Source organism: Typha angustifolia, chromosome 8 (assembly GCF_048772165.1).
Source record: "Typha angustifolia cultivar Huaian chromosome 8, ASM4877216v1, whole genome shotgun sequence".
NCBI lineage: Eukaryota > Viridiplantae > Streptophyta > Magnoliopsida > Poales > Typhaceae > Typha > Typha angustifolia.
Window position 1 is genome coordinate 7,691,215 of NC_133246.1, and position 144,179 is coordinate 7,835,393.

The 144,179-nt window shown below is 35.6% G+C and overlaps 3 protein-coding genes across 5 annotated transcripts; 2 read left to right on the forward strand and 1 right to left on the reverse strand.

The window, feature by feature from the left end:
• Window positions 1-10,567: 10,567 nt before the first annotated feature.
• LOC140764878 (chloroplastic group IIB intron splicing facilitator CRS2, chloroplastic-like) lies at window positions 10,568-31,388 on the reverse strand. 2 transcript variants are annotated; one of them, XM_073103701.1, is made up of 8 exons: window positions 31,034-31,388; window positions 30,881-30,965; window positions 30,709-30,776; window positions 30,341-30,391; window positions 30,160-30,233; window positions 16,354-16,412; window positions 16,193-16,269; window positions 10,568-11,292 (listed from the first exon to the last, which is right to left on the reverse strand). In XM_073103701.1, exons 1-8 carry the CDS (start codon window positions 31,253-31,255, stop codon window positions 11,176-11,178), a joined length of 753 nt encoding a protein of 250 aa, XP_072959802.1. In that variant the 5' UTR covers window positions 31,256-31,388; the 3' UTR covers window positions 10,568-11,175. The 2 variants fall into 2 exon arrangements, with proteins under 2 accessions (XP_072959802.1, XP_072959803.1); XM_073103702.1 differs by lacking the exons at window positions 10,568-11,292; window positions 16,193-16,269; window positions 16,354-16,412 and adding an exon at window positions 18,232-19,889.
• Window positions 31,389-47,771: 16,383 nt separating this feature from the next.
• Window positions 47,772-95,582, forward strand: LOC140765381 (plastidic glucose transporter 4). 2 transcript variants are annotated; one of them, XM_073104440.1, is made up of 14 exons: window positions 47,772-47,931; window positions 48,057-48,371; window positions 64,372-64,483; window positions 64,587-64,654; window positions 65,248-65,380; window positions 65,454-65,553; window positions 65,646-65,758; window positions 77,343-77,436; window positions 77,510-77,663; window positions 86,017-86,163; window positions 86,275-86,348; window positions 93,487-93,575; window positions 93,672-93,786; window positions 94,786-95,582. In XM_073104440.1, exons 2-14 carry the CDS (start codon window positions 48,122-48,124, stop codon window positions 94,966-94,968), a joined length of 1,632 nt encoding a protein of 543 aa, XP_072960541.1. In that variant the 5' UTR covers window positions 47,772-47,931; window positions 48,057-48,121; the 3' UTR covers window positions 94,969-95,582. The 2 variants fall into 2 exon arrangements, with proteins under 2 accessions (XP_072960541.1, XP_072960540.1); XM_073104439.1 differs by having other exon boundaries at window positions 47,773-47,931; window positions 48,113-48,371.
• Window positions 95,583-137,148: 41,566 nt separating this feature from the next.
• On the forward strand, window positions 137,149-139,703 carry LOC140766243 (protein SAR DEFICIENT 1-like). The gene is made up of 8 exons (XM_073105730.1): window positions 137,149-137,348; window positions 137,430-137,505; window positions 137,595-137,647; window positions 137,749-138,242; window positions 138,445-138,605; window positions 138,694-138,888; window positions 138,975-139,071; window positions 139,158-139,703. Exons 1-8 carry the CDS (start codon window positions 137,260-137,262, stop codon window positions 139,328-139,330), a joined length of 1,338 nt encoding a protein of 445 aa, XP_072961831.1. The 5' UTR covers window positions 137,149-137,259; the 3' UTR covers window positions 139,331-139,703.
• Window positions 139,704-144,179: the final 4,476 nt, after the last annotated feature.

Sequence of the window (144,179 nt, forward strand, 5' to 3'; positions counted from 1 at the left end):
CACTATCTTTAGATCTTTTACAAAGAAAGTGCTTAAGCTTTTGTATAGAGGTAAAGAAAACATAGCTACCAAGATTCCTAAATATCTTCTTTGGGTATTTAGGAAGCTAGAGATAAAATCAAAGATCCTAAATATCTTCTCTAGATATATAGGGGGTTAGAGATAAGATCAATGTTCCTAAATATCTTCTCCAACTAGATAAGAACACAAGTGAGGCTTTTGTTTTTTCCAAATCCCATAAAAGTGGCTACCACTTATTTGTTTAACAATATAACAGTGGATAAGTATTAGTCTTGCATATTTACTATAGTGTCTCTCGAGTCTAGCTTTGCTATGACGTTGCTTAGACCTTTGAACACCCATGACGCTTCAATTTTGATCAAAATTTTGATGGGGCATGATGACATGCTGCCTCCCCCACTTTCTTGCCAAGACTTATCCTTTGCCATGTGGTCCACTACCCTACACACATAACTGGTTGGTTAGCTAGCATGCTTGCAAGATTAGGGCAGTGCCCCTCTCCTCCCCCTTATCACCACCCTCTCCTTCTCCTCTCTCAACATCTCTCACTCACCTTTCCTCCCACTAAGCCCCTCTTGCTCTCTCTTTCCTCAAGTTGATGTCACCATTGCTAGTGAAGCTGCCTCTGCTGTCGAGTCCCTAGTAAGTCATTCTTTCTACTTTTCATTTATTTGGAGCTACTTAGGCATTGGGTGTGTGATTTGGGGTTGTCCGTCTCTATTAATGTGCTTACCTAGGAGGTGGGCTTCAGCTTGGGCCTCCCCCTTCCTTTCTCCCTATTGGTTGGCCGACAATGAGGGGTCACCCATGAGTTTTTCTCCTTCTCAGTTGCTATGGTGCACATGAGATAGAGAAAGGGGATGAAGTTAGTTGAAACAAGCCTATTAGGGTTGGTTGAGCTCGACCATATTCGGGCTGAGCTAGTTGAGGCAAAACCTGACTGGGCTGGGATAGGTGGGCTTGCCTAGCTAAGCCCGAGCCCATGTGTACTAGACTAGGCTAGCTTGGCCAAGAATGAGCCTACTTTTGGTTAGACTTGAGCCACTCAGAGAGTTGTTCACATATGACATGATAGTTTTAGCATTTGTAGTTGCGCACGATGATTTAACATGATGGTTGATTTTATTATTTTTATCATGATTTTTGTGTATCTATGTGCTCATGATTTGTGTTTATTGTGATATATAATATCATGTCACTAGCACATGTGCACTATCATAAAGGGTGTGAGATCTTCGTCTCGATAGTATCTACACTTGAGGTCCTAACCTATGGATCCCAGAAAATGAAGCATGTCATTCGCTAGGCTCAGACGGATGATTATACTGTTGCTTCATGAGAGTCAAACATCTTTAGGATATTAAAGTTAGAGATTGAAATGTAGGGTGTTTGTAGACCTAGTAGTACTCATTGACATATGGTGAGAGTATCCTTGAGCGATAGCTCATAACTTTATGCATTATAAAATGATGTTGAGATGGCGATTATGGCAAATTCAGAGATATAGGTCGATGATAAAGGTCCCTAATTTGCCAAGGTGGATGATCAATTAGCCATTCGTCAAGTGAGGGGCAGACAATTCCACCTTCCCTTAAGGGTGTTTATGCTAGACAAGCACGGGTGATGATCGATGGGCCTAGTATCAGGAATGATGAGCAACCGTGGTAGTGAGCAAAATGAGTTAATATGCATCTAATTGGGTCGTTCATGGTAATACTTTTGGGTGCATGACTTATTCCTATTATGATATTTAGTTATTTAGATATTCATGCAATTTTCATGATGAATATCCTATAGCCACTCATAGTGCTATTTGTTGAGCGTTAAACTCATTCATATTTGGCATATTTTGCAGATTGATTACCATTGTAATGGGAGCTTTGTAGTAGTTCATCTAGTAGGGCGTTACGCCTACTTTTACTTTTTTATGGTGTAATATTTTGTAAGAAGTTATGTTCTTTTTCCCTTGTTATATTTTACTTTTAGTATTTACTTTTATATTTTGGGACTCTATTTACTTTTGTATTATATATGGACTTATTATGGCTTGTGAGCCCCTTTTAATATCCATTATTTTGGTCTTATCTAGTGTGATGTGATTTGACCAGACTGAGTCATCTCGTGCATGAATACGACTTGTGATTCTATTTCTCGTCTTAATTTCTTAGTTTTATTAATAAATAAGGTTTTTTAGCTGGTGCGTTCACACGCGAGGAAAGGGCGTTCGAACGCGTCATGCCAACACGATGCTCGTTCGAACACCTATATTGTGTTCACACATACAGAGACATTATTTTGGCCATTTGAACACCACGTGAGGCCATTCAAACATTAGCGGGTAGAATGCTTGTATTAGGTCTAGTTTTTTCAGTTGTTTGGTGGATAGGTTAGCCTCTAAATATGGGGAAAGCATCCTCATTAGGATTTTATCGAATAAATCATTGAGTTATAACCTATCTCCTCCCCTCTAATCTGGAGCTTCTCCCTCCTCGCCCAAACCCTAGTTGCCTGCCACCTCGACGCCGGTTATCCTTAGCCTCCTTCGACTATCAGACCCGCCCTCCTTCTTAGGATACCGATCATCTTCTCCTCTCTTTTCCTTCACCCTGCTGCACCTTGTGCAAACCTTACCCAAAATCCATGTCCACCCATCCCACTATTATCACCACCACCCATCACCAACCACCACTATAATTTCGTCGTATTTTGCACTAGCTATAGTTCAAACTGCGCTGCACATAAATATAAAAGAAATGTAGATTAGCTTCGAATCTAACCCATCTAGTTTTGTAATTTTTGACTATGAGAAAATATCTGGCAAATATTTTCCTTCTACTATGTAGATTGCCTTCTTGCACCCGAGCTTGATTAGGTAGCCGAGACTGGGTCATAATAAATGGTATTAGAGCCACCGTTCCTCGGACACCATAACCATGGCCACAACCATGTCTACAAGAATCCAAAAGGAGACTTCTCAAACCGTGGAAACCACGAAAGATTTGGAGGCAAGAACGCTGCTGAGGTCAACCTTGCCATCACGATCGATTTCTCCAGCGATGCCAAATCCTCAACCCAATGTGAGGGACATGGCACCCATGTTTGTAATCATGCAAAACGCATTGCTGGACATCCATAGTAGCTTTGCAGCCCTAACCCAAAGACACCAAGAAAAATAAATGGCGAGATCACCTTTGATGGACGGTTTCATTCTGAGGCCTAATAACGGGGCTGATCGAGATAATCGTGAAGGTACCGCTATCCCTATTCGTCCAGCGGCTCCTCCACCACCATGATGCTGTATATGAGAACGAATGTGAGGGCTATGTGGGTGGCCAACCTAGAAGCCCTTTGTTGCCCATGCCCAATGAAAGGCAAACCGAACTGCCACCGACGATTCCCCCGCAATTGAGCACCGATACTTCCTCGCCACAAGGAGGATGCCGTATGGGCTGACTATGAGGAACTAGTGACCCCTCGATACCATCCTAGGGTTGCTAGACTGGATCCAAGAGAAAGGAAGCTCAACTGATATGAAGAAGAAGAAGAAGAAGAAGAAGAAGGCATACGTGTGGGGATAGTTCACATCAACTTTCCACCATTCAATAGAGGCGATCCACTCAACTGGGTCTATCGAGCGGAGCAATTCTTCAAGTACCAGTGAATACCTAATGCACAAAATATGTTGTTAGCATACTTCCACCTTGAAGACACTACCATTCGGTGGTACGAAGCCACCCCTAGCCTCCTTCGACTATCAAACCCTCCCTCCTCCTTGGTATAGCAACCATCTTCTCCCCTTCTTCCTTCACCCTGCTACACCTTGTGCAAACCTTACCCAAAATCTATGTCCACCCCATCCCCACCATTGTCGCCACCACCCATCTCCACCACCACCACCATAACTCCGTTGTAGTTTTCCCTGGCTACAGTCCAAATCCGCAAATGGCATAATATAAAAAACGTAGATCGAGAAGTTCTAGATCTAAACCATCTGGTTTCACAATTTTTTTTGGCTATGGGAGAATATCTAGCAAATATTTGTCTCCAACTACGTTGACTGCCTTCCTGCACCCAAGCTTGGTTGGGTAGCCAAGATCGAGTCATAATATAGTGTTGATTGTATTTTGATAGCCCTCCTGGTTTCCATGTGAACCTAATAGGAGGGCAACCTCATGTTGGAGAGACGCATGGTAGGTTGAGCACATAAACTATTTTATTAATTCCCCTTGTGACTTATTTATCAAGTAATACTTTCTAGCTCTATTATGGGCCAAAAGCAAAGCTACCTTAGATCTGTACTACAAAAGGTATGTACCTAGGCTTTGCGAGCGTGACAGTGGTTAGGGTTTGACTAGAAGCAAGGTGCACCAAGGTTCGACGAGTGCGCACCGAGGCAACTTGAGACTAGGGTTTGTCATAGATGGATTAGGAGCAATGTGCACCGGCTGCAGCGGGTGCACACCAACGTGGGGGTGATGTTAGGAATGGTGGCTGATAGTTGGAGGGTGGATAGGTGGGTAGATGGCCAATGGCAGCTTTGATGGGTCGATACAATTAGAGCAAATAAAAAAATCATGCAAGGGGAAAGGATGACTAGGGCTTAGAGGAAAAAGAGGGAAGAGCCAAAGATAAGAGAGATAGGGAGAAGACTAGTCTAACTCAATTTATCGTTTCATACCCTACGGATGGGTTTTTGAACCAAAAGGTCTACTACGGAATAATTTTTTTAAGATCTGAATTTATTACAGAAAATAGTCCGTGCAACCATAAAAAAATATTCGTCAAATATTCTCCTATTGTCAAAAAATTACAAAACCAAGTGGGTTAGATTCGTAACTTTCTGATCTACAACTTTCTTATTTATGCCCTTCACAGATTCGAACTGTAACTGGGACGAAAACATAGAATAACGTGGGTGATGGTGGTGATGACGGGTGGAGTGGATGTTAGAGTTATGGATAGGTATGGAGATAAAGGTGGATAGTGATGTGATTAAGGGATATTGATGAAGGGAACGAATTGGTCAAGATCCTAACGAAGAGTGGTGGCTTGACAGTCGAGGGAGATTAGAAGTTAGGAGAACCCTTACCAATGGTAGAGATAGAAGGATAGTGAAGAGGGAGGAGGGAGATTAGGATAGATAGATGATAGAAAGGCAAGAAATCAATATTCCAATAGCATAATGAAGTTGGCTTCCATCCACATATTTATAGAGGCTAGCCAACAAGTCCTGAAATAATAAGTAACCATAATTCTAGAGGATTCCCGCCGATCGTGTTTGAACGCGCCCGATCGCGCTCGAATGCACAAAAGATGTTCTCTGTATGTGCGAACGCGATATAGGTGTTCGAACTCGCCCGACCGCATTCAAATGCACTTTCGCGTTCTCTGTATTTGCGAACCTGATGCAAGCGTTCGCAAGGGCGTTCGAATGCAACCCCTCCTGCGTTCAAACGCGACCTATAGAAATTTTATTTTAATAAAAATAAACAACTAATGCAATAAAAAAATATCATAACTAAGTGTATCACTTACTTGATTGCACTTGATAACTATTTGTTGGCGATAACAATCTGATTCCAAAAATCCGATCAAAATAAATAAAAAAAAAAAACTTACAGATTTCAGAATATAAATTCTGAATAGTCGAGTCTAGTGTTGGACACTATCTCCTTAAGACCAATTCGCCCTCCACCGATTGCTTCTGGAACAGTGGACGTCGGTCTCCCAGGATACAACGACTGCCTTGCACTGGAAAGGAAGCAGCTTTCTAATGCCTTGATTAGACCTGAACCGTGCTGTACTCTCTCTCGACAGTAGACTCAACTTTAAGAAGGAATAAACTCTCTGATGTTATATTTAATTATGCAGACTGACAGCCTATTTATAGAGGTAAACAGGCTCGACGAAAAGATGCAAAATCACCGAATGGAATTGATTAACTGTTTATCGAAGGGACACACCACTTCGATCCCGAATCAAATCAGACTGAACCAATAAAATTGGACTTTGACCCGTGCGTGCGAACCGAACCGAGCCGAGCCGAGCGGCGCGCGTGTGTGTGTGTTAGGTTGCATAGTAACCTTTACCCACAAAATAGGTACCCCTTTTGGGGCCCAAAGCCCATAGGAAGTTTGTTGCTTATATACCATACTAACATTTCTCAAATATCCAATATGGTACTAAACTTACTTTCCTTTATTTCCCATTGCCATGATACCCACTTTAGAGCCAATTATCATTCACTTCTCTTCATGAATTTGATTAAGTGAATATATGACAATAAAGTATACTTTGAGCTAAATTGATTCCACCATTAAACCATTATTAATAATGTGTGGGCCCCACTTAATACTTAGCTCAAAATTAATAAAATATTCATGTCAAAATCATGAAATTACCAACACTATTTATAGAGACTAACCTAACTAGACTAGACCGAAGGAGCCGACTCAACTATGACCCAACTAAAACAAACCATAAATCAATTGAATCATACATGGACTCAAATTTTATTAAATAAGTAAATAACTTAATCAAATATAATAAGCAAAGAACTCAACTCAATCTACTCAACTAACTCAATCTGTCTGCTAGCTCAAGCTAACTCAATGTTGGATTCTAACTTAGCTTGTATCATAACAAACTCACTCATAATGAACCACATTCCATTTCTTTGAGTACTTAAGGAGAAAACTTAAAAGAGAAAACAAATATAATACATATATAGAGCAAATGAATGCAGAGGACATGAATCCTTTCCTCTAAACCTTTCCTCTAAACTGATCAAAACCATTTATTTTCTATCTCATAAAGAGTAGGACATGAAGCATTGTGTAAGTTAGATCTAGGGATGACTCCACTTACCCTTTCTTCTTAGGCCTCTTTCTGGGTAGTCTAGGTTGTCTTCTTCCTATCTTCTCAATGAAGTAATTAATGGTCTTTTCCTTCGTCAATGAGAGCTTAAATGTATTCATTTTCTCACACTTCTAGGTCGCCATTCTTCTAGTCATTCTTGTCATCTCCTCATTATTCCTCATCACAGCCGTTTCGTTGGTTTCAGCTTTTATGTCCTCCACCCACGTTGAGATTTAGAAACTATCATCATCCTTAGAGTTATTACTCCAAGGACATTGATGAAGAGTACTACAATGAGGTGGAGGAGAGTTATCTATAATCTCAAATCTACATCCATTTGTTGTAACCTAACACCATATTGATTTAGCTATTAGGTTTTTAATTATATACATCGAGTTTCCTTATCCAAATTGCTATGGTAATTTGATGTTTGTCATTTATCATAATTTTGTTAGTTTTTAGGGCTGTAAAAATAATCAAGCTAGACTAGTGCTAGACACAATCCTAATTTACTTTAGGAATAATATCAATTTTAGAATATATATTTCTTTTTGTTATTTTCAAAATGATGTCTTTATTTTGGGAATAACTATTATTATATTCACTTGTATTCTAAAATAAAAATATAATAATTACTTTTGATATAATATAAAATGATAAAAGAAAAGGGGGATTTGTTTTTTATAAAATTACCATGAATACCCTTTGATTTGATATAAAATAAGTTGATGGGATAGATATTAAGGTTAAATTAGTAATTTGGTTAGTGTTTGGTATAAGATTTAATTTTAATGAATAACGTTTGTATTCTATAATAGAGTTATTGTGATATTTAGCTGTTATCTTAGAACAAAGAGTTATATTCTAGGATAAGAAAAAAGTAAATCCTGAAATAAATGGGGGCTTAATACACCAACATTTTATATAGTAAATGGCAAATGGAATAGTGAAATGGTTGAATTGCTCATGTTGTATAAATATTTCCAAGCTCATGTCCCAGCAGCATCAATTTAATAAGGACACAATTAAGTTATTACTTCTCTAAAAAAATATTCTATATAGTAAATATAGTACAATGCAACAACCTTCGTTCGAAATTGTCTGACAATATTGTACCTTGAGCTGATACATATGGGAATCTTTTAATCACATCTATCAGAGTTATTAGGTTTATATATTGTTTATTTATCTTATTTTATGGTATCCTTGTATAAATAGGGGTCACCCCCTTCTTTCATCATCAATCAAATACATAATATTTTTCACCCAACTCCTCTTCTCTCTTCACCCTCAACCCAATCTAGGAAAAATCTACTATCATGTCATAGTACTGGAGCTTCCCAATCTCTAGGGACATTTTAAGTTGGATCTCTCATTCTCTAATGGTCTCTCTCCATCTCAGTCTTCAATTGTTTTTTTTTCTTTCACCATCATTGAGCTCGAGAGCTGCCCCCTCACTCCTCAAGTTCACCATCGCTATAGCAGCCATTGCCGCAACAACCGTAGCTTCCACTACCACTACAGATGCAGCAGCAACAGCAGCCAGCCACAGCTGTGTGCATTTCGGCCTCCTCGAGCTCGGTCATCCCAATCTTCTTCCTCTTTCTCAACACGAGTTCCTTGCATGTGTAGCAGCAATAGCCGCAACTACAGCCACCGCAGCAGCAGCAACAACACAGTCACCGATCTCCACATTCTTCTTCATTCAGCAACAACAATGTAGTAGTCCTTTATAGGCTGTTGTTCTTGATCATTCCGCCATAGTCTCGTCTCTTCAATCTCAATAATAGTAGCATTGTTTTCGGCTAGTGCCCACCAATATTCGATGAAAGTTCCTTGTCTCCATGGCTCTCTTTTTCTGTAGTTCTTCAATTCTGCACCTACAGCATCAATTTTCAGCTACTGCCCACCAAGTGTTTGACAAAAGTTCATTGCATTCACAGCTTTCTTTTTGTCGCACTGTTAAAGTTTTGCTCTCCAGGTGTTCGACAAAAGGCTTGAGTGGGCTTAAGTAGAAAATCTTGAATCGCTCTCACAATGTTTGATAGATTGCCGTCCCTTCCAATGCATCTTATATTTCAAACGGTCGAGAGAGTGTATCATTAGTCAGTTTTCTACTAGTCACTAAGCGAGATTGGATCACATGAGTCTCTTCCATTGAGACAGTCTTTTGCGGGGTACGACTTCCCGGGCACATCAACAACATCTTTGCAAGGTGTGCTCCCCCCTCACACTATCATCCAGACCACCACTATGGCCTCTACTGAGTCTGACACACCCAAGACTATTCACTTAGAGGTCCTATCTCTAGAGTATGATGAGTGGGCCCTGCATGACATGGATGTTTGCATTTACCTCATCTTGTAGGTTAATCGATCGTCTCAACCTTAGCTCTAGACCTTGTCTTCTATTCATGCCATTTGGGCCCATTCTGGTCGTCAATTCTTTCAATCAAGTCTAATGCGTCGCTTTTGGCTCTGCTTTGATGCTTAGGAGGTCAAACAGGGTCAGCTCTCCATCTAGGAGTTTTATGCCCACATGACTGGCATATGGCGTGAGCTTATGTCAATAGAGCCTACTTTTTGCCCCTCTGACTCAATGTCTGCTCAATGCCACTGTGATGAGGATCACCTGATGGATTTCCTAAATACTATTCGTTTAGAATTTGAAGATCTAACTTATCATCTATTGCATCACTCCATTCTCCCGAGCCTAGACAGAAGTGCCATAGCTAAACTACAAGCTGAGGAGCTTAGGCAGCGTCTGTTGCCCCTTCAACAGGTCACCTCTACACCGCCTTCTATTGTCATAAAGAGTGTGTTTGGTGTTGTTCCTGCTCCTATACCAATCACACCTAATATTCCTACTGTTGCTCACGTTACTCATGTGCCTAGATGAGATCATCACTCATCACATCCTATGTTCACTCATTGCGGTTGTCTTGGTCATCTTGTCGCTTATTACTTTATCCTGAGCTTGTTCCCTATTCTAGCAAAGGGGATTAAGCAAGAATAAGAATTGTCACTTGGCTTCCTCGACCGCTACACCAAGCACTAGTCCATCTAATCACTCCAGCAATGTGCACAGCTCCAACAGATTCAGCAACTTATTCATGGAGCTCTCAACTTCACTAGTGCCTCTGCTTCTACTTCTGTTGTCTCTAGTATGACTAAACCCTAGATTTTATATACCAAGCTGGCATCATTTTGCTCCATCGCCTCAGCACGGAGAAGTAGATTGTCGAGTTCTTCATAAAATCACTTCTCCTTCCTTGCTTTGAGCATTTAGTTAACAAAGTCTCAGTTTATGATCCACCTTAAATTTGATAGGGTGTATTAAAGTTATTAGATTATTTATTTATCCTATTTCATAGTGACTTTGTATAAATAGGAGTCAGCCCCCTCTTTCATCATCAATCAAATACATAACATTTTTCACCAAACAATACTCTTCTTCTCTCTTCACCTCAACCCAATCTAGGGTAAACCTACTATCATTTCAACATCATTTAATAACATCCTTATGCGAATCTTGGGTTGTATTTTGTTCTATCAAGGCAGATATTCATCATTCTTAGCTTTGTAAATTTTATCGTGTGAAATACTACTGGTATAATTGCAATTTTCTCAACAAGAAAAAAAAAGAAAAAAAGTTAGCTAGATGTCCTACAAGTAAACCGTTAACAATTAAAAGTAACTTCAATGACAAAATTAATCAAATCTTAGAATATAGAAGCATTTAAATTATCAAAGTTACAAAATATGACGATTTTTGATCGAGACTAGATTGTAGCTATCATGTAGAGGAAACATATCTTGCAGCCTTCGATATTTTGGCACATGTTCTTCCTCTCTGTTGAGAATATTAGACATAAACAATGACCACAAGCATTTATTTCACTCATAGGATGTCATACACCATCAAGATAACCAGAATACCTTCTTTTTCTTGAACTTTGGCTTCCACTCTTAATCCTCATAATTAGTTGAAGAGATCCTTTTACATAATAACTTCTTTAAGACCTCCATCTGTTCCATTCACGTAAATAATTCCCATGTTCCACTTTGGTTGAGCACGGCAAAACCTTTTATTTGTCACTTGTCAATCAAGTTAGTTTCCATCAGTATCAAGATGTATGAGCATACCTCTTACCTTACTACAAAGATAATACCAACTTGATGGAAAGTTGACATCCTGAGATCTGCAAATTACTAGATCTGCAGCACTCAACAGGCCACACAGATGGTACATTTCTGGCTTTTACTGCCAAGAACAATTCCAAGTGATTCAACAATCTCACACTTTGTGATACTTGTACTTCTGCACCAAGTTGAACCTATCAACACTTTTATTGAAGCCCTTGAGCACAAGAGTCCTTACAGCCTCCACCCCTTGCTTTAGAGCAGTGTCTATCTGGTGGCAACCAAAAGAAAAAAGTATGTTAAGTACACAGCATCACCAAATCATAGTATTTCCAAGTTGAAAAGCTGTAGTGGATGGGAGATTAAGGAGCAATCCAGGGCATGGGAACCTAAGGTCTAAGAGTCATTGACTAAATAGTGATACTCAATATCTAAGGAAAAGTCATCTTCAATTACCAACTGGCAAATGCCTTCCATTATAGGCAAAACAAATACAAAACTTTAGCCAGGTAAACTAAGGAAGTTGCCAGGCTTCTTTTTAGAACAATTTTTAATGCAGATTAGCATACACTATTCTGATGTGCCACAAATGTTAGTTTTTAAATGTGGTTCTAAACACGTTTGTCAACTTGTCTTGGTTTTGGTTTCAACAGTAAATGTATTTCAAAATAAAGCCATATATTATTTTGGTTATCAGTATGCAATCCCCACTGCCAGATATTCCAAAGGTTAAGATTAAATGGTGAAATTCGTACTAGAACATTTTGTCAACTACTTAAGCCAAAGAAGACAAAGGGCTAAATGCCAAGATTGCTGATTGATGATTATCATGAAAATGCAGACTAACAAAAAGAAATTAGAATCCCTATCTTCCTCATCTATAAAAAAAGGGAGAGGTGATTTCAGCCCATGATAGAGGTCACGAGTTCGATTTACCCATAAACGTTAGGGGCAAGAATGGGCGTGCCAACCGGTACTTGTCATAATGATAAAGTATTGACACCTCGCATGGGTTGTGCCAGTGGCACATCCTAGTGCCAGGGCATGCCAACCCGTACAAATCAACACAAGGTTTTTCATTTTTTTTTTGTATTTTGCTTTACACTTCAAAAACTAATTTGGAGTTTACAAATGATAGATCTTGCTCAAATCTACTAGATCTATTATTTATAAGAGTGTTTTTACACAGATTTAGCATTTTGGTGCTAAATCTATAAAAAAAAACACTCTTTAAATGTAGGAATCAAAGAGTAAATTTGATTTCCCCTAAAATTTCCCAAATCTATAAAAAAAAACACTCTTTCAATGTAGGAATCAAAGAGTAAATTTGATTTCCCCTAAAATTTCCCAAATTTTTTAAAAAAAAACTCAAAATCATAATGTCAGATTCATTCAAATTGGGTCAAACTTGGCATTAACTCTATATGAGTTGATTTGAACTCAAATTTCATAATTCTTAGCTGAAATTTTAGTATGATTATATTTACCCCAAATTGTAAAAATCTAAAATTAATACATTAAATTCATTCAAATTATGCTAAAATTGATATAGGAACATGTTAGATGCTTAAAGTAGCTACGTACAATTAGGCATTGGTTTTAATATTGAACTATTGTTTATTGTGGGAAAAAATACGTGTATAGTTATCTATTTAGGAAGTTTTGTAATAATTTGTATACCTAGAATTAGGTTAATTTTGTTACCTTTAGAATTAGACTAATTCAGTTAGTTCCTTTTTTGTTAGAGCAACCCATAAATCATGGGATTAGTTGTCCTGCATTCCTTGTTTAAAGCAAGGGCTATTGTGTGTATATAGCTAACTTTGTATATAATATTTCATAATGAAGGAAATGCTACTGTAGAATTATTCCTTGAAATCTGTCATTTATTAATGAATGTTTTCAATCATATTTTGTGATAAACAATATTTCTACTTAACTATTACTATATTTTTCAATAAAATATGCCATTTACAAAATTAATCTAAAAATAAAATACTCTAATGCAGGCTTTAATACATATTAAACCAAAACTAAGGATTGTCGTGTCGAAGATATCAAAAATATCTCTAAATATCCTAAAAAATTACAATATGGTAGTCCTTGGCAATGGCAAGTAAGTTTACTAGTAGCACGGCTGCAGGGGAGTTCTAGATGGGTTAGAAAAAAGAAAAAGGAAAGGAAACAGAGAAGAGGAAAAAAAACAAAAATGTTGCTTTGGTTCTAAATCAGGCCAAAACCATGTCAAGGTACTATAGCCAATACTCCTACAGTACTGAAGTCTACAAAAAAAAATAAAGAAAGAATAGAAGAGGAAGAAAGAGAAAAAATGGGTTTAGGCATTATAGTCAAGATAGGAAAGAAAAGGAAAGGAAAAAAAAAGAAAAATTTGCATTTAACATCCTATATTTTTTATGTATTTTGCAGTTTATATCCTACATTTTCAATATTTACATATCACACCATTATGTTTTACCAAATATTTGCAGAACACACCCTAGTTAGATTAACACTAATTTAATCTAACACCATCTAGGAAATCAAAATAAATGAAATATTTCATCTAGTTCAAACCATTTGACTACTAAAATGCCTAAAATGCCCTTCCTTTTCTTCTTCTTGGACATGATGGTATTCTCCTTTGGCTAAAATCTCAAAGCTAGAAGATGAAGAAAATTGGGGCACTCTCAACCCTTCTCCTCCACCCTGTCTTCTCATGTTATTTATTAGAACATTTCATCTCATTGGAAATTCTTAAGAACTATATTTTAGCTTTTTAAATTTTGAATTAATATAACACTCATATGTCAATTCCTAGTCTTAGGTTCCATTTGTTTGGCACTTTATTGATTAATGATTATTGTGTTCTAGGTAACACAAGGTTGTACAAGAGATGAGTTTAGGTTTAGGTTAGGTAAGGCATTTTGGTAATGTCCTCAGTTTAATTACTTAACCTAAAGAGTTTGTTAAGTTTAATCAATGGATCTAACGACAGGGTGTGTTCTCTAAATATTTGGTAAAATCTAAGGTGTGATTTGAATATATTTAATATAGGGTGTAAAGTGCAAATATGTGTAAAGGTACGGTATTAAATGAACATGTATCAAAGAAAGAATAATCAGAGGAAGAAATAGAGGAAAAGAGAGGAAAGACGAAGATATGGGAAAGAAGGGAAAAGAAAAGGAAACTAACCCCGCCTTAGAATTTATGCAAATAGAGTACAGAAACCACATATTACTTGGGATAAATTGTGATTAAGCAATTTAAGGCAAGTTTCCTACTTCCTATTTCCATAAGTATTTTATAAGTTAGAAATAAGATAGAATTGTTCAAAATAAGATTTTTACTGAAGGAAATGTTATTATTTTATTTTATCTTTTCCAAATTTCTGAGATAAGAATTTTTATTATAATGATAATTAATATGCTACAAAGAAATGAAGTATTAATAAATTCATTATTGAGATTCTTTCATATTATTGTGAAGTTAGGAATATCAAGATCCTTGTTTACTATATCCTATTTTCAGACAATAAAACAGAAATATTATGATTCTTCCATATTACGAGATACTTAAGAAATAAAATATTGAGAACTTATTTAAAGATTTTTCCATATTTCTAACAAATTAGAAATATTGTGATTAGATAGAATTTCATGTTTTAGAAAAATAGTTATTTATTACATTCTCAGCAAATAAAATGTGAGAGGATAGTCATGAGATAAGGATGCTCTTTTATAAGATTGAAATATTTATTTTAGAAAATATTAGCATCTTGATATTACTTATAAATCATTCACACATGAATCTTCAGTGAGATTTAGAATTTTGATGTTAGAGAGTTTATTGTACATGAAATTTCAATATGTTTCTCTATGTAATAATAACAATACTAGTGAAAGTAAGATTTGGAACTAATGTAATCTTACTTAGATCAGCTACTTGGAGAAATGCATTGAATTTTGACTAGTAGAACAATGTGGTCGTAGATCAATGTACCCATTATAAAAACAATCATGGATCCCAAAATCAGCCGACTCGGGTTGGGATTAGAATTGATTTTGGTCTAGGATTGGTCGTATCAACCGAATCGGCCGAAACTCGGCCGTATCGATCGAAATCAGCAATATTGGCATAAACTAATTTTTTTAAGATGTAGGTCTAATCTAAATATATCTAACCTAGGAGACATTAGTAATCAATGTCATTAACTGTCTTCTTTTTATATTTTCAGTTTTTACCTTTTATGTTTCACACACTCTCCTCTCAGTCTCACACTTCACCGAGCTTATTTAGCGACCGATCCGGTGTCCCCCCTCTGGCTAGTCTACACTTTAGTAAACTCGGATGAGTTTTTTTTTTAATTTCTCTTCTCTTTTTCTCACTCACTTTTTAACTTCTATTTTTTTACTGTTATGGAACAACAGTAAAGAGAGATCTATTCATTGTTATTCTGCTGTAGTAATTTATGAGTATAAAAATCTGTCAAATTCAAGTCGAAATTTATTATAGTTTTGAGTGGATTTTTTATTTAGTTTTTAGACTTCATATGTGACTAATATTTATTTTCTTATTTTTCTATTTTTTTATAAATTTTTAGAAATTTATTGTATTTTAAATAATATTTAGAATTTTACATAATAAAAAATGGCCCGATCAAATACTGGCGACCGATACATATTGTTTTTTCTTAACGGCTGATCCCTATCCTAATATCGAGTTTCGGAACTTTGAAAACAATATGCATATTTGACAAGTTTTCAACGTATTACTTTTGACATCAATTCTCTTGCATTGATTTATTCAATTATGAGAGTTATAATTCTAACTAGCATGCATAGGATTTTGAACAATAGTAAGAATTAAAAAAAAAAAACCTATTTATTATATTTAAGATTCACTTAGAGCACTGAGAGCAATCAACTTAAGAACATTAAAGTAAAACCAAACTGTATAACACAGTGGACATCGTTTTTGCCCACCTATAGTTTAGATCAGGTAAGCCACAGATTTTCATATCATGATTCTTGCAAAATAATTAATTGGCATATAATTAGAAAATGTAGCATCCTTTCTTACCGTCATACTTACAAACTCCACTTTTCAGTCTTAACGGATCTTCTAGAGGGAAATAACTCGTAGTCAAAAAGAAAATAAAAACAAATCAATACCTGCCCATGTTCCTCTGAACTGAATTTCTGCAGAAGAAAAGCTCTCATGTCCATTGTTCCAGGCGGATTGCCAATGCCTAATAGATTTGAACAGTCAAAAAAATTGAAGAACTATGAAATGACATTGAGAAGTAATAGAATAAGAGATAATGATAAACCACCTATGCATAGGCGAGGAAAGTCACGGGAACCATCCAAATGCTCAATGACGCTCTTTACTCTGAAATAGATAACTAACCTTAATCAAGAGACATTCTTTATGGATCCTTAAAAATGATACCTCCACAACACATGTTAGAAATATGACAATGAAGCAAAACAGCAAAACTATAGGAAAAAAAATTTTCACTTAATAGCATGAATTTACTATGCTGATAGGCAGCATTGCACATGTCAATTAAGTGAGAACATGTTGATTAGAACCATATAATGAGTAATCTTAACACGTGTTGATTGGCACATCACTACTTGATCTAGATAGACTCATTACTATGGATGGTTGTGTCGGTCATTGTGCCATGTGGAGCATTTTTTTTTTATTTTTCATATTTTCATCAATCATTATCAAATCAACTAATCAATTGATTATTTAGAAGGTTTAGATAAAATTAATGATGATGAGATTAAGATAATGATGATGATGGTGATGATGATGGTGATGGTGATGGTAATGGTGATGGTGATGGTGATGGTGATAATGATGAGACTCAGTCTAGTGGCAGTAATGATGAAAATAAGACATGCGTTCCTATTACACAACCTTCTCAAAAAGATATTATTTATATAAAATACTTGAATTTATAGGTAGCAGGACATTAGGATAAGTGCACTCACAGAATGATATGAGTTCATCATCATTTTCATCATATCAATCACACCTACCAGAGCAAAAATACCTTTATTATATATGCTTATGATGTGTTAGTACCTATCTCGGTGCCGATCAATTTCATGTATGTTTAATATCCATATCATATCATAGAAAAATTACAAAATTACTATTTGTATGAAGACTATATGAGACATTACAACGAGCAACACTATTAGTAGATGAATTTTAAAAAATATCAACTATATTTAATGTAACGTCCCTGTGTTATTCTTGTGCTGATAAATGAAGTCTTTAATCCTCCTCGTTATTCTACATTCAACTAGATATTACTTTTAATTATTGAACTATTATCAATTAATATTATATGTTTTATTTTATTATGGAGTATTCAATTATATTATGGAGTGTTCAATCATTAATATTAATTTTAATGAATATATTCAATTATATTATTGTTAAATAATATTTATATTTAACTGTTGCTTTATGTTTAATAACATAGATCATTTACAAAAATAATCTAAAGATAAATCACTATAATGTAAAATTTAATACATATATTTAAACTAAAAACTAAAGATTAACATACCGAATACCTAAAAAATCTCTAAATATCCTAAAATCTTTATTAAAAATATTATATATGCATGTAAGTAGCACACAAGGGTCAAATAAAGAGACAAGGGGAAAAAATAAAAATAGAAAAAGGAAAGTTGCATACTCGAAGTTGTTGGAGTTGATGGAGCTGGATCTTTGTCGAAGAAGTTCGTGGAATGTCGATAGAGGCCGAATTTGCACTCTTAGGAGAGAGAGAGAAGAGATGCTTTTCTCTTTGAACTGTTGGGCTCAAGGACATCAATTATTTGATATCCCCAGGTCGGATACGAGTTAGGTCTCTCATGGTTCCAACGTGATTAACTTTGAAAGAACCATATCAAACAGTTTCGACCAAAATTATCGAAATTGACCAAATACAAATCATATATCAATCGATCCAATCGATACCACACTAAAATCGATCATTAGACTAGTTTCGTGTCCAAATCCGTCTCATGATCGACTGAAACTAGGATCCTTGGTCATGTCTTCCTTCAGAGCCCAAGTTTTAAATCCCAACTATTACTTTATCATAGAGTCTACAATTGAAAATGATTAGGGTTGATGTCACTATTGAAATTACTCCTTCCATCCTAATGTCACTTTTCAGTCTTCGAACTATGGGTGACAACGAGTCGAATTAAATCCGACCCGATCTGATTCTGCATCCGAGTTCTACTAGATATGGGTTGAGATTTTTCTATCCACCTTAATATCTGAATTCATATTTGTATCTGGATATAGTCTATGTAGATATGGGTTGAAGAATAATATCAAATCAATATCCGCATATTATTTAGTTTTAAACATTACGAAAACAGTGATACAAAAGGCTTTTGAATATTTTTATATGAATCTTCAATCTAGTTTTCGCATATATTTATTGATTGTATATAGATTTTAGTAATTATATCACAAATTCTTATACATTTAGAAAATGTATACCGGATACCCAATTCGTATCTATGGTTATACTTAATAGATATGGTAATTAAGTTCACTATCCATATCCCAAGAAATATATGGATAAGGATACGATTTTACCACTATCCAATCCATATTCAGTCCAATTTCACCCCCTACTCCCAACCAATTAGCATAAGTTTTTGACTTCTTTTTCCCTCTATTTCCTTATCTATACTATTTGTTGTCACTGATCATTGATGATCAGAGATCATGGCACTCTCCCTCCCTACTTCAAGCTATTGCCTTGCAAATCAAGTACTCAAAATGAATGAGAAGACCTCGAGCCAACTTGATTTTCCACTATACCAAACACAAGCTAGGTTGCCTAGAAAGCTTGAATTCACTCTTCTATTGTGTCAAAACCATGGTTAGTAGAGTCAGCTTATCCCGACTGGACAAGATTTGCCGATCCCGATCAGGATCGAGATCAGTGGGTTTAGGTCAATCAAGCCAGATCCATGATAGATCTAACCCAGATCCAACTCGAGGACATCACTTATTGCTCCTCACTCTCTTTTTGTCTCTTTCTTCTCACTCTCATTCTCTTTCACTTTTTTTTTCTCTTTTTCTCTTTTTACCATATATCCATTGTTTTTCTAACGGAGAAATTTAGCTCTGGCAAACTTCGGTATGTAATGTAATTTTTTTATTTTATTTCGTTATTTCTCTCAGTTTTTTTATTTCTTCCACTCTCTCTCTTTTTCTTCTTCTTCTTCTACGTACCATAGTTTTCTTTCTTTTCTTTTTATTTTCTTCCACTTCTCTCTCTAATCTCTTCTTCTTTTCATTGTCAATAGATTTTTAATTTTTTTCTTTTCTTCTTTTGGTTGTCTTTCTCTCCTTCACTTACTGCTTTTTTTCGTTCTTTTTTTCGTTCTCTTTGCAAATTCTTTCTTTTCACTATTTATTGACACCTGACAACAACTTTTTCAAATTTTTTTTTTCTTCTATACTCTCTCTCTACTCTCGTTCTTTTTTTACCGACAACAATTTTTTATTTTTTTCTTTTTGATTTCTTTTTTTTCTTTTCCTTTTCACTGACAACAGCCTTTTCTTTTCTTTTTTCTTCCACTCTCTCTAGTCTCCCCTTTTCTCTCTCTCTAATCTCTCATTTTTCACTAGCACCAAACTTTTATTTATTTTTTTATCTATTGTCATTTTTTCTCTCTTTTCTTGTTCTTCGTTTTTTTTTCTTTTTTTTTCTTTTCGTTTTCTTTCGACACTATCTCTTCTTCTTTAGTGCACAACATGACAACAGGTTTTTCTCTTCTTTTTTGTTTTCTTCCGTTCTCTCTTTCTTCACTGCACAGCAGAAAATTATTTTATTATTTAATTTTCTGAAATATATTTTTAATTTGATCTCTATTTAGATGTTTACATTAAAATTACTACGCAATATTGTATCCTCTTAACTAAAACAAAAGGCGTGTCAAATACAACTGATGTGGAAAGAAAATTAGTGGTGGTGTTAGTCGTCTGAAAAAATATTTAGCTAGAAGATAAGAAAATGTAGTAGCTAACACTCAAAGTAAATTTAAAAGTCAAAATACAAATGTTCGCTTATCTAATAGGCAAATAAAAAGATAAATAAACAGCACAAAGAAAAGAGTCAATAATTCGTCAAGAATTAATGCATGATCATATAACATTAATGATGATAATAGTGAGCAAAATGGGGAGGACGATAAAGAAAGACAAATGAGGAAGGCAATGAAAAAAAATAAAAATACACAAAGATAAGAGGAGATGAGAAAAAGCTATGGTGGTAGCTTTCAAAGATCTAGTCAGTTCATATGCTACTAAATATCTTAAGGTAGCTATGGTGGTAGCTTTCAAAGATCTAGTCAGTTCATATGCAAGAAGAAAGAATATGGAGGCAATAGTTCTAAAACTCTTGATGTTACAAGCTTTACAGCGAAGTCTAAAAATATTAAACCAATGGATACATATCTTTAGAAAAAAAAAAGAGTTGTATATAGACGACTATCAAGGCAACTCTCAAGGAATAAAAAAATAAAAAGAAGCATATTGGTAGGGTTATATCTAAACTTTTTTCTACAATATCCTTTTAATGTAGCTGATAGCCCTTATTATCACACTATGATAAATACTATACAATCAATAGGGTATGGTGTTATATCTCCTAGTTCAAAAATTATTGCTACTAAATATCTTAAGGTAGCGTTAGATAAGCTTCACACTTATATTAAGACATTTAAAATATATTGAAATAATTTTGGTTCTAATGTATGATGGGTAGACTACACAAAACAGAAGAAATATAATTAATTTCTTGATAAACTCGTGCATGGAGCTAATATTTTTTAAGTCTATGGATGCTACTGTTTATTTCAAAAATGCAAATTATATTTTTCAGTTGATAGATGAGGTAATAAAAGAACTTGGTAAAAAATGGGTAGTCTAAGTGGTTACTGAAAATAGGGCAAATTATAAGATTGTTGGACAATTACTTACGATGAAAAAACAATATTTATATTGGTTGTCATATGCTGCACATTATCTTGATTTTATATTGAAAGATATTGCCAAAGATTCTAAAATTAACATAGTCATACATGAAGATCACAAGTTAACGAACTTTATATATATTTATGGTTGGATTTTTAATTTACTTAGATAAATAACTAGTAATAGAGAGATAATCAAACCCAACTTCACTAGATTTATCACTCATTTTCTAGCATTAGGTAGCATCATGTGATATAAGGATGAGATTATGTGAGTATTTATATCACCAGAATGGTATATAAAAATTAAAAATATGAAACCTAACAATCGAATTTAGATAAAGCTTTGAAGAGCATGGCTCTTAAAAATACAATTTGGAACAATATTATAATTGTCACCACAGTATTTGAACCTCTTGTCAATATATTGGATAGCAAAATGTAATATAGATTATGCGGTATTTATATCACTAGAGTAGCCTATAAAAATTAAGAATATGAAACCTAACAATCAAATTTAAGTGAAGCTTTGAAGAACATGACTCTTGGAAATGTAATTTGGAATAATATTACAATTGCTACCATAGTATTTAAGCATCTAATCAAAATATTACGACTTGTAGACAATGACAGTAAGTCTAAGATAGATTTCTTATACGAGACTATGGATATAGCAAATAGTCAATAAAAACAAATATGAGCAAAAGTTATAAGAAGTGGTGGAAGTTGATTAACTCCATATAAAAAAAACTACACAGAGATATACATGCTGCTGGTAGACATATTTTTAATTTATTAATTTACTTTTATTTAAATATTTTAAAGTTTGAATGCTTATAAATTTCTATAGGATATTTTCTTAAACCAAGATTTCAATTCTTTACAAATATCACTAACGATGCTGAAATCTTACTGAGAGTTGGAAAAGTAATCAGCAAACTATAATCTAATATTCATAGACAAATCCTTTGCTATAAAGAAATTATGATTCAATTAAATAATTTTATTATTATTTATCAAGTCTAAATTAAAGAATTTTAGTATTATTTATTTCAAGTTTCAATATAATCAATTTTTATAAAATGTAGTCAATAATATATTTTCAGATAGAGAAATATAGATTAACAAATGGCCAATTCAGTATTAATAAGGGTTATTTGCACTGAAAACCCACTTGGTTTTTAATTTGGCGGGCCAGAGTCATTTTGAGTTTCTCTTGCACTTGAGGTTTTTTTCTTACTTTTCTTTCAATTTTGCCATTTCTATTATTTAGTGCCTCATTAAATATTGACGAGACACTACAAGAGAGAGAGAAATGACCCGTACTTATCTTCTTCATCATCTTCTTCATCTTTAACTTTATATGTTAATTCTTCTTTTTCTTCATCATCTTCTTCTTCTACTGCTCCTTTTTCTATCTCTTAATCTTTTTTATTATTTATACAAGTCTCTAATCATTCTTTAATTAAAAAAATAAGAGACTAACTAAAAATAGTTTAAACTGTGAATTTTTGTTAGAATTTCATACTTAAACTACGAATTTTGTACAAAAACTATGAATTCTTTATTCCACTGTAGATATATTTCGAATCTAAAAAATTCCGAATAAAAAAGTTTTAAATCATGATGTCATAAATTTTATCCAACTGGTTTCATAATTTTTGAACTTCAAATGACTATCTTGTGAATATTTTTTTAAAATTGTGCACAACTGAAATTTTATAGTTTAAGTACGAAATTTGTACTTAAAGTATGAATTTTATACTTAAACTATGAAATTCTAATTCTGCATAATTTTAGCAAAATATTCAGAAGATATACATATGATATCCAAAAATTATGAAACTAATTTGATAAAATCCTTGACATCATGATCTAAAACTTTTATAATCTAAAACTTTTATATTTAAAGTTTTTTCATATTTAAAATTTATCTACAGTGAAACAAAGAATTTGACAAAAAGTTCGTAGTTTAAATATAAAATTCGTAGTTTAACTACGAAATTCGTAGTTTAAATATGAAATTCCGACAATAATTCATAGTTTGAACTATCTCCAATTAGTCTCTTACTGTATTAATTAAAGAGCGATTAGAAAGACTTGTATAAAAAAAATATCTCTAATTTATATAATAATAACTTTCATTGATTTTTAACAATTTTCATTATTTTTTTTTTACATTGCAAAATTTATATATTTCACCATTATAATTTACATATAAACAAATTATAGATAGTTTAAATAAATAAAAACTCTTTAATCAATGTTTCAAAAATATAACTTAATCTAATATTACATGTAAATTATATAATATATACTAAAAAAACTGTGAATTTTTGTCAAAATTTCATACTTAAACTATCAATTTCATACTTAAACTATGAATTCTTCGTTCCGCTATAAATATATTTCCAATCTAAAGAAACTCCGACTAAAAAAGTTCTAGATCATGATGTCATAGATTTTATCCAATTAGTTTCATAATTTTTGGACTTCAAATCTTGTGAATATTTTTTCAAAACTTTGCACAACTAAAATTTCATAGTTTAAGTACGAAATTTGTACTTAAAGTATGAATTTCATACTTAAACTACGAAATTCTAATTCTACGTAATTTAGGAATATATTCAGAAGATATGAATATGACATCCAAAAAGTATGAAACTAATTGGATAAAATCCGTGAAATCATATCTATAACTTTTATATTTGGAGTTTCTTCATATTTGAAATTTATCTATAGTGAAACGAAAAATTTGACAAAAAATTCATAGTTTAAGTATGAACTTCGTAGTTTAAGTATAAAATTCATAATTTAAGAATGAAATTTTGACAATAATTCATAATTTTTAAGGTTTATATTGTAATTTACTTGTAATATTAGATTAAGTTATATTTTTTGAAACATTGATTAAGGAGTTTTTATTTATTTAGACTATCTCTAATTTATTTATATATAAATTGTAATAGTGAAATATATAAATTCTGCAATTTAAAAAAAATAATGAAAGTTATTATTATATTTACGAAATTGACTAATTAGAAATATTTTTTCTATACAAATATCACAAATCGCTCTTTAATTAATACAATAAGAGACTAATTAGAGATAGTTTAAACTACAAATTTTTGTCAGAATTTCATACTTAAACTATGAATTCTTCATTCTGCTATAGATATATTTCAAATCTAAAGAAACTCCGAATAAAAATTTAATATAATATTACAATTAAATTACAATATATACTTAAAAAACTATGTATTATTGTCAGAATTTTATACTCTAACTACTAATTTTGTATTTAAACTACGAATTTCATACTTAAACTACGAATTTCTTGTCAAATTCTTTATTTCACTGTAGATAAATTTCAAATATGAAGAAACTCCAAATATAAAATTTCTAGATTATAATGTTACAGATTTTATTCAATTAGTTTCATTTTTTTGGATGTCAGATGCATATCTTCTAAATATTTTGCTAAAATTACGCAAAATTAAAATTTCATAGTTTAAGTATGAAATTCATACTTTAAGTACAAATTTCGTACTTAAACTACGAAATTTCAGTTATGCACAGTTGTAAAAAAATATTCACAAGATAATCATTTAAAGTCCAAAAATTATGAAACCAGTTGCATAAAATCTATAATATCATGATTTAGAACTTTTTTATTCAGAGTTTCTTCAGATTCGAAACATATCTACAGTGGAATGAAGAACTCATGGTTTTAGTACGAAATTCATAGTTTAAGTATAAAATTTTAACAAAAATTCACAGTTTAAACTATCTCTAATTAGTATCTTATTTTGTTAATTAAAGAGCGATTAAAGACTTGTATAAAAAAATGATTAAGAAATAGAAAAATGAGCAATAGAAGAAAAAGATGATGAAGAAAAAATTAGCAGCAACATATACAGTAGAAGATGATGAAGAGGATGAGTACAGGTCATTTCTCTCTCTCTTGAAGTGTCCTGTCAATATTTAATGAAGCACTAAATAACAAAAAGGGTAAAGTTGAAAGAAAAGTAAGAAAAAAGCCTCAAGTGCAAGAGAAACCCAAATTGACCCTGGCCTGCCAAATCGAAAACCAAATGGGTTTTCGATACAAATAACCCTATTACTAAAATTGTTGCAACTATATTTCATAACAGTCCGGCTAAATAGTGGTCGATTTATGGATAAGATGAAGCATCAAATTTAACAACAATATCAAAGAAAATCTTAAGTCAAACTATATCTTTATCACAGTGTGAAAGAAATTAGACTACATTTACCTTGATCCACACAAAACATATAATCGATTGACAATAGAGAGATTAAATAAATTAGTTTTCTATCATTATAATAAAATATTGAGGGAGCAAAATTTAAGGAAGACAAAATAATTAGCTGATTTTACATTATGTTTTTTATGAAGATGCCCTAGCTCCATGGATCAAAGAAGTAGAGGACAAATTATTGGATGATAGAGATAACCACGGTTAAATGAGATATTAGGGGAGACTACGATTAGAGCAAAGGCTGGTACAAATCATTTGAAGCAAGAGATAGTATAGCTACTAGTACCAACAATAATAATGATGATCTTGATACATCTGATGGCAAAATCATTCTTTCACATTTGCTGACAAAATTTAAGAAGGCATAGGGATTGAAGACAGAGAAACTGAAGATGTGCATATATATCAACGACATCATTACGAGGATGTTGCTCATTATGAGTATAGCTCATTAAGTATTCTTTATTTGGAGTCATCATAAGATCCATATGCTGGTTGTTATTCTCCTCAGTATCCTTAAACATAAAATTCATATATTGATTATTACTCTCCTCAAAAACAACTAGATCTATTTAATATGACTAGTATCATGCAATCACTCTTTGGAGCACCAGGCCTTAGACATTATTATTTACGAACTCTCTCTCTCTCTTTCACTCTTTCTTCTCACTCTCTTTCTTTCTTTCTTTCTTTCAATCTTTCTTTCATTTTTTCTCTACTTACTATCTAATCATTGTTTCTCTTACAAAAGATCTAACACCAACAAACTCCGACAAACCCTAAAAACTTCGACAAACGCCAATAGATAATTTTTAATTTATTTTTGTATTTCTCTCTCAATTTTTTTCATTTCTTCCACTCTCCCCCTTCTTCTAATGGTTTTTCTTTCTTTTGTTTGATTCTCTTCCATTCACTCTCTTTCTAATCTCTTCTTCTTTTTAATTTTTATTGCACCATAGTTTTTTTTTCTATTTTTTTATTTTTGGTAAACTTTTTTCTAAATTTTTAAAAGTTTTCCTGTACTTTTAAATAATATTTACAATTTTACGTAATTAAAAAGTCCTATCAAATCCAGGTGACCGATATGACCGATACAATCGATCCAGCCGATAAGCATCATTATTTAGTAAGGCCGATCTCGATCTCGATCTCAATTTTTTAAACCTTAGTTTGCGTAGTGCTGCAAAGTGAACAAAAGGTAGGTAATACTACAAAATCAAAGTTCATCTTGGTTTTTCGTGCAACTGGTCTATTAGGTTTTCTTTTCAAGTATTCACACAGAGAAAATCAAAAAAAGAAAAAAGTACGAGGGTACAACATTCATTGCAAGCCTCTGATCTATAGCACTGAGTGTACGAGCACGACATGTACCTTTGATACTAATGGGTTACGGTACCAAAAGATAGGCTACGGAACGATTCCTTCAAGATCTGGATTTATTACAAGAATCAGTCTGCGCAACCGTAGAAAAATATTCACCAAATATTCTCCTACAGTCAGAAAATTACGAAACCAAGTGGATTAGATCCATATAGCTCCCTGATCTACAATTTTTGTATTTACGCCCTTCGTAGATTCGAACTGCAACTAGGACAAAAACACGAAAGAACGCACGTGATGGTGGTGGTGACGGATGGAGTGGATGTTAAGATTATGGATGATTATGGAGATGAAGGTGGATGGTAGATGTGGTTAAGAGATAAAGACGAAGGAGAAGAAGTGGTCGAGATCCCAAAGAAAAGGAAGGACTCGACAAACAATGGAGATTAGAAGTTAGGAGAGACCTTACCAACGGTAGAGATAGAAGGATGGTGAAGAGGGAGGAGAGAGAGAGAATAGAGAGAAGATAGGAAGTAAGAAATCAATAATCCAATAGCATAATAAATTTGGCTGTCATCCACACCTTTATAGAGACTAACCAACAAGCCCTAATAACAATAACTAACACTAATTCTAGTGCAATCCCGTCGATCGCGTTCGAACGCGCCCGACTGTGTGCAAGTGTTCGCAAGGGCGTTCGAACGCGACCTACAGGAATTTTATTTTAATGAAAATAAACAACTTATTCAATAAGAAAAGATCCTAATTAAATATATTAGATACCCCCCTACCCCCAATCCCCTCTTTTATTCCAGATTTGGTTCAGCATTGGCACAGTAAAGGAAGTAAGGAAACGAGATAGGCTATCTTGTAGTTATGGCCGACAATGGAAAATGCAAATAGCACTTCTAATAAGGGTGTATTTAGTTGATGGGAAGTAGAGAGGTAAGGAAGGTGACAACTTTCTGAAATGTTTGGATGGAAAAAAGTGGATTGAGGAGTGAGTTTATTCACTTCTCTAATACCACCTAACTTCCCTGATTTTGGCTCATTTCACATAGTGACACTTTATAGCTTTTTATACAAAGTTTCCAGTATCGAGATCGGGATCAGTATCAGCTGTCCCGAAAAACAATACATATCAGTCATATCAGTCGCTTGTATCAGATCAAACTATTTTTTAATTACGTAAAATTTTAATATTACCTAAAAATGTAGAAAAATTTAGAAAAAATAACAGAAAAATAAGAAAATAAAAATTACTCACATATAAAGCCTAAAAACTTAAATGTATTAACCTACTCAAAATTCAAAACTTTGATGAATATTAAGATGACTCTTGTAAATTTCTGTGGTCTTCATTATTAAATTCACCATAGTTTGTAAATAATGATACCTAAGATCTGGTGCTTCTTTGCATTTTTAAAAGAAATATGGTGCTTCATTGCAGCAGCAATAAAGCAACAGGAAAAGAAAAAGAGAGAATGAGAGTGGAATTAAAAACTAAAAAAAAATTTAAAAAAAAAACTCACCCTAGGTCAGTAGAGGTCGAGGTCGTCAGATCTTGGTCGGAGAACATCGTCAAAGGTCGAGGTCGCCAGAGATCTATTCGCCGGTAGAAGAGGTGAGAAAGAGAGAGAAAAGAAAGGGCTGGTTCCGGGCGAGATCGGTTTTATTAGATATCGGTCGAAACCCTGGCCAAAACTAGCCAACCGGACAGTAATAAAGGAGACCATTAATCGCTAGGGCGGAAACTGGAAACCTTGTTTTTTTTTTATATACCACATGTGACCATTAATCGCCATAATTACCACTTCCACCAAACACTTTCAATTTTTGCCGAATAATAATAAGTCATGACTACTTTATAGGAATGACTTTATCAGAAATTTTCACTTCCTAAAACCATTCTTTTCCCTCCACTTTTTATCAACCAAACATACCCTAATTTGAGATGTAACAAAAGAGACCATATGTCACAAATTGGATGAGAGTATAATAGGTAAGGAAGGTTGTGATACCTTCTAATAGTCTTTAAATTTCCTCAAAGAAAGTCCAATGGATGATGTCAATTTAAACTAAATCAATTAGGTTTTTTTTTAATTTAGGTCAACCAATCAGAGGTTTAAAGAGTTTCATTTGGTTGCATTAGTTGGTTATTGATGTGGGCATGATCTTCAATTTGACCAAAATGGAATTACTCGAGTCCAATTTTGGTCTAATTGTTGATTTTTAATTCAAATAATCAATTGAATTAATCAATTGACAGATATGGTAGCCTATATGCGGGGGATGTCCGTATTGAGTTATTACCTAAATTTGGTTAGTCAATTTAGGTAAGGTTTAATCAATTAGGATCCTATTAGGAAATAAATTCCTATTAGAATCTCAATTGATAGTTATGGTAAGCTTATATGTGGGGGATGTCCACATTGATTTATTACCTAAATTTGGTCAATCAATTTAAGTAAGATGATCAATTAGAGTCCTATTAGGAAATAAGTTTCTATTAGAATCAACTAGAATTAAAGTTGTTAACCTATTTTAGGGTTATTGCATGAGAAACAAGGACAAGTTGGAATAAGAATTATTTGAAATCTCTTATTTTCTCTCCTGTGGTCTTTTTCTCTCTCTCTCTCCCCCTTTCTCCTACTCTATCTTAAGATTCTTCTCTAATCTCTTTTACTTCCTCTCTAAACCTCTCTTCTTCTTCAATCTCTACTTTTTCGTTGGTTACTGCTGCTATCCAGAAGGTTCCAGTAGTGAAAGAGGATCTTTGGGTGCCCGGACGTGAAAAGGAAGACTTGGTTTCAAAGTAAAAGCACTACTATTCCATTTATTGGTAAACCTAAACTCTAAAGTCTTTCCTTACACCATATTTTAGGTCTTTCTATTATCACCGTACCTATTTGAGAGTTGAGGAAGCTACTATCTTATCTGAGTGGTTTTCTCTCCTTCCATCTAGTAGTAATCCTTTTAATCAATTAATTTCTTATCAGTTATTGCTTACTATATTTTACTTTAGTTATTTGTTTGGGTCGATTATTCTTCAAAACATTGCATTCATACTAGATTTGCATCAGTTATCCATGTAAAATAGTGGGGAATTAAATCCAGAAGTTATCCCAATTCTTTAATTAGTCTTGGGTAGAAACTATTATTAACACACGGAACTATGATGCCACTATAGAATCAAAACAGTGGTGCTTTCCAGTTGATCCAGTATCCACATAACATCACTATGACTGATCATGCAGTAGGGGACAGCTTACTAATCTTAAAGTCACCAAACTTCCCCTGTTAAAATCTACTATTTTCCTAACTTTCCTTACAACTTCCCTCCATATAGTAGCCTTGGGTCATTCATCATTAATCCATTATAGACCCTTCCAACATAAACTTGGGTAGCATTTCTCACTAAATCTTTCAATATCGTTGTTAAACATAAAATATATATAACCATCAACATACTACATATGTATGAACTACATATAAATTTACCCATTATGATGTCCATGACCACCCTTTGGTTGAAGCCTCATGACGCCATTTGGTAGACTCATCTCATCATAAATCTGCATTCATAAGTAAACCCAAAATGGTAACAAAAAAATAATGGAAGTGTATATACTATTCCACAAAATGAATATTCTTCACATGAGAATATCGTCTTGGGACCTACCAAAAGGATATGTCGCAATGGGACTTGGTAATATGCAGCAAGCGGTCCGATCTACAAAAGATAATAGGATAGTGAATACTATGCATATCAAGAAGAAATGAAGAAAACTTAATGGACTAGAGACCAAACAAATGATTAATAAACAAGGACATTACAAATAGTTGCACGAAGAATCTCATGATTTGTGAAAAATACACCAATTTCCCAAAGAATGGAGTTACACCTACTCACCAAAAGTAATATTGCTTTCAATCAACAATATCAAGAAATATACAACGAGATTCTAAAGCTTTCAGGATATTTTCACAATAAAAAAGCAACCTAATAATAGAAAAGATTGCCCTCATAAACTCCCATAACATACTCACCGATTCGCCGCTGTAGTTCATGTAAGCCTGCGACTTCACCAACAAAATCGGCACTTCCCCAATCGAACCTGAACTGAGTCCACCCATAACCAAATTACCCCAAATAGATAAAAGGAGGAAAAAAAATTGAATCACCAACAAGATAAGCAAGCAAACAGAGAGTTCGAACTACCGATCCCAACCAACGCCTTTGACTGGATAGTGTTCATAGAAATCCCTTCATCCCGCGAGATGCGATCGATCATCTCAAACCCCACCTGCTCGACGACTTGTCAGAACGGACTAAAAGGAGTAGTAGAGAAAGGGTTGAGGTGAGTAACTTTACGTTGTGCCTAGTGCCGTGGTACTTGTTTCCTGGGTTGCCAAGGCCTGCGATGAGCCACGGCGTGTACTCCACCTTGACGCCTTCGGCGGGGTCGGGTAGCGAGGCGAGGACGCGACGGCGAGAGTGGTGGCGGTTGGAGCGACGGAGGAGGAGGAGGCGGCGCTGGGAAAATGAGTTGGGGATTGGGGTGAGAGTGGAGGGGTAGGAGGCGAAGCTCAGCATTGCGTTGCGTTGCGTTGCGTTGCGTTGGATTGGATGAGGCGGGAGAACGTTGGGTTGGAAAGAGGATAATCGGCGCAAGATTCTCTGCTTCGATTTATGCGGAGAAGATAGAAAAATGCGGACCGAGTTTGGAAAGCCAGGCTTCTCACGGTTTCTAAACTCGGACCGGGGTTGTAATCGGGGTTGGCTCTGTTCGAGCTTGGACTAATTAATTTCAATTAGAGTCTATTTCGAACTCAAGCCTACTTTGGGCCTAAATCAAGTTTGAATCCATCTTGAGTTGAACTGAATCAAGCTTTAACCATTAGATTTTGATCTAATTAGTGTATATATATACTGAGGAATTTGCACTAATAACATACTTAGTTTTTATTTTATTTTTTTCATTTGAACCTGTTTTCATTTTTCCTTACTAGTCTTTTTCTTTCTTCCAAATTTACCCTTCTATTAGTTGGTACCTCATTAAATATTTGATAGAACATTGTAAGAATAGATAAAAGTGTTACCGTACTTTCTTCTTTTATCTCTCATTTATTTTTCTTTTTTTTTCCATTTAAGTCTCATATATGCTAAGAAATGTTATTCTACTATTCTTTTGTTTCTTTTTCTATCTCTCATTCTTCTACTATCTTTTTTATCTCATTTTTTTTCCTCTCAAAACAATTATATAGAAGCTTCTTATACAAGAGAAATGTTATCATATTCATTATGTTCAATGCATCTTTTCGACACCTTATATGACTCTTATAATCTCTTACATTTTATTTTTCATTTCATCGCTACCACTCTATACTTGTAAATAAATAGGACTTTAAATCCTAATTGTTTGAAGTAAATTCCTTAAGTATTAGTAATGAAGAAATAAGTCTTCAAAGATTTGAATAGAGTAGTATCTCCCTCACTCCTCCTCCTACTCCTTTTTTTTTATTGTAATTCATAATATAATTCAACCTTTGAGGTGTATTTATGGTGATGGTGATTGGCGGTTTGACGGTAGAATCGGTGTAAATGATGAAATTTAGAAGATATAAATGGAAGATATAATAGTAATGATGATGGCATGGGTAGATATATGATTTAGACGGGAAGATGAGAGAGAAGTAAGCCAACCCTAATAAGACTAGGGAGTACGACACTCAAAGAGGAAGGAGGAAGAGTTGGCCTAGGGTGGGCGGCAACTAGCTTAAAAGAGTGTGAGAGAGAGAGAGATTAAGAGGAAGATATAGAGAGGAGGAGATAGAGATTAAGGTAAATCAAAAATTCTTTCTTGATACCTTATATTAGATTGCTCTCTTAATATATATGGAGGCTAATCCTAAACTAACTCAGAAATAATAAAACCCTAAACTAAACAAACAAATCTACTATGATACGTTCGAATAGCTTGTCAAGCATTTAAACACGTCATTGAGGAGTACTCCAAGGCTATTCGAATGCCTATTAGGCATTCGAACGTTCTTGTTTGAAACTAGAAGTCCTTTAAAAATACCAGTAAATGACTAAACCTAGATAAGTGGGTTCAATTGAGCAAACTAAATGTCTCCCATGAGGTAACCCAATCAAGTCCAGATCACATCTATAGTTTACATCATCATTCTAAAATATCTTCTTAGGATATCTCAAGTCACCATCATATACCACATATCTAAGGGGGTTAGGAAAGAAATAAAGAGAGCATGAGTAAAAAGCTTAGTGAATAGACATTACCCTGAATTAGTGATGCTAAACAAAGAATAAATTATGTACTGAATAATATAAATCACATAGGAGTATTATGTCACGAATGAATATATGAATATATCATCAATACTATATAAATAAAAGGTAGATATCATATCATAACTGATCAAATTATATAATTCTCGACAAGGTATAAACAATCTTCATGTCATACCATTATTATAACTCTCTCAAATATGACACATATAATGTATGCCGACCATGACCATACTATGATATCAAAAGCAACCACGTATGATACATATTAACCACTCGATAATTAGATATATTAGATGATAATAAAATCATATACATTTCTCAATATCTCAATTATCAATGTCATCATCATACTTGACCACTATGCACAGTCAACACCCCATACCTAGTCTCATCAACATGCTCAAAGGCTCAGAGCATACTCTGTCATCCGCAAATGATATCTCAATCATAATCATACCCTACCATCCGCTAAGGGTATCAACATCCATCCAAATCGGGCACCCTTCTAGCTGATAGAAATACGTAAGGATAACTCGCCACATATGCCCTAGCAAATGGCATATGTCTGAATATCTACTGCGCACACTTACTGATGACCTCGGACGTAAGGCCATAGGATCGCGACTACGTCAAGCGATCAATCATCAACCAGCGTGTCTTAACCCTCGCGCCCACTCAGGTATCCTCACGCTTTCTATCAACTATCTTATTAATCAGATTTCATATTTTCTTCTAAATGATAGATCATATGCATTTTATCCGGTACTATAACAAGTCATACATATCAGAAATTTAGGTGAAAGATGAGTCGAAAGAAATATATGATGCAATGAAATTTCTAATGGTACATGTATCACATGCATACTCATGTTAGTCTATCACATATATACTCATGCTACAGCTTATCTCGACATAAAATCATAACAATATAGTTATCTCTAATCATCTCTATATATAATATCAACATACTCATATGTAAGATTAGTCTAATTACATGAATGATAAAATATGCTCGACTTAAATTATCTCTAGATAAGATCATATAATCATGCTGGAGGCCAAAACATGTATATACATAATTTATATAATATATCCTAATTTGAGAAAAACATCTAGGGGATACGACTACTCATTGTCTGATTAGAAGACTTAATACACGTATCCTTCACGTCCATCGATCAACCGTCACTCATTACTAACAAGGTCCACGAAGTCTCAAATAAGGGATTTGGGATCTGAAAATATTTAAGTAGTATGATGTTAGCCATTTATCTAATTAGAATTAATTTATATAAATATGATGATTTATTAGGTTTAGAATTCCTCTTTTTATATTTTATTAAATATCTAGATTTAATTATAGATATAATTTTGGTAATTTAAATATGCTATTATGATGCGATCTAGGTCAGATCAAATCACATCATGGGGACATTAGGCTCAATGAATTGAGTCTAGTTATCTTATTTGCTTATTTGGTTTAGTTAGAGCCTTAGTAGATTAGAATTTTATTTAATTAGCTAAATTCAGCTCTGCATAGTTTTGGGAATATATTCGCATAATATTCTACAGACGTCCGATCAAACTAATTGGACAAGATCTACAATTTTGGTATTCATGGCTTCTCTAGATTCGAAATCTATTTACTGAAAAATGAAAGGTTAATCCGAGAAGATAAGGATTAAATTTATTTAAGACTTTTGATTTAATCTCTATAAATAAGGCCTTATAGTTTGTAACTTAGGCAAGCTTGGAATGAAAAGATTAATTGACTTTTACCCTCTCATCTCTATCAACTAGGCCACTGGCATCTACAATAGAGGCCGAAAAATATCAAGACATACCTTCGCAGTAGAGGCCGAAAAATATCATTTATGAAGCCTTAAAAAGTAGCTGGAGCATTCGTGAGACCAAAGGGCATCACCTAAAACTCGTAGTGCTCGTTTGGAGTCCGAAATACAGTTTTGTGCACATTCGCCGGGTAAACTCTAATTTGATGATACCCGGTCCTCAAGTTAAGCTTGCTGAATATGGTCGCCCCTGTAAGCTCGTCGATCAGCTCATCTATAATCGAAATGGGATATCGGTCCTTTACGGTGATAGCATTTAGTACCCGATAGTCAACACAAAAATATCATGTCCCGTCCTTCTTTAGCACCAATACCACGGGCGATGAGTAAAAGCTATGACTTGGTTGGATGAAACCTTGCTCTAACATCTCGGTTACCATTTTGGAGATAACTTCCTTTTGCACATATGGATACCGATATGGCCTCACATTCTCTAGTGCAGCCCCAAGTACAATATTCTTTTTGCACATATAGACAACTCAATGGTAGTATTTGGACTCATTTGAGGTTTATCTCCTGCTGATCCTAACTGAAAAGGATAGGTCAAATCACTCGCACAAAGCAGCCCCACTATCGGCTACATCGTTTGAATTGGCAGAGACCGAACGCCATTAAGCCGCACATCTTTGTTTCCTTGCTTAAATTTCATCCACATGCTTTGAAAATCAAAAGTGATGGGTCCCAAGTTCTGTAACCACTGAGTGCCAAGGATAATTTTCGCTCTTTACAGCGCCAACGGATACAAGTCCACAATGATGTCATGTCCTTACACTCGTATATCGACCCGGCGACACAAGCTCTTCACCCTAAGCTTCGTGCCGTCTCCAATAGCAACATCAAATCCCGCGGTCGATTCAACATCCAAGCCCAACTTCCTCACTAACCTCTAGTTTAGAAAGTTGTGTATACTCCTGGAATCTATAAAGATGTGTATACAATGCTTCCTAACGAGTTCGTCCACCCGTAATGTCCTTGGCGTGAAAGTACTTGAATATGCATGCATCGATATTTCCGCTTGGATATCTTTCTCTGCTCTCTCTTCCACGGCCTCCTTATGGACCTCCTCTAAACACTCTCCATCACTAACAACTTCATCGTCCTCCTCGAGACCGTCGATGAGCATCACACTCCCGATCGGTTTGGTACATCAATAACTAGGGGTGAAACGTTTATCGCATCGAAAGCAAAGGCCCTTCACTATTTGCTCCTCCACCTAGGTAGATGTGAGAGTTTGAACGGGGGGTCTTGTGCCCCCTCTAACATTAAAAGAAGATTTTGTTAGGTTTTTATTTGTTGGCAATTGTGTACAAAATATTCTAAGTCTATTTTTTTCATGTATATGAGCTTTACACAAGTCTAGAATATCTCTGGTTTGAAGAATTGCAAGACTAGTGGAGAAAAGCTGTTGAGTTCACACCGCGTTCACAAATACGTTCGAACGCGGTGCATTCACAAACGCGTTCGAACGCGGGTACTGCGTTCACACAGACCGAGAGCAGCGTTCACAAACGCGTTCGAACGCAACCCGAAGAATTCAAGCTGTCGCGTTCGAACGCACTTGGTCCCGTTCGAACGCACCTGAGATTAAGTTAGGCCGTTCGAATGCACCCGGGCCACGTTCGAACGCACCTATGAAGTTTGCAATTTATTGGATTTTCGTGAGTACGGATAAGACTTGGATTTGGCTCTATCTTGGAGATTATATATAAGGATTGTGATGCCCTATCTCTAGGGTGGTTGAAGAAGCATTATTGAAGGAGACTTCTAGAGGCTACATCGGTTCTTCAACGAACAAGGTTCTTCTCATCTATAAATCTGAATCTTTCGTCTTAAGGGCTATCTAGACGAAAGATCAATCTCGAGGGCTACTAAGATTGGACTTCAATCACGAGAAGTAGTGAATCGTGGGTTCTAGCGATCAAGACTGAGAGGAACAAAGTCATTTGGATCGACGGATTGTTTTGTGAGTCAGTCTTGTAACTGCTACTATTATAGTGATTGGTTTTGATCCGAATTTTGATCCGTGGTTTTTTCCCGTTTTGGGTTTTTCCACGTTAAAATCTTGGCGTTCATCTATGCTTTCGTTCTTAATATTTCTTCGGAATTTTACTTAAGTGAACGAACGATATCATTGTCTAAAGGTTAGATACATACGTGTGTCTAGGGGTTTTTTCAATTGGTATCAGAGCGGGTTCTCTCACTCTTGGAGAGAGATCAGATAGGCATAGATTTTCATAGAGATGGACCCTCATCTATTAGACCTCCTATTCTAGATGGATCAAATTATGGATATTGGAAAGTTAGGATGAGAGCTTATTTGAAGTTTATAGATGAGCGAGTATGGATGGCCATTGTGAACGGTTGGAGCCCACCAATGTACATGGTGAATGATGAGTTTATTGAGAAACCGATTGAGTCATGGGATAAGACAGATTATGAAAAAGTTGGCTGGAATAGCAAAGCAATAAATGTAATTTTTAGTTGTGTTTCCTCGGAAGAATTTAGAAAAATTTCAACTTGTGAAATAGCAAAAGAAGCCTGGACGATCTTAGAAACTACTCACGAAGGAACTATGGCTGTAAAACTTTCAAAACTTCAGAGGTTAACTACTAGTTTTGAAACCCTACGTATGGAGGAGAATGAGACATTTGATGAGTTCTATGCAAAGCTGAGTGATATAGTCAACTCCAGTTTCAACCTAAGAGAGAAAATTGCTGAAAACAGAATTGTCCGTAAGATCCTTAGGTCTCTTCCAGAAAGGTTTCAGGCAAAAGTTACAGCTATTGAGGAAAGTAAGAATATCGATTCTATGAAAGTTGAATAATTAGTAGAAAATTTACAAACATTTGAGTCCAGTCTTTCAAAACCAAGGAAGTCCAAAGGGATGGCCCTATCCACAGTTGAACAAAATTTAGAGGAGTCTGATGATGAAGGTGATTTAGATGTTGAGATGTTGGCTACGTTTGTCAAAAAGTTCAATAAATTTTTTTTGAAGCCAAACAAGTTGAATGCTGAAAAATTTGAAAAAAGCAAAGCTTTTGTGACAAAAAAGAATACTGTGAGTTCGAATACAGGTGGTAGCAACAATAATGTCAAACAGAAAAATAAGAATTCTGAGAATAAAGTTCAATGTTTTGAATGTTTTAGTTTTGGACACATCGCACAAGAATGCCCTAATCGTCTTAAGAGAAAAGGTAAAGCTATGAAAGTTACTTGGGATGATTCAGATGAATCTAATGATTATTCTAAAAAAGACGAAGAAAACTTTGTAACCTTTGCCTCTTCTCTGCTTAATACTGACTCTGTTGATGATACTGATAGTACAGATGATCTTGATATGCTACCAGCTGAGGAAGATGAATCTGAAATTCAAAAGGCATATAATGACTTGTACCTCGAGTCGTTTAAACTTAATAAAAGCAATCTTAGACTATTTCAACGACTCAAGGTAATTGAACCAGAAAGAATTCAATTTGAAGAGAAGTACAAATTGGAGCTTAAACGTGTCAAAGACCTTTCTAAACAACTTGACAATGCGAAAAATAAAATGAAAGCTGATGAAATTAAACTAGAGCGATTGCATAAGGAAGTTATATTTCTAAAAGGGAAGAACAAACTGGACGAGATTCTAAAAGCTCAGATCTCTGGAAAAGACAGGTATGGTGTTGGATATACTAGTAATTCAAATAATAATAAAACTGTTTTTGTTTCTGTAGGTATACAAAAGGAAGAATACCTAAAACCATAAATCGCATTTTCAAAGCAATCCTGGATAAATCCTTCTAAACTAAAGTTGAATCTACAAGCCGGTGAATCTTCGACGGTACCAAAGGTAAACTCTAGTCACACTCCTCGGCAAAAGGTGACTAGAAAAAGGTTTGTTCCAACATGCTATCATTGCGGCAGTTTAGGGTATATTCGACCTCATTGCAAATTTTTTCAAAAACCTAGAACTGCTTTCATTTATGGGATGAAAACAAAGGCCATATGGGTCAAGAAAAGTGATTTAAAATGTTATGTTATGCATACAACATTGAAAACTTTAAATTCTGATTTGTGGTATTTAGACAGTGGCTATTCAAGACATATGTCGGGTGACAAGTCGTTATTTTCTAATCTTGAAAAACATGAAGGGGAGTTGTGACATTCGGAGACGGTAATTCATCAAAGGTAATAGGTAAAGGAAAGATAAGTACTCTAGGGATTCCTAGTCTCGAAAATGTTCTTTATGTTAAGGGCTTGAAAGCAAATCTACTGAGCATCAGTTAATTTTGTGATGAAGATTTTGAGTTAAAATTCTCCAAAAATGATTGTACTATTCTAGATCATGATGGTAATGTTATATGTTATGGATTTAGAACATCTGATAATTGCTATGTCGTTGGAACTTCATATAAACTGAAATGTAACAGTGCCTCTTTCGACATTGTAGATCTTTGGCATCAACGTCTTGGACATGTGAATCACAAGGAATTATTTACTCTGTCCAAACATAAAGTGGTAAGAGGAATACCTAAGATGAAAGAAATGTCAAAAAGAGTGTGCGGTTCGTGTCAAATTGGAAAACAAATTCATATCTCACACAAGAAGGTAAATACAGCTATCACTGACCGTGTGCTACAATTAGTTCACATGGACTTGATGGGTCCAACAAAAACGAAAAGTCTTGGAGGTAAACGCTATATATTCTTAATGGTCAATGATTACTCTAGATATACCTAGGTTGCCTTTCTACGTGAGAAGTCTGAAACCTTTGAAGTTTTTAAATCACTATGCTTAAGATTGCAGAATGAAAAATCTACAACTCTAGTTAGGATTCGTTCTGATCATGGTAGAGAATTTGAAAATAAAATTTTTTCTATATTTTGCGATTCTCTTGGTATTCAACATGAGTTTTCAACTCATATAACTCCACAACAGAACGGGATTGTTAAAAGAAAAAACCAAGTTGTGCAGGAAATGGCTAGGGTTATGCTTCACGCTAAAAAGGTTACTCAAAGGTTTTGGGCAAAGGCGGTCAATACAGCGGTACATGTTATAAATCGTGTTTATCTAAGACTAGGTACAAAAATGACTGCTTATGAAATCTGGAAAGGTAAAAAACCTAGTGTTAAATATTTTCGAGTTTTTGGTAGTAAATGTTACATCTTGCGTGATCGAGAATATTTGACTAAATTTGACACTAGAAGTAGCGAAGGCATCTTCTTGGGGTATTCGAATAATAGTAGAGCCTACAAAGTATTTAATCTTGACACTTCTACTGTTATGGAATCTGCGAATGTTATGATAGATAAATCCACGACTGACTTAACTGAAGCTACTCCTATTTCTGTTTCTGCAGATATATATTACGAAGAAATAGGAAAAGGGCTTGATCTGGAAACTGAGAATCATGATGAGGACAAAGTTGAAATGAACAAAAATGACTGCAACGTACAGGAACCATCTGCCAGAGTGAAATCAAATCATCAACTGTCATAAGTGATCGGAGACGTGAATGAACCAATTAAGACAAGATGACAAATCCAAAATGAGGTATCATTTACTTGTTATACATCTTCTTTTGAACCTAAAAATGTGAAGAAAGCATTGTTAGACAATTCTTAGGTTAATGCTATGCATGAGGAATTAGAGCAATTTTCTAGGAATGATGTTTGGTATTTAGTTCCTAGAACTAAGAATGTGAATGTCATTGGGACAAAATGGATTTACAAGAATAAAAGTGATGAACATGACAATATAGTTCGAAATAAAGTCAGACTAGTAGCACAGGGATACACTTAGGTTGAGGGTATAGATTTTGATGAGACATTTGCTCCTGTTGCTAGATTAGAGTCTATTCGTATACTGCTTGCCATTGCTTGTCATTTAAAATTTAAATTGTTTCAAATAGATGTTAAAAGTGCTTTTTTGAATGGTATCCTGAATGAAGATGTTTATGTGGAACAACCTAAGGGTTTCGAAGATCAAAAATTTCGTTCTCATGTTTTTAAATTGAAAAAGGCTCTTTACGGGCTAAAACAAACTCCAAGAGCTTGATACGAGAAATTGATTAATTTTTTAGTAGATGCGGGGTTCACTCGAGGGGGAGTGGACAAGACATTATTTATTAGACATGAAAACAAGAGTTTAATTGTGGCACAAATATATGTGGATGACATTGTTTTCGGGGCAACGAGTCAATTATTAGCTAAGGAGTTTGCAGATCTCATGCACAGTCATTTTGAGATGAGCATGATGGGTGAGTTGAAGTTCTTTTTAGGGCTTCAAATTACTCAATTGGAGAGAGGGATTTTTATCGCTCAAACCAATTATGCTAAGGAACTTGTAACTAAATTTCATTTAAAAAATGCAAAACATGCTAGAACTCCTATGAGTACGACTACCAAACTAGGTAAGGACATGTCAGGAAAAAGTGTTGATCAGACACTGTATAGGAGCATGATTGGTAGCCTTTTGTACTTAATTGCTAGTAGACCTGACATTGCATTTAGTGTCGGTGTGTGTGCTAGGTTTCAGTCTGAACCTAAGGAGTCACATTTGTTTGCTGTGAAACATATCATAAAATATGTCAGTGGCATAATTGATTTAGGTATCTGGTTTACTTATGACTCGGGTGTTATCATATCCGGATACACAGATTCTGATTGGGCAGGTTCATGTGATGATAGAAAAAGTATTTTAGGTGGATGTTTTTATGTTGGAAATAATCTGGTTGCTTGGCACAGTAAAAAACAAAACTTGATATCTTTATCAACTGCGGAGGCCGAGTATATTGCAGCAGGAAGTTGTTATTCTCAGTTATTATGGATGAAACAGATGGTCAAGGATTATGACATTGAACAAGATACTATGGTGCTTTATTGTGACAACATGAGTGCTATTAATATATCGAAAAATCCTGTTCAACACTCGCGTACAAAACATATTGATATCTGACATTATTTTATACGCGAGTTAGTTGAAGACAAAACAATAGCACTAGAACATATTGAGACGGAGAAACAGTTGGGTGATTTGTTTACAAAACCTTTAGATTTATAGAGATTTGAGTATCTTCGTACATATTTAGGGATTTATACTTTGGACTGATTTTATTGGGATTTGTGTTCTTTTTAGTTTGCGAGTTTCTTTCGTTTCATTTTTTTTTTGTTTTCTTTTTCTTGGAAATTTTCTTTGGTTTTAGTTTCAGATTTGTCGAGAGTTTTTGTCATAAAAAAAAATTTGATGCACTCCTAGATTCAATAATATACTCTTGACATAAAAATATGATTTTTCTCTTGATTATGAGTTATTATAGTCAATTTTGTCATCTTGTAGTATATTGTATCAATTTTGGTTTTGTCACTCCCTCGACTTCTATTATAATGAAACTAATTTAATGCACTCATAACGTATGTGTATTCTTGAGTGAGCATGATATCATGAATTATTTTTTTAAATAGCTTACTATTAACCTTAATTTGCACAGTTTGACCTCATGCTTAATCATCAAAAATTTGTTCATAAAAGATCAATGAAAAGGGCTATAATGAGTTAGTCTGAAAGCCGTCTTGTTTAGAGTCCAGTTTGACTCAGTACATTATTTGCAAATTTTTAAAAAAAATGACATATGTGAATATCTTTTTGCACATTGTTTGATTTGTACTACAAGAAAAGGGCTACCTACTCATGTGTGAAAGCCATCATTGCACATATATGTTTCAATAAAAAAAAATACAGGAAAAATTCCTGTTATGTTATGGAAAATAAGTCGAAAAGTGCAAAATTTTAATACCAAGTCGGTTTGAAAACTGTGTTGCATCATTGTTTATATAGGAAAGTTTGTTTAAGAAGATTGATTCATGTTATCTATGCTCATCTTGCATATGCATATCTTTATGATCAATCAAGATTAATTTAATTTTGAGTGATGCATTCGAATTGATTATAATATGCTTTTGATGATTTGATTGATCTGTGTATGACTTATTTTATTTGATTATCATATTCTATGTCTTGAATATATTTTGAAACTCTAGAAGTGCATCTCCAAAAAGATTTTTGATTTGTTTTAGTTTAAAATTAAAAAAAAAAGAAGTGGGCGTTCGAACGCAGATTTTTAAGTTTGAACGCGATAACTGGCGCGTTCGAATGCGCAGACTGGTGCGTTCGAACGCACTCATGGTTTCTTTAAATACTGCGTCCGAACCCAAGGGTTTCATCTTCCATTTTCCAAACCCTAAAAACCCTTCATTTTCCTCTTCTCAAATCTTCAAGATCTTGGTGTTTTTCATCGAATTTTTCACTTTAAACCCTTTTAGAGGGTAGTTCTCCTTCGGATCTAGCGTCTTTCGACCAAATCTTTGAGTTTTTCTTCACTTTTGCAAGGTATGATCATCCATCATTTTTCCTATTTTTTATTCAATAAACATGCTTGATCTTGATTGATTTTGTGCGTTTTCATATTTTGATCACGTTAATGTTCACACCTTGATGTTTCTTGTGAGATTGAACGTGATATCTTTGAGTTTTCAAGAGAAAGATGGGTTTCATTTAGGGCCTTCATGGTTTTTAAAATTTTTTGAAATTTTTGCTATTTTATTTTGGTTGCTTTGGGCATGTATTGAATCTTGCAACTTGTTTCTTTCTCAAGAATGCCTAAAAAAGTGACAGTGACCAAGAAACCAAGGCCGCCTTCGTCACCGTCTTCAGCTCCAAAATTTTCTTCATCAACGGCTGCCGGGCGCTACAAACACAATTTTGGTACTCGTCCTGTTATCTGTAAAAGACCCGTGGTTATATCTGATTTTTCTGAATTGGGGATTGAACATAATTTTACTGACCGTGGATGGTTATCTATGTGTCGGATGAGTGGGACTGCTTATGTGGAAGTTGTTCGGGAATTTTTTAGTAATGCCACGGTTTTAGATCGCTGTATACGTTCTACTGTTCGTGGTGTGTCTGTATACTTGGACTTAGATATTATTAGCGCTGAACTTCGTCTTCCTGATGGTGAGTTCCAATATTCAACGTCTGCTCCACTTTCTGATGTCAATGAATATGCTGGTACTGTACTGATCAAAGGGGAACGTTGGAAGGGAAACATGATGCCGCATGCAAAGCTGATATCCGTGGCTCGCATGCTTCACCTTTTTTGTCTATACAATGTCACCCCCAAGACTCGACATTCTAGTATTAGTCTGGATCGTGCATTCCTTCTTCATGCGATGTTATCTGGAGTCTCTATTGATTTGGCTGCCGTGATTTATGATTCGATTCTTACAGCTGCACAGAAAGAAGCACCTCGTGAGGGGTTACCGTTTGGCATCTTTATTACAAATTTGTGCACTCAGAGTGGGGTGCGTGTGGATGTTTCGGAACCTTCCCTTACTTCGCAAAAACCGTTGGATCGGATTACTCTTAAGCGGAGTCAAGCTCACGACCAGTCGTCTTCTCTCAAGCCATCATCTTCAGCCGCTGGTCGTTCATCGCACCTCGACGGTTCTGATGATAGCTCTGACGATGACTCGTCTCCCACTGAGGGGGAGTTACCACAGTACTCTGACCGTTTCGATCAGCTTAGTGCTTAAGTGCAGGATCTCCATTCAGCGGTAAATGATTTACGAACTGAGCAAGCTCGTCAGGGGACTATACTTGACTCTGTGTTGACGATTCTTCATCGTTAGTTTCCTCCGAGTTCCTAGTTTTTGGCATTTGTGTCAAAAAGGGGGAGAGTGTCTAGGTGTCTAGGTGTGTAAGGGGAGTATGGACATAGGGGGAGTTTATTAGAGTCGGAGTTTATGAGAGTCTTTAGATTTATAACTTTGCTTGAAGTAACTGTGAACTTTGTTTGTGAATTTTGTCTACTTACGTACTTTTGAACTTATGCTCCATTGATAACTTGTGTTTGGATTGTTTATTCATTTCAAGTTATTTTCACTTGATCTTGGATTGGTATATGTTGATTTGCAGGTATTGATGTGCAAAATATTCTAGACTTGTTGATTGCTCAGTTTGAAGTTTTTGTAATATCTTGTAACCTAGGTGTTTTGTCACAAATTGCCAAAGGGGGAGATTGTTAGGTTTTTATTTGTTGGCAATTGTGTATAAAATATTCTAAGTGTATTTTTTCATGCATATGAGTTTTACACAAGTCTAGAATATCTCTGGTTTGAAGAATTGCAAGACTAGTGGAGAAAAGCTGTTGAGTTCACATCGCGTTCACAAACGCGTTCGAACGCGGTGCATTCACAAACGCGTTCGAACGCGGGTACTGCGTTCACACAGACCAAGAGCAGCGTTCACAAATGCGTTCGAACGTAACCTGAAGAATTCAAGCTATCGCGTTCGAACGCACTTGGTCCCGTTCGAATGCACCTGAGATTAAGTCAGGCCGTTCGAACGCACCCGAGCCGCGTTCGAACGCACCTATGAAGTTTGCAATTTATTGGATTTTCGTGAGTACGAATAAGACTTGGATTTGGTTCTATCTTGGAGATTATATATAAGGATTGTGATACCCTATCTCTAGGGTGGTTAAAGAAGCATTATTGAAGGAGACTTCTAGAGGCTACATCGGTTCTTTAACAAACAAGGTTCTTCTTATCTACAAATCTGAATCTTTCATCTTAAGGGCTATCTAGACGAAAGATCAATCTCGAGGGCTACTGAGATTGGACTTCAATCACGAGAAGTAGTGAATCGTGGGTTCTAGTGATCAAGACTGAGAGGAACAAAGTCGTTTGGATCGACGGGTTGTTTTGTGAGTCAGTCTTGTAACTGCTACTATTATAGTGATTGGTTTTGATCCGAGTTTGGATCCGTGGTTTTTTCCCGTTTTGGGTTTTTCCACGTTAAAATCTTGGCATTCATCTATGCTTTCGTTCTTAATATTTCTTCGGAATTTTACTTAAGCGAACGAACGATATCATTGCCTAAAGGTTAGATACATACGCGTGTCTAGGGGTTTTTTCAGATTTCAAAGGTGGTTGTTATTTAGTACTAGCAGTTGCTATTTTTGAACTCACAAAATTTTCAACCGACGTTCTAGGCGCAAACCGCCCATCTCGGTTGCCCCAACTTATTTTCGCTGTCATCTTGAGAGCCTTGTATTTTTGCTCCATCCTCACGGCCTTTTCAAAGGCCTCCTTAAGAGTGGTAGGACAAAAAGCACGAACATCCGCCTATATCTCCTCCCGCAGCCTTGAAATGAATGTGTTCAATAATGATAGTTCAGGCCAAGGTGGCTCGCAACGACTACTAACTTTTTCAAATTCTACTTGGTACTTCAATAGGGTCGTCCTCTGAACCATTTTGCTTAATGTGGCAGCAAAATCTTCATATGCTGTTGTGCCAAATCTACGTGTAATTCTCCTATAAAAGTCATCCCAATTGGTAAATCCTCCTCCACGAATAGCCGATCAATACTAATGCAATGCCCTTTTTTAGATGTGAAAGCTTTCCATCTGGTGCGTCCTCCGTTGTACCTTGACAATCAAAGTATTGTTCCACTTAAAAAGATTTATTATGAGGATTGAAACTTCATCTGAGTCAATTTTGTGCTGGTCGATTTAGGCGAATGTAGGATTTGAATATCTAATGGCCTCTATCACATCTTTTACATTATAATCTGAATTGTCGAATATGTATGACTTATGTGTTGGCGCACATTTGACAACCATTGGACCAACTCACACAAGATTGACTCGGACAAAAATCGAGCTCTTATTACTGTTCGTGAGTGAATACACGCAATAGTGAAACTATGATAGAAGTACTTGAGGATGAAGTTTGATTATCTTATATTATCCCTTTGATTTATTTTAAATAAATGCATTAAAAAGGAAGGGTCAAAAGGCCCTACGAAAAAATAAAACCCCATTTATAGGTGGGAAAAGATTGGGGAAGAGATGCTCTCACTCAAAAGAGAGATTAGATTTGCGAGGGAAGTTCTATCCAAACATAATTAGTGAAAGAGGAGAGAACAAAGGAGACAAGTCAATTAGCTGTTTGCTTACATTTGCGAAAATCTTTACTTATGATTAGAGAATTGATGAAGGATAACCTAGTAGTCTAATAAGAGATGGATTAGCCAAGAAAAAATGGTATTGCATTTGAGCCAATTAATTAGAGCGAGTGAATCAGATTCAACAGTAACCAATATAATTTGAGATGCATGCAAGCAAGTAACCTGTTGTGAAAAATTGAGACCTCGACGTGAATAGAACTAATACAGGGGATTTACTCTGCACTTACAAAAAAAGAAAAAAAAATGTCCATTAGTACTGCATACAAGGAAACCCCTATTATTCCCTTATTATTATAAACTAATCTATGGATGAGATCTTTTTCTATTTTTCATTGTGTGATAAGAGGGATATCCTTAAAAAAAATGCTATTACATAAATACAAACACAACTGCTTATAATTGTTATTTTTTTTTCATCTATACCTTTAGACAATCCCTTGTATACTCCTCTAAAATTAATATTTATCTGTATACCCCTTAAAACTTTTTTTTTCTTAACATGGATACGTTTCTAAGGGATATTCGTATATTTTAACATAGATACCCCTTTATATGAATAATGACATTTTTATATTTTATATCTAAATTTTAAAATTTTAACCGGTAATTAAATCCAAGGGATATTCGTATAAAAAAAGAGAGTTTTAAACTAATTTATATAAAGGAACAGAATGTTTTAAGATATATATATATATATTTAGAGGGGTATATAAGTTAAAAGATTTATTCTGTATAAAGATTTGCACTTAAACAATTGTTCGTAATAACCAATATTCCAGAGGCGCTCAAGCTGTATCTAAACATAAAAAAATGCACTCGTTGCCGCTACACGTGTCCCCGTGTGTCAAACGTTTCACCGTTTTACTAGCTGACGGAGAAAGGCCGGCTTGGGTCTTTCCGCAGGATCCGCTCTTTTAGCACTTTAGTTAGAAAAATTCCCCAAAATCTGTTTATTTTCTTTTAATTATTCTCTCTAGAAATGAGCTAGCATTGCGGAGACTACGAAGCCACTTCAGCCCTCCGCTGTTACTCTCTCCATCACATTGAATTTCTCTCCATCTAGGCAACTGACAGTGAGAGATTAAGAAGAAACGCAGGTAAAGTTCCGTTTCAATTTCTTTATAAAAAGTCAGCTCCTTGAAGTATTCTTTGACACTTAAATTTTTCGCAATTTTTATTTATTTTTCCTTCTTGAGATCTGAAATGGCACTATCACTTATAGAAAGAAGAAGAAAAAAAAAACAAAGAAGGAGATTAACAATTACGTCCTCGATTTAGGGGTTAAAAATGACGCAAACCACTGTGGTTGCTGTCAAAGGAGGCATAGCATCGGTTGGTTTGGGCGTTCTTTCACCGCAGAGAAGATTGAAGCCGGAGAGAGCGCGGATGCCGGAAGGCGGGTTTTGCTGCGGTGGATTGCAGCTTGGAGTGTCTTCGAGCGGCTTGGGCGTGGAGATGTCGCGGGTGAGGAATGGGATGGAGGGGATCTTTCGATCGCGAGAGAAAGGCCGATACGTTAGAGCGCAAGCTTCTTCTGGTTTGTCTTCTTGATCTCCATTTTGTTTAGTTGTATCTGGTGGATCATGGTGGTGAATAAATGCTTCTCTTTTGTTTAAACCTTCTCTCTCTTCCCTAGAATTCGTTTTATAGAATGCCAAAGACTAATTCCTAAATTATCTATCAACATAAAAGGTTTAAAAATCTTATTATCATTTTTTGTGCTTCAAAGTTCAAACTCCCCACTTTATTTGAAATTGATTAGTATTCAATTGATTACCAAAATGAAGTTCCATTGAATATTGGCTTGATTATGTTCCAGACAAATTGTAGGATGGAAAATAATAGTAATCATAGTGGTTGCTTTGTTTGGTATGTGGGGAAACTTACTCATTTGGGTAATTGAAAGCACTTAAAAATGAAATTTTTTTATAAATTGATTGGTTAGTGGCTACATTTTATTGTAGTCTCCCTCTGCAGTGTGAATAAGAAATAAGACTGCTGATGAAATATGTTTATTTATTAGCGTTTTCCATGTTGATACACATCATATCAAGATGGTTAGTTACTTGGAACGCATCATAATAGTTTGCATGATCTAATTGTCAATGTAATGCGTAGAAGGCTTTTTGCTCTCATGGTTTTTTCTATAAAAGATTTTCTTCCTTTTTCCGACTACAATGTGCATTTTGTGGGAGTACAATATGATAAGCACATTTTCCTTGAAGAACTTGTAGGTAATCTTTTCCCTATCATGTTGTGTCTTTATGAGTTTATATCCAAGTGCTAAGTGTAGGGCACACCAGATTTTTCCTGATATAGTTTGTCTTTAGAGAATATCATTGAATACTCACCTCTACCTATTTTATCTGGCTCAAGTTTGCTGGTTTTCAAGAAAGGCTTGAAAACCATACCTCTGAATAAAAAGTTTTTGGTGATACTGTGTCAATAATAACTGAGCATAATCTCTTCTCAAATGTGCAAGTGCAAGAAAGAGACTTTTTCTAGGCCAACCATCTTTAGAAGCAGCCTTCGGGTGATCAGATCTAATCCTGTATAATTTTTTCTCTTATTATTTATCCTTCTTTTCACCTAGGTGTTGTCTGGTTGGCTGAATAGGACTGAATTGTATGGATGGGCTGATGCATGTAGGAATGATTTGGTCTGATATTTGGTTAGGCTGAACCAGTGGTGCTGAATGAGATGTTCCAGTGTTCGGTTGGATTTTTGGTTAGTCTGGCTGCTGCCACCACCAACATGACTACCTCCGCCTCCGCAACAATGGTGGCAGCAGTTGTAGCATCATATCACTAATAACTGCTGTAGCATCATATCACCTCCGCCACAACTGCTGCCACCATTGTTGCGCCACTAATGCCTCCACCACTACTACATCACAATCACTAATAAGTATTGTTTTTATAGAACTATTTCCTCTTCTATAAGTTGCTCAGGATTTCTGGGAACATAATTTGGTTTTCTCAAAGTAAACCAGATTTGAAATTAAACCAACTCTATAGACCATGAACTAGATGCATCCTCTGTTGTAGCATCATATCAACTGTTGGCAGTCATGGATAAAAAGAGTGAACTTATTAAGCTGATCATATGAAAAGATATGGTACCAAAAGATATGCTCTGATACCAGTGATAAGTTACGGAACGACTCTTTCAACATCTGAATTTATTGTAGTAAGCAGTCTACGCAATTGAGGAAAAGTATTCACTAAATATTCTTCTGTAGTCAGAAAATTAAGAAATCAAGTGGAATTCATTCGTAACTCCCTGATTTTACGTTTTTTGTATTTATGCCCTTCGCAGATTTAAAGTGCAACTAGATCGAAAACATGATATAATACGGATGATGGTGGTGGTGATGATGGGTAGAGTGGATGTTAGGGTTATAAATGATAATGGAGATGAGGGTGGATGATTGATGCTGTTTAAGTGCTAAGGACGAAGGGGAAGAAGTGATCGAGAACCGAAAGAAGAGGGAGGACTCGATAGACGAGGGAGAATAAAAGTTAGGAGACACCTTGCTAACGGTAGAGGTAGTAGGTTGGTGAAGAGGGAGGAGGGAGATTAGGGTAGAGAGAAGATAGAGAGGCAAGAAATCGATATTCCAATAGCATTATGATTTTGGCTGCCATTCACACCTTTATAGAGGCTAGCTAACAAGCCAAAATAACAATTATTAACTCTAATTCTAGTGGACTTTCGCTGATTGTGTTCGAACGCACTTGATCGTGCTCGATCGCATTGAACATGCCGTTCGAATGCGACCCTTTCGCGTTCGAACGCGACTTACAGAAAATTTATTTTAATAAAAATAAATAACTAATGTAATAAAAAATGACTCTAATAAGGTGTATCAGCCCACCACGCTTCCCCTACTTTGTTCTCAAGATGTAAAGTTGGGGAAACGCTCCAAGAAATTCGTCTCCAACTCCCATGTCGTGCTTTATCGGATGGCTTGCCAAGCCACTCGACTAGAACCTCTATCTCTAATCTAGTACCATGACGTTGTCGGCGTTTAGCAAGTACATGAACTGGTTTTATAATCTCTGTCTGCTCTAATGGCTTTGGTAAAACTGATTCAACGACCTGATGATCACCAATTCGCTCTCTCAACAATGAAACATGAAAGACAGGATGCACTCTCGACCCCTCTGGCAGCTCCAAATATTATGTAATCGGATCAATACGCTCTAATACTCGAAACGGACCGAAATAGTGATATGTTAACTTCTGGTTTCGCATCAAATGCAAGGTCACCTGTCGATACGGTTGCACCCTCATGAACATTTAACTGTCGATGTTGAACTTTTGCTCTATATGGCTGCGATCATAAATTTGCTTTATGCAGTTTTAAGCAAGTTTAAGATGGGCATGCAACCTCCTCAACGTGGTGTCTCTATCCATTAAGCTAAGTCTATCTCCGTCCGATTTGCAGATGCCATTAAGTCATAAGCATGTAATGTCGGAACTGTGCGCCCGTACACCACTTTGAACGGAGTTATGCCAATGCCGCTGTGGTAGGCGGTGTTGTAAGACCACTCCGCCTATGGTAATAACTCCAACCATCGTCTCGGCATCTCTCCAATAAAGCACCGCAAGTACTGCTCAATGCCTCGATTGACCACCTCGGTTTCGCCGTCCGTTGGTGTATAGTAGGCCGAATTGAAGTTCAATTGAGTCCTTTATAATCTGAAAAAATCTATCAAAAAATTGCTTATAAATACACAATCATAATTTGAGACAATCGTGCGTGGCATGTCATGTAACCGAGCAACATCTCTAACAAAAACTTCAGCTACTGACTTGGCTGAAAATGGATATGACAATGTCAAAAAGTGCGCATATTTGTTGAATCTATCAACCACTATAAAAATAACGAAATAACTACGTACTAGTGGGAGACCTTCTATGAAATCCATAGAAATATTTTTTCAAATACGGTCCGGTATCGGTAGTGGCTGTAGTAATCCGGTCGGTTTCAATGTGGTTGCCTTAGCTCTTTGACAGACTTCGCAAGTACGGACAAAACTCCTCACATCTCGCCTTAATTCTGATCATGTGCAACTCTGAGATATCCTCCTATAAGTCCTCAAAACACCCTCATGACTAGCCTATGGAGTTTAGTGAAAGAGCTACAACAATTTCTGCCGCAATCCGTCATTTGCAGGCACCCAAATACATTTATGGTCTAGCAGCAAACCGCATCGATTCTCCAACTATGGATGGCGCTCCGGATCATCCAATACCTCCTGTAATAATCTCAAAACATCTAGGTTAGATGTACATGCATACCTCAGCTCATTAAAAAAAGGAAAAGTGGAAGAAGAATAGGCTGCAAGCTTGGCGATATCAAGTTGGCATGATAGTACATTCGCTGCTCTATTTTTCGTTTCTTTCTTTTATTAAATTTCATAATTATACCCCAACAATTTTATGACCTATTTCTACTGTGCCGGAGTGTGAATACGTTATCCCATAAAGTATGGAAGGCTCCTTTGATCGTTTCGGATAATGAATTGCCAACCGATTGAATAAAGCTTCCACTTTGTAACCGTATGCAGAATTGCTAACATTTCTCTCTCGTAGGTCAATATTTGCTTGGATTTTTGTGATAAGGCCTTGCTAAGAAAGGCTATGGGACGTCCTCCTTGCATTAGTACAGCTCCTATGTCAACTTCCGGCGTATCACATTCCACAACGAATTCTTTGGTAAAGTTCAGAAGAGCTAGAACGGGCGTCGTTGTCATTACTGTTTTCACTTTTTCAAAGGCTGTAGTGGCTTCATCTGATCATTTAAAAGAGTCCTTCAACAAAGAAGTGAGATGAGCAGCGATCTTGCCATACCCGACAATGAAGCGGTGATAATATTCGGCCATCCCCAAAAATCCTCGCAATCCTGAGGATCCGCCGCTACATTTTCTGCTGAGATGATGTGACCTAAATACTTCACTTGTGGTACTTCCTATAGGCACTTGGACTTCTTAATCTTCAGCTAGTTTTGCTCCAACAAATTCAGCATATCCTTCAAATGCCGCCAATGCTCCATTTCAGTCTTACTATACACTAAAATATCGTCAAATAATACCAAGATATACCTTCGTAGTAGAGGTCAAAAAATATCATTCATGAGGCCTTAAAAAATAGCTAGAGTATTCGTGAGACCAAAAGGCATCACCTGAAACTCATAGTGCCGTCTGGAGTCCGAAATGCAGTTTTGTGCACATCCGTTGGGTGAACTCTAATTTGATGATACTCGGCCCTAAAGTCAAGCTTGTTGAATATGGTCGCCCCTGCAAGCTCGTCTAACAGCTCTTCTATAACCGGAATGGGATACTGGTCCTTGACAGTGATAGCATTTAGTGTTTGATAGTTGACATAAAAATGTTATGTCCCATCCTTCCTTTGCACCAATAGCAAAAACGATGGGTAAGAGCTATGATTTGGTTGTATGAGGCTTTGCTCCAATATCTCGGTTATCATCTTGGAGATAACTTCTTTTTGCACATGTGAATACCGATATGGTCTCATGTTCGCCGGTGCAGCCCCGGGCACAATCTCTATGCGATGGTTTGCTGTTCGCCTTGATGGCAACTCCTTTAGTTCCTCAAATAGTCCCATAAATTTTATCTAATAAATCAAACAACTCAATGGTAGTATTTGAACTCATTTTAGGCTCATATCCTACTGGTCATAACTGAAGAAGATAGGCCAAATTACTCGCACAAGGCAGCTCTACCATCGGCTGCATCGCTGGAATTGGCGGAGACCAAAAGCTATCAAGTCGCACATCTTTGTTTTCTTGCTTAAATTTCATCCACATGTTTCAAAAATTAAAAGTGATGGGTTTCAAGCTTTGCAACCACTGGGTGTCAAGGACAATATTTGTTCCTCGCAACACCAACGAATACAAATCCATAATGATGTCTTGTCTTTGCACTCGTATACTGACCCAGTGACACAAGCTCTCCGCCCTAAGTTTCGTGCCGTCTCTAATAGCAACATCAAACCCCGCGGTCGGTTCAGCATCCAAGCCGAACTTTCTCACTAACCTCTTGTCTAGAAAGTTGTGTACTCTCAGAATTGATGAGGATGTGCATACAATACTTTTTAACGAGTCCGTCTATTCGTAATGTCCTCGATGCGGAAGTACTTGAATATGCATGCATCGATATTTTCGCTTGGATATCTTCCTCCGCGCTCTCCTTTAGTCTCCTTATAGATCTCCTCTAAACACTCTTCATCACCAATAATCTCATCATCCTCCTCGAGACCGTCGATGAGCATAACAATCCCAATCGATTTGCAACACCGATGACTGGGGGTGAAATGTTCATTGCATTATCAAAAGCTCTTCGCTTCTCCATCTGAGCAGGTGTGAGAGTTCGAACGGGGGGTCTTGTACCTCCTCTAACATCGGAAGAAGGTCTCAAAGGTGGTCGTGGTCTAGTACTAGTAATCGTTGTCTTTGAACTCGTAGAATTTTCAGCTGACATTCTAAGCGCAAACCGGCCATTACGGTTCCTCCAACTTGTTTCGCTGCCATCTTAAGAGCCTTGTGCTTTTGCTTCATCTTCACAGCCTTCTCAAAGGTCTTGTCAAGAGTGGTAGGACAAAGAGTACGAATATCTGCCTGCATCTCTCGCAGTTCTGAAATGAATGTGCTTATCAATAACGGTTCAGGTCAAGGTGGCTCGCAACGATTACTAACTTTTTCAAATTCTGCTTGGTACTCCAATATGGTCGTCCTTTGAACCATCTTGCTTAATGTGGTAGTAAAATCTTCATATGCTGTTGTGCTAAATCTGCGTGTGATCTTCTTACAAAAGTCAGCCCAACCGGTAAATCCTCCACCACGAAAAGTCGATTGATACCAATGCAATGTTGTTCCTTGGAGGTAAAAGCTTGCCATCTGGACCTTTGCATCCTCCGTTGTCCCTTGATAATTAAAGTATTGTTCCACTTGAAATACTCAATCTGTCGGATCATCGCCTTGGAATTTTAAGAAGTCCAAGTATGTGGTTCTCCCTCGGATAGCATTGTCGGGTTCGCAAAAGATCCTTGGTTTAGGTTTGAACCTATATGCTTGTTGATCTCCTCTAAATTCTTAAGCATGTCTATCACCATCTCTAAAGGAATCAAAATCATCCTCTAAGTGCCAATCCTCTTTATCGACGAAGCGCAATGGTGCCGCACGCCTCTCGGGTTCCACCACCACCGGTTTTGGGTTATGTATTGGAGGTGGGGGATGATATGTAGGAATAGGTAAAAGAGAATCATTGATATTAACATGTCGCACCTAGACCTGTGGGGTATCGGTTCAGTGTGGTCCCATCGTTGGTCCTTGAGGCACCGATCTTTGTTGAGGAGATAACGAAGCCGATTGATTTATGACATATTTCTTTAAAACATTATGATTATTTTGCATTGCGTCAACTCTATGCAGTAATGTTTAGAACATGCCCCTAAGTTCATCCGCCAAGCTTATGTTCACACCCATCTACGTTGGTTGACTCGGTTCTACCGTGGCCGTCCCAAAGGAATCCGCCTCACGGTTAGGGTTATCGTGGATTAAGTCTTCCCTTGTCGGTGTGTTCTCTATTGATTTCCTTGTTGATGCCATCTTCCTTGTTTTCACCATTAATGGAGATTTGAGGTTCGTTTGGCTCTGATACCAATGATAAGATACGGTACCAAAAGATAGGCTCTGATACTAATGATAGGCTACGGAACGACTCCTTTAAGATTTGGATTTATTACAGGAAGCAGTACGCGCAACTGAGGGAAAATATTCACCAAATATTCTCCCATAGTCAGAAAATTACGAAACTAAGTGGAATCGATTCGTAACTCCCTGATCTACGTTTTTCGTATTTACGCCCTTCACAGATTTAAACTGTAACTGAGACAAAAACAAGATATAGTGTGGATGATGGTGGTGATGACGGGTGGACTGGATGTTAAGATTATGGATAATAATAGAGATGAGGTGGATGATTGATGTTGTTTAAGTGATAAAGACAAAGGGGAAGAAGTGGTCGAGAACCCAAAGAAAAGGGAGGACTCGACAGACGAGGGAGATTAGAAGTTATGAGAGACTTTGCTAACGGTAAAGGTAATAGGTTAGTGAAGAGGGAGGAGGGAGATTAGGGTAGAGAGAAGATAGAGAGGCAAGAAATCGATATTCCAATAGCATTATGGTTTTGACTGCCATCCACACCTTTATAGAGGCTGGTTAACAAGCTAAGATAACAATTATTAACTCTAATTCTAGTGGACTTTCGCCGATCACGTTCAAACGCGCCCGATCACATTCAAATGCGCCCGATCATATTCAAACGCGCTCGATCATGTTCAAACGCACTAAAGGTGTTCTCTGTTTTTGCGAACCTGATGCAGGTGTTCGAACGCGCCTGACCGTATTGGAACGCGGCGTTCGAATGCGACCATTCTGCGTTTGAACACAATATACAGAAAATTTATTGTAATGAAAATAAATAACTAATGCAATAAGAAAAGACTCTAACAAGGTGTATTATTATAATCTGAAATTATTTTTCATTTTCATTATCATGTAATATCACATGTGAGCAAATCTGAACTTATTAAGCTGATCATAATCCGAACTTATTAAGTATGAAACTTATTAAGCTCGACCTTGGGTTAGTATTTTTGTTTGTTTTCCTTTCTTCTCTCTCTCTCTTTCTGTGACACCCCACTCTCTCTTTCTCTACTCTCTCTCTATGGCTTTACCTTCTTTCTTCCTCTCTTTCTTTCCTCTGCTCCTTTCCTCCTTTGCTTTCTTTCTCTCTCTCTCAGTTATCTCTGTAACTACAGTAGAAAGTTTGCTGGAGTAACAGAGAGTGAAATAGAGAGATGAGAGAGGGAGTGGAGAGTGAGAGAAGAGATAAAAGGGATGAAGAGAGAGAAAAAGAGAGGGAAGAGAAGGGAGAGAAGAAATGGAAAAAGAAAATTAGAAAAAAATTGCCTCGATAATAAGAGAGAGAGAGAAAGAAAGAAAGAGACGGAAAGAGGAGGGAGAGAAGAAATGAAAAAATTAGAAAAAAATGCTAATTATTAGCAAGTTAATAAATTTTGAATGAATTAATGTATTTTTTTAGTTTTTAGACTTCCTATATAAGTAATTATTATTTTCTTATTATTTTTTCTAAATTTATAGAACTTTTTCTGCATTTTTTAAATAATATTAAAAAATTAACGTAATTAAAAAAAGTCTGATCTTATATGGGTGGCCAATACAGCTGATACGTATTGTTTTTATGAACGATCAATCTTGATCATAATATCAATTTTTGGAACCTTATTTATAATTGCCCACTAAAGGAACAAAGTATTTAGGCCTTAAAATTAACATTATGAAGTTTTACTTTTAGCATTTGAGAATATGACTATTGCACTCCAACCAAATAGACCCTATCTAGGCTGTCAGCCAACACTTCCATCATCTTTTCCCCTCCTTAGCCACATCTGAATTCTTCGTAACATTCTTTAGATCTCTCCTTATCCCACATGTAGATTTCATTCTTCTTATGATTCCTTTACAAACTTACATGATAAAAACAAATGTCTCATTATATCCGATTTGTCATTCCGTCACCATGTTTCTAAAGAGATTATCTCTAGTTCGAATTTTATTATTCCCCACTAACAATAAAAGCTCTCACCTCTACTTCTACTGGTATTTTCATCTTCCACAAATTAGGGATCACATTCATAATTCTTCTCCATTGTTAAAAGTTGTACATTGATCTAACACCGAATACCCTATTACTCTCAAAATGCCATTTTGATTAGCCTGTTTGACTAGTCAATTAGATTAGTTGGCTAGTGTAGAATGTCACGACTCAAAATAGGAATCATGACCGGCCATGCATCCCAATATGCTTGAGATGCACGAAGCCTTAATAATACTCTCTACGTATACGATGACAAAATAAATAAATAAAATGAGAATGTGCTTATTTTAATTTTATTACTAATTGCAATCAAAATAAAAACAATGTTAATGTTTTTGAGTATCTAAACTAAATAAAAATAAAAACTTCTAATCTAAAGCACAAAATCTAAAAGAGCGTAAAGGTAAATAGGTGAATCCTAAGTGGAGGTGGAATCCGGGTACATTTCGCTCAGTCGCCCCGCTGACTATTACCTGAAATAAATAAACAAATACAAAGAAAAAACAATAGAACCCATGAGCCAACAACTATAGCTCAGTGAGTGGAATCCACTCGAAAACCAAATAAATTTTAAATCATGTTAATGCTGAATAAATTAAATTAAAAGCAACAATATCCATCACAATATGTAATAGGCATGCTCTCTAAATAATAACAATGATAACAATAGCGAAATGTCACAACTTGTAACCTTACACATTTTCAACATATTAACATCTTTTTGATATTTATACTGTCATATATCTCAATGGGTCTAAACCCTGTGGATCCACATCAACTAGAAGTCACCTCGAGATGACGCTCGGGACTTTTCTTCATAGCTGATCCGGTTAGGGTCATCAGAGGGTATCACCCTGTGATCAACACATTCTGTCTTTTCCTCTAATCGTTGAGAGAAGTTAGAGTCACCTAGGAATTTTTTTTATTCTTCCTAGGACTATTCCCTAACCCCGCCAGAGTCACCTAAGAAAGTCACCGCAGTGATCTAATTTAGGACTTTCTTCTGAACTTTCAGATAGACTTGAGTCACCACGGAAAATCGTAAACGATTTATACCGGGACTGTTATCTAAGTCGTATCAATACTAGTTTCATTTTTTTTTCACAAATTTCAATATTAGTACGAAGTATGGTGATGCACTGAATATAATAATTAAATGCACACAGAAAATTTACATGTTCTGACAAAAAATACGAAATACAATAAAATAAACATGTGAGTGAACCCACTCACCTGAGTCTAGGCAAAACAACCGAAACCTCAAATATCTAGCTCACGTACTAGAATTCACCACCTTAAATAATAAATAATATTCAAATTTTTAATTTGAATAATAACAATATTTTTAAAATTTAAAAACCAAAAAGAACTAAAATGGGTTTAAAATTACCCATTGGATTGGGCTGGCTGGGCTACTGTTGGCCCAGCCCATTCCAAAAAATTTTAAATTAATCGGGTTGGGCCGAGGCCCAGTCCAAAACTAGGTGGACTGGGCTACGGGCTAGGCTAACCTAGCCCACCAAACTTAAGTGGTTCGGTTCGGGTTTGTGGATCCGAAATCCAAACCCGAACCGAACCCGATTTAAAAGGAAATAGGGGGTTGGCTCGGGTTTCACCCGAGCCCAGCCAACCCCTTCTTCCCTCTCGCGGCCGACACGAGAAGGTGACTGAGGGAGAGGGTGACCGCCGACGACCCCATCACGACCACCCTTCAACCTCTCCTCTCCCTCTCTCTCTTACTCTTTCTTTGTCGTCCTCACGAGGTGGAGAAGAACTCATCACCGACAGTCGACGCGGAAGCCAACGCCGATCGAAGCCACGAGGGCCCCGTAGAAGACATCTCCGACACCAGGCTTGGAGCATGAAGCCTCCGGTGACGATGCGGTTGCGACTCGAAGCCGCCGGCTGGCCAGATTTGCCGACGAGGCCAAATTCCGTCAATTAGGTATTTTTGATTTACCTATTTAAATTTAAATTAAACTAGAGGGATGAGAGAGGGCTCACCGGGGCGGAGTGTGGTGGTTCCAATTTCCTGCGGCGGTGCTCCGACGATCCGATGTCATAGCGACGACTCCGACGGTAAGGAAGAAGCGAAAGAAGGGAGGAAGGAGAGAGAGAAGAGGGCTGGGGGGGGGTTGAGGAGAGAGAGGATTAGGGTTAATTTATAAATTAGAAGAGGATTAAATCTAATCCGATTCGGATTAGATGAAATCACTTCTTTTTCGCGGTTCGCTGCGTACCGGAGAGGGAGAGGGGAGGGGCTGCACGTGCAGAGCACGTGCACCCTCCTCTCTCAACCCAAATATTTTTTTTTTGGTTCTAACACAGAAGGCAAAATCAATTTAACATTGGTGTTTGGTTTTGACGTGATTGTCGGTCTTCTCTATGCCTTTGAATTATGGCAACCTTTTGAGTTCTCTAGAAGTTAAAAAGCAAAGAGTTTAGTATAACTAAGAGTCGTATAGTATAATTAAGAGTCATGCCATTATATATATGTGGTCTTATCTTATGAAATAGTAAGAAAGTGAAGTAAGAAAACTTTGAAGCTTTTATGCACTTCATGTTGTGCTAAGTATAAGAGAAAAATCTTTTTCTTCTGAGTTTTCTACTAACTTCTCCTAACATAATAATATTAGAGCTAGCTTTCCTTGAAGTATAATGACTTCCAATAGCTTGTTGTAATCGTAACTTCCTTGCTTCACTAAGAAAAATTATAACCAAAGAGTATCCAAATGAAGGTTCTCTATGGATCTCAAGATCTATGAGTTATTGTAGAGAATAACTATATTGAGTAGGAGAATGTGATGGCGCTCACACCACAACTCAATGAGTTGAAGGAGACCCACAAGAAGGACAAGAAGGCGCTGTTCTTCATTTATCAAGTGGTCGACGAGGCAATCTTTGAATGAATCTCGACCGTGTTGATACTGAAAGAAGCATAGGATATACTCAAAGTGTCTTACAAAGGAGAGGAGAAGAGAAAGATGGTGCGATGTCAAACTCTTCAAAGTGAATTTGGTACTCTTTGCACGGAGGACTCCAACATAGTTGAAGGCTATTTTAATCGAGTAATCTCTATCATCAATCATTTGAGGATTAATGGTGAGAAAGTTTTAGACTAAAGAGTTGTTGAAAAAATTCTTAGAAGTATAATTAGAAAGTATGAGCATATTATTGTTTATTAGGATCACTCCAATCCAATGAACACCGCTTGAATCAACTTGATTCTCCTCTTTGAGAGCAAGTTTTTTAATCTCAAGTTCCATTAAGAGAAGGTTTGAAGGGAGAGGATGACGACATTTTGGCCGTGGGAGAGCTAGAAACAATGGCAAAAAAAGCAAAGAAAATGAAAATGATAATGCATCCTTATCTATTTCAACTAGAGGTAAGGTAGAGGATCAGTGCAGTATGTAGACACTTAATCTCATCATTGTTGAAACTATTTTCACTCAAAAAAAATGTGCAGAAAAAGTATTACGAAGGAGGAAAATGAAGACGCAAACTATGTTCAAGGAAGTGATAAAAAATGTTATTAATGATATTTGATATGTTGATAATGGTTGTAGTAACCACATGACAAGGAATAAATACGCTTTCATCACTTTGGATGAATTTATTCACGTTGGAGATGACAACAAGCTATTAGTCAAGGAAAGTGGCGGTCTTCTTGTTAAAACAAAGAAAGAAGTCAAAGTACATTACTAATATTTTGTATATTTTAGGCTTTAAGTAAAATCTTTTGAGTGTTGGGCAGTTTTTTTTTTCAAAGGTTATGATGTTCTCTTTAAGGAAGACACATGTGAGATGCAAAGTGAAGTTCTTTCATTCTTCAATACTATCATAAAGGATGAGTCATGACTTTAGTATCTTTGGTATAGTCGTTTGAGTTTTAGCTCTCTTTTCACATATGCAAAAAACATTTGGTATGAGACATTATGGATGGTTGTGCCGTGGCACCGCTCAGGCCAACCACTCGTTGGCACGATAGGGCACGTGCTGCAACACTTATTAGCTGTGTTGCAAGGGAGGGAGAGATAAAGAGGAGGGGGACTAGCGGCACTTTAGTCTTCAACCTCGTCGTTGTCGCTTGCTGTCGTCGTTCACTGCTAGAGATGAAGGCATCGTTGTGTCCCACGTGGAGATATCCTAGCACAAGGAGGAAGAAGACCTCGGGCGGGTGAATTAAGAGTTAAGTTGTAGATTCGGATACCCCAATGACGCCTTCATCAACGGAGCTTTTGAGCATGACAGGCAACAATGGCGGCGACGGAAGCTCTACGATGAGTGTATCATCGCTAGGACGGGTTCTGTGCGGCACCCCTCGTGCCACGTACCGATACGCTGCTGGCATAAAAAGTGTCGATCGGCACACCCCGTGTTGGTCAGCATAGTCGTCACTGTGAAACATGCCAAATATTCATTAACATGATCGAGTATGTGAAGGATATGCGCTTAGAAAATATTACTGAGACTCTTTCTAAGTGGAAAAGCTTAGAGGACATTCAAACCTCTTGAGCTTGTTCATACCAATCTATATGGTCCTATGCACACAACATTCATTGGAGGTAATAGTTATTTTCCTACTTTTCTTGATGATTATAGTAGAAAGACATGGATTTATATTTTTAAAGAAATGAGAGATGTGTTGAATAAAACGAAAAAAAAGGTTGCTATCGCAATGAAATAGGAGAGAGAGTGTGTGTGGAAGAAAATGAGAAGAAAAAATGTTGCTGTGCAGTGAAGAAGAAGAAGAAGAGAGCTTCAAAGAAAACGGAAAAAAAGAAATGAAAAGTTGTACGATGAAGAAAAAGAAGAGAGAGAGAGCAGAAGAAAATGAAAAAGAAAAAAATGGAAAAACTACTGTGCAGTGAAGGAGAGAGAGTGTGGAAGAAAAAAAAAAGAGCAAAAAGTTCTGCAGTGAAGAAGGAGAGAGAAAGAGTGGAAGAAAATGAAAAGAAAAAAAAGAAAAAAGAAAACTAAAAATCACATACTTGAGGTTTCCAGAGTTAGATTTGCGTCACTGATGTTACCAGAGTTGGATCCCTCCATTAGAGAAACAGTTGCTATGGTAGGGAAAGAGAAAGAGAGAGAGTGAGAGAGGAGGAAGACTATGGTGGATTGGGGACATAAATCATATTGATGTTCTCGGGTGGAATTCGAGTCAGATTTGTTATGGATCTGGCTTGATTAACCCTAACCGGCCGATCCCAATCTGGATCACTATCGGCAGATCCCACTTGATCCCAGTCAACTCTAGATCAGGATCAGGTGTGGTCTAACCTGTATTGGTCGATCGATCCCGATTTTACCCATGCTTTCAATTATGTAGCTGCAAACCCAGATATTTGAGGCAGCTTTTCATGCTTGTGGTTTAGCAACTCAGCAGACTTCTTTTGCCTCCCATCGTCAATTTCTAGATATATTGAAGAATTCTCATTTCAGTTAACCTCAAACCTGACATGCTCTCAAAGCAATATAATAAAAACTTCAGATATCAAAGTACTGTTTGCATATTGCAAGTTTATAATATTCCTGGGTATCAACTCTGCCAGTCAGCAGTCCCTGCTATTTAGCACTGTCCAACGGTCTGTTCGGACACCACCATTCCTTTCCTAAGCCCAATTTATTTAAAATTATTATTACTTTGCTAATTGATTTATTTGATCTTCTCTTTTATTCAATCACTCAGCTTGCATGAGGGTTTGTTCCTCATTTAATCCTTATGTTTGGTTCCTAAGATTTAAGATTCTCCCACTTTTGTTTTTACATACTCACATTTTCCTTCATTTGATGTACTTATTTACTTAACCCTCAGCATCCCCATAATTCTGGAAACAGATTTGTCATCTAATGCATTTTTTTTCACCTTTTCATTATTCAGTATTCTATTGATGTTAGGAGGGCTGATCTCTTATTATTACGGAAATTTTCAACTAACACCCCTTTTTAAATCTATTTGTAACTTAACCCCTACTTTTTCCCAATAATTTTTATATGACACCCACCTACCGATATATCTTTAAACTTACACTATGGTTTATTTACTCTATGTATGATGAAGTTCCTAAAGTACCTTTGAGACACTTTCTAACTTAATTCCACACCAACTAAATTTACTAAGCATCCTTGAGAAAAATGTTCTTGAAGAAAGCTTTTATAATGATATTTTAGGCAAGGGAAATTTAGAAAGACAAGGGGAAGAGAGAAGGGCAAACAGGGCATCTTAGTCTAGAAATTAATCTTAATATCCCTAACAGAATGTTCTTGTTTTGATACCATTTTGGTAAAGATTGGTTGGTTTATTTATGCCGGGTGTCATGTGCAAAAATAGGGTTGCTTGAAAACATCAAAAGTATGATGTTGAACACAATTATTAAAATATATGGTCTATTTGAAAATTTCCCTTATTATTATTAGGAGATATTATTTATCTCAAGTTTAAATTGTGTTCGGCAAGAAGGTAACACCATCCGGACGGCCAGGCCAACTCAATTTCATGCTTCTTCCCTCTCAGGAACTTGCTTTTGTATATCACATAAATCATTACTCACTTCTTGGGTGACTAGGACGTTTGTTTCTTGAGAGAATTGTTCTCTCAAGTGGTATTTAACAATGTTGTTTTCATCCTTGCTACTGTTTCAGGCAGTTTCCTTGTGCAAATTCTGTCAGAGGCACTACACCTGAATAGTTCATGAGTGTTTTGTCTTGCTTTTTATAATAATTTAGTTGTCTTGCGTTTTACAATGATTTGGCTATCTTGTAGTGCATCACTGCAGGCTCCTTGATTTTTTGGCTGAAAATGATACATCTCTTATGACTCTATTTAAGGTGACCTCGAGGATGTACCATCAGAGAAGCTTCAAACAAGATCTTCTGGTACTGTCTTGCGATATGTTGGTGTCGCTTGCTTGGGAGCCATTCTGTTTGGATATCATCTAGGGTATGCTATTCTGAAATTCGACCGCAATCAAAATAATAAGTTTATTTTTCAAATAAATTGACTATGTAGCACAACTTATTCTTGAATGTGTTTTATGCTGCAGTGTGGTTAATGGGGCACTTGAATATCTTTCAAAGGATGTTGGAATTGCCGAAAATGCTGTATTGCAAGGTATTGAAGTAGTTATTCACTTGCCACTAATTAGAAAAAGGGATAATCATCGTTTGCTACTAAGGGTGTGTTTGGTTGATTGAAAGTGGAGAGAGAAAGTGATAACTTTATAAAAATCTACCATTTTATGGTGTTTGAATGAAGAAAATAGAGTGAGAAATGAGTTTTCCACTTCCCTAAAACCACCTAACTTTTTTTCACTTTACTTTCTATTCTAGAAAGAGAGAATTACACTTTCGACAATTTTATATTCTGCATGCCATCTTTAATTGCAATAACTCACTTTTGCTAAATGTTTTCAACTTTTAATAAGTCATAATTACTCACTTCTACTCACTAGAAACTCCCACGACTTTCTTTCCCCACTTCTTATCAACCAAACACACACTAAAGTGAAATTGATGCTTGTTTTGCACCTAAAAATTGTGTACTATCCTCTAGTGGCAACCTGGTGTTAGTGAACAATAGCATGCCTTCTGGTATAGAATTCTTTTTCTCTCCATGTCCTTAGTAGTCATAAATATAGAATGCGAGGTTTTTATTTCATTGAACCATTCTGAGGTGCAAAAATGAGTACTTCTCTTTTGCCTCAGGTTGGGTGGTTAGCACATTACTTGCTGGTGCTACAGTAGGTGCTTTCACTGGAGGAGCATTGGCAGATAAATTTGGGAGAACAAGAACTTTCCAGTTAGATGCTATTCCACTTGCAATCGGTGCATTTCTCAGGTACATTTTCAAGTCATCTGTAGACTCCAGTTTAGTTCATGCAGTTATGTTAGCTAATAAAGAAATATTCCAGTGCTACAGCTCAGGATGTGCGCACAATGATAATTGGCCGATTACTTGCTGGAGTTGGAATTGGCATCTCTTCTGCCATTGTACCACTTTACATATCTGAGGTTTACAAATATTAGATGTTGATGGAATTTTTATTTATTGCCAGTCTATTTCCTCCCTATATATTTGATGCTAAAGTATCTGTTATATTCAGATATCACCAACTGAAATTCGTGGAGCACTTGGATCTGTTAATCAACTTTTCATTTGCATTGGTATTCTTGCAGCTTTGGTAGCTGGATTGCCTTTGGCAGGAAATCCTTTTTGGTATGTTTTCCTCAATGTTAATCAATGTATGAAACTGAATATTATCAACTTTTCATTTTCAAACTGCAGCATTTGGTTATAGAGGTTATCTCGTTGTTGTGGAATTTTTTTTTAAAAATTAAGTGAAATGTATGGAACGGAGTGTTTCAATGTTCACAAAATAATAGGGATAATTATACCCAAAATTTCTGAACTGTCACACCCCCACTACTAGTAATACTACTAGACTACTAGACTACTAGACTACTAGACTACTAGACTACTGGTAACACTACTAGACCACTAGTAACACTATAGTACAAGGAGATGGGACCTGTTGCAACCTACTAGGGGACTATGCCTAGTAGAGTGAAAAGCCTACAAAACCCCTTCTATGATATTCTTTCACTAGAAAATGAGATAATAATTTTCTTTTTCTTTAATCAAGAGAGATAAACTCAATAACCCAAATACCAGACTAACACACATAAACATTTGAACTTCTCTATATTAAATAAAACTCTAATGCCTCATTTAGAACAATCAGTCGACTTTTATCAATGTCATATCTACTGATTTTGATGTAGAAATACAAACCACATGGGGCTAATAACTATCCTTAATAGGGTACAATACAAAAATTGTCAAAATGAGATAATTATTAATGTGCTATCCAAAATAATGTTGTTGAGAGTCTCGTTACGTCGTCACACATCTTAAGATCTCATTCACCTTAGGAATAACAATAATTCTTATTTTAGAATAATCTTTTATTTTAGAATAACAGCTAAACATCAAAATAGTTATATTCTAGAATATAAACACTATTTATTAAAATTACATCTTATACCACATAATAATCCAGTTACCAATTTACCCGACTTGACTACAACTTCTCTTAAATATTTTGTTATAATTTATCACTCATCTCTTATCTCTTTAAAAAAATCTTATCATAATTCATTACTTATCTCTCTTCTCTCTTAAACATCTTATCAATATTTTATCATTATTTGTCACTCTCTACTCTCTCTTTCTATCTTATCATATATATTTTTTATTTTACACTAAATAAATAAAATTCAATTTAAACAGCATAAATGTCAATAATTTAGTGCTTTCATAAAAATAAGCACATTTTAAAAACTATTCTTATTAAATATTATTTTAATTTTATATACTTAAATATAAATATAAATATTATAAACTTCTCAATAATATAGTACTTAATTGATATAATAATTTTGATAAATTATCTTATTATTAAAATAATTTTTATATGTACTAATAACATAAAAAATATAATATTAATAAACTAATATTTTATCAAAATAAATATTTACTCAGATAAAATAATATATTTACTAAGCTATTTATTAACTTAAATTAAATCTCTTTTTTTAAATAATAAAATAAGAAATTTGGGAAAAGTTAATATAATATTATTCATAATCTCATGTTTTAAGCTAAAATAAATCATATGAAAGTGTAAATTCTTTTATATTTTCAATAATCTCATTTTGCAAAGATACGATAAAAAATATAGAATAAAATTTAAGTATTTTTGACTATAAAATATAATAACATTTAAAATATTATAAAATATCGTAATATTTAAAATATTTAAAATAATAAAATATTATTTTTGACTATAAAATATGTAGGATTAAATGTTAAAATAAACAAATATTAATAAACCAATATTTAAATTTAAATATATTTAAATTATAATAAGAAATTTATATAAGCATAGCATACCTACCTTTCAAACATTCAATTGCATATTTTTCTTACATTGCATTGTATATCTATCTCTCTGGATAAGCATATGTAATGCCCTAGCCTAGTATTGCATATGTAATGTCCTAGCCCAGCATTGCATATGTAATATCCTAGCCTAGTATTGCATACGTAACTTTAAAACATCACAGACATAAAATATATTAATTTATTTTACCATCTAGTCCATCAATTTATTTCAAATCAAACGAAGGGTATTTTAGTAATTTTTCTTTCTTTTATCTTTACTTTATATCACATCAAATATGTTACGATCTGTAATAGGAATCATGACCGGCCATGGATCTTAATATACTTGAGATACACGAAGCCTTAACAATACTTTTTACGTGTACGATGGTAAAATAAATAAATAAAATAAAAATCTGCTTTATTAAATTTTAAAACTAATTGCAATAACATAAAACAATGTTAATGTTTTTGAGTCTCTAAACTAAATAAATAAAACTTCTAATCTATAGCATAAAATCTAACAGAGCGGAAAAGTAAATAGGTGAATCCTAAGTGGAGGTGGAGTTCGGGTACATCTCGCTCAGTCGCCCCGCTGACTATTACCTGAAATAGATAAACAAATACAAAAAAAATAGAATCCATGAGCCAACAACTATAGCTCAGTGAGTGGAATCCACTCGAAAACCAAATAAATTTTAAATCATATTAATGCTGAATAAATTAAACTAAGAGCAACAATGTCCATAACAATATGCAATAGGCATGCTTTCTAAATAATAATAATGATAATAATAGAGAGGTGTCACAACTTGTAACCTTGCACGTTTTCAACATATTAACATCTTTTAATATTTATACTATCATATGTCTCAATGGGTCTAAACCCTGTGGATCTACATCAATTAGAAGTCACCTCGAGATGACGCTCGGGACTTTTCTTCATAGCTGATCCGGTTAGGGTCATCAGATGGTATCACCCTGTGACCAACACACTCTGTCTTTTCCTCTAATCGTTGAGAGAAGTTAGTCACCTAGGAAATTTTCTCATTCATCCTAGGACTGTTCCCTAACCCCGCCAGAGTCACCTAAGAAAGTCACCGTAGTGATTTAATTTAGGACTTTCTTCTGGACTTTCAGATAGACTTGAGTCACCACAGAAAATCACAAGCGATTTATATTGGGACTGTTCTCTAAGTCGTACTAATACTAGTCTCATTTTTTTTTTCACAAATTTCAATATTTGTCCGAAGTATGGTGATGCACTGAGTATAATGATTAAATGCACACAGAAAATATAACAATTAAATTTTTGCACGTACAGATAAAATAAAATAGATTTGCACACAGGAATTGTAACAATTAAATTTTTGTACGTAAGAGTGAAATAAATAATTTACACAGAAAATTTACATGGTTTGACAAAGGTATGAAATATAATAAAATAAATATGTGAGTGAACACACTTACCTGAGTCTAGGTAAGACAACCGAAATCTCAAATCTCTAGCTCACGTACTAAAAATCACCACCTTAAATAATAAATAATAATATTTTTTTTTAATTTGAATAATATCAATATTTTTAAAATTTAAAAACTAAAAAGAACTAAAATGGGTTTAATTACCCATTGGATTGGGCTGGGCTAATGCTGTCCCGGCCCAATCCAAAAAAGGAAATTTTAATTAATCGGGTTGGGCTGAGGCTTAGCCCAAAACTAAGTGAACTGGGCTATGGGCTAACCCGCAGCCCACCCACTCAAGAGATTCGGTTCGGGTTGGGTTTGTGGATCTGAAATTCAAACCCGAACCGAACTTGAACTTAAAAGGAAAAAGGGGTTGGCTTGGGTTAAACCCGACCCCAGCCAACCCCTTTCTTCCCTCTCGCGATCGACGCGAGAAAGAGAAGGATCGAGGGGAAGGGAGGGGGGGGGGGGGGGGGGGGGGGGGGAGTGACTATCGGCGACTTGGCTCTCTCTCTCTCTCTCTCTTTCTCTCTCTATCGTCCTCACGAGGTGGAGGAGTACTCACCATCGACGGCCCACGCCGAGGCCGACGGCGATTGGGGCCACGAGGGCTCCCTAGAAGACATTACCGACACTGGCTTGGAGCACGAAGCTTCCGGTGACGATGCGATTGTGACCCGAAGCCGCCGGCCGGCCTGATTTGCCGACGAGGCCGAATTCTACGAATTAGGTATTTCTAATCTATCTTTTTAAATTTAAATTAAACTAGAGGGATGAGAGAGGGCTCACCGGGAAGGAGTGTGGTGGTCCCAATTTCCTCCGGTGAATCGATCCTACAGCGACGACTCCGACGGTGAGAAAAGAAAGAAAATGATGGAGGAGAAGAAGGCTTGGGGGGGGGGGGGGGGGGGTTGAGGAGAGACAGAGGATTAGGGTTAAATTTATAGATTAGAAGAGGATCAAATCTAATCCTATTCGGATTAAATGAAATCCCCTCTTTTCCGCGCCTCATCGCGTGCTGGAGAGGGAGAGGGGAGGGGCTGCCAGCCCTCCTCTCTCAACTCCCAAATAAATTTTTTTTTTTTGGTTCTGACAAAACATAATTATCACACTTTTATTCTAGAATATAAGTAAATATAGGAATAGTTATTTCTAGAATAAATCCTTCATTTTGATAATAACAATTCTTATTTGTTATTCCTATTTCATCTTCGTTACTAATGTGAACAAGGCCTAAGGGACATCTGAAATGGGAGGAATGAGATAATGAGCTCACAGCTCCGCTTAATGAGTAAACCATTTTTAAAACCGAACATATAATAAAAACTATATTATAGTACGCAGATAACTATAGTAGCAAATAATGCTTTAATGCACAAATCCAAATATATGTAGCATAATCAAAACCATGTCATATATTATATAACTAGGATATAGTTGATATCTCACATATATATATATCAACTCAGATAACATCCACTTAGGAAACCATTGTCTATATTGCCCACTTACAGGCCCATCCCATTTTAATTTCGGGATATCAGAATATTAGTATATTGGCCCCACTGATAGGGACCGCCCTTATTAACTCTGAGGGTACCAAATTCCGCCCTATTTATTCTTCGAGATACCAGAGTTTTCGGATTTCAATCTGTGTAATTTCATTTTAATATTCATCTACTAACCAACCAGTATAACACATGGTTCCTATCAAATGACTCAAATGATGACTTTCAAGCCCATAATCCAATATGTGGATTTACAAAGTCTTCAAATATCAAACTCATTTTAAGCACAAAATCAACAAATATAACTCTCTCAAACGAATAAATATTTATAGTGCATTCGTGCAAATACAAATATCAAACCAGGTCATATGTAAAACCAACTCATGTAAAACAGTAATAGCAACATTTGCATTGAGCAAGAAATATAAACAAGTACCGAATAGAGAGTTCATATAAAATTTAAATCCCATTGCTCAAATATGCTTCACAAAACTATCTAATTACATAAATAGGAAAACTAGTCTTACTTACAAGTTATAAAACATATTTTATTTGTTTACTCACTTGAATAGAAGACTTAGAAATCAGATCTTGCACCAAAATTTGACTTAGAAAAACATTTGCATCCTAACCTGAAAAATTCAAACAATACTTGAACTTCTATCTACACATCAACACCTTCAACATTAACTAATTCACTATATTCTTATTAAGATCCTCTCACCTCTAACTTTCCCTAAGTGATATAAGCAACTAGGTCTAATTGAAATTCAGTTAAGGTACTACTCACTTATGCTCTCTAATAATTCACTTAAACAATCCACTTAAAAATGGAAACTCACAATAATGAAATTAATCCCTCTAGACAACACTGCCATATATCAAAAATACATCCTCTAATTATAAATAAGGATTTGAAAATCTGAAAATAACCTCTAACATAATAGTTCTTAATTCTAAGCTTTTTCTTTCACTTGTCTTGTTCTAGAGAAACCATAATTGATAGTAGAAGGGAACAAAATAAAAGAACATTTTCAGCTTTATCTAGCTGAATTAGAAATAAGGTAATTCCTAATCCTAACTTGCTGGAGTACAATTAGTAATAATATTTTATAATAACTAACACTAGAGAGCATCTTATATCTAAAATAGTCCCCTAACAATGATATAAGACCTTAAAATCTGCATAAAATTTAGTGTTCTAACAATGATCTCCTTTAAGATAGCTTTAAAAATAATTCTAGTTGGAATATTCTCTATATATTTTATCTATGAAACACTACCATTAAATTTAGTGTTCGAAATCCACATAGAAAGCTTTAACATAAAAGCTCCAAATTCTAGTTCAAGTTCTCTTTCTCTGTACCTAATCACTAAAACCAACATATAGAAATTAAGAGAACATGAGAATTCATATCTTTACTAGTGAGAATTCTTAGCTACTAAATTTTTCCTAAAGAGAGTTTGTTTCTTTTCTTTCTCTTCTCCTTTCTGTTTTGTCCTTTTCTTTCTCTAATTATTGGCAAATTTCGAAGTTGGGTGGCTGCCTAAATGTTCTTATCCTCTCCCAAGCAAACAAACATGAGGTGTTCATTCTTTCACATATCAAGTGTCACCTAAAATGATAAGCAATTAAGCAACTTAGTTTTGTTGAATTACACTAAAACATAATAAGAATATAGTCCTCAATTAATGAAACACTCACTTTGATAATTAATCTTAACCATGGAACATAAACTCAATTAACTCACTAATCAGATCATTAGTGCTAGTCTAGTCATTAACTCAAGAAATCTAGTTTGCCATAGTATGATCTCCTTTAGAAAATAAACAATCCCTTTGATTGTTGTCATGCTTAACTTGTTCTTTTAGATTAAATAATGTCATTTCAAACTTTAAAAATTACTGTCTTCTCTTTGTGAAAGAAGTAATACCAAGTGAATAAGTTGAAACTATTAGGAGCATTACAAATTCCTTAAGACTCTTTTCAAATCTAGCTTCCTTAGAGCCTAATAATGAGATTAGAACTAGTAGAATTATACATTCTCTTTGTTAAAAGCTAAATGAGATGAGCATAGTGTATACCACTATCAATGATTATGGTCTCCACATTCTATCACCATTAAAATATGTTTCATCCTCGAAACAGAGTAATTCTCATTAGAAACAAAATAGGGATCTATCTGAGTTATTAATCACTACATTTCTACTAACATAAAAACCTAAATGCTCGAAACTAAGTGAATATCATTAAAGACAATGTTAATATTTATTTTTGTTTAAGGAATATCACATAATTGTTATTAATTTTCATATAGATCCCTAATTTCTTTTTTGTGACGCATACTCCATTATTGAAAACCTTCGAAATGTCCATTCCATCAGTTATTTATTAGATTTTTCCATGAGTATATGACATGAGAGTGTGATGTGATCCCATTAGCTATGGAACACCTCCGAAATGCCCCTTCTGTTAGTATTTGTTGATTTTCTTGTTAAAATATATTATGAAGTGTTATGTGATCACTTTTAGGCAAGGTTCGAAAAATTGGGATTGAGATCGGGATCGACCTTCCAAAAAACGATACATATTGGTTGCTCAAATCAGATTGAATTTTTTTAATTACATAAAATTTTAAATATTATTTAAAAATGTAGTAAAATTTCTAAAAATTTAGAGAACATTACAAAAAATAAGAAAATAATAATTCTTCACATATGAGTATTAAAAATTAAATAAAAAGTTAAAATTTTGATGAATACCGAGCTGACTCTCGTAAAGTTTTGTGGTCTTTATCATAATCACTATAAATTTGTAAATAATGATGTCTTGGTGCTCCAAACAGTGATTGCATCATTTCATTTATATCGAATGGATCTTGTTTTCTCTGAGGAGGATAATAATCAACATGTGGATTTTGTGTCTAAGGATACTAAGGATATCGAGGACACTCAGAAATATAATAACTAGCATATGGATCATATGATGGCTCTAAACGATCAATACTTATTGATCTATAGTCATAGGAAGTAACATTCTAATAAAGATGTTGCTGATATATATGTACATCCTTAGTTTCTCTGTCTTCAATTCTTATGCCTTCTTGACTTCTCCCAGCAAATGTGGAAGGGACGAACTCACCACTAGCTGTATCATCAGGATCATTAGGATTATCGCTGGTACTAATAGTTATACTATCTCTCGCTACTGAACGATTTGTACTAACCTTTGTTCTAGTTGTGGTTTTCTTAATGCCTTATCTAATCATGAATTATTTCTATCATCTAATAACCTATCATTCATTTCTGACCCATAGAGTTAGAAATCTTCTTCATACAAAACATGATTTAAATTAATGAACTGATTATTTTGTCTTTCTAAATTTCTCCCTCAATTTTATATTATAATGGCAGAACACCAATTTATCTAATATCTTTATTGTCAATCGATTACATGTTTTGATTTGGATCAAAGAAAATGTAGTCCAAATTATTTCATGCTGTGATGAAGACAGTTTGACTTGAAATCTTCTTTATTATTAGTGTCAAATTTAGTGCCTCATATCTGTAAATAGACCACCATTCAGCTGGACTATTATGAGATATAGCAGCAACTTTAGCAGAACCAAATTGGCCAGCTCTTAATCTATATTTCTTCATCTGAAATATATTATTAAATATATTTTATAAAAATATTGAATATATTAAAACTTGAAACAAATAATTGAATATATTAAACCTTGAAACAAATAATTATAAAATTATTCAATTGAATAATAACTTACTTCTTTATCGTAAATGATTTGCTTATGAATGTCAGGCTCTAGTCTGCTGATTGCCTTTCTAATTCCTAACAAGACTTTAAGTATTAATGATTATTGATATTTATAGAGAATTAAAATCTTGGATTCAGAAAATATCATGTAGAAATTATAATTTAAAATTTGTAAGTATTCAAATTTCAAAATATTTTAAAAAATAAATAATTAAATTAATGCTTACCAACATCATGTATATCTTTATGTTGTTTGTTCTATCTGGAGTCAATCAACTTTCATCACTTCCTATAATTTTTGCCCATATTTGTTTTTTATTGACTCTTTTGCTATGTCGATAGCCTTATATAAGAAATCTATCTCAGACTTGTTGTCACTGTCTATAAGTCGTATTACCTTGACAAAGGCTATTGTAGTGAAAATTGCAATATTATATCAAATGCATTTTAAAAGCCATGCTTTTTCAAGCTTCACCAAAATTTTGATTTTTAGGTTTCATATTCTTAATTTTTTAGACCACTCTAGTGATATAAATACTTGTATAATCTCATCTTTATATCGCATTATACTCACCAATGTTAGAAAATGTGTGGTAAATCTAGTGAGGTCGGATCCGATAATCTCTCTACCACCAATTATTAGTCTAAGCAAATTAAGAACCCAACCATGATTTACTATTTAGATAATGTAAATACTCATATAATTTCTTCTTCATATCGCATTATGCTCTCCAATGCTAGAAAATGAGTGGTAAATCTAGTGAGGCCAGGTTTGATAATCTCTCTACTATCAGTTATCTTTCTAAGCAAATTAAGAACTTAACTATGATTATTTATGAAGTTTGTCAACCTCTAATCTTCATTTATGATTATATTAATTTTAGAATCTTTGACAATATCTTTCAACATGAGATCAAGATAATATACATCACATGATGTCCAATATAAATGTTATTCTTTTATTATAAGTAATTATCTAGTAGTCTTATAATTTGTCCTATTATTAGTAACCACTTGGACTATTATTTTTTCACCAATTTCTTCTACTATCTTATCGATCAACTGAAAGATATAATTTGCCCTTTTAAAATAAGCAATAACATTCACAGATTTGAAAATACTTGAGTACACTAGAAAATTAATTATATTTTTTTTGTTCTGTGTAGTCTACTCATCACACATTAGTATACAACTAAATTTATCCTAATAATTTTTAAATGTCTCAATATAAGTGTGAAGCTCATTTACTTATAAGTTAAGATATTTAATATCAATATCTTTTAAACTAGGAGGTGGAACACCAAACTCTACTGATTGTTTAGTATTCACCATGATGTGATAATAAGGGCTATCAGCTATATTGAAAGGAATATAATTATAGAAGAAAAATTTAGAGACAGCCCAACCAATATATTTCTTTGTATTTTTTTATCTTTAAGAGCTGTCTTGATAGTAGTCTGTGTATGACCCATTTTTTTTTAAAGATATGTATTAATCGGTCTAATATTTTTAGATTTTGTTGTAAAGTCTAGTACACTAGGAGTCCTAGAACTACTAGTTTCATATTCTCTCTCTCTACATATGAACTGATCTAAATTTTTGAAACCTACTATCAGATCCACCATTGTTTTTTCTCATTCCCTCCCCCCTTTGTGTATTTCTGCTTTTTCTATTACTTATTTGTCTCCTCATAATCATTCCTACTCTGTTCACTGTTATTATCATCAATATTTTTATAGTCATGCATTATTGACGAATTATTGACTATATTCTTTGTGCACTTTATTTATCCTTCTTTTTGCCTATTAGATAAGCTAACATTTTTCTTTTGATTTCCAAAACTAACTTAATTATAATTCAGAAAATCAAATTAAAAATATTTCGTCTCAATTTCAGCAAATTAAATAATTCAGAAAAAAAATTAAAATACAATTTCAGCAAATATTTAATCTCAATTTTCAGCAAATTAAATAATTAAAAAAAATTAAAAATTAAATTTCAGCAAATATTTAATCTCAATTTAGCAAATTAAATAATTCAGTAAATATTTAATCTCAATTTCAGCAAATTAAATGATTCAGCAAATATTTAATCTCAATTTTAGCAAATTAAATAATTCGGCAAATATTTAATCACAATTTCAGCAAATTAAATAATTCAGCAAACATTTAATTTCAATTTCAGCAAATTAAATAATTTAGCAAATATTAATCATAATTTCAGCAAATATTTATTCACAACTTTAGTAAATTCAGCAAAGAACAATTTGAATTTTGGAGAGTTATTATGTGGAAAAAATTAGTAAAGAGAAGAAAAAGAAGAAGAGATTAGAGAGAGGGAGAGAGAAAGAAAACAAAAAAGAAGTGAAAAATTATGGTGCAATGAAGGAGAAGAAGAAAGAGAGAAGAAAAAGAGAGTAAAAGAAATTAAAAAATTGAGAGCAAAAAATTTAATAAAATTAAAAAATTATATACCAGAGTTTATAGGAGTTTATTAGAGTTAGATCTACATCGCCGGAGTTTGTCAGACTTCGTTGAAGCTAGATCTCACTGTTAGAAAGAGTGAGAGTATGACGAAAAGGAAAAAGGAGAGAGAAAAGAAAAGAGTAAAGAGAGAAAGATAGTTTCTAGCTTAGGGACATCAATAATTAATGTTCCGTGTCAGATCCAGGTTAGATCTATAATGGATCTATCTTGGTTTAATCAAAACCGACCAATCCCGATCCTGGTCGATCCTAGTCATTGACTGGGATTAAGCCTTGATCAAGATTGGATCTGGTCGATTCTAATCTGGATAGGGATTGGCCGATTTGACGAACATTGTTTTTAGGCTCTTTAGGAACCAGCTAATCCTTTTTCTAAAGGAAAGAAAGAATGAAAAGTTGAGGAGAAAATTGTCATTTGATATTTTTTATTAATATTGTAAAAGGGGTGAGAGATTTTCTATAATTTAGTGGAGTCAATGTGTACCCAAAAAAAAGATGAGGAAATTTATGCAAATATGAGCAATAATTCAGATAGTGTTAGTGACTTAGTGTAATTATCGCAAAATATTATTTGCAGCATTTGGTTATAGAGGTTATCTTTATCATTGAATTTCTGTTAATTAGGTGGAGGACAATGTTTGGTATTGCAATAATTCCATCGATCCTGATGGCACTAGGAATGGGTTTCTCTCCTGAAAGTCCACGCTGGCTTGTCCAGGTTTTTGTTTGAAACTAACTAAAGATTTTGATTATTGTTGGGATTTATTAATGCTCATGTCTTATATTTATAGCAAGGGAGATATTCTCAAGCAGAAACAGCGATTAAGAAGCTGTACGGAAAAGAAAGGCTTGCTGACGTTATGAATGATCTGAAAGCAGGAAGCCAAGGTTCTACAGAACCAGATGCTAGTTGGCTCGATCTTTTCAGTAAACGCTACTGGAGAGGTAATTTGATTCCAGCTGATAGACTTGGATTTTGTACAAACAGTACTTTTGCTGCTGTTCTTATGTACTAGTTTACCTTGTCTTCCTTTAGCATCAGAGCATCATCTTTAATAAGGTTTATGTTCCATGATTCAGTGAACTAAGCCAGGAGAGAAATATTTATTAGCAAACTGGGTGCTTAGGAGTATATTCTATGTGACATATCTAATTCTACCTTTTCTTTTTAATGAATGTCCTTAGACTATTTCTACCTATATTTTAAGCACCATGAAATGCGCATTTATGTACCTCATACATACTGCATGCATGTGCTGATATATCATATATGAGAATACATGTAAGCTTTTATAAAAGTTGCCTTGTTATTGGTAAAATGCGCTTTAAAATCACCAGAGTTGGAAGTTATCTTGAATTTCGGCTTTTAAGCACATATGGAGTTTCAGTTGCTTACGATAATTTTGGCTTCGTTTTCTCCATGTTTTTGAGTTTTGGCTGGCCTGTCAGAACAAATTGGTTTTGGACATTAGTCTAGACACTCCTGAGACCGGTAGACTCATAGTTCTAAGCTAGTTTTGCTATTATATATCAGAGTTCCAAATATTGATTTTACTATTGATATCAACTCTTGGAAAAATTAATACATAGTTGACTGTATCAGTCATATCCATCGTTGTATCACTCATTTCTATATTGGTCTATATTTTAATTACCTAAAATCCTAAAAATGTTTTAAAATGTAAAAAAGATCCTAAAAATTCGGTAAAAATAATAGAAAAATAGGAAAAATGTTGCTTACTCACTTAAAGTAGGGTTTGTGGAGAAATTGATTGTCGACTACAGCCATGTTTCCTACGCAAAGATGATACTATCACAATCTTAAATTAAAATCATGACCGCCATGTATCTCAATACATTTGAAATACATGAAAACTTAATAAATAATTTCCAAGTCCATCATGATAAGAATTTAATATAAATATCTGACTCTAATAAATATGATCCAACAATAATGAAAATGACCAATATCACTACCAATATGTCTCCAATCAAATTGAATTAACTAAAATTTAAACCATAAAGACTAATAGAATTAAAAGATTAAAGAGGTAGATCTTAAGTAGAGGTGAGGTCCTAGTGCATCTTGTTCAGTTATTATTAATTAGTACCTGAAATGTTAGAAAATGGATCTCATGAGCTAACAACTATAACTTAGTGAGTAAATCCACTCAAAAACTAGAAAATCATTCTTTATCTAATAAAATATTAATCGAAGTTCAACAATTAAAAAAATAAGCAGTAAATTCATAATATGAATAATAAACATCAGCCATAAAGATGCAATTGATAAGCTAATATCATACTTATTATGCAACTCTTCTCAATTTTAAGAGTGCTATCTATCTCATCTTAGGACTACGCTTACGGATCCACATCAATAAGAAGTTAGCTTGAGATATGCTCGAGTTTTTTCCTTATAACTAATCTGGTTAGGGTCATCACTATGTGATAAACAAAAGCTGTCTTTTCCACTAACCGTAGAGAGATATTAAGGTCACCTTACAGAGACTCTCACTTGGGACCGTTCCTTAATCGTGTCAGAGTCATCTAAATTGATTATATACTAATCAAGTATAGGTCTATTCCTTGAACTTCAAGGTAGACTTGAGTCACCCCAAGGAGATGCACGAAGAATATTTAACTTGGGTCTGTTCTCAAGTCTCACCTACTACAACTCATGTCAAGAAAGTTACTCATGACCAATACATTGGCTACTTGCATGAAGAATAATATTTTATAAATTAATGTATGGCATGAAGTATAATACATCATAAAAACAATAATGATACACAAAGTATGAAGACAATATAATAAAGTTATAATACAAAATATGAGAGGGTAAACGTGTAAGTAAATTCCCATCCATAATGTGAGTGCAATTCTTCACCTAGATGTGAGTGCAATTCTTCACCTTCATCAATAAATAAACTCTTATTTTAATTTAACAACAACCAAAGTCGTTGAATTTAAAACTAATTAAATAATTAAAGTGTCAAACCTAGAAGGTTAGGGTGGGCTATGGGCTAGCTGTATGATACATTTAATTAGGATATTTTCTTATTACATTAGTTGTTTATTTTTATTAAAATAAAATTTTTATAGGTCGCGTTTGAACGCAGGAGGGATCGCGTTCAAACACCCTTGCAAACGCCTGCATTAAATTCGCAAATACAGAGGACGCAAAAAGTGCGTTCGAATGTGGTCGGACGCGTTCGAACGCCTGCATCATGGTCGCACATACATAGAATGTCTTTTGTGTGTTCGAACGTGATCGGGCACGTTCGAACGCGATCGGTGGGATTGCACTAGGATTAGTTTTAGTTATTGTTATTAGGGCTTTTGGCTAGCCTCTATAAAAGTGTGGATGACAGCCAAATCATAATGCTATTGGATTATCGATTTCTTACCTCCTAACTTCTCTCTATTCTCTCTTCCTCCTCTTTCTTCATCAATCTACCATCTCTACCGCTGGCAAGGTTTCTCTTAACTTCTAATCTCCATCGTCTGTGGAGTCCTCTCTTTTTTGGGATCTCGACCACTTCTTTCCCTTTGTCTTTATTCCTTAACAATCTCCACTATCTACTTTTATCTCCATTATCATCCATAACCCTAACATCCACTCCACCTATCACCACCACTATCACTCGCGTTATTTTGTGTTTCTGTCCCAGTTGCAGGTCGAATTTGCGAAGGGTGTAAATATGAAAATTGTAGATCAAGGAGTTACGGATCTAATCCAATTGGTTTTGTAATTTTCTGACTACAGGAGAATATTTGGTGAATATTTTTTCACGGTTGCGCGGACTGATTCCTATAATAAATCTAGATCTTGAAGGAATCGTTCCGTAGCCGATCTTTTGGTACTGTAGAACCCATCACAGCAGCCCACACATACTCCATAATTGGCTGGGCATAGGCTCAAACTGAACAAGAAAATGAGTTAGGCTGCTAGCTGCAACCCAACTAGCCTTCAATTAGTTGAGTTGGGTCGTCTAGACCCGAACCCGAACTTGAAATCCAAAAGGGTTGGATTAGGCCAAACCCAAGTCCGGTTGGGATTGATCCCTACCGAGCTCTCTTCCCACCCGATGGAAAAGAAGGAGAAGGAGAAGGAGAAGAAGACAAAGATGAAAACGAAGATGAGGAAAAAGAGGAGGAAGAAAGAGATGGAGATGCTGTCGGCAAATCTTGTCGATTACTCAAGAATGAAGGAAATTGCCGACGACTATTTGAGCCACGAGGACTCCACAGAAAGGCATCTAGAACATGAGGCCAACAGACAAAGCTCTCGAAGTAAAGGCGACGGCAACTTGAAGCTGTTGGCCGGCGAGCTTTGCCAAAATTGTAAATAGTTAGGTATTTATATTCTACCCTATAAAACTTAAAATTAATTTGCATGGGGTTAGAGAACACTCATCGGCAAGTTGAATTATGATCTTCGATTGCTTTGGGGGTGCTCCGATGGTGCCCCGGCACGCCATTCCAAGAATGTGGCTCTGATAGAAAAGAAAGAAGAGGAAAGAAAAAGGAAGAGAAGGGGGAGGGGATTTAATGCAAGGTTTGAAAAATTGGGATCGGGATCAAGATTGGCCTTTCGAAAAAATGATACGTATCGGCCGGATCGACCGTGTCGGTCGCGCAGATCATATTTGATTTTTTTAATGACAGAAAATTTTAAATATTATTTAAAAATGCAAAAATTTCTAAAATTTGTAAAATATGATAAAAAAATAAGAAAATAATAAATTCAGATATGAGCCTTAAAAATTAAACAAAAGTACTAACTCAAAAGTCAAAATTCGATGAACACTGAGTTGGCTCTCGTAAATTCCTATGGTTGTCATCATAATCACTATAAGTTTGAAAATAATGATGTCAGGTCTGGTACTCCAAAGAGTGATTGCAGCATATCATTCATACCAAATGGATCTTATTGTCTTTAAGGAGAATAATAATCAATACGTGAATCTTGTGTCTGAGAATGCTGAGGAGGATAATAATTAGCATATGGATCATGTGATTATTCCAAACAATGAATACTTGATGAACCATGGTTTGTTAGAGTTCGTTGGAGTGAGATTTGCACCGCTGGAGTTCGTCGGTGTTTGTTGGAGCTAGATCTCTTTGTTAGAAAGTGAGAGTGAGAATAAAAGAAGAAAGAAATGAAAGAGAGAGAGTGAGAAAAAAGAGTAAAGAGAAAAAAAGGAAAGAGCTTGGGGACATCAATAATTGACGAACCTTGGTTTGGTGTGTAAAAACCTCCATTTTAGAGTTAGGGTTTTGTTTTATAGGGGCAAATTCTGATTTTGATTAGGATTCACCGAGAAATTCCTGGCCGCCTTCTCCTTGTCGCAAAACAGGCAATAAATGAAGGGGTCGCACGTGCAGTGCACTTGATTTTTTTTTCTCCTTTTTCTCAGTTCTTACGGGTACAGCACTCTGACAAGAAGAAAAATAGAGAAAAAACTTACCTCATCGCAATTAGTACAGAGGACACCTCTCTAGAGCTTTAAACTTGCTTCCGGTTAGTTGGATCTACCTCCTATTTATCAGATTAACCTACAGTCAGTCGGATTTTGATGTTCATGTGTAGAAAGGAGAATTGGAAAACAGAATATCTTGCACATGACATTAATTGTGATGTTTGGTAGGATTTGAGTTGGATCCAACACAAAATCTGACCCAAATATAGCCTGAGAAAAGTATATATATATATATATATATACATAGAGGCATTTTGACTGATATGGCTTGCATACTGGCGAAAATGGCATAGTATTCACTGTAGATATGGATAGGCCTCCCCCCTGAAACTTCAAGCCATGATATCTATATAATATGCAATAAAGTGCTTACTAGACATGTGCGTGGCCTAATGTAATACATGCCGAATATTGTGAGATTTTACTTATCAAATGATCAGATATAGTAGGGTGAGTAACCACGTCTATTGAGTCTTGGTCTTTTTCTACTCTTTCCGATTGTCATAGTTACCTCCTTATTACACTAGATAGTCATAGGGTAACTTTCATTTTCTACTCTAGCTATATACTGTTTGGTATATGTAGAAGTTGTAGGCACATTGATTACAGGACTAACATTATTTGTTTGAAAGAATTGACAGTTATCTAAAATTTCAGGATGACCCATGAAATATGTAAAATGCTAAGTTTGTATGCCTGTATTGACAAGAGAGAGTTTTGTAGCTTTTGCTTTTGTTTACGTCAGATAATAGATGATCCCAAAATATAAACCGGTGGTAATGTTACCAACATAGCAACAATATATGTCTTACATATAAGTCTATAACATGCCCCCTTATGTACAACCCCTATGCCCCTCATGTGGATAGATGAAAGACAGTGCGGCCCGCTACACTGTACAGAAAAGATAGTAGAGAATAAGGATTAAATGGGGCTAGGCAAGATTTGAACTCAAGACCTTTACCCTCATGCGGATAGATGAAAGACAGTGCGACTCTCTACACCGCACAGAAAAGATAGTAGAGAATAAGGATTAAATGGGGCTAGGCAAGGTTTGAACTCAACCTCCAGATAATTGGACTTTGTTACCATGTTAAATAACCAGTTGATGCAAAGTTAAAAATGTCAAGTAGTAAACCAATAAAAATGCATATCATACCTTTAAGAGTTTGCAACCTTCTGTGGAAGTCTAGATAAAGAACTCTTATCCTCTTTTATGGAATAATTATTCCAGCAATATTATGTAACTTATATTATGAATCATTTTCTTTTTGGTCTATTTGTGCCTTGGAGGCCAAATTTTTTTCCTGATGTAGTCTTTCTTTCTTTTTTTTTCTTGAATCTTGACTGTTTTGTTTCTGAGCTACTTTATGATAAGAAGCTTTACAAAATTTTTGAAACAAATTACAAGAATAGTCAGTAAATGGAATTCCAAATTGAGATCATGAAATAGTACTGGAGTTATGGCAATCTTCATATGATTGGACAGCTCATAGAGCATGTTTACATTATCAATCTAAGTTGCCATAGTGGCATCTAATATCCACAAAGGATGGAGATCTTATCATCAGCACTGGAAGAAGGATTAAGTCTGAAAAGGTGGTAAAAATGGACAGAGTACATTACATTGAGAAAATAGAGAATGTTTTAACTTTCAAGTACCTAAGAGTAGTGAATGCATATTGAAGTAAGTAACTAATTTAACTGAGGCTTGAGTTAATAAAATACAAATGCTCCAGTGGTAGGCACTCAGCCTTACGGTTTTGCTTCATAATTTTGTATCAGGCAAATATTTATGCTATGTACATGTTAAACTATGTATTGCACATGGGTTGAAGTTTTGTTTGAGATGGGATAACATTGGGCAAAACTTATTAAAACTACCGAAACTCAAGTTAAGGCTGAAACCGGCAAGATTGCTGGTTTTGAGTCTTTTGACCTTGATTTTGGATCACTATTATTTGAAACCAAATTGTTTCAGTACAAATTTTCCTTTTTCTCTAGGGTCAAAAGTCAAAACCAAAAGCAAGATTTGAAATCATTGTACTGCATCTGGTACATATTGGGATCTTTAACTGAAGATGGTTTTATAGATTATAGTAGGGGATCATTAGAAAGAGAAAAATATTAGTAGCTAAAGGGATTTGGAGTATGTGACTTTAGAATTATTATGTGAGTGCATAAAATCTTGCTATCATTGAGTTCAGAGATTGAACTGTCAATAACTCGATATCTTTGATTATTACATAATCAACTCCTTATGATGAGCAGAAAGGCTTCTGTCTTTTTTGTTTTATAAAAGAGCTTATAGTCACCATTAACTTCTTAAAATTAGAAGAATCTCTTCAGCTGCTAGCCTGCTGCAATCTAGAGCATATGCAACCAATCTATATTATGGTAGGGGATCATTAAAAAGAGAAAAACATTAGTAGCTGAAATGGATTTGGAGTATGTGCATTAGAATTATTATGTGAGTGCATAAAATCTTGTTACCATTGAGTTTAGTGATTGACTGTCAATAACTAGATATATTTGATTATTACATAATCAACTCTGTATGATGAGGAGAAAGGCTTCTGTCTTTTTTATTTTATTTTTATAAAGGAGCTTATAGTCACCATTAACTTCTGGAAATTAGAAGAATTTCTTCAGCTGCTAGCCTGCTGCAACCTAGAGCATATGCAACCAATCTTTATTATAGTAGGGGATCATTAAAAAGAGAAAAATATTAGTAGCTGAAAGGGATTTGGAGTATGCGACATTAGTATTATTATGTGAGTGCATAAAATCTTGCTATCATTGAGTTTAGAGATTGAACTGTCAATAACTCAATATCTTTGATTATTACATAATCAACTCTCTATGATGAGAAGACAGGCTTCTGTCTTTTTTGTTTTATAAAAGAGCTTATAGTCACCATTAACTTCTCAAAATTAGAAGAATCCCTTCAGCTGCTAGGCTGCTGCAACCTAGAGCATATGCAACCAATCTAAGGAATAGTAGAGCTTTTTAAGTTTCATCATTTTCTACATGAGGGTTGTGAATGAAAGTAGTATTTCTTTTACATTAGTAGCTTATTTGAGCTTAGTGATGTGAATGAAAGTAGTATTTCTTTTACATTAGTAGCTTATTTGAGCTTAGTGATGTGAATGAAAGTAGTATTTCTTTTACATTAGTAGCTTATTTGAGCTTAGTGATATGCGAAAATCAAGATTTTCAACTCATATAATACATATTGTTATTAACTTATCACAACTAAAGGTCATCTGAAGTAAGCTATTTACTCGTTAAAAGTATCATTCTTCAATTTACAAGTCATACTTAAAATTGCATATATCCCCTTCTTTGTAGGCTGTCAATCACAAGGTCATAGGTGTAGTTATAGCTTTAAGAGGCTATTCACACAAAGTAAGGGTTCATATGCAATTTTAAATTTTTTGAGAATTACCAAATTTTAAAATTTAAATTTATTTTAGCCATTTATCCACAGTCCTCATCCTATAATTAATTATAACTAGTATTCTGTGTTATTCAAGACCCAACTAAATCTTTTCCTTCTCTGTTGATATTACATTCTGTTCTAGAGTTCACTAATTTATAATTGACACCTTCCTAACTTCATAAAAAGTAAAAACATGATTTCCAGATATTTTATGCACGGTGTTATCTAAATTATTATTGTTTCATTGTTTTCCCCATAACTGTACTTCTTTTCATAGGATGGAATTTCTGTACAATAAAGGTTGTAGTTAATAAACATGGAAATAATCAGTATAAACCTTTGTTTGTCCTGACATATATGACAACTGCAGTTGTGAGCGTAGGAGCAGCACTGTTCTTGTTTCAACAACTGGCTGGTATAAATGCTGTTGTATACTATTCTACATCTGTATTTCGCAGTGCAGGAATAGCCTCTGATGTTGCAGCAAGTGCTCTTGTTGGGGCAGCAAATGTTATTGGTGAGTATACTTTTGTATCTTATTCTACTTCTAGTAGTTTGAGTTTTTACTTTTCAACAATTTAGTTCTCCACACATTCTTTATTTTGCACTGAATCTTGTACTGTTACAGGCACTGCAATTGCATCATCTCTGATGGACAAGAGAGGAAGGAAAAGCCTTCTCATCACAAGTTTTACTGGAATGGTAGGATATTTTCTTTATCTATAATGTGTTAGCCATCATGATTGTTCTGTGTGGATGCTCTGAAAAAGTAACTTTTCCCCAGAATTATGGCTCAGCCACAGAACTACTAAAATATGAGATGGCTACAAAAGAATTGACAAATTTTTATATCGGGCTGTCAACCTGATAGGAAACTTTCTGCCAAATATGCAGCCAGAAAAATTAGATAATAAAGAGAGCACCAGAAAACCTAATGGCCAGTTGGTAGATTGATCTATTTTCCTTATTTTCCTTTAGTCATTGTGACATTGGATATTTTCATACATCTATCCAATAATCTTAGCAATGGTCAAGTAGGTGAGATTGTGCTTGTTATTTCCTTAGGACCTAGGCATCTCTAATGTTGGATAACCGAATGATCTAAAAACTCAACCTGTTAATACATATTGTACCTTTAGGATGCCCCCAAATATGTGGCCCTTATACACTGCACGTGGACAAGTGAAAGACATTAAGATGTGAGGCCCTCCACACTGCACAAGGATTGATAATAAAAAATAGGGATTAAATAGGGCTAAACAAGATTTGAATTCTAAACCTCTGGAGAATTGACTCAAAAGTTTAAGTTGTTAAGGTAACAAATCAACAATGCATATCATACTTTTAAGATCTAAGCACAATGATCCCATGCAATTGGGACTAAAAGTATGGACATGGAAATTAGGACAACAAAACCCTATTATTAGGTTGTTCAATATAAAAGGAGATCCTTAGCAGTGGAATGCAATGTATCGTTTACAAATATAGAACTAATGAAAATCATTAAAACCTTATTGAGTTTGGCAGTGTGCAGTTATCAATCAAACAAGATATCTACAACTAGATAATACCCTAATAAAAAGGGATAAAAGCAAGATCTTAAATGCCATCGGGATGGGGTTTGCTAGTGGCCTATAGGCATGGCAATGCTGTTCATGCATAGTGCCATGCTGACATGCATATGTTGTATGGCCTAATAGTGCTACTTTCTTGTATCCTGCTGGAAGGATATGTGCGTTTGTGACACTTGGGTCTTTTGATACAGGTGCACAAGACTAAAAGGAAATAATTGCAGGATAATTTGCATTTAATGTCCTATCTTTTCACGTATTTACAGTTTACATCCTGCATTTTCAACATTTGTAAATCACACTGTTTTACCAAATATTTACAGAATACATCTTGTCATTAAGGCCATTAACTAAACCTAATAAACTCCTAGTTTAAGGTAACTAAAATAAGGACACTACCAAGATACCCTAATCCAACCTAAATTCACTTTCGCATCATGAAACTCGTCTCCTCTACAACTTAAAACACAAATAATTATTAAAAAATGAAATATCAAACAAATAGAATCCAAGCTAACAAGCCAGGAGCAAATACGTTGTAGATTAGGTGCTAATAAAATCTATGGAGGAAACGTGTTGAGCTGTAATGGGTCTCATCTCTCTCCTCTTGATACATGTTTCAATAGATATGTATCAGCTTGGGAGAGCTATAGAAGGAAATAAATGAAGAATGGGGAAAATAAAGTCGCATTTAGGATCAACATTGAATATCAAGGTGTAACCTATGGACTAGTATGGTTGTGTATAAGAGTAAACGTGTCTGACTACTGCTCATGTTAATTGCATGTGACATTTTATGATTGAAAAATATAACGGAAACTTAATGGAAAGGGTATTTGAGATATTTTCAATAGTTCAGGAGGTTTATATGTCAAAAAAAAGTTTAGGGAGGTTATGTAGAAAAGTGATAGTTTGAGGGGTCTAAATGTCATTATCACTATATATATTATATAGATTATGTCACGACCCAAAATTGGAATTATGACCAATCATGTACCTCAATACACTTGAGATACATAAAGCCTTAACTAATATTATTTTTCAGTCCCAAAATAATAAGAATTTAATTATGAACAGCTAACTCGAATAAATATAATCCAATAATAAAGAAACACTAATGTCATTGATAATGTGTCACCAATCAAATTGAAATAACTGATCGTTTAGAATAAAATGTCTAATACAGCCTGAAACATCCACTTCCAAAAATTCACGTGTTCTTCACGTGGAGCATGTCCACGTGATTCCCACGTGATCGGTCAGTGAAATAATCTCACCGAGTATCTGAATAAGTCAAGAAATACCATAATAATCCAACAAATAATCCTGAATTATAATATCACAGGCCTCAACAAGCCTCTAGGAATACAAGTCCATCACAAATTTGCTAAAACATAAATACCCTCGCAGGGGCTAAGTCCAACTGAAATGATAGAATAAACAATGCTAAAAATAAGGAATGAATCTGCTACTCCTCGATGTCCGCATCCTCTATAATCATCTCTGAAATATTTCCACCAAAAATGGCGGTGAGCACGGGGCCCAGCAAGTAAAATCTAATAATAATCTAAGAATATTACATGATAAGTAAAATGCAACTCATAACATGTCAGGGAAAAATGTACATTATGACTTTTAATAGCTTTCATCATTATAGCTTATTTTACATAGAAATCCACACAGGAATCAAGTCACAATAACATATCTCACATAGCATCATAAAAATCGAGGAGGACTAGTCAACTAGCGGTATTATCGCCCATACATGCCTGGCGACGCTGCATATGACCGGTTGTCTGTGGCCATCAGACTAAGGACCCCAGTCGTAGGCCCATCAACACCGTTCTAGTAATTATCGCACAGAGCGAAATCATCACATACGGCTGGTAAGAGCACACAGCTCAATAGACGCCCTGACCCTGCGTCCTCGGGTACCGCTAGAACTACAATCCCTTCCTCTCAATCATCTTTTCTAATATCATACTAGTCAAATCTCCAACTATGGCAGTATAATCACCTGAATGCTCCACCTGCTACCGACCTCAAATGTAGGCCGCTAATATGATACTATATAATATACACTCTACCCCTAACCTCGGGTTGAGTAGGTAAAAGAGCACTGCCTAACTGGGACTTGACTAATAGTGATACGTGCACGTGGTGCCATGACTTCTATTATTTATTTAACATAATCATCACAATAACAGATATTATAAACAATCATAGAGTCTATCATACATGTGCATTAAGTGATAAATAATACAAGTAAGAACTGACATGTAATTAAATGCAAATATGTGATGTCATATAAGTTTCATAAGAAAACGACATTTAACTATCACAGGTAAGATATGACATAAGCATGCATTTTTAAAGACTATTATAAAATTCTACTCGCCTGGGGTATTTCTGGAATCCGTCTTACTCTCCTAATCAGTCGGTTCTTTTTGAATTTCAAGATCCTTCCCGCACAATGCTGAATCTAATAATTTATAAATAAAATAGACATAAAATTAATGGACTTATAAACTAGCCATCTTGTTGTGTATATATTTAAGTTTGATTCTCTAGGTCCGAGATATTATTTGTCCTAATTAAAATAATAATGGTCATTAGAGCCGTTCACATTGTAAATGTGAAGATAATTGAGAAGACTAATAAATTCAAATACTATTTTGATTTTGTATAGTCTCTAATTTTATTAATAACATGGTTGAGAAAAATTATAATAATTACAATTTAGGTAGCTAACAGAATTTAAGAAAAATAACAAACTCAAAATTAATTAGACTAGGGCTAAAAATGTTAAAGATTGGGCTGAGTTCAAGGCCCAGCAAATTAAGTGAGAGTGAGAGAGAGAGAGAGTGGGTTGCAGACCTACCTGCAGCCCACTAGACCAGAGGTAATGGACTGGGCTCAAGAGCCCAGTCTAGCAGGGTGAGATGGTGGACTGGGCTCCAGAGCCCAGTCTGACAACAAGTAAGGAGGTGGGCTCCCGTAGCCCACCAGAAACCAAGGGGAGCCCAGTCCACCGAGACCTAAAAAAATGAAAGGGGACTGTGGACTTGGGCTGCAACGCAGCCCATGCCACAACCCACAGAGAGAGAGAGCGGTGGGGGCCCAACCTCCACCCTCTCCTCATCTCCTTGACAAAGAAGGAGAAACAGAGGAGAGGGGTGTTGCTGCCGGTGATCATCGTCACCGGCAGCCCCCCCCGGCTCCAGCAACTTCTCCCCAAGTTGACTAGTTCGACTTGGGCGTAGGAGTGGATAGAACCTCCGACTAGTGCGGCCGGAGGGTAAGAGTTGAGGAACTCCATGGCCGGCGGCCATGGAGTTTTCAACTCAGAGCTAAGTGGGCTCGAAGCCCTCTTCTCGGGTACCCACCTCTTTCAAGTGAAGAGGTGGGTCGGCCGAGGTTGACGAGTGAGGCCACCACCACCGGTGGTGGCCGCTGGTGCCAAAGAAACCCGGCGGTGGGAGGCGACATGGCATCGCCTCCCTCGCGCCCCGTGGGTACCTAATTTGGGTACCTACAGCAAGGGGGAAAAACAGGAAAACTTCCCAAACCGGTGGGTGGTCGACCCGAGGTCGCCGGTCGGCGTATTTCTCCGATGAAAGAAGACGAAAATAAAATCCTAATTACGCATGCTTAACTAGACTATTTTCAAATTGAAATAAAGAGGGGATGAAGGCTAACCTGACGATCGAGGTGAGGGGTTTTGGTTGGCTGCCGGTGCTCCGGTGACTCGCTGCCCATGATGAAAACTTCGGCAGCTCGAGAGAGAAAAGAGAGTAGGGAAAAGCGAAGAAGAGAAGATTCCGAAAAAAAAGAACTCGAGGGGGGAATTGGGTGGAGATTAAATAGAGAGGAGGTGGAGAGGGCAACGGAGTGGAGTTAACTCCACTTCGGCGCCCTTCTCTCCCACCTCTCGCAACTAACTGCGAGAGGTATTAGTTGCGAGAGGTGGGAGAGAGGGAAGGAGTCAGCGCACGTGCTTAAAATTTTTTTTAAGCGGTTAGGGTGCACGCACATGGTGCGTGCGCTTAAATTTTTTTTTTTTTTTTTTTTTTCAAGTGTTACACAGCCGATAGACAAAATAGTAAAATCGTAAGTGAAGGTGAGGCCCCAGTGCATCTCGCTCAGTCGCCACGCGGATTAGCACCTGAAATATTAGAAGAGGAAACCTATGAGTCAATAACTATAGTTCAGAGAATAACATAACTTTACATAAATATAAGTCCAATAATATAAAATGCTAAGCCTGCTTATGATAACAATAATAATGTCATCTCTCACCTTGGGACTGTGCTTGAGGATCCATATCAACTATAATTCACTTCTATATGCACTCGAGTCTTTTCCTTATAGTTAATCCAGTTAGAATCACTAAGAGGTATCACTCACTATGTTATAAACTCACCTTGTCTTTTCTACTAACCATAGAGAAGGATTAAAGTCACCTCAGAAGATTGCTAATCTAGCCTGAGACTGTTCTCTAAGCACGCCAGAGTCACCTAAACGGATCATATGTTGATCAGGTATGAGTCTGTTCCCTGGACTGATCTCTAATCGTATCGGGGTCACTTAAATAGATTATATGCTGATCAGGAATAAGTTTGTCCCTTAGATTTCAAGGTAGTCTTGAGTCATCATATGGAGATGCACGAAAAATATCTAGCTTGTGTCTGTTCTTAAAGTCCTAACACGTATTGATTATATTTTTTCACTAATATTATTAATCATATAAATGACTATATGTACTAAGTATAACAATATAGTAGGTCATATATTTTGCACACAATATAATAATGCATAAAAAATATAATAATGTATTTGCACACTAAATTATACGTGATTTGATAAAAAACATAAAATACAAGACGAATAAATAAAGTAAATACGTAAGTGAACCCACTCACTTGTGTTTAGGTGAAACGACTAAAATTTTTGGTCCATGGGTTAAAAAAAATCACCACATTTAATAATAAATAAATAATATATTTCAATTTAACTAATATCATGATTTCTAAAATTTAAAACTAATTAAATTATTTAAGTGGGCTTGTTTAAGCCCAAATTTTTGGGCTGGGCTGTGGCTGGCCTGTCCGTAGCCCACCAAAACCCACTAAATAGTTTGGGCTTAGGGCCCAAACTTATTATTATTCATGGGCTGGGTTGTAGTTGGCCTGTAGCCCACCCAAAGATTTATTTAAATGGATTAGGCTTAAGGTCCAATCCCACTAATTTTAATAGGTCGGGTCGGGTCTTTTGGATTCGAAATCCAAATCTGAACCCAACTAACAAAAAGGGTTGGCTCGAGCCAAACTTGAGCCCATCCTGCTTCCTCCTCGAAGGGGTTGACAACCAGAGGAAAAGAAGGGGGGAGAGAGAGAGAGAGATCGGCGATCACCGCCATTGGAGGTCCATCGATGGTACTTGACGGTTCCTCACCACCACAACCTCATGCTCGAAAAGAGAGGTCGGATCGATCGTCGACGATTGAAAGTTAACTTCATGGCCGATAGCGATCCGAGCCATGAGGGCTCCAAAGGAAGTACCCATGGAAAGAGGCCGACGATATGAAGCTTCTGGAAGAGGAGCGATAGCAGCACGAAGCCGCTGGTTGGCGAGCTTCCTCGACCCACAAATGCCCAAATAATTAGGTAAATCTTTTCTAGCGTATTTAATTTTTAATTAATTTTGAGAGGTGGGAGAGCACGCACCGACGAGTTGAGTTGCGATGTCTGATTGATTCGGCATTCTGATCCGAGGACATGACTTCGATGAGAAATAGAAGAAGAAGATGGGAGAAAAGGGAGGGAGGAGGGGGGTTTGGCGTGAGTCCTCCCCCAATTTAGGTTAAGGTTTGATTTATAGGGTAAATCTCGCTTTCAATTAGGATCCGGCTGAGGATTTCGCGGCCTCCTCTTCCTCGTCGCAACACGGGTGAGAGAAGGGATCACACGTGCATTGCGTGTGAGCCCTTTCTCTTTTTTTCTTCTTTTTTAAGTTTTTAATTTTTAATTTTTTTTCTGGTTCTCAGACTACTTTTACTGTTTACATTTGATTCCATGAATTGTTTATTTCACAACATTTTCTTTGCCATATGTAAGAAAAGTACCATGGTAACTTGCTAGAAGACATATAGAGCCACCTGTAGTTTTGCTTGTTTTAAATTATATGCTTTCCATCTTTATTTTTATTTTTCTTTTTTAATAAATATTTACTATATTTCATCCTTTAATTTCCTAACATAATTCTTGAAGGCTGCTTCCATGTTGCTCCTTTCCTTGTCCTTCACTTGGAAGGCTCTGGCCGCTTATTCAGGAACTCTTGCAGTAGTTGGCACTGTACTGTAAGTAGTGGTTCTTAGTACAGCTTATTAGTCTCTCTCTTGTGGTTTATTTCTCAAGGTCTTTGAACTCACTTGATATTTTATAACCTTTTACAGGTATGTTCTGTCTTTTTCACTGGGAGCTGGCCCTGTACCAGCTCTTCTGCTTCCTGAAATATTTGCCTCCAGAATCAGAGCAAAGGCTGTCGCTTTGTCTCTAGGCATGCACTGGGTAAGTTCATAGTTTTGAACTTGTCAAGCTTATCTGAAGATAATCAATTATTGTTTAAACTATCCTTTTCCACCATTTTCCCTTAAGTTTTCTGAAATTTCTTGGTTTTTACTATATTATTAAAATTGGCATCTTTTTCTTACAATCAACTCTTTTGTGAATATTTGACGGAAATACATCACCTTGGTACTCGAAGAAAAAAATCTTCATCTCGTAAAAGCACCTTAATACTTGAGTAGGCTGGGGAGAAGGTTTATTCCTCACACTAGTGAGGCATAGCATTGTTTTATCTTGAGAAATTTTGTGATTCTATTTCACTATGTAGACAATTGACAAACCAAAAGAATGGTGTTGTCAAATTGATGCGCGAATTTGAGATTTTTTTCTCAGTTTTCAGTTTTCCTATATTTCAAGTTCCCCAGCTTTCAAAATGTCTTAGTGCTAACTTGATGATCTCTTAATGTTTTCTGGCCCAAACTGATTGATTATCTGGATGCCGTGGAGTATAAACGTTGAGTTTTGGATATTATAGAACATTTTGTTTTTGTTTTTTCTTTTTGTATATATCCTTTGAAATTTCATTATTTGCTTGTATGCCCATGTAAAGTTGATATTTACATGTGTACCCTCAAAACACAATTTTTTGCTTCTATACCTTTTAAAATCTTTATTTTTCTGAATAGGTACTTCTTGGAGTTAACTAACCATTAAATTTAAATAATTTAAGTATAAAAAAATAAGAAATATTTTTATTGTAGTTAAGGGTATTTTTATCTTTTTTCTATTAAATTATTGAAAGTTAATGGGAAAAGTAAACGGGATGATATCTATGTAAATAACATGTTTTGAGGGGTATATATGTAAATATCAATTTTGGAGAGATATACAAGTGGACATGAGAGTTTTTAAGGGTATACACACAAGAAAAAAAAAAATCTTTTGTCTTTCAGTCACTAAGGGAGAATGAAGGCTTGAGTTTAACATTGGTCTTTTGTACAGGTATCCAATTTTGTCATTGGCCTCTACTTTTTGAGCGTTGTGAACAAGTATGGAATCAGCACGGTCTATCTAGGATTTGCAACTGTCTGCCTTCTTGCTGTTCTGTATATAGCTGGCAACGTGGTGGAGACGAAGGGCCGATCCCTAGAAGAAATTGAGCGAGCACTTAACCCTGCTATTTGATTGGCTTCTCAGCGCATGCAAGTTCTACTTGTGGAGGAGTGCAATCAACAGCAGAACTTTGATCGGAAAACAGTGAATAAGTGGAATTCTTATGTTTCTATGGTGTTCAATCAGAGTCGAATAAAAACCCAAAATGATGGAGACTTGAATTTTCGTGAAGTGGCTAATACCTCAGAGACTAGCAATTCTTACATAGGATTCTGGATGAGGGTTGAAGACATGTTGCTGGCATTGCCAGCATCATTTTGTAAGTTATAAAAGTACTTCGCCTCTGAACTTTTTGCAATTAGATGTCAGCAGTTATGCAAACATCATTTTTGCTTGAGAAAGTATTTGCTATATTCGAACTGGAGAAAACAAATGAAACAAGTGCTTCATGTATAACTGACCTCACGCTTGTCGGGTGCAACCATTTTTGATGGTCTGAAATGATTTTGGAGGTTAGATACGTCCTGACCTAGGATTGATGAGTTCAAGGATCTACTTGGAGCAACAAGTTATACTTGAAGCATTAGCCCCTCACCTATCCAGGGAGTTCAGTTAACTTCTATACTACCTGCGCTATGCTCATTTTGTAAACATGCATAAGAGAGCTAACTTGTAACGATTGAAGTTATTATATTATTTGGTTATAAATCAGTATAATAGTATAATTATTATAATTATGTGACATAAAAGTAGAGATATTTTAATAAACAATTAAAACATCTTTTATGATGAATGAAAGAGGAGAGAGGAGAAAAAGAGAAATTTTCGGAGGTAAAACGGTAATTAGTAAATATAAAGATATTAGATAAAAAAGGATAGTAGGAATTAGTAAGCTAGTATTGAGATAAGTTGGTGTTTGATTATTATGCTTACTCCTAAGTGAACTATGGATTTCACTGACCGATGAGCTTGTCAAGATGGTTTTACATTGATTATCTCAAAAAATTTCTCAATCTTGTCTTTGCCTCAGACACTTTTCTGTCTCATTTTGTTTAGAAATACGGGAAGTCAAGAATTCTGTATCAAAGGAGCAGATCACTGCCGAAGATTGTCCATTCTATTAATTTGAATTAACTAAGCGACTATAAAATAGTACCGGATTATGCGCCAGCTATCGGTCATTAGCGGCTTCCATTTTAAGAGCCATTTTAATTTTTAGACGTGTTAAGAAATCTTAGCCACTTTACGTGCACCTTAATGGCGGCATTAAGAAAGGCAGCTGATTGTGTACAGGAATTGTTCCATCCGGTTTACATTACTATCTTGGCAGCCAATTAACTGTTGCCAACTATTCTTCCTTTTTCTAAATCAAAAGGTAAGGAGCCAAAGCAGCATCAAGGCACAAAATGCATGTGAACTCAAGCATACCTAAGCCATCGCACAAAAAAGTATGAAGATGTTAACCTAAAAGTATGTTGTTGCCATCTCTCTTGATAAGAAAATGAGTTTGTTATTTGGAATCTATCTCAATAATCATATTCTAAATGCTGAGGCTTTTAGCTTGCTCTAGTGCCTTCGGCAAAGCCCATGCTTTAGCGAGAAAACAATTTCTGACACATGGGAAAACAATTTCAGACATTCGAGAGGGTTTGCACCTACCAAAAGAATGCCAACTTTTTTTTTACGTTATAAACAAAAGGAATCATCGGGGAGCATTGAAAGCGATGTCGCCTCCAATTAAATTACACGTGGTCGACCAAACTGTTCCCACCTTCATTAAGAGATAAGCATGACTTAGAGATAAACATAACTAATAGATTAACATACTTAAGAGATAAATATGACTTAGAAATAAAAATAACTTAGAGATAAGAGATAAACATCCCTTAGACAAACATGATGATAGGGTATGGTACCAAATTGATAGGCTTTGATACCAATGATAGGTTACACAACAATCTTTCAAGATCTGGATTTATTACAGGAAACAGTCCGCCCAATCGAAGAAAAATATTTACTAAATATTCTCTCGTAGTCAGAAAATTACGAAACTAAGTGGAATCGATCTATAACTCTCGGATCTACATTTTTAGTATTTATGCCCTTCGCAGATTTAAACAGCAACTAGGATAAAATTACAATTTAGTGCAGATGATGATGGGTGGAGTGGATGTTGTTTAAGTGATGAAGACGAAGGGGAAGGAGTGGTCCAAATCCCAAGAAAGAAGGAGGATTCGACAAACAAGAGAGATTAGAAGTTAGAAGAAACCTTACCAATTATAGAGGTGGTAGGTTGGTGAAGATGGAGAAGGGAGATTAGGGTAGAGAAAATAGAGAGAAGATAGGAGGCAAGAAACCAATAATCCAATAACATAATGATTTTAGCTGTCATCCACACCTTTATAGAGGCTAGCCAACAAGCCAAAACAACAATTATTAACCTTAATTCTAAAAGATTCCTACTGATCACATTCGAACGCACAAAAGACATTCTCTGTCGATGTGAACGTGATGCAGGTGTTCGAACACGTATTTCGTGTTCTCTGTTTTTGCGAACCTGATGCAAGCGTTCACAAATGCGTTCGAATGCACCCCTAATTGCGTTCGAACACGACCTATAGAAAATTTATTTTAATGAAAACAAATAACTAATGCAACAAGAAAAGACCTTAACTAAAGTATCACATGACTAAGAGATAATTAGCCCCTCTTCCAGTAATGGCCAATTTTGATACAATCCCCAAAGCCTTTCTCGCTTGAATTGACCTAATTTGGCTCAGACGACTTCAAAATGATAATATCAAGTACTGTTCATATAATCATCACTTGCAATTTTGTACATAAGCAATAACTAGTCATATGATAACAAATTGCATATTAAAATCAAGCAACTTAAGTGAATGCCAAATGCAATAATCAAGTCAAGTGCATAACATATAAATCCCAACTATTTTCCCCTTGTTTTTTTTCCTCAGAAATTGACAAAGAACCAAAAACTAAGTAAAAGATAGTAGAAAATCTCAAGTCATAAAATTTAATGCAAAATCTTCAAAATATACGCATCAAATCATATAAATCCTTAAAAATCTCTATGTTACATCAGAACAATTTCATTCTATTTAGTATAAGAGTTGCATTCATATGTGTTTTTTTAAAAAATAATTGTATGGATGTATGAATACTCAATATGACAAGTCCCCCATAATTATGAAATCAAAAGTGAATAAATGCACAAGTGTAAGAAAATATATATTAAGTAGTGGACTAGGAAACTCCACACAGAAGTTAAACCAACTTAATTCACTTGCACTCACAATTATAACGAGTATCATTTCAATTTTTCATTCATTTATCCTTAATTTATTGAAATAAATATTTATTTAGTGCAATGATGACTTTCATACACATATTAAATAATATTTTCTGTATGGCACATTACATTACTTGAATATTAATTAATAATAATATATATATATATATATATATATATATATATATATATATATATATATATATATATATATGTCTATGTCATATTGGACACAAATAAGATGATTTTCTCACACAACATGTGATAGCCCTATTTATTGGTTTAATGAATGACAGAAGTAAAATGTGAGAGACACTAAATTAATGGTCAAATAGAGAGAGTCGCATTAATTGTTTAGATAACTTAATTTATACTCTTGAATAAGTGCACACTCCAGGTTTAAAACTCGTTAGCTGTAATGATAAAAAACTTAAGGGTGAAGCACACCATCTAAAGATAATATGCAAACTACTTGCACAAGTCACTAAGTAAATGGATCTCATAATATTGTAACTCACCATCACACTAGTCAATCACATCCAAAGGAACACATCAATCTCACATAAATTCATAAGAATTGTGGCCATGACTCTCATGAGGGTGAGAAGTTCAGTGTTGACATCATTAGATGGCCCTCAGAGATGTGGGTGAAGCTTCCCTTCGGCTTTGCTCGTACGTGGGTGGAGGTGTGCCGCTCACCCTTTGTTCCAACCACGAGTCTCCTCTATCACGATCTCTTCTGCCCTCCTCTGGGTTTGACACTGCGAAAGCATGCCAAATATCTATTACTCTAATACCAAATTGGTATAAACTGTTTAAAGGTCTGAATCATTTCAACATCAAATGTGGGCTTTATGGTTGATCAACTAGGGCAAGACATAGAATATGATTTCGATAGCGAAATTGGCCATGTAAGTAAGCTAAATTTAGGAGGAGAATGATAGGAACACGTTGATGGTAATGGTTTTGGTAAAAAAAGTGGTTTGATAGATGATAACTATGAGTAAAAGTTAGGTGGTAGTTTAGGTAAATTGCGGAAGCAGGTTAATAGAGTTTGTGGAATACTTGTGGGTGTTGTTGAGGGTGAAAAAATGAAGGCGGAGAAGTGGGTTGGCCTTGATGATTGAGGAAAGCAACTTAATAAAAGGGATTTAAGAGGAGTTGAGAGAATTGAGGGAGAAAGAGAGTTATAAGGTTTGAGAGAGTTGGAGGGAGATAGAGAGAGTTTGGAGAGATATGATTAATCCAAATATGCAATAATATCTCTAAAGCATTAAAGAGACCTAATAAGAAATAAACACATCAAGAAGCCTAATATAAGTAAACCTCATTGTTAGGCATTCATAATGGCCTCCTAGGGCATTCAAACGCCTCAACCCATCTCTGACTTTTAAGCTAGGGCATTCGAATGCCTAGACTCGAGGGCACAACATTCTCAGATTAATTCTTTATTCTGCTGAAGAAAGAGTCTGAATTTAAAGAAACTATTAATATAAAAGTTCTAGATTATGACATTGTCGGATGGATCCAATTAGTTTTTTAATATTTGGACATCAAATAAATATTTTCAAATTATTCTCTTGAAACTGTGAAGAATTAAATTTAGTTTACCAAATAATTTCTAACCCACTTGAACTCTCATTAAACTATATAAGTAGATAAGATAAATAAACTCAATTTATCAAGCCCAACATTTGTATGATGTGATTCGACCTCACTTGGTTCACATCACTACTAGTTAATTTAATGCATATAGACATGAAAATGTTTAGATTGTTGATCTTAAAACTATTTCTTCTTTTAATGTTAATTATTTCTCAGCTATAAATAATAATGATTTCTTATAACATAAAATGCTTGCCCATGTTAGTATGAATTTGATTTCAAACTTTCAAAATGAGAGCGAGTTATTAGTCTTCTAAAATTCAAATTTAAAACATAAGCTTTGTGATAAATGACAAAAATGAAAACAATTAATAACATTTTCAAAGTTAAATATATTATTTATACTTCAAGACCTTTATATTTATTGTATATAAATTTATTTAGTTCGTGAAACGAACCGGGTCAGATTGGATTGCATCATAAGAATATTGGGCTTAATGGATCAAGTTTAGTTATTTTTTAATTAATTCATATTTATCTCTTATATAAAACCTTAATGTAAGTTTAATAATATCATGTAAGTTCTTAAGGCAAGTCTAATTAAGTCACGTAAGCCACTAAGCAAGTCTAATTAAGTCATGTAAATCAAAATAAATCCTAGTTCGGGTTCTATAGCCCTTTAGGCGGCTAGTCCAAGTATCACTTAATATATCCGACCTCTATGTATAGAGGGGCTGGGCTGCTTTGTTTAATCATCTAAGCATCCAATAAAAACAAACTAATCATAGCCGTTTATTTTTTTAGGAGTAGATCTAACTTAAAAATCTAATTCTATCTCCAATGAATAGCCACTGTCACCTTCACGAGTCACCCTACCTTATGGTCGTCCACGGACGTAAAAAAATTATGATACTTTTATGGGAGGAAGCCTAGCAAGTGTTGTTTAATACTTTCAGGTTATATTTTAAATTTTGATATATGAGTAATATTTTTTATATTATGTTAGGTTTATTTGTACTTATGTAATTGATAAATTGTATTTCAAAACATAATTTAAATTCATGTAATATGTCTAGATTTTATGTATGAGCATATGTATAAGTTATAAAATATTTGATAAAGAATGTTAAAGTGAAATATTAATTTTAAAATCAAAGTATTTAAAATGATTTTAGAATCATTATCGAAGTGCTTAAATGATCTCATAATGGTTAAGCAATATGAAATTTTACCAAATAGCATAGGAACAGGCACTCTGCATTCAACTGTTTAGTCTACTATTTGAATAGAGCGTTCTAATGCACTCCAAGACCGCTCGCGCACCCTACAACCATTAACATCGCGTTCGGACATACAGATAGCTTATTTTGGCCATTCAAATGCACCTTGCAAGCATTCACACATACAGAGGTTCCTATTTAGTCGTTTGTAGTGCGTTCACACTTTAAGTCATCGTGTTTGAACATACTCGGATCTCATCGAAATGCACCGACGTAATTTGCAATTTCTAGAGTTATGTGAGACCTGATTTCACTTAGATTTATTTTATCTCTAAGAGATATTTATCTTATCTTTAAGAGAATCCCTAGCGAATCTTTGAAGAAATTATTTATCTTATCTCTAAGTGATATTTATTTTATTTGTAAGGGATTTATTTTATCTCTAAGAGATATTTATCTTATTTGTAAGAATATAAATGGTTTTAATCTAATCCTAGGAGAAAGGGCTTTGGAGAACACTTTTCTACTTTAGACGAAACATGTTGAATTGTTCTCATCTCAATGCATCTACATTTGATCTGGAAGAACTACGTCTCGAGGTTTACTAAAACGAAAGGATCAACCTCGAGAATCATTGAGGTTTGAAAACCTATCACAAAAAGCAGTGTGTCACGGGGTTTAGCAAGCAAGATTAGTACAAATTGAGTCATAAGAATCAGCAGGTGATCCGTAAGCTTCTTGTTAACTACTATAGGTTTTAGTGATTGATTTTTATCCGAGTTTGAATCCCTGATTTTTTACCCGATTTTTTAAATTTTCACATAAAAACTTTTATGTTTGAGATCGTTTTATTCACGCTTTATTTTTCGCATATTATTATTGATAGTATGTAATAGATCTCATCTCCTAGAGTGTTTCTTACGTTTTTCAATTGGAATAAGAGCATACCTAAGTATTTACGTAAGTTTTAGTTTTTTTAATTGGTATCAAAGCAGGCTCTTTTAGCTTAAAGAGAGATCCTTTAGGAGATGGATTTTTTGAAAGAAGGTATTGATAGAATTCCTTTGTTAGATAGATCTACAAATTCATATTGAAAAAATAGGATGTATATTTTTCTAAAGTCTGATGAGGATAATGATATTGACATTGAATTGATGAGGCTCTTTATAAAAATAATTAAAGATTTTTTTTATAATTCTAAATGTGAAAGGAGAAGACCTAGAAGCAATTATTAAGGAAGAGTAATTCAATATTACGAATGCCAAGGTTATAGCCATATCGCTCATGAATGCACTAATCGCCTTAAGAAACGGGTAAGACTTTGCTAGCCATTTGGGATAATACTAATGACAACGCTGAATTTTAAAAAGAATTATATTGCTTTCACTATTTTATTATCTGCTGAAATTTCTAATGATTTTTTGAGTACAAATGAACATGATCTAAATATAATAGATTATGAAGATGATTTGGGATTACAACAAGCGTACTATGAGTTGTATCAAAAGTCATATAAGTTGAAAATGATAAATCCAAAACTCTTGACCAAGTTGAAAGGAGTTGAATTTGGAAAACAAAAGCTTGAAGGCAAATACAAGGAAGAGAATTGATGGGTTACGGTACCAAAAGATAGGTTACGGAATAATTCCTTTAAGATCTGAATTTATTGTAGGAAGTAATCCGCGCAACTGAAGAAAAATATTCACCAAGTATTCTACCGTAGTCAGAAAATTACGAAACCAAGTGGATTAGATTCGTAACTCCTTAATCTATAATTTTCGTAGATTCAAATTGTAACTAGGACGAAAACATGAAATAACGCGGGTGATGGTGGTGGTGATGGGTGGAGTGGATGTTAGGGTTATGGAGGGTGATAGAGATTATGGTGGATGGTGGATGTGGTTAAGGGATAAAGACGAAGAGCGAAGGAGATTAGAATTTAGGAGAGACCTTGCCAATGGTAGAGGTGGAAGGTTGGTGAAGAGAGAGGAGGGAGAGAGAATAGAGAGAAGATAGGAGGCAAGAAATTAAATAATTCAATAGCATAATGAATTTAGCTACCATCCACACCTTTATAGAGACTAACCAAAAGCCCTAATAACAATAATTAACCCTAATCCTAGTGCAATCCCGCCGATCGCGTTCGAACACGCCCGATCGCGTTTGAATGCACAAAAGACGTTATCTATATGTGCGAACGTAATGCATGCGTTTGAACGCGATGTTTGAATGTGTTCGAATGCGCTTTTTGCATTCTCTGTATTTGCGAACCTAATGCAGGCATTCACAAGGGCGTTCGAACGTGACCCCTCCTGCGTTTGAACGCAACCTACAAAAATTTTATTTTAATGAAAATAAACAACTAATGCAATAAGAAAAGACCATAACTAAATGTATTGGCCCACCACGCTTCCCCCATCTTGCCCTTAAGGTGAAAAATCAGGGAAACGCTCCAAAATGTCAGTCTCCAACTCCTATGTCGCCTCATTCAATGGCTTGCCAAGCCACTCAACTAGAATCTCCATTTCTAATCTGGTACCATGTCGTCGTTGACGCCTAGCAAGTACACGAAATGGCTCTAGGATCTTTGTCTCCCTTAATGGCTCCGGTAGAACTGATCCAACGACCTCATGATCTCCAATCTACTCCCTCAGTAATAAGACATGGAAGACAAGATGCACTCTCGACTCCTCGGGCAACTCCAAACTATATGCAACCAGACCAATACGCTCTAACACCCGAAACGGACCGAAGTAGCGATGTGCTAACTTCTAGTTTTGCATCGGACGTAAGGTCACCTGTCGATACGGTTGCACCCTCACAAATACCTAATTGCCGATGTCAAACTCCTGCTCCCTATGGCTACGATCATAAACTTGCTTCATATGGTTTTGAGCAAGTTTAAGATGAGCACGCAACCTCCTCAATATGGCATCTCTATCCATTAAGGCTAAGTCCACCTCCGTCAGATCTGTAGATGCCACTGGATCATAAGCACGTAACGTCGGAACCGTTTGTCCATACACCACCTCAAATGGAGTCATGACAATGCTGCTATGGTAGGTGGTGTTATAAAACCACTTCGCCTATGGTAAGAACTCCAATTATCGTCTCAGCATTTTTCAACAAAGCACCTCAAATACTATTTAATGCCTCGATTATATCTGATCAGCCTAAAAAATATTCAACAAAAAAGTGAGAGGAGCAGCGATCTTGCCATACCTGGTGATGAAACTGCGATAATATTCGGTCAGCCCCAAAAATCCTCGCAATTTAGTGGTGGTAATAGGAATAGGCCAAGTGGTCATGCATGCTACCTTTTGAGGATCTGCCGCTACACAGGATGCTACCTTTTGAGGATCTTGCCATACCTTTTGATGGGTTCCAATACCAAAAGATAGGTTATGGAACAATTCCTTGAAGATCTGAATTTATTACAGGAAGCAGTCCGCGCAATCGAGGGAAAATATTCACCAAGTATTTTTTCTGTAGTCAGAAAATTACGAAACTAAGTGGATTAGATTCGTAACTTGCTAATCTACAATTTTTATATTTACGCCCTTCACATATTCGAATTGCAACTGGGATGACAATACGAAATAACGCGGGTGATGGTGGTGGTGACGGGTGGAGTGGATATTAGGGTTATGGAGGGTGTTAGGGTTTTTATTTATTGGCAATTTTGTACAAAATATTCTAAGTGTATTCTTTCATGTATTTGAGCTTTACACAAGTCTAGAATATCACTGGTGTGAAGAATTGCAAGATCATTGGAGAAAAGCCTCGCGTTCACAAGCGCGTTCGAACGCGGGCACTGCGTTCACACAGACAGAGAGCCGCGTTCACAAGCGCGTTCGAACGCGGGCACTGCGTTCACACAGACAGAGAGCCGCGTTCACAAGCGCGTTCGAACGCGGACTGGTGCGTTCGAACGCACGCGTGGGTTCTTTAAATATTGCGTCCGAACCCAAGGGTTTCATCTTCCATTCTCCAAACCCTAAAAACCCTTCATTTTCCCCTTCTCAAATCTTCAAGATCTTGGTGTTTTTCATCGAATTTTTCACTTCAAATCCTTTTTGGGGGTCGATCTCCTCCGGATCTAGTGTCTTTCAACCAAAATTTTGAGTTTCTCCCCACATTTGCAAGGTATGATCATCCATTATTCTTTTTCAATAAACTTGCTTGATTTTGAGTGATTTGTGCGTTCTCAACTTTTGATCACGTTAATGTTCCACTCTTGATGGTTCTTATGAGATTGAACGTGATATCTTAGCATTTTTCAAGTGCAAGATGTTTTTCCTTTTGGGGCTTCATGGTTTTTACCATTTTTCTTTGGATTTCTTGCTATTTTTTTTTGGTTGCTTTCGGAGATGTATTGAATATTGAAACGTGTTTTCTTTTCAAGAATGCCTAAGAAAACGACGGTGACCAAGAAACCAAGGCCGCCTTCCTCGCCATCCTCGGCTCCCAAGTTTTCTTCAACAACGGCTGAAGGTCGTTACAAGCATAATTTTGGCACCCGTCCTGTTATCTGTGAAAGACCCGTAGTTATATCTGATTTTTCTGAGTTGGGGATTGAACAGATCTTTACTGAACGTGGATGGTTATCAGTGTGTCGGATGAGCGGGACTGCTTATGTGGAAGTTGTTCGAGAATTCTTTAGTAATGCCACGATTTTCGATCACTGTATACGTTCTACTATTCGTGGTGTATCTATATACCTGGATTCCGATGTTATTCGTGCTGAACTGAGTTTGCCTAATGGTGAGTTTCAGTATCCGACGTCTGCTCCACTCCCTGATATAAATGACTATGCCGGTATAGTCCTGATCAAAGGGGAACGTTGGAAAGGTAACATGATGCCGCATGCAAGGCTGACATCTGTGGCTCGCATGCTTCACCTCTTTTGTCTGTACAATGTCACCCCCAAGACTCGACATTCCAGCATTAGTTTGGATCGTGCGTTCCTTCTTCATGCCATGTTATCGGGAGTCTCTATTGACTTAGCTGCAGTGATCTATGATTCCATTCTCTCAGCTGCACAGAAAGAAGCACCTCGTGAGGGATTACCTTTTGGCATTTTTCTTACCACTTTGTGCACTCAGAGTGGGGTGCGAGTAGATGCTTCGGAACCTTCTCTTACTTCGCAGAAACCATTGGATCGGATTACTCTGAAGCGGAATCAAGCTCACGACCAGACGTCTCCTCTCAAACCGTCCTCTTCCGCCGCTGGTCAGTCATCGCATCTCGACAGTTCTGATGAAAGCTCTGCCGATGACTCATCTCCCACTGAGGGGGAGTTACCACAGTACTCGGACCGGTTCGATCAACTTAGTACTCAAGTGCAGGATCTCTATTCCGCGGTGAATGATCTACGTACTGAGCAAGTCCATCAGGGAACTGTACTTGATTCCGTGTTGACGATTCTTCATCGTCAGTTTCCTCCGAGTTCCTAGTCTTTGGCATTTGTGCCAAAAAGGGGGAGAGTGTCTCAGTGTTTAAGTGTCTAGGTGTGTAGGGGGAGTATGGGCATAGGGGGAGTTTAGTGGAGTTTACTTGATGGTTGAACTTGGCATTTGAATCTTAACTTAACTTGAAGTAATTGTGATAACGTGTGTTTAATCTTTGTCTGTTTAAATTTTTGCTCTTGTGATAACTTGTGTTTTGATTTTTTTTATTTCAAGTTATTTTCACTTGATCTTGGATTGGTATATGTTTCCTTGCAGGGATTGATGTGCAAAATATTCTAGACTTGTTGATTGCTCAGTTTGAAGTCATTGTAATATCTTGTAACCTAAGTGTTTTGTCACAAATTGCCAAAGGGGGAGATTGTTAGGTTTTTTATTTATTGGCAATTTTGTACAAAATATTCTAAGTATATTCTTTCATGTATTTGAGCTTTACACAAGTCTAGAATATCACTGGTGTGAAGAATTGCAAGATCATTGGAGAAAAGCCTCGCGTTCTCACCGCGTTCACAAGCACGTTCGAACGCGGGCACTGCGTTCACACAGACAGAGAGCCGCGTTCACAAACGCGTTCGAACGCGGGCACTGCGTTCACACAGACAGAGAGCCGCGTTCACAAACACGTTCGAACGCGGGCACTGCGTTCACACAGACAGAGAGCCGCGTTCACAAACGCGTTCGAACGCGGGTACTGCGTTCATACAGACCGAGAGCAGCGTTCACAAACGCGTTCGAACGCAACCTGAAGAATTCAAGCTGTCACGTTCGAACGCACTTGGGCCCGTTCGAACGCACCTAAGATTAAGTTAGGCCGTTCGAACGCACTCGGGCCGCGTTTGAACGCACATATGAAGTTTGCGATTTATTGGATTTTCGTGAGTACGAATATGACTTGGATTTGACTCTATCTTGGAGATCATATATAAGGATAGTGTTGCCCTAACCTAGGGTGGTTGAAGAAGATTATTCAAGGAGACTTTTTGGAGGCTACATCGGTTCTTCAACAAACAATGCCCTTCGCATCTACAAATCTTAATCTTTCGTCTTAAGGGCTATCTAGACGAAAGATCAATCTCGAGGGCTACTGAGATTGGACTTCAATCACAAGAAGCAGTGAATCGTGGGTTCTAGCGATCAAGACTGAGAGGAACAAAGTCGTTTGGATCGACGGGTTGTTTTGTGAGTCAGTCTTGTAACTGCTACTATCATAGTGATTGGTTTTGATCCGAGTTTGGATCCGTGGTTTTTTCCCGTTTGGGTTTTCCACGTTAAAATCTTGGCGTTCATCTCTACTTTCATTTTTTAATATTTCTTCCGACTTTTATTTAAGCGAACGAGAAATATCATTGCCTAGAGGTTAGATACATACGTGTGTTTGGGGTTTTTCAATTGGTATCAGAGCGGGTTCTCTCACTCTTTGAGAGAGATCAAATAGGCATGGATTTTCATAGAGATGGACCCTCATCTATTAGACCTCCTATTCTAGATGGATCAAATTATGGATATTGAAAAGCTAGGATGAGAGCTTATTTGAAGTCTATAGATGAGAGAGTTTGGATGGCCATTATGAACGGTTGGAGTCCACCAATGTACATGGTGAATGATGAGTTAGTTGAGAAACCAATTGAGTCATGGGATAAAACAGATTATGAAAAAGTTGGCTGGAATAGCAAAGTAATAAATGCAATTTTTAGTTGTGTTTTCTCGGAAGAATTTAGAAGAATATCTACTTGTGAAATAGCAAAACAAGCCTGGATGATTTTAGAAACAACTCATGAAGGTACTATGGCTGTAAAACTTTCGAAACTTCAGAGGTTGACTACTAATTTTGAAACCCTACGTATGGAGGAGAATGAAACATTTGATGAGTTCTATGCAAAGTTAAGTGATATAGTCAACTCCAGTTTCAACCTAGGAGAGAAAATTCCCGAAAATAGAATTGTCCGTAAGATCCTTAGGTCTCTTCCAGAAAGGTTTCAGGCGAAAGTTACAGCTATTGAGGAAAGTAAGGACATTGACTCTATGAAAGTTGAACAATTGGTAGGAAATCTACAAACATTTGAGTCCAGTCTTTCAAAACCGAGAAAGTCCAAAGGGATAGCTCTATCCACTGTTGAACAAAATTTAGAGGAGTCTGAAGATGAAGGTGATTTAGATGTTGAGATGTTGGCTATGTTTGTCAAAAAGTTCAATAAATTCTTTCGGAAGCCAAACAAGTTGAATACTGAAAAGTTTGAAAAAAACAAAACTTTTGTGAAAAAGAAGAATACTGTGACTTCGAATACAGGTGGTAGCAACAACAATGTCAAACAGAAAAATAAGAATTCTGAAAATAAAGTTCAATGTTTTGAATGTTCTGGTTTTGGACACATCGCACAAGAATGCCCTAATCGTCTTAAGAGAAAGGGCAAAGCTATGAAAGTTACTTGGGATGATTCAGATGAATCTAATGATGATTCTGATAAAGACGAAGAAAACTTTGTAGCCTTTGCCTCTTCTCTGCTTAATACTGACTCTGTTGATGATACTGATAATACAAATGATCTTGATATGCTACCGGCTGAGGAAGATGAATCTGAAATTCAAAAGGCATATAATGACTTGTACCTGGAGTCGTTTAAACTCAAGAAAAGCAATCTTAGACTACTTCAACGACTCAAGGAAATTGAACTAGAAAGAATTCAATTTGAGGAGAAGTACAAATTGGAGCTTGAACATGTCAAAGACCTTTCTGAACAACTTGACAATGCGAAAAATAAAATGAAGGCTGATGAAATTGAACTAGAGCGATTGCATAAAGAAGTTACTTTTCTAAAAGGGAAGAACAAACTGGACGAGATTCTAAAAGCTCAGATCTCTAGAAAAGACAGGTATGGTGTTGGATATACTGGTAATTCAAATAATAATAAAACTGTTTTTGTTTCTGCAGGTAAACAAAAGAAAGAATACCTGAAGCCATCAATCGTATTTTCAAAGCAATCCTGGATGAATCCTTCAAAATTGAAGTTGAATCTACAAACTGGTGAATCTTTGACGGCACCAAAGGTAAACTTTAGTCACACTCCTCGACAAAAGGTGAGTAGAAAAGGGTTTGTTCCGACATGCTATCATTGCGGCATTCTAGGGCATATTCGACCTCATTGTAAATTTTTGCAAAAACCTAGAACTGCTTTCATTTATGGGAGGAAAACAAAAACCATATGGGTCAAGAAAAGTGATTTGAAATGTTATGTTGTGCATACAGCCTTGAAAGCTTTAAATTCTGATTTATGGTATTTAGACAGTGGCTGTTCAAGACATATGTCGGGTGACAAGTCGTTATTTTCTAATCTTGAAAAACATGAAGGGGAAGTTGTGACATTTGGAGATGGTAATTCATCAAAGGTAATAGGTAAAGGAAAGGTAAGTACTCTAGGGATTCCTAGTCTCGAAAATGTTCTTTATGTTAAGGGCTTGAAAGTAAATCTACTAAGCATCAGTCAATTTTGTGATGAAGATTATGAGGTAAAATTCTTCAAAAATGATTGTACTGTTCTAGATCATGATGGTAATGTTATATGTTATGGATCTAGAACATCTGATAATTGCTATTCCACTAATCTTATTAACCTTCGAGGTCAAAAAACCTGTTTTTATAATCCTCAAGATGGCAACTTGCTCTAAGGAAGAAAGCAACAACAATCGGTTAGAAATCTTCGATAAATCTCATATTTTTAATATCTTCTAATCGTTACAATTTGTCAAAATTCATCTGGAGCTTCAAATATCTTCAATAAGTATTTTTCCTCAACTTAGAATTGTTTGGTTTATATATGTATAGAGAAAAGATCAAAAATCCAATCTAAGTTAGACAAAACTGTTCAAATCCGAATCGAGCATTTGTACATCCAAAAGACTATCCAAATGCCCTGCAATTTCCTGCTTTCAGATAAAAATGTTCGAACGCCCTAAGGTCTGTTCAAATGGCTGAGCGGACAATTAAATGAAAAGTGGTAATTTCAAAACCTTTGGATATTTTCTTTATATTACTTTAACCATTATGACACCGTTTGGGCAAATTTAAATGGGACCTTCATATTGCCTAAAACATTGTAAAATTTTCAAACAAAGTCCTAATAATCTAAAAATATTTTTAAGTCATTTTAACTCTTATAAAGTGTGTCTTAAATATAAATTTATGCCTCCTATAGTCGTACTATGTAAAAAAAATACTTCCCATTAGATTTTTTTGTACACGAAATTCCAATCAATCTCCACCTATTCTCCTATTTTACTAATTAGGCCACCTAGCATTTCATTTACTAAATACGTTTTTGTTTTATTAGAACTAAATACGTTGCCTTTGAAGTCTCCCTTGGTGTACAAAAGCGTTCTGCTTCTAAAACCGGTCATCTGTTGACATCTAATGCAAGAAGCCTAAGAACGAGTGGATGAATTCTAATTTGGCGTCACAGGTGTTCATCCTATAACAGAATTTCAATTCTCTCCGTTTAAATCAAACTCCCGTACCATCCCTCTTCAAAGTGCCGTGATATCAGGGTGCAGACCATGAGCTTAGCCACAGTGGCAGGAGGGGACCACCTCCACGCGGTTTTAAAAAAAAAACACTTTACATTTTATTTATTTTATGATTTATATAACTAAGAATTTTATAATACGATATCTCATTTTTTTTTTATAATTCTCATTTAATATTCTGATGTTATTTTGATTGACATTGACTAAGTTACTAAAATACTGATACTATTCTCTCTTATTTTTTATATATCTCCACCATTTTTGACTTACCTCTTTATCGTTGCAGTCGTTATTGTTGCCACTGCCACTGTCACATTTTCTTGATCTTCTTTCTCTTCTTTTTTTCTTCCTCAAAGAAAAAAAAATAAAAAGAGAATAAAAAATAAATAATTTAATTATTTATAAATTATTTTATATATTATAACGGATATTTTTTTCTCTAGTGTGAATCACCGAATATATAAAATATAATGGTGATTTACAAAAATCCGTTTCAAAGAAGAGTACCTTGTTTAAATGTCGTGATATTTGGGTGTAGACCCTTGACCATTTGACGCCTGTACAGAACAACTTCCAAATATCCTAGTTTAACCTTTTTTTTTTTTTTTAAAGAAACTTTTCAAAAAGAAATCCTTGACTTTCGGATTAGCTGCCGTGCAATATAAATACAAAATCTCATCAAATTACAGAATTTTTTTTTGATCATTGACATTGTTTTCTTATTTAAATGCAATACATATTCTTAGTTAAAAATATTACTAAACAATATAACATTTCACTGGCTTCCTAACAATAAATCGGTCCTTTTGACCAAACTAGACCTATTTTGTAATTTATTTATCAAAATAGATCATTCCTAAACTTAAATACCAAAAGTAAATCTATTTTAACTATATTTTTAAGTAAAACGTTTAACTGTTAAGTGTTTTACCAAAAATACTGGTAAGATTTACGTTTTGTTAAGTAAAACACTAATTTTTATCAGCGTTTTCTTAAGTAAAATGCTAATTTTATTAATATTTTTGTTAAACCGCTTTAGATAACGCTTCATATCCCTTAGACTAGAAAGCTCTTTACTTAAAATAATACTTAAAAGTTAAGTATTTTTATTAGGACTAAATTAAAATAAACTATTTTTAGTATTTAAGTTTAGAGGTGAGATATTTTGATAAATAAATTTTAAAATAGATTGGTCAAAAACTCTGGCTAACTTGCTGACGTAGATTGGTGTGAAGTATTCCGGTGTACGTACGGGTTGCGCATCCCGTTGAAGAGGATTCGATTCCTTAGTTAATGGGTGGGAAAGCTACCACTAACCAAATAAGAATTACCCGTAAAATTTCGAAAGAAATAAAAATAAAAACTACCCGTGCCGAAATGGCCTATAAATAAATGGGGGGGTTTGTTCCTCCCCTTATGGTCGTCTTCATTCCCACGTCTTTGTTATAATTCTAAGAATGAAGACATCCCTCTTCCTCTTGCTTGCTATTATCTTTTGCCTTGGCATTAGCCGGGTTCCGATGGTGTCGTCCGCCACTTGCGACGTTAATCAGCTGAGCCCGTGCGCCGGCGCGATCTTGAACTCTTCTCCGCCCTCCTCCTCCTGCTGCGCCGCGCTGAATTCGCAGAAGTCTTGCTTGTGCCAGTATGGGAAAAACCCGAGCTTTAGGGGGTACATACGCAGAGGACGCCAGGTGATTGCTCAATGTGGAGTGAAGGTTCCGAGTTGTTGAATCGGGCATGAATAATAAGCGTACATTGCTAGATCTCTCTCGTATAGAGAGCAGCTAAGTATACTATGTTTAAGGTTATTTTACTATGTTGGCTTCTCCTCATGTGACATATGTCTATTGCTTACTCGATGTACTCGTTGATGAAGGCTTTGTGATCGGTATGTAACTCTGCTTCCTCAAATATAAGCCTCAGGCTATTCGTCTCTTTTCCTTATTTTTTATTTATTTCCTCACAAGAAAAGTAACAAGGAAGAACTAACGGAAAACTAAAGACCTTAGCAAATATAAAGAAATATAGTTTAGAGAATTTAATTGTAATTATCTCTTTAATTTATTTATTAAAATCTTACCTAAGATCTAACATACTTTCCCAGAAATATTATTCTATAGTATTACTTTCATTCAAGTCAACTATGAATTTGCATTGACCATATTAATCTGCACAATTAATACACACACATATATAGCCATATACCAGATTAGAAGTAATATTGCCATAGCTATTAAGATCGGACTAGACTTTGACCCTATCAGAGGTGGTGAGGTCACTAGATTATGGGTTCAACTAGTGGTTCATTTGATCAATCATTAGTTTTAAAAAAATATTATATAAATATTTTTAAATATTCTAAAAATTTAAAAACTATAAAAAATAGTATAATTATATGTATATCTTTCAAAAACCTATATATTTATATAGAGACCTTAAAGTTAATTTTCTAATTGAGTTATTTGATAGAAAAAAATAAAAATACTATTAACTAAGACAAATATTTGAAAATTAAAATAAAAGTATTCTTATCTTTCTACATATAAATTGTTTAAATTTTAATGGCAGTGGAAATTAATGCCAATTTGTTTAAATTAAAGTATAAATTATGTTGGTTTAATATTGATTTATAGTGTGCAAAGATAAACGAGTTCATCTTTATTAAAGTCAAACTAACTTATCAAGGTTGATATAAATCAATGGTCATTATGTATAATTGAGTTGTGGTCACATATATGGGTGTAATCGAGCTGTGTTGTGCTCGATCGTAGTTTTGATTAAGTTTGAATTGAAAATAATTTCGACCTTAGATTTATGATTAAGCTTGAACCGAAATTATTTTAATTTAAACTAATTTCGGGCAAATTTTAGAATATAACGAAAGTGTACTATAATAAAGGAAGTATTACTCATATGGTATATATAATAATATATATTATTTATGTAACGCCCCCGCCCGGCACGGGCACGTGCACGCACACGCGCCCACATGGCACGCGCGGCGCACGCGACAGGTCGGGCGGGGCCCGTCACGCACAGATACACTCCTGTGCACATACGTTCATGACATCATCAAATAACACCTACTAACATATCCATGATCACATAATCCATCACCAAATAAATCATACTCTTAACCAAATAAACCTGTTAACATATGAATATCAAAGTCCACAATAATATACACTAGACCGCTACATAATCTGGCAGGACCCACACAGGCCACAACAAACCATCAAGATACAACTAAAATAACTAATACAAGGGTACACTATGATTCGACCTGTATTATACAAATCATTGTCTAATACAAAAGAGTACAAATATCAAATATTGGTACAACTCGATTTCTATATAAACTATCATCTATACCATCTCGTATCTATAGCTCACCTCATCTTCGCTCTAAAATATCTTCTCAAGTCGCTATCACGTACCACATATCTGAGGGGTTAGAAAAGAAATAAAGAGAGTCATGAGCAAAAGGCTCAGTGAATAGACCTTACTCCGAATCAGTGATGCCAAACAGAGAGTAAATCATGTACTGGATAATATGAATCAGAAAGAGTATCATGTCATGAATGAGTATATGAATGTATCCTCAATAATATATAAATGAAAAGTAGATAACACGTCATAACTGATAAAAGTATATAATCCTCGACTATGAGTAAACAAATCTCAATGTCATCTATTATCATAACTCTCTCTCAAATATGACATATGATGCATGCCGATCATGACTATGCTATGATATCAAATGCAACCATATATGATGCATATTGACCACTCGATAATCAGGTAACCGAATGATAATGAAATCATATGCATTTCTCAACATCACGATCATCACCGACATCTCGGTATAATATCATCATACTAGACCACTGTGCACAGTCAACACCCGGTACCCGGTCTCAACATCATGCCCAAAGGCTCCGAGCATACTCTGCAATCCGCAAGGAGTATCTCAAATATAACCATACCCTGCCATCCGCTAAGGGTATCAACATCCATCCAGACCGGGCACCCCACATAGTTGATAGAAACCTCGTGAGGATAACTCGCCACATATGCCCTGGCGAACGGCATGTGTCCGATTGTCTGTGCGCACAGACTCAACTGACCTCGGACATGGGCCACGAGATATCGCATATCAGCGACCATAATCATCAATCCAGGCACCCCTAACCCTGGCGCCTACTCGGGTATTCCCACGCTTTCTATCAACTATCCTATCAATCATATTTCATGCTTTCTTTTTAAATGACAGATCATATGCATATATCCAGTACAATAACGAGTCAATGCATAATAGGAATTTAGGTGGAACAGGAATCAAGAGAAAAATACTGCAATGTAGTCTCCAACCATGTATCTAACACATGCATACTCTCGCTAGTCTATCACATGCACACTCATACTAGAAATCATCTCGACATAAAACCATAACAGTATAATCATCTCCAACCATCCTTATTTATCATTATCATACTTATATCAAAGATCAGCCTAATTACATGCATGATAAAAATATGCTCGACGGTAATCATCTCTAGATAAAGTCATATAATCATGCTGGAGGCCAAAACATGCATGTACATAATATATAATATAACCTAATTTGAGAAAGGGATCTAGGGGATAAGACTACTCACAGTCTGATCAGAAGATACAAACCACGCATCTCTCACGTCCGTCAGGTAACCGAGTGACACTCATCGCTAGCAAGGTCCACGGGGTCTCAAATAAGGGGTTCGGGATCGTCTGAAAATGTTTAAGTAACATAAAGTTAGTTGTTTATCCCATTATAATCCGTTCGAGTAAAATATGATGATTTATTAGATTTTAGAATTTCTACTTATTTTTATAATTGGCTAGATTTTTATTATAAATAAAATATAAATATAGATAAAAACCTAATTATAATTAAATTATATCTTGATTAATTAGGGACTATGTAGCCATTATCTTCTTTGTTACAAAATAATAATGTATAATAAATTAATAGAATTACTTAAAAAATGTATATCATAAGAATATTAGAATATAAATCTAATAATTATAATTTACAAATTTATCTATTAATCTAATATACATATAAGTAAGTAAATAAATAAATATAAGTATTACCTATATTTATGCCTAATTAATCATTAATTATAAAAATTATCATTAATAAAATTACATTGAAGGATATATAATATTATTAAAATAGTTAATGCTAAATAATCTATTTGCATTAATTAAGAAGCAAAATACTTAAATAAATAACATAAATAAACTAATTAATTAATAATTTAATTACAACTGCCATCAGTGCTGGGCTCGGCCTAGCACTGTCTGCTACAGTGCTGGGCCGAGCCCAACACTGTGCAGAAAGAGAAAAGAGGAGCTGAGGAAGAAGGAGAAAAAGAAAGAAAGAAAGAAAGAAAGAAAGAAGAAAGAAGAAGAAGAAGAAGAAGAAGAGAAGAGGAAGAGAAGAAAGAGAGGAGGTGAGGGAGGAGGTTGCGGACCCGGGCCGGCAGGGAGGGCACCGGCCGCTGCTGGCCAGCCAGCGGCCGGCCTCTCGCCGGTGGCTCGGCTTCGACGAGCCCACCCTCGGGCAAGAAAGAGAGAGAGAGAGAGAGAGAGAGAGGGAGTGAGAGAGAGAGGAGCTCACCGGCGCTCGAGGAGATGGCGACGGTGACGATCGGCCTCGGCGAGAGAGAGAGAGAGAGATTTAAAGAGAGAGAGGGAAGGCGGTGGGAGGTTGGCGGTGGCTGCGGCGACGCTGGGGCCCGCCGCTGCCAGATGGCCGCAGCCGGTTGGCTGCGGCGACGCGAGGGGGGGGGGGGTGCGTGGCACCTCCCCCACGCAGCCCCACTGCATGGGCACGAGGCCGGTCACACTGTGGCCGGCCACGTCGTGCCCATGCAAAATTATTTTTTTTTTTTTTTTTGGTTGGGTTGTTACAATTTAAGCCCACGTGATCAAGATAATTTATAACCAAGCTTGGCTCAGATATTTTTGAACCTATTTTGAAGATCAAGCTTGACTCAACTCAGCTTGATTGAACCTTATTGAGCCGAGCTCGAGTAGACTTGATTATTTTGACAACCCTAGTCATGTGTAGCGGTAGAAGCATATCAAATATTACTCAATTCAGTTTGGTTTTTATATCAAAGTTTTATTAGATACGAGTAAAGCTTTTTTATGGGTTTTTGAATGCATAACCTTTAAAGATACAATTTTTCTCATATACCTTTCTAAATTTTATATTTATATATACCTTCAAAACACATGAGTTTTTGACAATAAATAAAAGGAACGATGAAACATGATATATAGATAATGATAAGTAAAAGAAGAGAGTTGAATTTAATAACTTATTAGAGATTTGATTTGAAGTGATTCAAAGTTTGTTTGCATTCGAAACCGATGCGATATAAAGAGGGTGACAATTGACATCAAGTTCTTTATATTCTTATTTGATGATTTCAACTATTGCATCGTGGACTATCCCTAGATTACACTTCTATCTAAGCCTTGATAATACTACATAAGAATGATGGAATTTACTATATTTAACATCAAGTACTACAATTCCGAGATACTATTTTCTAGGCAAAGTTTGAAAGGTAGTTGTAAGAATTTAAATTTATAGCTACAAGAGCTTTCATGTCACTATTGAAAAATCGTAGACAGTATATTGCTTGGGTAGTTCTGTTACGAATCAGATCTAGGCTGGTCCGAAAGTAAGAAAATTATAAAAATTTAGTTGGTACCCTCATGAGTTAAAGTTCTAATGTCTCTAGTTTTATATAAATCGGAGGTTGGAATAAAAAGATATAAACAAAATAGTAGAGCAAGGTCAGAATGGGGCAAAACGGTAAATATTCGACATTGTGGTAGTTGTCAAAGGGTGAGAATAACCAAGGGTGGTGGTGGACGGCCGCAAGGTGGGGTGGCTCGTGGAGGTGATAATGGTTTTGGGTTGGAGGTAGAATTAGGGTTTTAAATTAGATTTACTCCTAGGAAAATAAACGATTATGATTAATTTACTTTTACTCTTAGATTATCTTACTCTTACACCTAAGATAGTCTAAGACTAATTATAATTCTTAATTCTTCATTGGATGCTTGGATGAATAAACAAAGAAGTCCAGCCTCTCTATATATAGAGGTCGGGTACAATAACTCTTACTCAGACTTAGTCTTAAAAGTTTATACAACTTAAACTAGGACTTATCTTAGAGGTTTACATGACTTAATTAAATTTATCTTAGTGGCATACATGACTTAACTAAACTTGTCTTAAGGAATTACATAATAGATAAATTATTTACAGATCAGATCTGGAAAGATTTGGAAGTAAGAAAATTGTGAAAATTTATATAAAGGTAACCTTAGAAGTTAGCGATCTAATAGATCTAGTTTCACGAGAATCTGACGTCTAGATGAAAAGTTATAATTGAAACAGTAAAGAAAGGTCGAAGTAGGGGAGAATAGTAAATATTCGACATTGCGACAGTCGTCGAAAGGTGGCAGACAGCCAAGAGTGGTGATAGATGGTTGTAAAGTAGGGTGGCTATTGGTGGAGGAAGGTGGCTAGGGTTTGAAAGATCGAAATGCTTCTACAGCTATGATATACTCCTAGAAAAATTAAGGCAATCTAACGGTTACGGTAAAAAATAAGATGAAAATATTAACTTGGCTAAACTCAGACTCATTTCATAATAATTATCAAGACATATCCATTCTTATTTATATGAGTAAAAATCCCTAGCGATCGGATCTATGTGCATATTATCTGATTTATTTAAAATTTAAAATAATAAGATAAAACTAACTAACTTGACTTGACTTAACCCATGTGATCATATCGTAACATAAACATGAATCAATTAAAAGATAAATAGACTCAATCCATTGAGTCAAATGTCCTCATTCTGCGATCCGATCTAACCCGATTCACATCAATCCACTATACTTTTGACCACCTTATCTTTAAAGTGTCCAGGGTAGTTTCCATACCTTCCATTGCTCTCAAACTACATATCCTTAATCTCCATGTGGGTCTTGTCTGTCACTTGGAGGAGGGCCTCACGGTAGGTTCTGCTTATTTGAGTCATAGTCTCCCATAATCGTGGGTTGCTTGGGCCAAATCCTAACCACTCGTGGTTCATGTCAAGGTCTTAGTGCATCCAGTTTAGGCCATTGCTCGAGTGTAGGTGGTCCGAGGAAGGTGCCAGCGGTGGTGGCTTAGACCAAAAGTGTCTAGATCATCATTAGTGGAAAACTAGGGTTTTGATCTTTATTTTCCACCGCAGCTAAGGAAGATGACGATGGGGTCATCGCTAAGGGCTACTCTAGCATCGTGTCAATGGTGGTGGTGGAAACGGTTTGTAGAGATGGCAGGATCTCCACGTTGGAAGTGGTGCTTTATTTCTGATTTCAGGCAGTACTTCACCTACCTCACGATTTGGACTTTCATTTGGACTTTCATGTCGTAAAGAGGTTGGCTTCGTGTGGTCAATGGCGTTCGCGGTGTAGGGCGGTGGTACTGGATAAGGAGGGATGCTGCCAAGGCTTGAATAGTATTTTTCATCCTCTTGGTGCTCTTCGCATAGGATCTAGTGACCTCTTCAAAAAGTTCTTTAAAGACGCCTTTGCCCATGCTAGTGGTTCATCATCAACAGTTGCCCTTCTACTGAAACACAATGTGATGCATCATATGGCACAAAAGTGAAGCCTGGCGTTTGCTCTGATGGTGAGCACACTCTGTTGTGATTAAAAAGTAATGGGAGAGAAAATGGTGTGGAAAGGATGAGTTCAATCAAGTTAGGCTCGGTTTTGAAAGCATAACGAGAGAAAGCAGAAGCAAAAGAAAAATAGAAAGAGAAGAAAAAACAAAAACATAAGGTAAAAAAAATCTTGTGAAAAAAAGTTATATTTTAAAATTATATTTAAAAAAGATATTAACCTAAAGAATCGGTAATATGTTTTATATTCCTATTATACTTTTAAAGATCTTAACCATTTGATCATCATCAAACTAATAAACAATTACTCCTAGGGCAACGAAGAAGCCCTCTTAAATATATAGTAGTTTGTTTACCTCAGTTTGCTGATGCCTATGGAACAATCCTTTCAAGATCTGGATTGATTGCAGGAAACAGTCTATGCAACTACGGAAAAATATTCATCAAATATTCTTCCATATTCATAAAATTACAAAACCAAGTTGGATCAATCCGTAACTCCATGATCTACATTTTTCGTATTTACGCCCTTTATAGATTCGAACTGCAACTAGGACAAAATCATGATATAGTTGCGGATTATGGTGGTGGTGACGGGTGTGGATGGTTGATGTTGTTTAAGGGATAAAGATGAAGGGGAAGAAGTTGTTGAGATTCCAAAATAACAATTATCAATCCTAATTCTAGTGGACTCTCGCCGATCGCGTTCGAACGCACAAAAGATATTTTTTGTCGATGCGAACCTAATGCAAGCATTCGAACGTATATTTTGCGTTCTTTGTTTTTGAGAATTTGATGCAAGCATTCGCAAAGGCGTTCGAACGCAACTTACAGAAAATTTATTTTAATAAAAATAAATAACTAATGTAATAAGAAAAGACTCTAACTAGGTGTATAATTTGTCTTGATAAAACCTTTCATATATTGTTAAATCTGCTAAAATAATCCCATATGGTGAGTTTAGGCCATTCTACTAATTGACATATAGTAGAATTAAGATTGTGATTTAACTTTTCACCGAACCAGATATTATCCTCCAGACCTCAATATATTATCAACTTAATGGGAGTTAATTTATTGAAGTGAAACGACACCCCAAAATCTTCGCAGAATATTTTTAAGGTATTATCTATGGTGTTGATCCATTATAGATATCTTTTATTAGATCAAGACGTTTATAAAGTCTAGAAGACAAAAACAATTACATAGACCTATGTTATTCATCTTGTATTCAATGTTAATCTTGGATGACAATCGTGAGGTACGTTCTTCCTCAGTTCTTTGCATTCAGTGGCTCTCAAATGGGACAAGCAATTAATGTTACAGAGTGACGGACAATTAGCCTATTTATCACAAATCAATCAGCCTGCCCATTACGGTTTCCATTTCAGCAGATCGATAAATCTTCCTAGACCTGTGCATCCTTAAACCCAAACGTCACCACGACTTCCAAACTAAAAAGCGTAGTAATTCCTTTGGGATGGCAATTATATCCAATAACTTGGTGTATCTTGTAAGAGAGGCATATAAAAATTGCTTAGTTGGGGGTGTAATTGTGTCGAGCTTGATCCAATCTGCTCCATCTCAAGCGTAAATATTCAAGCATTAATGGATTGCAGCTTAATTTCAAGTCTGATGAAGCTTGAATTGAATTAAGTTTAAAATAAGGTCTAATTTACCTATAAAAATATAAATTAGTAAAAAGCTCCATATATGTAGAAAAAAACTAGAATTCAAAACTAAAATATAGATCAGAGTACAAAACAATATACTTAAGAAAAATTAAAATATAACAGAAATATGAAAAGACTAAAATTTATGTGAATACTTAGCTATGCTCTTATACCAATTGAAAGCGTAAGAAACGCCCTAGGAGATAAGATATTATACGCCATCGATAATAATATGCAAAAAATAAAGTGTGAAAACGACTATCACAAATACAAAAGTTTTACGTGAAAAAAAATCTAAAATTAGATAAAAACCCCATGGATCTAAACTCAGATCGAAACCAATTACTAAAACTTATAACAGTTAACAAGAATCTTACAGATCACTTACTGATTCTCATGACTCAATCTGCACTAATTTTGCTGGTTAGACCCCGCGATACATTACTTCTCGTGATAGATTTCCAAACCTTAGTGACCTTCGAGGTTGATCATTTCATCTTAGTGACCTTAAGACGTGGTTCTTCCAGATTAAATGTAGATGTGTTGAGATGAAAACGATTCTACACATTCTATCTAAAGCAGAAAAGTGTTCTCCAATCTAATACTTTACGGCGCTATCTCCTAAGGTTAGATTAAACATTTTTATATTCTTAGAGATAAATAAGTGTCTCTTAGAGATAAATAAGTGTCTCTTAGAGATAAGATAAATATCTCTAAAAGTTAAAATAAATATCTCATAAGTTAAATAGCTCTTCAAAGATTCTCCACGGATTCTCTTAGAGATAAGATAATCTGCATTTATTTTAAGCCGTCTGCGCAACTGAAGAAAAATATTCATCAAATATTTTCCCATAGTTAGAAAATTAAGAAACTAAGTGGAATTGATCCGTAACTCCCTGATTTATGATTTTAGTATTTATACTTCTTGCATATTCAAACTACAACTAGGACGAAAATACGATATAGTGTGGATGATGGTGATGGTGATGGGTGGAGTGGATGTTAGGGTTATGGATAATAATAGAGATGAGGGTGGATGGTTGATGTTGTTTAAGTGATAATGACGAAGGAGAAGAAGTAGTCAGTCGCAAAGAAGAGAGAGGACTCGATAGACGATGGGTGATGGTGGTGGTGACGGGTGGAGTGGATGCCCGGGTTATAGATGAGTATGGAGATGATGGTGGCTTATGGAAGTGATTAAGGGAAGTAAATGAAGGGAACAAAGTGGTTGAGATCTGATACGATTCGGACCTCACCGACGTCGTCTCGAGCATGGATTCACCGGTATCTTTCGGGATCTTATTTCAAAGTTCCGTGCCAGATCTAGTCCAGATCAGGAAATTGGAAGAGATCGAACCTTAGCCCCAAAGGAGAGATCGTATCAAGCGGGTATCAGAGCTCCATAGCCGAGGCGTGATCGTATCAAGCTTGGTATCAGAGCTCCATAGCCCAAGGCGTGATCATATCAAGCTTGGTATCAGAGCCACCATTCCTCGGACAAGCGTTTCCTATGACGACCACCAGATCTATGGCTACACGACAAGATGATGAAGAAGAGATTCTCGTAATAAAGGAGGGAGAAACGGTTGCGGGGACTTCCACACGCAGAACTGCCCGATCTAATCGGAATACGGAAAAACCTAGCGTTCAAACCATGTTGGGGTCTCTTTCCGAGCAAATGGCCATCAATAATCAAATGATGATGGAGATGATGCGGGAACTACGGGCGACAAGGGAAACAATGGCGAACGGGAAAGCACCATCGACCCCACGACGTGAGTCCACCCCCTTGAACTCACCGCCACCGGTTCAGCCTTTGCAACCACAAGAGCCGCTGCTACCACCACCCTATGGGCAGAGGCAAGCAAGGATGGTTACACTAGGTCCAGTTGCAGGTGAACCCATCCGATGAGCGAACCACCGTGGAGACCACCTTGGAGATCAAGATCCGTGGGCGGGCCAATACGATCCAGAACCACGGCGAGTTAATCAAAACCGAGGGAGGGATCATCAACTCTTCATGGTGCATTCTACTCTGGTTAGACAAGGACTTGGACATGATCCGGAACGAGACAACGGCATATGTGGACAAGTCGTGCGTCTCGAATTCCCTAAGTTCAAAGGTGGCGATCTGATCGATTGGTTGTATAGGGCAGAGCAATTCTTTGCATACCAAGGTACGGCGGAAGAATACAAGGTGACACTTGCGAGCTTCCACCTTGAGGATGCGGCGCTTCATTGGTTTCGAGCAGCCAATGCCATAGAGGCCATCGAAACTTGGGCTGAATTTTGCGCCGATATCACACGGCGATTTGGAGCATCGGGGTATGAAGACTTTGATGCTCTCCTCTCAAAAACAGTGCAAAAGACTACGGTTGGGGCATACCAAGAAGAATTTGAGAGGATTAGTAGCCGATGTCATCCATCATGGACGGATCAGCAACTTCGCAGCACCTTCATCTTCGGGCTGCGGGGTGACATACAAGCCGATGTGAGGGCTTTAAGGCCTAGAACCTTAAAGGAGGCCTTCGAGGATGCAGTACATATGGAAGACAAACATAGGGCCATGAAGATACACCTAAAACAGAGTTGGATAAGCCAAGGAAGCCGTAATCAATCCCAACCAATCGTAATGGCAGGAAACATCACCGGAGTACCAAGAGTTGCTGCTACAGTGGTACCTCCTCGAGCACCTTTGAAGCCATCCCAAGATGTGAAGTATGCACCTAGAGGTCCAGGACGAGCACTCACACCTGCCCAAGTAGAAGAAAGAAGAGCCAAGGGCTTATGCTTCCGTTGTGATGAGAAGTTTGTACCCGGGCATCGCTGCGCTAAACCGATGGGATCGGTGATGCTAATCGATGGATTGGAGGAAGCTGATGATGAGTTTGCAGCTGAAAGTGTAGATGTGGCTGGACATCAAGGAGAAGAAGCTAAGGAGCAACCCGTGGAGGACATGATAGCCAAAATCTCCCTCCACGCCTATTCGGGGATAGCTACGCCAAAGACCTTGCGGGTGAACGGTGTAGTCAAGAAAACCACAGTGAGAATCCTGATTGACACCGGGTCCACCCACAACTTCATTGACAAGAGGCTCCTTAGGAAGATTGGGCTCGAGTCGGAACCCACGGAAGGGTTCGATGTGACGATCGGAGATGGCACCACATTGCGAGCAGATTTTATTTGTGGAGGTGTGGAATTGAAGGTGCAAGGCCAAACTTTCACATTGGACCTTTATCCTTTGGCCTTGCGAGGTGCCGACATTGTTTTAGGGACTCAATGGCTTCAAAGCTTGGGGCCCGTAACATTTGATTTCTCAAACCTCACTCTGACATTTCAGAGAAATGGTCGAAAGGTGCTGCTGGATGGAAATCAACCACGGTAAGGGCTGACATTGCAACCACTTGTGGGCTTTCCTAGTGCAGGGGGACCGAGCTCTACTATTGCAAATGGATGTCGCTGAACCTAACTCGAGTCATTGGGAGGACCTAATCCGGATCCACCAACTGCATATAACTCGACCTCCCAAGCACAATCGGATGCACCAGATTTCTATTGCTGAACTGACATTGAGTCAAGTGGTTCGACCACCCGAGACCAAGTGGACTCAATGTAGATGGACCCGAATTCCACCTTGGGCTAGTAGGAGTACAAGTATCCAAGCTCGACTGAGGATGAACCCCTTTGAGGCGATAATGGTCTCACTCCCTCTGTCTTGCGTGCCTACGATAGACTCGCGGCAACGGATAGGACCGAGCTTGACTTGGAACTTGCTGATCGAGAATCGAGCGGCTGATGCTCTTTCGCGCCAACCGGACACACCAATCTCCAACCATTATCTCAGCATCTCTCCAATCATACCAATACTACCTCGGTTTGGCCGTCCGTCTGTGGATGGTAGGCCGAACTAAAGTTTAATCGAGTCCCCTACAATCTATAAAACTCAGTCCAAAAGTCACTCATAAATACACGATCATGATCCGAGACAATTGTGCGTAGCATGCCATGTAATCGAGCAATATCTCTAACAAAAATTTCAGCCACCGTCTTGGCTGAAAACAGATGTGATAATGCCGAAAAGTGCGCATACTTGCCCAATCTGTTAACCACCACAAAGATAACAAAATAACCATGTACTAGCGGAAGACCCTCTATAAAGTCCATAGAAATGTCCACTCAAACACGGTCCAGTATAGGTAAAGGCTGTAGTAATCTGGCCAGTTTCAAAGTGGTTGCTTTAGCCTTTTGACAGACTTTGCAAGCATTGACAAAACTCCTCACCTCCCATCTCAATCCTGGGCACGTACTACTCTGAGATATCCTCCTATAAGTCCTCAAGACACCCTCATGACCAGCCTCTGGAGTTTGGTGAAAGTGCTCCAATAATTTCTGCTGCAATTCGTTATTTGCAGGCACTTGAATGCATCCGCGTTCCAGCAGCAAATCACCTCGATTCTCCAACTCGAGATGGCGCTTCGGATCATCCATCACCTACTACAACAATCTCAAAATATCTGGGTCAGATGTACATGCATACCTCAGTTCATCAAGGAAGGGAAAGGTAGGAGATGAATAGACTGTAAGCTCGACGGTATCAGGTAGGCGCGATAGTGCATCCACCGCTCTATTTTCCGTTTCCTTCTTGTATTGAATTTCATAATCATACCCCAATAATTTTGTGACCCATCGCTGCTGTGCCAGAGTGTGTATGCGTTGTTCCATAAAGTATGGAAGGCTCCTTTGATCGGTTTGGATAATGAATCGTCTACCGATCAAATAAGGTCTCCACTTTGTCATCGTATGCAGAATTGTCAACATCTCTCTCTCATAAGTCGATAATTGCTGAGATTTTTGCAATAAAACCTTGCTAAGATAGGCAATGGGACGTCCTTCTTGCATTAGTATAGCTCCTATGCATCGATGCATCACATTCAACAATGAATTCTTTGGTGAAGTCCGATTGTGCTAGAACAGGTGCCGTCGTCATTGCTGTTTTCAATTTTTCAAAGGTTAAAGTTGCTTCATCCGTCCATCTAAAAGAGTCATTTTTCAACAAAGAAGTGAGAGGAGCAGCGATCTTGCCATATCCAGGGATGAATCGACGATGATAACCAGTCAACCCCAAAAATTCTTTGAATTCGGTGGTAGTAGTAAGAATAGGCCAAGCGGTCATACATACAACCTTTTGAGGATCCGCCTCTACACCATCTGCTGAAATGATGTGACCTAAATACTCTACCTTTGGTACTCCCCATAGGCACTTGGACTTCTTGATCTTCAATTGGTTTTGCTCCAACAAATTCAGCACGTCCTCCAAATGCTGCCAATGCTCTAATTCAGTCCTGCTATACACCAAAATATTGTCAAAAAATACCAAGACATACCTTCACAAGATAGGCTCAAATATATCATTCATAAGGCCTTAGAAGGTAGCTAGAGCATTGGTGAGACCAAAAGGCATCACACGGAACTCGTAAAGACCGTCCGTAGTTCGAAATGCAGTCTTATGTACATCTGCCGGGTAAACTCTAATTTGATGATACCCGGCCCTCAAGTCAAACTTACTAAATATAGTCGCCCCTGTAAGCTCATCTAGCAACTCCTCGATAACCGGAATAAGATACCGGTCCTTGACGGTAATAGCGCTTAGTGCTCGATAGTCGACACAAAAACATCATATCTCGTCCTTTTTTCGCACCAAAAGCACGGGCGATAAGTATGAGTTATGACTTGGTTGTATGAGGCCTTGCTCCAACATCTCGGCTACCAAAGTGGTCGAGATCTGAAAGAAGATGAGTGACTCGATAGACGAGGAAGATTAGAAGCGAGGAGAAACCTTGCCAATGGTAGAGGTGGAAGGATGGTGAGGAGGGAGAAGGGAGGAGTCTAGAGAAAAGATAGGAGATAAGAAATTAAGAATCTAATAGCACTATGAAGTTGGTTGCCATCCACATATTTATATAGGCTAGCCAATAAGTCCTAAAACAATATGAAATCCTAATTCTAAAGAATTCCCGTTGATCGCGTTCGAACGCACTCAAAAAGCCCCTTCTCTAGATTTGCGAACGCGACACTGGCGTTCATAAGTCATTTGAACGCGGGCGTTCACAAATGCGTTCACAAGGCATTCACAAGGCGTTCACAAGGGCGTTCGAACGCGACTCCACTTGCATTCGAATGCAACCTACAGAAATTTTATTTTAATGAAAAAAATACAAAAGGCAATAAGAAAAGATCCTACCTGAGTGTATCATAATAATATATATATATTCTTCAACATGATGATTATTAATTTTAATTAGTATAATTAAAGATTAATTAGGTTATAACTATTATGCATAAATATAGGTAATACTTATATTTATTTATTTATATTAGATTAGATTTATGCATTTTAAGTAATTCTAACAACTTATTGTTTACTATTGTGTGGAGAATAAGATACTTAGTCTTGTTAATTAATTAATTAATTAATTATTTGTGTAATTAAATAAATACTATATATAATTTCTGATTAATCAAAATAGAGTAAGAATTATAAATTTATTATAAAATAGATCTTATCTATAGTTATATCTTATTTATAATTATTTAGCTTTTACTTTATAATTATATATTTAGAATATTATAAATAAAAAGAAACAAACCTTTCTCCTTATGTTATAACTAGCATTTTATGATAATAATATAATTATAGTATTTGAATCGTATTTATAATATAGATTTAGTTATGTAATCAAAAATAAAAGAGAAGTGATTCTAAATCTAATAAAAAGTTATATTCTATTTGAATTAATTCTAATTAGATAAACGATTAACTTCATGGTACTTAAATATTTTCAGACCCTAAACCCCCTTATGTGAGACCCCGTGGACCCTGACGATAAGTTGATGTTTGACTGACGGACGTGAGAGATGTGTGGTTCGTGTCTTCTGATCAGACTGTGAGTAATCTTATCCCCTAGACGCATTTCTCAAATTAGATTATATTATATATTACGTACATATATGTTTCAGCCTTCAGCTTGATTATATGATTTTATCTAAAGATGATTAAAGTCGAGCATATTTTATCATGCATGCAATTAGGGTAATCTTGGAGATGAGTATGATGATGATAAGTAGAGATGATTAGAGATAATTATACTATTATAATTTTATGTCTAATTGATCTGTAGCATGAATATGCATGTGATAGATTAGCATGGGTATGCATGTGTTGACTATATGATTTGAGACTACATTGCATCATTTTTCTCTTGATTCTAGTTCCACATATATTTCTGTTATGCATTGACTTGTTATCGTACTGGATATATACATATGATCTAGCATTTAGAAGAAAAGCATGAAATGTGATTGATAGGATAGTTGATAGAAAGTGTGAGGATATCCGAGTGGGCGTGAGGGTCAGGGCGTGCCTAGAGATGATTGATTGTTCGACATAGTCGCGATCCTGTTGTTCTTACGTTCGAGGTTGTTAATCTATGTGCGCAGCAGACATTCGGACACATGCCGTTCGCTAAGGCATATGTGGCGAGTTATCATCACGAGGTTTGTATTAACTAGGAGGGTGTCTGGTCTGGATGGATACTGATACCCTAGCGAGTGGTGGGGTATAGTTATATTTGAGATACTCTTGTGTGTGACAGAGTATGCTCTGAGTTTTCAGAAATGATGTTGAGACCGGGTACTAAGTGTTGCCTATGCACAGTGGTCTAGTATGATGATGGCATACAAAAATGACATTGATGACTTAGATATTGAGAAATACATATAATTTTATTATCATCTGATTACCTAATTATCAAGTAGTTAATATACATTATATATGGTTGTATTTGGTACAATAGCATGGTCATGATCGGCATATATCATGTGTCATATTTAAATAAGAGAGAGAGTTATGATGATAATATGACTTAGTGACTATGTTGGGGCTCAGATACCAATGATGAGCTCTAATACCGAATGATAAGCTCTGATACCAATTTGTTAAAACTCGGATACCAAATTGACAGGATCTAGAACCAAAAGATCGGCTACGGAATAATTCCTTAAGATCTAAATTTATTGTAGGAAGCAGTCCACGCAACCGTGGGAAAATATTCGTCAGATATTATTTGCTAGTTAGAAAATTTAGAAACTAATTGGGTTGGATCCATATCTTTCTAATATACAACTTTCATATTTACGCCCTTCACAGATTCAAACTGTAGCAGAGACAAAAATACGGAATAACGTGGGTGATGGTGGTGGTGACGGGTGGAGTGGATGTTAGGGTTATGGATGAGTATGGAAATGAGGGTGGATTGTAGAAGTGATTAAGGGAAGCACACGAAGGGAACGAAGTGGTCGAGATCCCAAAGAAGAGGGGTGGCTCGACAGTCGAGGGAGATTAGAAGCGAGGAGAAATCTTGCCAACGGTAGAGGTAGAAGGCTGGTGAAGAGGGAGGAGTCTAGAGAGAAAATAGGAGGCAAGAAATTAAGAATCTAATAGCAATCTAAAGTTGGGTGCCATCTATATATTTATAGAGGCTAGCCAACAAGTCCTAAAACAATATGAAACCCTAACAAACCAACTAAACCAGTATTCCTTATCTTCTCCGAATACCTTTCGGATTAAGCTTTCGTTTTGTCATAGATATATTCCGAATCTGGAGAAGTCATGAATATCAAAGTTGTAGATCTAAAGGTTGTCGACCATATCCAACTAGTTTTATATTATTTGGATATGTGTCGAATATTCTAAAAATATTTTTTTGAAACTATGCAGAGCTGGATTTAACTAATTAGATAAAATCCTAAGTGTATCAGACTATTTATTCATTATCGAGGATTATATACTTTTATCAGTTATAACATGTTATCTACTTTTTAATTATGTATTATTGAGAAACATTCATATACTCATTCATGATATGATACTTTTTTTTATTCATATTATCTAGTATATGATTTACTCTTTATTTGGCATCACTGATTTGGAATAAGGTCTATTCACTGAGCCTTTTGCTCATGACTCTTTATTTCTTTTCTAATCCCCTCAGATATGTGGTACGTGATAGCAAATTGAGATATTTTGAAGAAATATTTTAGAGCGAGGATGAGGTGAGCTATAGACGTGAGATGGTATAGAAGATAGTTTAACCAGATATTGAGTTGTACCATTATTTGATATTTATACTTTATTGTACCAAACAGTGATTTGTATAATACATGTCAGATTATAGTGTACTCGTGTATCAATTGTTTAGTTGTATCTTGATGGTTTGTTGTGGTATGTGTGGGTCCTACCAGATTATGTAGTGGTCTAGTGTATATTATTGTGGACTTGGATATTCATATGTTAACAAGTTTATTTGGTTGATAGTATGATTTATTTGGTGTTGGATTATGTGAGCATGGATATGTTAGCAGATAGTATTTGATGATGTCATGATTGTATGTGCATAGGAGTGTATCTGTGCGTGACAGGCTCCGCTCGTCCTATCGCGTGTGCCACACCTCCTCATTGAGGAAGCATACCGGTCTTAGGTTTTGTAACGGAGATGAGGGATGATGTGTAGGCATAGGTAAGAGGGGATCATTGACACTCACATGACGCACTTGGACCTGTGGGGTATCGGTTCGATGAGGTCCCACTGTTGGTCCTTCTTGAAGCTCCGATCGTCATTGAGGAGATGACGAACCTAATCGGTTCATGACATATTCTTTGAAATTATTGTGATCCTTTTGAATTACATCAACTCTATGCAGCAATATTTGGAACATACCCCTAAGTTCATCCGCCAAGCCCATATTCATACCTGTGGATATTGGTTGACTCAGTCCTGCCGTGGTCGCTCCAAAAGAATGGGCCTCACGGTTAGAGTCATCGTGAATTGAGTCTTCTCTTGTCGATGTGCTCTCTATAGATCTCCTTATTGATGTCATCTTTCATATTTCAACCATTAATGGAGGTTTGAGGTTTACCGGCTCTGATACCAAATTGATAGGTTCTTGTACCAAAAGGTCGGCTACGGAACAATTCCTTTAAGATATGAATTTATAGCAAAAAGTAGTCCGCGCAACTGCAGGAAAATATTCGTCAGATATTCCTCTGTAGTTAGAAAATTACGAAACTAACTGGATTAGATTTATAACTTCTTGATTTACAAGTTTTATATTTACGCCCTTCTCAGATTCAAATTGTAACTAAGAAAAAAATACAGAATAACGTGGATAATGATGGTGGTGACGAGTAGAAGATGTTAGGGTTATGCATGGGTATGGAGATGAAGGTGATTTATTTTCTAATTTATATTATCTAGTACATTATTTATTTTCTGTTTGACATTACTAATTAGGAGTAAGATCTACTCACCGAGTCTTTAGCTTATGACTCTTTTTATTTACTTTTCTAACCCTAAAATATGTGGTACTTCATAGCGACTTAAGATATCATTATTAAGCGAAGATGAAGTGAGCTAGACGTGGAGATATCATAGAAGATAATTTATATAGAAATTGAGTTGTACCGATATTATATATATTTATATGCTATTATATTATACAATGATTTATATAATATAAGGTGAATTATATTTTACTTAGTAGTATGTGTATTAGTTATATCTTGATGGTTTGTCGTAATCTGTGTGAGTCATGCTAGACTATGTAGTGGTATTGTATGGTTGTTGTGGGTTTAAATTTTCATATGTTATTACTAATTTGTTATTTAATATACGTTGGACATTGTCAAATTATTTTCATCGTGTTTCAATCTATTTTATATACCAATGTTATTTTGAAGTAGCATCTCCAAGTCTTGATTCAAACTTCAAAGTATCAACTAATATTTGCCAATACATATCAGTATCAATTAGTGCTTATTTAGAACAGAACAAGGTATGAAATAGAGTTTTTCTTCAATTTTGACCCAACATTGAATGTAATAGCAAATCAGGGAGGTTGATACTATCAAAACAAATTTCTTGAATTTTCTTACATGTATTCTTAGTCACTTAATTATAACAACTAAAGATGGATATATTTCATTTCCAAGTACATTGTTGAATTGCTTGTGGCCACTTATCCCTCTTAATTATCATTGGTCTTCAAAACTACCTAATTGATTAAAAATTTGTTTTGATGTGAGTATAGGTTGATCTTTGTGTGACGACCTTATCCTTGAGGGAGATTAGATAGGAAAAGAAATAGAAAATAGATAGAAAAAGATTTTATCATGCCAAAGAAAAGAAAAGGAAAGAAAAGAGAGCGCTTTGGAATTCGTGCAGATTATGATTAGGATGTGAAAATCAAATTATTTTGGATTTAACGATCAAAGAAAGTTCCCATTCATATTTTCTTAAATTTTTATCATATAAAAATAGAATTGATGAATTATAAATATCTCTTTGTGTTTATTCTTATTTTGCTTAATTTTATAAGATAAGAATCTTTACAATATGATAACGTCAATTATATGAGAAGTTAAGAAATTCGTTGTTTTAAAGATTTTCAATAAAGAATTAGAAATGTTAAGATTTTGCATTTTATAGAAAATTCATATTTATCATTCTTGGAAAGAAAAGAGATTTTGTTGTTTATTATTTTTCAGATTTCAAAGTATTTATTTTTATTGCAGAAAATAAGAAATAAACTAGGAATATTTATATTTAAATGAATTTTTAGATTTCTGAAAATAATTAATATCTATTTCTATTGTAGAAAATAAGATACAAATTAGCAATATTTCAATTTATATGGATTTCAAATTCCTGAAAATAAATAATATTATTTTATTTCTAGAAAATAAGATATAAATTAGAATTACTTCTATTTAAAGGAATTTCGGATTTGTAAAAAAAATTTATTATTATATTTTATTTTCAGAAAATAATAGAGGAGATCTTTATGCTAATATATTTTATTTTCTATAAATAAAATATAAGAGATCTTTATTTTTTTTAGAATATGATCAAAAATAAATATTATTTTTGAGACGTGAAATTTTGCAAGATTAAATATTAGATTATTATTTATTTGTGTTATCTGACTTATTAAAAATGATTTATATTATATATATATATTGGAGGAAATAATAGTATTTGAATTTATAAATTATTCATGTATATATTATATTTGAAAAATTGAGAATTTTAGTGATTGAGAAATTTGATACTTGAGATTCAGAATGAATCAGTATAGTTGAATACTGATAAAAGTGAGATCTAGAACCCAATTTATTTTCAAGAAGATAAGTCCAGGGAAAAGATTCTTGGAATGTAATGTTGCAACGTGTTACAAGTGACTCTGGCGGGATTAGGGAAAAGATTCCTAGATTTTTGTCCTGGTGACTCTAATCTTTCTCAATGGCTATTGGAAAAGTTAGTAGGGCACTATATAGTACTTACTGTGACCTTAGACGGATCGACTATCTAGAAAAGTTCCGAGCGCCATCCCGATGGTAACTAGGTAGTACAATGTGGCCATGGGTCAGAGGGTATTAATGAGACAATATGGTATTTTATCAGTTTTGGCGGGTTTCTATGATAGTATAATTTTGGCAGAGATCGACTGCTTTTATATTGATTTATTTAAATTGAGATATTATGAATGATTTATGATTCAATTTTCATGATAGTATATTTTCAGCAGAGATTGATTTGTTTTATATTAATTTATTTAAATTGAGATATTATAAATGATTTATAATTCGATTTCCATGATAATACACTTTAGTGGAGATTCGTTTTATGCTGATTTATTCGGATTATGTTAATATGAATGATTTATGATTTGATTTCCATGAAAATACACTTTTAGCGGAGATTGATTCGGTTTATATTAATTTATTCAAAATGAGTTAATATGAATAATTTATGATTCTAATTTAGTATATATGGATTTTGAAATTCAATATAAGAGACAAGAAAATTATTTATTTTTCAAGACAGCTTATATATTATTATTATGATTCTTTTTCTGCTACCATATATATCACATGCTGATTTTTGTCATTAAATATATTATTAGTAGAGTGGGTTACTTGCTAGGCATTTAGCTCATGAGGACTTATTATTTTGCAAGAATTTAAGAAGCCGCTTAGTGAGGACTCTGAAGACTGAGTATCATTTTCGCTGTGTTAATCTATTTTAGGATTTGATTACTATTTGGGCTTTCATGTTTTCTCGGGATTTTATCTTAGAGATTCACGGCCATCATGTTCCCGGATCGGGGCGTGACACATAATGTGTGATGTAAACCTCAGTTTTGGATGTGCTTCCAAGTTCAACTGTAGGAGGTTATGAACTAGCATCGATCGTTTTCTTTACTATTACAACTTTATACGCATATATGCACGATTGATTAGGTTTAAATAACAACATTAACTTCTCTTCACAAAAGAAGCCAACCGAAAAGATATGATCCAAAAACTGTGTTATTTGTCTACTATGTGTTCCACTGTAATTTATATAGTTTTTTAATATATTTTATGCACCTTAATTGCTTTATTATTATATTATGATGCAAACTCTAACGCTATGTCTTCTTCTCTAGTTGTGTAAATATGTTAAACTAGCACTCTCTATCAACTAATTAGTGATCCCGCAAAGATCCAAAATCTTTTTCATTTTTTTTTGTGAAAATTAAAACCTAGGTTAGATTTAAACCCAGCATTACAACGACAATAACTAATAATGTAGGGTCCAAAACTGAGAAAACGTAACATCGTTTTCTTATTCTTCTTTCTTTTTATTTTGTGGCTTAGTTTAATTATTCTTCTTTCTTTTTATTTTGTGGCTTAGTTTAATTGTAGTCTTCAAAAAGTCTATACACGCAAAGAGTGAGACCGATGGAGATTCTTTTGGTCGGTTACGTTAACTATGAAATCTTCAACAACCCAGCAAAAAATAACGACTTGTCTATGTACATATTGGCATGGAGGACAAGGTTATAACTGCAAATATTGAGTAATCAATAACTTCCTTGGTAGGTATCTTTTAAATGCTAAGCCACGCATTACTAGTATGTGATTGGGACTGTCAAAATAACAGGCTAATTCAAGCTCAAACAATGGGATCCTTAATTTCTTAGCATTACGTGACGTGTTTCCGGCTTGAATTGGGCATGGCTTGATTTTATTATAAAACATATTATTTTCTGATAGCTTATTAGCTTTTAGCATAATTAACAAATTTAATAAATCCTGCATTACTAGTATTTAAAAGAACACTCTAAAGACGCTAGTATTTTCCTAATACTCTTACTCTTGTTAATCCCCACTTTGTATGGATTCCATCATATAAAGGACATCATAACCATACAGAATATTATAGAGGATCTTGATGAAAAGCCCATGTCACACTACTACCCATGTAGACTTTGCCGATGATGCTAAGATGCCTTTTCTTTCCTTATTAAATTTGTTTGGGAGTCAAGTCGTTTCCTACGTGTACCGCGTCGTCTGATTCAGCAACTATGCCCATCTAACGCGGAGGCTATGCAAGCAAACCGCGTATTTTTCTCCACCATCTCTATCTTCTCTCATTTCTTAAAAATATCTCTTCATTTATATATTGGAACTTTTGGCATTAAAAAAAAAAAAATCTAATTTATCCTCTTGGGCTTTTGTTCGTCCTGCCATGGACTTTATTGTAGGATTTTCTATTTTACCAGTTAAATTATTTATTTGTCATTATGTGATATGTTTAAAACTAATATCTAAAGCTATCTTTGACATTTTTAAATTCTAGATGAGCGATAGCCTATATTTGTTTTATTTTAAAGACCAACGTATCTAGTCGTGGCTTTCAAAAGGGCACCATGTGTTCTGGTCACCGATGCTAGAGGTAGGTGATGGATTTGAACGGATTGAACCAAAACTTACAAGTCTTCTCTGCCAAGTTCAAATGAGCTTAAAAATTAACCGCATTTTTGTTTTAATTTTAACAGATTGGTAAAACTTTAGATTTCAGGATTTCCTAGCAATAGCATTACTTCAACACGTAGCATTTCGGATGAATTCTACCACAGAGATGGAGGAAAATATTCAATCTTGACGTTTCAATATAATGATATCAAAAGGCAATTTCAAGTTTAACTGTGAACATGATATAAAAGTAAGGAGGCCAGCAATCTGTCAAGCTATCATTTCTCTGGTCCTACTATGTGGGATTTTAATCTAATGTCCTTCGAACAAGAACCAGTTGACTCTATAGACGACTCGTGTTATGTTTGCTAGCCCACGAGTGTTCTGCTCCTATTCATCATAATTGTCACAGAAAGAAGATACAAAAAATTGTATTTATCATTACATTTTTCTTAAAGTGTCATCGTTTTTGTCAGAACAATAGCATATAATTATTAAATTATATGTCGCCTCTCCTAGTTTATACTACTGAATATATGTAAAAGTTCTTGGAAAGAGGACGAGATGCTAAGTAAGCAAGTAATCTTACTCCGTGGTGCTCAAAGTCAAAAGAAAAAAAGAGACAGAGAGAGAGAAAACAAAAACCTTATTCATATAATAAATAATATTTGGAGAGAGAAAGAGAGAGAGAGAGGTTGAGCAGTTGACCGTTTGAGAGCATGACATTAAAATTTTTGAACCACCCTGGTTTGGAAAAACAAAGCATCCTTCCTTCCCTTCACCTTCCTAGCTATTTCTTAGTACTTTCTTATACCTCAACTTGTAGAGTCCCCATTGCGGCTGTTATATAAGAATGAGCTTCTCTGCTTTCCCTTCTGTAATTCAAACTCTCCTGAAATCCTCTTCAACTCCTCTCACCTAAACCTCTTCCTATAATTCCTCTGTCCTCCTTCGAATTATAAACCATGGCAGCTAAAAGGCTTCATGAAGAATTTGATCAGGACCCAGAGAAGCCAGAAGACAAGCGGGTGCGACGACTACCGTCTTTCTCAACGTTAGTATTTGATCCTTGCAATACCTTCTTGGATGGATATTGTTTTACAACGTAGCGATACTTATTACTTCTTTTTGACAGGGTAATTAGAGAAGCAGTCATGAGGAAATCTCTGCAGAATTTTTTTGTGGCCTTGGAGCCAATGCTCCGTAGAGTGGTACGTCATAGATAGTCTTTTAAAGTGGATGCTTATAAGTTCAACTGCGTTCTTTTTTAGTATTTGACAACAACTTAATGATTTAATAGGTGCAAGAGGAAGTGCAGCGCGGATTAGTTCTTTCTCCACGTTTGATTGAGAGGTGAGAGCCTAAACATCTTCTAATTTACTATCGAGTTTCATATTTTCATCGCGATTTGATGTATAATGTAACAAGGTAACATATAAATATGTCTTCTGCAGGCCTCCACCAATGCCTATTGAAGCAATTGAGTCATCTAGCTTAAAGCTAGTTTTCAAGAATATGCCTGCACCCCCAATCTTCTCTGGCAATAAGGTAGAAGATGCAGAGGCCAATCCACTTCAAATCCTCCTTGTTGATGCACACACTGGTGAATGCTCTCCGTCCTCACTACCATCACCGATAAGAGTCGAAATCGTAGTTCTAGATGGAGATTTTCCGTCCAATAGTCGCGATGATTGGACTAATTCTGAGTTCCAAAGAAGCATAGTGAAGGAAAGGGTGGGGAAGCGACCTCTGCTCACCGGAGAAGTTAACGTCACACTACGAGATGGAAGAGCTTCCCTTCCTGAGCTCATCTTTACGGATAATTCAAGTTGGATAAGAAGTCGAAATTTTAGGATAGGAGCAAGAATTTTGCCTGGGAGTTATGATGGTCCTAGGATCAAAGAAGCCATAACTGATCCTTTCATGGTTAAAGATCACCGCGGAGAATGTAAGTACACATCATTTATTTGCATAATGTTACTAAATTCAGTAGAAATCCAACTAAATTTTCCACAGCGACGTCAAACCAGCAGAAACTTCCTTGCAATCCATTAAACAAACTTGAGAAACCAAATTCATGTGCTAATAGAAGTTTCTTTTATATAACAATTTGAAGATTTTAACTCAATTAGCATCAAACTCCTGTACAGTGTACAAGAAGCATTATCCACCCTCTCTGAGCGATGAGGTATGGCGATTGGAGAGGATTGGAAAGGATGGAACTTTCCACAAGAGGTTATCAGATCACAACATCAGCACTGTTCAGGACTTCCTGAAGCTGTGGGCAGTAAATCAGGATTACCTTCGTTTGGTAAGCGCATTAATCTCATTAAATATAGAAGTTTTCTACGACAAGTCAATTGTAATACTATTTAACGTCTCGATCTTTCTCAAACTAGATACTAGGACAAGGGATGTCAGACAAAATGTGGGAGGGAACAATTGAGCATGCAAAGAGTTGCAATTTAGGCGACAAACTTTACGTTCACCGTGTACCGCAGTGCATCCTTCTGTTGAACTCAATCTGCAAAGTTGTAAAGATTATAATCAACGGTGTTCCATATACAATGCAGGATCTCGGTGCAACTCAGCAAGTGAGTGGTTCTAACATTCATTTCTAATTCTGCCTGCCATTCTGGTAAAGAAATCTTTGACACAATTCTTATATTTTTTCGTGCAGAATTGGGTGCTGAAGCTGGTCCAAGAGGCATACCAACAGTGGCATCAGTTAGAAGAGGTAGATGGAGGTTTCAATCCAAGCATTCCCCTGCTCCAAAGTTAGTAAACCAGACACGGTCAAAATTCATCATGTATCAAAATGTTTTGGGCTATTGATGGTTCTAACTCTTGTCCATATTTTCAGATGAATCAGAGCTGCCAGGTGTGCCAGCTTCACTACCATGGCATGACAATAATGAAGTTGTGGCAGTGGATCACCAACTGGAAGTCTTTGAAGAATTTGAGAATCACCTACAATTGCAAAGTGCATTTGGTGCTTTAACTCAATGGGGTCAAATGTACCACATGACAGGTTAAGCTACTTGGAAGATCTGGAATTATCTACAACTTGTAGACAAGCAATAGAAAGCCATCTGCAGAACAGTTTAAAGAGTTTATGTACCCAAAAAAAAGAAAAAAAGAAAAAAAAAATTGAGTAGAAACTGGCCGCCCTGATTGCTAGCGTAAGTTGAGTGAGCTTTGCGAGCAAAAGAGGCGTACATTTATTTTTTGATTCTTTATGACCTTTTTCCTTTTTGTAGAAATGTACATCTTGTTGTTAATATTGCATTTAAAAATTGCACAAAAGAGATAGGTGTTGTGTAATCTTATCATTTGCAACCTTTACCACATGTATAATAATATTTTCTCAATGGAGTTACTTTGGTTATAGTGTTAATTATTGTCTAAATGAGTGCTAACTTTTCTTCTTAAACCAAAACGAGTGTAGACACCACTATTCGTCACGTTTATTCTAGTAGGCATAAGAGAGCTGCACCTATAGTCTAGTAGCTTAACGAGAGTTCTGTCTAGTCTTATAGGGCTATTTTTGTCTTTTTATCTTTCGTTTTGCTTTGCCTCTACGAAGGCTTATAATCCTCTTTTATTGGTCAATGCATATTTTAAGAGTTTTTACATATTGAGTGTTAGTTGATTTTAACATCGGTAGATTTCAACACTCTGATTGGTGGATTCCCCAGGGCTGGTTACTTTTTCTACTTGTTTTTCTACATTTCATCGCTAAATCTCTATGTGAAGTTAGAAAATAATCAAAAGTAAGTTTTATTCAATAAATCATCTTCTCTTCTGGTTGTAGATCAATTAAAAAAAAAAATAGAGAACATCTGTTAAAAAATAAATAAATTTTTTTTCCAAAATTCAGTTTATTATTTCCCTTTTATTTCTCTTGTTTCGAATTTCAAAATTTTGAAATTTCAAAACCACTAAATTCTGATTTAGAGGATATTTATTTTCCTTATTTACATCAATTAGTGTCCTCAATTTTGGGGTTAGTATCTCTCTTATCCTAAGTTCCTAAATTTACTAAACTTTCTAACCTTTTAAAATTTTAAATTACCTTTTTCTTAAAATTCTGAAATACACTTCTTCTCTCCACATCAAACTCAAAGCCTAAAGCCATTAACCCATTAACCCATCAACTCAATCAAACATTTTTAAACCCAAATCCATTAGCTTAAACCAAACCCATAATTCTAAAGCCCAAAGCCCACTGACGATCTAAGACCACTAGCCCAAACCTCTCCACCATCACTTAAACTAAAACCTAACTCAATCCAATAACCCAAAACCCCTTAAACCATCAACCCAATAACCCAAACCCAATTAACTCATCAACCCAACACCCAAATCTACATCTTCTTCCTCCAATCTCCCTTCCTCTTCCCCAAACCTGTACCATCCTCCACTTACTTCCACACCGCCGCTCCCCTACTACTAACCCCAACGTCAACACTCCTCCCCACAGCTTTCACCTTTTGACGACACCGCTCCACCTTCTACTATCACCTTTACTATCAATGCTTCATTCGACGATGCTGTCGATCTCCACAGTCGACGCCGCAGCTCGCCACCGTCAATAATAGATCTTCTTCCTTAGCCCTCCCGCCACGTCATGCTCTTCGACCTCCATTGCAGCTACCATTGTTGCTGCCTCTATTGCCATTGCCGCAACCACTTGGAGCCATAACCTCTTACAGCCTTTATCATCGCCGTCACTGCCTCTACTATTGCCACAACCTCTTGTGGCCTTTACCGCCGTCGCCGTCACCTTTTCTCTTACCACTGCTGCTGGTGCCACTTGTGACTCTACTGTCGCCATAGCCATGGCACCTGTAGTGTTGTAGTTCTTGATTAAGATACAGATTGGACATGACCAACCTGCTTTGAACTGGATCATTTTTCATTTTTATTTTGAAAAAATAAAATGACTTATGGAGGGTGCATTCGAATGCGATCGAAGGGCGTTCGAATGCCTACACACTGTTCGCACATATAGAGCACTATTTTTGGCCGTTCGAATGCGATTGAAGTGCATTCGAATGCCTACATAGCATTCACACATATAGAACCCTAGTTTTAGCTATTTGAACATGGTCGAATGATGTTCGAATGCATGTCAGTTAAGTTGATTCGTATTAGGCTTTGTTTAGGGTTTTTGGACGATTGGCTAGCCTCCAAATATGTGGAAAAGCAACCACCTTAAGATTAGTGATTATTGAAACTTTTGTTTTGCATCTAGGCTTGAGCCAACCTTCTCCTTTCTTCTTCCTCCTTCTTGGTATCCACCCCGAGCTTCTGTTGTGACAAATTAAGTAACACTCGCAAGCGCACGAATCTATGGAGTAGATCGGCAAGCAAGGTATCGATCCCATGAGGACTTGTTTGAACACTTGAAGTGTTTAAAAATCTTATAAATAATTTTAACCTAGTTGGAAAATGGGTTTAGGAGATTTATGGAGAAAGAAAATCTTCTTGCAAATTTCTTTTAATTAAGTATGAGAAATAAGGTCTTGGAATTCACTTGTAGATAACACATTTCTATTAGATAATATAAATCTCTTCTTTTTCTACGATTCACCAAGAAATCAATCACTAGTGGATCGGAAGATTATCTTTGAATGAACAAGTTAATTTTTATAAAAATTACGCTCTTCCTTCATTTTTAGAAAATATGGAGTAAGAATTTTAAATCATTAGATGTATCTTTTTAAGAAAAACAACTAATATCTAAATTCTAAACAATAAATTTAAAGGAGAAGAAACAAGAACCTATTTAGCAATTAAGAACACATAAGAGATTTAGAATAAAAGAAATATGTTCTCAACAAGCTTCATCCTCAACCTAAAGAAAATTAAAAATTCATTTTAGTAGTTAATAACACATCTTGAATAAAAATAAACATGAGATTTAGCACTAGAGAGTTGCAGAATACTTCTTCAAAAACAAAATCTAAATCCAAAAACAAGAGCTTATGCTAAAAAAAAAATCAGAATATGAACTTTGCTGACTTACAAAGATTGAAATTTCTTCGAATGTACTCTATTGTTGCCAATTGAATTGAAACAATTGCAAGTTTGAATGTTGAATTTTAAACTACAACTCCTCAAAAGAAAAACTTAATAGAAAATACACAAGAAAAGATATTTTTCTTTAGTTCTCAACCCCTCTATTTATAGACTTCTTGGAATATGAAAATCTGCTTTAAATTGGCTGGAAATCTGCTGTGATTGTATTTGAAATCTGCTAAATATGTGCATGAAATCTAGTGAAAATCTGTATGAAATATGTTAGAAATCTACTGCATTAGGTAGGTAATTTGCTTGATTGGAATTGCTGCTCAAATAGGAATTTGAAATTTGTTTATTGCTGCAATTATTGCTGAAATTTTTGCCTGAATTAGAGATGAAAATCTGCATGCATTAGGTGAAAATTTCTTACTAAAATTCTGCAACTTGATAGAGATTTGATTGCTGAAAATCTGTTGCTTGATAAAAAAAAAGAAGAAATTTTGACTCATTCTGATTTAGATAAGAAAGAAAGTGATTAATAAATCATGGTTTAACTTAAGCATGACTTGAAAGATGAGAGGTAGATTCAGTTGGTTAGTAGTGACTAAGCTTAATTCTGGTTTGAGCCCAAATTTGACCATTTTTAGTGGTTAAATAAGATTCAATTGATCAAAGGTCTACATATAACTAAAATACATTAATTAGTTAAAATAAAATATTAACATTTAATAATTTGGGTATAACAAATATTGTAATTAATAATAAAACTAGCTAGGTTAGAGGGAAAATCTTGACATATCTAAAGTCACCATGTCGATCTCGGGAGTGTGTACTACTGGTTTACAACTTTTTGCTAAATCTGACTAGCTTTTATCAAAAACTTCATAAATGGTTGTCGATTATTCTTTCTACTAATCTCTTATTGTTTGCTATGATCTCCTATTTTGCATCTCATTATTCATTTATTTATTCCCTCAGTAAAGCAGATACATTGCATGAACCTTCATAGTGGTAGGGTAATCTCTAGCACACCATCTTAGTCTATTATGGAACCCAATGCTATGGAAGATTTCTATAGATTTTTACGAGAGTTCATTGAAAATATTACTACTAGATTAGATGACTTCAATGCCCGTCTTGAGGTTATTGAGATGGGTTGTGAACACAATGAGAACAAGACTGAGGTCAGTGTATCCAACACGAGTGCCAGGCGTGCCACTCCTAATATCGACACCTATCGACAGGCCCCATACTATCCTCACCATGAGAGAGGTCATGAAAGAGAAACCCTCTTAGGCGAAATTATCGTGAAGATGCATTTAATCTTCGCTAATATAAGCTTTAGAGGTAATGCTACCTTTAGAGAATTTCAAAACTACAAAGATAAACTTATAAAGAACATTAAGGTTAATGCCCCCACTTTTGATAGTCATTTAGATTCTGTTGTGTTTACTGACTAGCTCCATGAGATGTACCACTTTTTTGAGTGGTATGACGTGTTGAAAGATCGAAGAGTTAGATTTGCCCATCTTAGTGCAACAAAATCAACCTTCAATCATTCATTGATATGAAATGAAAGAAAAATTAAAACAAATATACTTGCCATACTCTTATCTTGGTGACTTTTAGATCAATAGAATAATTTTAGATAGGGAAATAGGTTTGTGAGTGATTATGTCTCCCAATTTGAGGAGTATATGTTGAGGTGTAATGTAATAGAGGACGAGAGGATGACACTGAATCATTTTAGGCATGGCTTTAATGACATCTGGAGAGAGTTAGTTTTCTAGGAGGTTACCTCCTTAGATCAGGTTTACACTGTGTTAAACTATGAGATGATTAGTAGGCATCATTTACC

Bases quoted from the DNA above. Each gene is read 5' to 3' on its own strand.
- LOC140764878 (XM_073103701.1), bottom strand. From the start codon at position 31,255: ATGCTGAGCTTCGCCTCCTACCCCTCCACTCTCACCCCAATCCCCAAC. The intron at 30,392-30,708 runs GTGAGTATGTTA...TATCTTTTGTAG, and splicing joins TGAACTACAGCGGCGAATCG to ATCGGACCGCTTGCTGCATA. The intron at 16,413-30,159 runs GTAAATTTATAT...TATCTATTTCAG, and splicing joins GGTCATGGACATCATAATGG to AGTAAAGAGCGTCATTGAGC.
- LOC140765381 (XM_073104440.1), top strand. From the start codon at position 48,122: ATGACGCAAACCACTGTGGTTGCTGTCAAAGGAGGCATAGCATCGGTT. The intron at 64,484-64,586 runs GTATGCTATTCT...TTTATGCTGCAG, and splicing joins CTGTTTGGATATCATCTAGG to TGTGGTTAATGGGGCACTTG. The intron at 65,381-65,453 runs GTACATTTTCAA...GAAATATTCCAG, and splicing joins GCAATCGGTGCATTTCTCAG to TGCTACAGCTCAGGATGTGC.
- LOC140766243 (XM_073105730.1), top strand. From the start codon at position 137,260: ATGGCAGCTAAAAGGCTTCATGAAGAATTTGATCAGGACCCAGAGAAG. The intron at 137,349-137,429 runs GTTAGTATTTGA...TCTTTTTGACAG, and splicing joins CGACTACCGTCTTTCTCAAC to GGTAATTAGAGAAGCAGTCA. The intron at 138,606-138,693 runs GTAAGCGCATTA...TTCTCAAACTAG, and splicing joins ATCAGGATTACCTTCGTTTG to ATACTAGGACAAGGGATGTC.